Below are 123,986 nucleotides of genomic sequence, written 5' to 3' on the forward strand. Positions count from 1 at the left end.
TAAAGTGGATCTCATCCTCACACCCAGCAAGATGTCTGCCAGAGGAGGCGCTCTGCTCTTCAGACACACAACACAACTACACAGTCTGAGGCAGGAAGTGAAACCATGACTCTCTCCTGCTCTTCTAACATCATTTCTATGTGAATCTTTAGTTCTTGGTGTTCATCATTTCTGCTCTTTCGTCTCTTCGTTCTTCAGGCTTTCCATCGACATGTCCTTGCTGCTGTCTCAGTGGGTAAGAAGAGGCAGAGCGGCCCGTCGGCTGGCTGTTGAAGAGCTTTCTCTTGTGCCTAAGAAAGCCCGACCATCACACAGAGTATTGTTGAGGGCCGTCAGTAGTTTGGCTTCCCTGCTGAGATACTGGACAGTCGGACGGTTAGACCTGACTGAGACCTGCATCCCTGCTCAGGGTCTCATTGCACTGCTGCTCCATCATGGTCCTCTGACAGTCAAGTAAATGTCTTTCTGAACATCACAGGACAAATAAAATGTCGATTTTTACTTCAAAGCTTATTTTATATTGATGATCTCTGCAGACTGAGTGAAGAGAGCTTCCAGCAGCTCCTGTCTCTCCTCCATGAAACCCAGGACAAGGACTTGACGTTGTCCTTCTTGAGTAAGGTTGGTGGAGACCTGACCTCCTGCTGCCTGAGCTGGGAGCTGCTTCACTATCTGCTGCAGCAGCCGTCGGCTCCGACCATCACTGTGGACCTGAGGAAGAACCTGTTCTTACAGGAGGAGACCACACGTCTGCTTCCCTTTCTGGACAGGATTGTGTTTAAAAGGTGCTGAATGTGGTTTGATCTTTTACACAGTTTCTGCTGATTAATCAGGAGGATTTGAAATGCTGTCTCATCTTTAATCAGCACTTCATGGATCCTTTAAACAAAGTTGGAAATAAACTCTTTGTTTTCAGGCCCAGTCCCAGCTTTGTGATGAGCTCCATCAGAGAGCTCTACAGAGCTCACGACAGTCACGCTGTTCCCAGTTTGCTGAGGTCACTCGGTCATGTGATCAGCCTGAGCTGCAGACAGCTGGACTCAGTGGACTGTGCTGCTCTGATCTTCATCCTCAGACACGGAGACGGAGTCAGACTGAACCTGCTGTGGACCTCCATACCAGCAGGGGGAGTAGAGTCCATCCTGCTCATGCTGGACAGCGTTTCTCGTCTCAGGTCAGATATTAGAGCTCGTTTCTCTGTGCTGCGCTGTGTGATTGCTGAACAACACACTTTATTGTAACATAATGCTTCAAAAACAAGCTAACATTTTACTGTTAGTGTGGAACAGATTACATGAACAGTTGAACAAGAAACTACAAGGAAAGTTTCAAACAGCAGGCAGAGTGAACATCATTTAAAGGTAGAGCAGTAATAATAACAACAACAGCAACAATAACACATTTTATTAGTGGGCGCCTGTCTAACAACCCAGGGTCACCGTAGCAAACACAGAACAGGAAACAGGATCAAACAGTAACTGGTTCATGTTGATGTTTACAGACAGTAAGCTGGTTTGAAGACGGCTTTGAGTTCAGTTTTCCTGGAAAAGAATCCCAGAGCCGCTGATAGTGGCGCTCATAGTGGCGACATGTACGAACAACAATGTGGTGAAGCTTCCTATCTTATATATCATAGTTGGAAAGAGACGATAATTACACTCTGATGACACAAACAACATGTTATCACTATGGTATGTGTTCTTTAATGATGACCAGATGTTTATTTCACTGCTTATCATCGAGGGTTTCATCACAGATGCCCCGCCCCCGACTGTTGTTTAGTCTCAGAGATTCACACACGCGTTTCTTTAGCATTAGCCCGCTGTCATGGCAACAGTGAGAGCCGTTTGTTGTATTTTAATCCAACACAAACTTTACTAAACAACAAAGAAATTCAGACTAATCAAAAGTTAGATTTTTTTTATTTACACCCAAGGGCCGACTTATCGCTGAACACACTGCAGCTTAGCATTAGCCGTCCTGTTTTTAGATGTCACACAATATTCATGAATTATTTACAAAGTTTACAAATGTCAGCTTTGTAATTTCTCATTAATTATACAGATAATTGTTTAAAAATATATTATTGGAAATCATTTGGTGAAGTTTACAAATGAGGCCCAAACATTTCTGGTGATCTTCAGTGTTTCCCAAACTGCAGCCTCTGACTTGTTGCTTCTGATTTGTGTGTCTCATTTGTGGTTTTACCAAATGGTATCATCAGCGTTATTGTCATTTTAATCTTAGTGAATTAAAATTGGTCGAATTAACAATTTAATTGTATTAATTATAGTTATTATCAAGTGTTGTCATTACACCTCCTGGGCTACTTTTATCAGCTGCTCGAACAACAAGCTGAAGGCTGCAAATCACAAGTTTGTCTGCAGACACATTTGAACTGGACCCATTAAAATAATCTGCTACATGCTGTGTTTCTGTGGCTTCCTGGACACAAAGGAGACATTTACTCTTCATCACTGCTGACAAATGATGCTTTTAATCTGATAAATGCAGTAAATCATGAACAACGAGTTACCAGATGAACAGAGTCCTTATTCATTTAAAGCTGTTATCTGTTAACATCCACCTGCACAATCAGCCCAAGCAGGGAAACTGGGCTCAGTGTGACTTTGTCTTAATAACATGAGTGCAGCGAATAACTTCATCAAAGACTCATGCATCCTTCTTATCACTGAATCCTGGCTACATCAATCCATTCCAGACTCTACTATTGAGCTAGCAGGCTATACCACACAGCGACATGACCGAACAGTGGACTCCGGTAAGCGCAAAGGAGGGGGGCTCTGTATGTATGTGAACAACAGCTGGTGTACCAACACAGTGATAATAGACCGTCACTGTTCACCGGACATTGAATATCTGACTGTTAAATGCAGGCCCATCTACCTACCTAGGGAGTTCACCGTTGTCATAATAACAGCTGTTTACATACCACCAGATGCTAATGCTAACTCTGCGATCGCACTCCTGCATACAAACATCAATAATAAACAGAGCACTTACCCTGACGCTGTACATATCGTAGCAGGGGACTTCAATCACGCAGACTTAAAAAGAGCAATCCCCAAATTCCACCAGCACGTCAAGTGTGCCACTAGGGGTGACAAGATTCTGGACAAAGTTTATTCCAACATCAAAATGGGCTACAGGGCCAGACCTTTGCCACATCTGGGTCAGTCTGACCACTTGTCACTGTTTCTAATCCCTGCATATGCCCCCCTCAAGAAAACTGCTCTTACCATCACAAAGAATATTACCATATGGCCAGAGGGTGCCTCTCAGCAGCTGCAGGACTGTTTTGAGAGGACTAACTGGGATATCTTTGAACATCAGGACTTGGAAATGTTCACAGACGGTGTCCTCTGCTATATAAAACATTGCATAGACACTGTTACAGCAGTCAAACGGATCCGGGCTTATCCCAACCAAAAGCCCTGGATGACCCGGGAGGTCAGGCAGCTGCTGAAGGAGAGGAACATTGCATTCAGGTCTGGCAACAGGGATCACTACACCACAGCCCGATCCAACCTGAAGAGAGGCATCAGAGAGGCAAAGGGGGACTATAGGAGGAGGATCGAGGACCATTTGAAGAGTAATACCAGCCGGCAGGTGTGGCAAGGCATCCAGCACCTAACCAACTATAAGATCAATCTCGGAGCTGCGGACGGTGACCTGGAGCTGGCAGAGGAGCTGAATATCTTCTTCGCCCGCTTTGAGACCAGGGTACCGGAGGTATTGGAGCCACAGCAGCAACACGCCACCCATAGCAGCACCACCCTCACCCTGGAAGAGCACGAGGTGAGGCGCATGCTGCAGGCTGTTAACCCGAGGAAGGCGGCGGGTCCTGATGGTGTGCCAGGTCGAATATTGAGGGATTGTGCAGGACAGCTGGCTGGGATCTTCACCAGGATTTTCAACAAATCCCTCGCACAGGCGACTGTCCCACTCTGCCTGAAGTCCTCCACCATAGTCCCCTTGCCTAAGAAGCCCCACATCACCGGCCTGAATGACTACAGACCGGTGGCACTCACCCCAGTGGTAATGAAATGCTTTGAGAAGCTGGTCCGCAGACACATCACACCCTGCCCCGCAGCCTGGATCCACACCAGTTTGCCTACAGAGCAAACCGATCCACGGAAGACGCTGTAGCCACAGCACTCCATGCTGCATTAACTCACCTGGAAGAGCATGGTAGCTATGTGCGGATGCTCTTCGTGGATTACTGCTCAGCTTTTAACACCATCCTTCCACACAAACTGGTGGCCAAGCTACAAGACCTGGGGCTTCCATACAGCACCTGCATGTGGATCAATAGCTTCCTCTCGGGCCGTAGACAGAGAGTCAGAGTTGGCCATCACACATCCTCAGCCCTGAGTCTCAGCACTGGCTCACCCCAGGGCTGTGTGCTCAGTCCACTGCTCTACTCTCTCTACACACACGACTGCACTCCTCACCACCACAGCAACATCTTTGTGAAATTTGCAGATGACACCACAGTGGTGGGGCTCATTTCCAAGGGAGACGAGTCTACGTACAGAGACGAGGTGGAGCAGCTGACGTCATGGTGTAAGGCCAATAACCTCCTCCTCAACACTTCAAAAACCAAAGAACTCATAATAGACTTCAGAAGGAAAAAGGCAGAGATCCAACCACTATTCATAAATGGGGACTGTGTAGAAAGGGTGGCAAGCTTCCGCTTCCTGGGAGTCAATATAGAGGAGAACCTTTCCTGGAGTGTGAACACCTCCGAGCTGCTGAAAAAGGCCCAACAGAGACTGTACTTCCTGAGAATTCTCAGGAGGAATAACATCACACAGAGACTGCTGGTGTCCTTCTACAGAGCCACCATTGAGAGTGTTCTAACTTACTGCATATGCATCTGGTACACTAGCTGCACAGGGGCTCAGAGGAAAGCACTCCAAGGGATCATTAACACCGCCCAAAAGATCACTGGCTGCCCTCTCCCCACACTGGAAGTTCTACACAACGCCCACTGTTTTAAAAAGGCCCAAAACATCATAAAAGACACCTCACATCCTGGCCACTCCCTGTTCGAACTGTTGCCCTCAGGCAGACGGTACAGGGCAGTCAGAGCAAGGACTAATAGACTCAAACACAGCTGTTATCCAACTGCAATAACACATCTGAATACTACAAAAAAATGTCCATCACGCCACTCTTGTGTTAATCTATGCACGGTCTGAAGCATGTGTGTGGGAATGTATGTGAATGTTTTACTGTTATATCTTATTAGTATTTTAAGTATTCTATCTATTTTATTTATTGAATTTTATTGTTTTATTTATATTTTGATATTGCTAGGGATGATGCAATGATCGGGGACCATTCTTAATTTCGTTGTTCTCATGACAATGACAATAAAGTTTCTGATTCTGATGAGTGCTGTGCATAAATCCAACATCTAATTACAATAATGTGTCTGCTGCTAGTTCATAGATGCTGTTCTTAAAATCCTTTAGTTTTAAAGATCAACACATTTTATTGGAGCCAGCAGTTTGTTTGCAGCATCTATCATTTGAGATTTTCTGTCTCCATGCGTTTCTTTCCAGTGTTGACAGGAACCAGCTGCTGAGGTTCATCCACTGCTGTGCTGCCTGTGACGTCCAGCAGGAGGCAGCGTCAGGCCTGCTGAGGACTCTGCAGCACAGCTTGGATCTGTCCTGCTCCTCCTGTGTGGAGCTACCGGAGGAGGATCAGACTGAGCCTCTGAGTCTGACTGCTGATGACTGCAGGGCCGTCTCCACCATCCTGACACAGGGCAGCCGGGACACACAGCTGGACCTGCGAGACTGTGAGGTGGAGGACAGCGTGCTGGACCTGCTGTTTCCTGTCCTCCACAGGGTCCGCCTCAGGTGGGAAAGACCACCGAAGAGTCTGAACCAGAGAGAACCTTGTTCACGCTGGTGTTGATGCATCCTGACAGTTTCTCTGTTTGTCCTGTTTAGAGTCAGTAACACTGTCCTCCTCCAGCTGCTGTCTCTGGTTCCTGTGAACAGTGAGAGGGACGCAGTGAGGCGGGCGGTGTCCCTGTGTACAGCCCTGGGTGGAGAGCTGGATCTCAGTCACAGCACGCTGGATCAGAGGGTCTGCGGGGCTTTGGTCCAGATGCTGGACTCGTGTGAAGGGCTGACAGAGCTGGACCTCAGTCACTGTCAGCTCACTGACCAGCTGCTGCTCCCTCTCATCACACATCTGCACAAAGTCCAAGTCCTAGAGTGAGTGTCACACACTGATCCTCCTGTGGGAGGCACCAACAACCATCAGCCTGTTCACACACACTACAGTAATATAATGTGCAGCGATCAGTTAGAGCCACATGTTGTGTTTGTGTTACAGTCTGAGTCACAATCAGATCACTGATGCTTCGACCGATGTGTTACTGCAGCTGCTCTCCATCAACCCCTCCATCCACTGTGTGCGGTGAGCCAACATGAAGGAGTTTCTTCTCAGACTCTGAGAGGAATCATTCACAGCCTGAGCTCACGTGGATTCATGTTGTTCTGTGTGAGTGACGTCTGCTCTCTGCTTTGGTCTCTTTCTAGACTCTTCAGCAACAACATCGTGCACAGAGCAGCCTTCAAGGAGCACACGCAGTTTGAGATCTGGTGAAGCGCTCGCCATCATCACCATCGTCATCATCATCATGGTCGTCATCATCATCATCAGAGCAGCCTTCAAGGAGCACACGCAGTTTGAGATCTGGTGAAGCGCTCGCCATCATCTTTAACATCGTCGTCATGGTCGTCATCATCAGGGAGATGTAGTTTTATGGTCTCAGTAAAAACTCTCACAATTGCATCATACTAATCTGTAATATACAAGAGCAATAATAGAAATAGAAATGAGCACGTCTCATGTTTCTGCGGATTTTTATTTTATGGAGATCTGAAGCCATCTAGTGGTCATCCCAATATTTACACATCAGGTTGTATTATTGTGATTAAAATGTTTTCAATTACTGAAAAAACAAAATGAGGCTGTAACAGTTTTATTGTACAGTTGTGAGTCGGCTTAGTTTATTTTTGGTACTTTTGCAATAACTGTACTGATTTTTGTGTACTCGCACACAAATGTTGATTCCACGAAATACAAACAGATACTGAAACGTGTAACAGCTGAATTGTTCATTGAACAAATAATGAACAAGTTCTCACAATCATCTCTTTCCAATGGAACCTATAACCAGATAGGTTATAGGTTCTTATACTTCCGTGTGCCTTATGTATGAACTCTGGTTGTGTTTACTGACATCGAATCGATTTTATGTGCACGGCCCTCGAAAATCTGTCAAATGTTTTAGTACGACTTTGCTAAGCTACGAAGCCGCACCGCTTGATGGATTGTCGGAGCGTTACGGCTATCGTAGACGGAGCCTCGCGGAGTGATACGTGCTGTGCTTCAACATAATATTACCGTATTGTGTGTGTGTAACCTCTTTTTAAGTTTTGTACATAGTATACATGATTATGCTCAGGATCTGTCGGCCAGTTTCCACTGGAAATGCCTTTTGGTTAAACTGTCAGCGAGGAATTTGCATTTGCACTGTTAAATTTTTTATTATATTATTATATATTATATAACTTTTAATGCACATTAAAAAAAAAACAGCTGCTTGTTTAAGTGAAAATACATTGGTTTTTTTTGTTTTACACTAATAAAGTTGTAAATTATTTTGTCTAGTGTCAATTATATCATCAGTTATATATATTGTTATCGCAAATTTTCAAATGTATATCGTGATAAATACTTTTGGTCATATCGCCCTGCTCTAGTAACTACATAAATTGCAAAAAAGTGCAATAAACTACAAAAAAATAAAAAAAACGTTGTTTTGGGTTTTTTTTTACATATATTTATAGTTAGAGAAATGTAAGAGGTTTATCCCTCAAAACTGTAAATACAAAAAAATTGCACAAAATAGTTTTCAACAACAGGAAATTTCTTTTGAGCGTCTTCATAGTTTTATTTTTGAGATACACCAATTTTTATATACAGCAGGAAAAAAGAAAATAAATAGTACAATGCAAATTTGAAACAAAGAAAAAAACTGCATGTGCATCAAAATAATAATGGATTGCAATTACAATTTCACTATTCATTCACTCTCACATTCACACACTGGTGCAGGCAAACCACAGTTGTAGCTGTAACGGAGCGGAAAGGCTGATTTTATTTCCAAGGTGGTTTGTGTTTTTTAAAAGGAAGGAAACCTTCCTCAAAGCGGGCAGAGCAGTGGAGCCGCCAAGGGAAAGCACACGATAAAAAAACTGTAGAATTAAAAATATAATTTATTATATTTAAATAGTTAAAAATGTAAAATGAATTAAAACAACCTTGGCCAAGGGATAACACAATAAAAAGCAATAAAACACAACATTAAAAGTCCAGTGGGATCCACCACGGCATAAAAGTCCCAGGGAGTTAAGAAATCCAGCGAAGTAAAAGGGAAACCCAGCGGAGTCCTCTCCTTCCTTTCCGCATTCGCGTCTTGATATGCTAGAGAAAGGGAGGAGCGGCAGTCACTATTCTTCCGGCAGTTTTTATTCAATAAAAGGGGATAAGTCAAAGACTTACCCCGGGTGGGCAGAGCTCTCAACTCCGCCCGCCGCTTCTTTAAAACTGCAAAGCCACACAGCCGTCCCGTGCCTTCCGCTGGTGCTGTCTCCACTCTCCCCGCTGGTACTGTCACTCTCTGCACTGGTGCCCTGTGCGCTGGTCCTCTGCGCGCTGGTGTTCTGTGCTCCCTCGAACCCAACTCCAACCCTCTTATGTGTCATTGAGCACTCTGTAAATTACCTTTCCTTTCCTCTCAGGTGTGTCCAATTAGTAAAAACGGGGGAAAGGGCGGAGTCTCTCCAGGACAATTTGACGGTAACTAAAACATGCAAACTAAATAAAACACTGCACAAAATATAACCAATACATGCAATATAAAAAATAAATAAGTACACTTCACATTAAAATACAGCACAGCAAAACAACATCCGTCCTTCCCTGGATGACATAGCCACAGCTGCCCTGGGGCAGACTGACAGAAGCGAGGCTGCAATAACGCGCCATCTGGCCCACACCAGTATGCGGTAGGGTAAAGTGTCTTGCCCAAGGACACAACCACCAGGACAGTGAGAGCTGGGGATCGAACCGGCAACCTTTCGGTTACAGATGAGCTTCTCATGCAATTTGAGTTCTAAGCATCCCAGAAACTATTCAGAAAAGCATGAAGTCAAACATGAGTTTTAAAAACACCAGTATAGGCTTATAAAGCAAGGCCCATATGTAAAAAAAAACCCTACATTTTCTGCAAAATGACGTCACTTCCAATTTCGGACATGCAATAGTTCGTGCTGACGTCTATTCCAATGTAGGAAGTGTTACAAACAGCTGATCGGATCGGCAAAGCGTGTTTCTGGAATATTATGTTTTTGTTGCTGCAAGTGCTTTTTATGCAATTTTTGCAAAGCTATATGTGGAAGGAAACCGTGGCCTAAGACAAGCTGAATGAATAAGATGTAAGTACAACTCCTCTGGTTTCATATGCCCAAAAAGTTATTGCGCTAGCTTATGTGGTTCCAGTTCTACAGAGATTTAAAAATAGTTATGCAAAAGAGAGCGTGCCCGCTCCGACCGGCTTTAAAGGGTTAAGAGGATAAAATGACCCTATTAATATATCCATATTGATACATATTGATACCATCCTTTCACTCTTCACATGCGTTTACTAAATGTAATAAAGCTTTATCCCTTTATAACAAATAGAAATCCCATCATCAGTATATTATTCATTCGAACCACAGATTGTGGGTCTAATTGAAGTGAGATCCACAGCTTTGACAGCCAACAAGCACTGATCAGCTGACCTCAGAGAGCCAGATATTATGTATGGTTGCAGTAACTCACTGACAGTCACTCTTCAGCAACAACATCGTGCACAGAGCAGCCTTCAAGGAGCACACGCAGTTTGAGATCTGGTGAAGCACTCGCCATCATCACCATCGTCATTATCATCATCAGAGCAGCCTTCAAGGAGCACACGCAGTTTGAGATCTGGTGAAGCACTCGCCATCATCTTTAACATCGTCGTCATGGTCGTCATCATCAGGGAGATGTAGTTTTATGGTCTCAGTAAAAACTCTCGCAATTGCTTCATACTAATCTGTAATATACAAGAGCAATAATAGGTCAGCGTAGTAAGTGTTAACAACTGCTGTATTTTCTTTTTCATGTCGTTATTAAAATGCTTTGTTTTATTTATTTGTGTAGAAACGAGCACGTCTCATGTTTCTGCGGATTTTTATTTTATGGAGATCTGAAGCCAGCTAGTGGTCATCCCAATATTTACACATCAGGTTGTATTATTGTGATTAAAATGTTTTCAATTAGTGAAAAAACAAAATGAGGCTGTAACTGTTTTATTGTACAGTTGTGAGTCGGCTTAGTTTATTTTTGGTACTTTTGCAATAACTGTACTGATTTTTGTGTACTCGCACACAAATGTTGATTCCACAAAATACAAACAGATACTGAAAAGTGTAACAGCTGAATTGTTCATTGAACAAATAATGAACAAGTTCTCACAATCATCTCTTTCCAATGGAATGTCATATATCAGTAATAACAAAAAAGGACCTCACAGCAGAAGCATAATGTGTTGTACATGTATTTTTCATTTATTGTATTTACCAACATCAAGAAGTCACAAGCAAGCAGCACATTAAAGACGTGCAGTGTTTTCAGAAAGAGATTTTTCTTACTACAGATATGTGAAATGTCCTGTTATGGTTTATTACACACAGGCAAATCATTTAAACCTTATAGTCCATTGTAAAGAGGTGATTGTGAGAACTTGTTCAATATTTGTTACACCAAAGCATACTTGATGCTTGATGTAAACATAACCATGAAACTAGCCTCATACGATATTTCAATAACCCAGTAAAGTCCAGAAAGATCGAAAGACTGGGTCGAAGACCAAGTGCCATGACACAGAAGGTTAAATCTTTCTACAAAAATCCTCTTACTGCTCTAGAGTCGGTCAGGCAGCTCCTCCTGCTTCATTCTCCTCAAGAAGTTCACTGTGATCTTCAAATGCCTCTCTGCTGCTGCTCCTCTGCTCATCATCCTCCCATTCTGGGTAATCTGGACTCTGAACCTTCTGGATCTTCTTCAGCTCGTTCTTCACAAAAGTGACGATGTTGTCCTCCAGCAGCTGGAACAGAACACTTTATGAATGAACCAATCAGACTGAAATCATGGAGCCAAACATCAGATCCATGTTGGACACACTGACAATCCACCGGTCTACAAAGAGCAGCATGGAGATGATTGTGAACAGAATAGATGTAAAAATAGTTGTTGTACATGTACAGACCATAAATATGGAGTCCAGCTGTGTTTGATGCTGCTGGACAGACTGACCACTGGGAACCTCTGAGCTCTGCTGGTCCACACTGTGGAGGAATAATAAAAAATTAGCTCAATCACAAGGTACGTTTTCTGCTCTGTGTTAGTTCTCAGACAACATAATCGTAATTAAGTGTGTAAAGCTTTAAATTGTGTCCTAGATGTATTAGGCTAGGGGTGGGGAACTCCAGGCCTCATGGGCCGATGTCCTGCAGGTTTTAGATCTCACCCTGGTGAACAGACCTGAATCAAATGATTAGTTTATTTATAGGCCTCTAGTGAACTTCAAGACCTGTTGAGGGGTAGTGTCAGGATGCACACCCACCATTAGAAGGTATTTTAGCAATTTAAATCAGCTGTAATGGATCAAGGACACATCTAAATCCTGCAGGAGACTGGAGCTTGAGACCTGGAGTTCCCCACCCCTGTATTAGGCAATTTTATTTCTTTTTCCAGATACATTCTCGCACCTCCTCAGTCACACCAATCTCATGATATGATTCCTAAAAAACAGCTTAAAATTGTGGGAAAAAAATGCTTATGTTGCTGCCACTTAGTTCAGCTCACAGATCTGGCTGCAGAGCTGCACTCGCTGTAGGTTCAGGCTTCAGGCTCCACTATAATAGTTGCTGAAAAGTGAACGTTCATTTCTGCTTGTGCAGCTTTCCAGTTGCTTCACTCCAGTAGAGCACCTTAATATTTATGATGTAATGTTTTTTCTTACTAAACATCCTCAGAGGCATCTCAAACATATTCTAGTCCACAATATACTGATATATACAGATAAGGGTAGTGTAAAAGGTGGAATAGTTATAAACAGTTTATGTACAGAGAGACCAAATATACAGATGAACTGCAGACAAATGTACAGATGTACTGTGTATACACATGTAGAGATATACAGATAATCTGTATAGCATACAGATGTTCTATACTGCTATACAGATCGGCAGATAAACAGATGTACTATGAACAAATATACAGATTTGCTAAATATATACAGATGTAGAGGTGTGAGGTAAACAGATCTACAGAGTGCTATGAATACATCTAACGCAGTGTAAGCGTAGCTCTCTGAGCAGACTATAATAGATAACAGTGTACGCACTATCACAGAGACCATACTATGTCAGTGTCCTAAACTATAGCAGTAACCAGTGTGTGCACATGGTGAATGTTGAGAATGAATGACAGTCATGATCATTGTCACTGGGAGGGATAGGGGGGTGTGGATGGACAGTGAGTGTGGATGGAAAGGTTCAGCAGGGGACTGAGTTCAGTAGAGTGACAGCTGTGGGGAAGAAGCTGTTCCTAAACCTGCTGGTTTTAGTCTGAAGGCTCCTGTAGCGCCTCCTGGAGGGGAGGAGCTGGAGGGGTTTATTGGCAGAATGAGAGGAGTCCCTGAGAATGATGTGTGCTCGGCATAGACATCTCTTCTTGTGGACATCCTCAATGGCAGAAAGTAGAGTCCCTGTGACGTCTTTTCACCACCCGCTGCAGTGCCTTGTGGTCAGCAACATAGCAATTTCCATACCAAACTGCGGCACAGTTGGTCAGGATGCTCTGTATCTCACAGTGGTAGAAGTTAACCAGTATGTCAGTAGACAGGTGGTTCTTCTTCAGTGTCCTGAAGAAAAAGAAGCGCTGATGGTCAGGCTGGAGGTCTTAGTTGACCAGGTCAGATTCTCAGAGATGTGGGTCCCCAAGACCTTGAAGCTGGAGACCCGTTCAACAGCTGTGCCATTTATGTAGATGGGGACATGGGTGTTTGTTTTCTCCCTCCTGAAGTTCACAATGAGCTCTTTGGTTTGCTGGTACTCAGGAGCAGGTTACTGTCAGCACCACATAGCTAGGTGCTTTACCTCTTCCCTGTAGCAGACTCATCATTGTCCCTGATGAGACAGTCACCGTGGTGTCATCTGCAGACTTGATGATGGAGTTGAATCAATACCTAGGTCTGCATTCATAGAGGAACGAACTCAGCACACAGCCCTGTGGAGCGCCAGTGTGAGTGTGATGGTGGTAGAGCTGTTATGCCCTGACCTAACAAATAGGGGTCTGTTGGTCAGAAAGTCCATGATCCATTTATAGATACAGAATTCTTCCTTTGAGGGACTCAAATCACATTGTCCCTGAAACTATAGACCCCTTCCAGTTTGCATTCAGCCCCAATTGATCAGTGGATGGTGCAACAGCATTAGCCCTGCACCACACTCTGCAACACCTGGAAAGCAGCAGAACATATGTCAGGATGCTCTTCCTGGACTACAGCTCTGCTTTCAACACCATCCGCCCAGGCAAGCTGATATACCTCACCATCCCAACACCCACCCATAACTGGATTCCAGACTTTTTGACAGACAGACAACAGGTGGTGAGAATGGGAGGACACGTGTCTGCTGAGCTCACCGTCAGCACTGGATCTCCACAGGGCTGCTGCCTCAGCCCCAAACTCTTCACCCTGTACACCCATGACTGTGTCTCCACCCAGGAAAACTCCAATACACTGAGGACACCACCATCCTGGGGCTCATCAAGGGGGGAGTAGACAATGTTCTTGTCTATGGTGTGAAAAGCGACCTCATCCTCAACATGGCAAGACCAAGGAATTAATACTGGACTCTAGGAGGAACTCCCTCCCCTGCAACCTCTTATCGTGAAAGGGACAGAGGTGGAGAAGGCAAACAGCCACAGATTCCTGGGACTGCAGGTTTCATCAGACCTGCGCTGGACTCTCAACACCACAACAACAGTGAAAAAAGGCCAGCAAAGGCTTTATTTCATTCGGCTGCTCAGGAAAGCCAGAAATCAGCGCCCTCTCACCCAGGCATACAGAGGACTGATAGAGAGCATCCTCACCGCAGGTATCACTGTCTGGTATGGAAACACTACACAGACAGAGAGGAAGGCTTTGCAAAGAGTCATAAAGTCTGCAGAGAGGATTATGGGAACAAAACTTGCCCCCATGGCCCTTCTGTGCACACAACACGGCCAAAAAAGAGCAGAGAGAATTATCAGGGACTCACACCATCCAGCTCACTCTCTGCTCAGACACAAAAACTGCACATACAATCTCAGACACAACTGTTTTCAGGTAAAAGTGTTTCAAAGTTCATATATAGGCAATCTGTACATTGTTAAGATATTTAATAGGTAACCCTTCATTGTTTTGTAAGCTTTAGAAGCATTATATCACAGTCGTTTTGTGCACAGAGACAAGGTGGTTTTGAGCCTCTGTTTGGTACTGTATAATGTCCATTAAGCTAACGGCAGGAGCTAGAAACGTTTCTATTGTCAACCATTTTGTCAGGAAACATGTTCAGGTATATGTATAGTAAGCACTTTATCATTTTGGTTTATTATTTAGCTTTTCCTTCCACCATGTGACATTAAGCAATACAGAATGTGAAACATTTATGTTCATTTTGATTGCAATAAAGAACTGCATGAGAGACGCAAGTCAAAATCACTCTCGTGATTCTTTCCCCGTTTTCAGGGGTGTAACATTAGCTGCCATGCGCCCATCTCAGTGTGAAGTGGAGTCTGTCTGTACTGGATCTGGATTCATCATCGTCCCTCCAACAGCGATCCAGCTCACCAATTGGTGATAATGACCAACTGAGCCTGCTAGCAAGTGCAGGAGGGCCAATCTCAGCCACAGCTATGAAGCTGATAACTGCTAATAACACCCATTGATGGGCTGATAACATGAATATTAAATGTCAATTCCTTCCAAGGTAAGAGCTTTTTTAAAAACTCAGACTGAGGTCTTATTTTGAAAGCCAGTGTTTGTTGAAGCTGTTTCCTGGAGCAGGACCCTGAGCAATTAGAAAAAGCAGACTTAAAAACACTTCATCTCATCTGTGCTCATTAAACTGACATCATGCAGTTCATCTTCTCACCAGCAGAGGACCACAAATCACCATCAATGAAGAGTTCAAGGAGAGGTTAGTGACATCAGAGCTGTACGTATTGATCTGATCAATATGGAAGTTCATGTTTCTTTGATTGGATCGGTTTTTAAAGCAGCTGTTTTTATAGAATAACAGAAACATGAGAGATGCTAAATATCTTTAATATTTGATACACTGGCCTCATCAGTGACAACGATGAGGCCGCCTACAGGGAGGAGGTGGATCGTCTGGCTGAGTGGTGCGACAGAAACAACCTGCTGCTTAACACCGAGAAGACCAAGGAGCTCATCGTGGACTACAGGAGGAATGCTGACCCACATCCACCCATCCACATTAAGGGGACGGCTGTGGAGCGTGTGAGCAGCTTCAAGTTCCTGGGAGTTCACATCTCCGAGGATCTCACCTGGACGACCAACTGCTCCAAGCTGGTCAAGAAGGCTCACCAGCGCCTCCTCTTCTTGAGGACTCTGAGGAAGAACCACCTGTCCTCAGACATCCTGGTGAACTTCTATCGCTGCACCATCGAGAGCATCCTGACCAACTGTATAACAGTCTGGTACGGGAACTGCTCTGCCTCGGACAGAGCAAAAAAAAGCCCTTTGCATAGCGGCTGATCCCACGCACCCAATGCAAAGCTTCTTCAAGCTGCTGCCGTCGGGGAGGAGACTGCGGAGTCTCCAGGCCAGGACCAGCAGGCTGAAGGACAGCTTCATCCATCAGGCTGTCAGGAAGCTTAACTCCCTCCCGATTCTGCCCCCTCTCCCCTCTCTCCTCCACGGTCTCACTGAACTCTGTCACACACACACAAACACACACACTCTCTGACTCACTCACTGGCCTGCACCAGTTACCAGTCACTTTGTGGAGCATTGGACTGCCATTACCTCATAAGACTTTGTTGTTACACTTTCTCTTACCGTACATTACTAAATCTCCATTTGCACTATTTGCCTATTTGCACTACTCTGCCTGGTTTACACTCAATGTCACTTACCCATTATATTGTATATTGTATAGCTTTCTTGTTATATGTAAAATTGTATTTATTTAAATTTTTACTTTTTAATTATTTTACTTGCATTTTTAATCACTTTTATATTTAAATATATTTAAATGTTCATTTGCTATTTATCTAGGGATTGAGAGTAACGCAATTTCTATTCTCTGTATGTCCTGTACATGTGGCAGAATCGACAAATAAAGTTGACTTTGACTTTGACCGGAAGGCGTTGCAGAGGGTCGTGAAAACTGCCCAGCGCATCGCCGGAGCACCACTTCCTGCCATAAAAGACATCTACAGGAAGCGGTGTCTGAAAAGGGCTGGGAAAATCATCAAAGACCCCAGTCACCCATCACATGGACTCTTCACCCTCCTGCCCTCTGGGAGGCGCCACAGGAGCCTCCGGACTAAGACCACCAGGTACCGGAACAGCTTCTTCCCCACAGCTGTCAGACTCCTGAACTCTGCCTCCTGACATCTGACCCACGTTAAACTCATGGACTGAACATACACACCCCCACAATGGACAACTGTACCCTCAAACACAATAATAACATGGACTGAACCACCACTCACAACCACTAGCACTTTATATAGCCTCTGTAGAAACTATCTACACCCTCACTTATCTTAACTGCACTACTGTATAGCTCTGTGTAAATAATCATTCTGTACATTCGATAATCTTTAATCCTACAACTGTTTACAACTTGCATAGTTCACATTTCTGTATAGCTGTATATCTCAGATTTCTGTAAAGTTATTTATTTCATATTCTGTATAGTTTTTCATATTTATATCCTGTTCATATCCTGTACATAGCTTGTACTCACTACAGCCTGTACATACTTATAGTTATAGAATATTCACAACATACTTCATACCGTGTACATTATAACATACCATAATAGACCCATTTCTGTAATATACTCACATATCTATATTATTGCTAATATATATTGTAATATATCTATATCACTAAAGCACTTCTGGATGGATGCAAACTGCATTTCGTTGCCCTGTACCTGTGCATGTGCAATGACAATAAAGTTGAATTCTATTCTATTCTATTCTACTATTGGATGTCCACTTATTCAGCCATGATGGAAACAAGTCTGAGCTCATTAAAATGAATCCAAATGTTTGATTTCTCTTTCTTAATGGGATGAAAATGCAGAGGAGCTGGTTGAGAACTGAGCTTCAGAGAAACACAACATACTGGTATTCACTGTGAAGCGCTGAGTGGAAAAAGACAGAAAAACAACATGTGGATCCTGGAATAATGGGAGTTTACATCTTTAAAGGACTGAAGAGGGAGAAGTTTACAAGGAATCATTTAGTAAGTAAGTAAGTAAACTTTATTTATTTAGCACCTTTCACAGACATATGTCACAAAGTGCTTTACAAGGTAAAAACATAATACAGTCATAAAATACACCATGAAAACCCTGGTCTAATTAAAAGCTTTTTGAAATAAAAATGTCTTTAGCTGCTTTTTGAAGGTCTCCACTGAGTCCAAACCCCGTAGAAATAGGGGAAGTGCATTCCACAATCTGGGTGCAACAGCTTGGAAAGATCGGTCCCCTCGGGTTTTAAAACGAGTGTGGGGGACCACGAAAAGGTTTTGGTTTGCTGACCTCGGGTTACGAGTGGAGGTGTGTGTATGAATCAGATCAGCAATGTAGGGGGGTGCCTGTCTCTGTAATGCTCTAAAAGTTAAAAGTAGAATTTTAAAATGGAACCTGAATCTGATTGGTAGCCAGTGCAGCGACTTTAAAACAGGGGTCATATGAGCACCCTTGTTCGAGCGGGTCAGTAGCCTCGCTGCAGAGTTTTGAACAACCTGTAGGCGGGCTAGCCCTTTCATGTTTTTGTTTAATGTTGGTTAAACAGTCAATCAGATTGGAGAGCTTATGAGCTTCAGCAGGCTTAAACGAATAATATAGCTGAATATCGTCAGCAAAAAGATGATGATACTTCAGGAAACTGCTGTATTATCTGACTTAAAGGAAGAATGTATATTAAAAACAGAATAGGTCCCAGCACAGAGCCCTGAGGAACTCCACACAACAACTCTGTAGGTTCCGACATGATCTGGTTTGCAGACACACTAAAACTCCTTTCAGATATATAAGATGAAAACCAGTCTAGAACAGAGCCAGACATCCCAACCAGGTCTCTCAGTCTGTTTATCAGGATGGTTGACTGTATCAAAGGCTGAGGTAAGGTCTAACAAGACTAGGACTGTGTATTCTCCGGAGTCTACTGACATCATAATATCATTTAGAACAGTTTAAAACATCAACTGATTATATCCATGAATCTGAAAATGCGTTTCTGACTGAAAGAGACAGACATGTACAGACTGAACTACCTGTTCAACAGTCAGAGTGTTTCTCTAACAGAACAACACTCTTTACACTCAACTCAGCACAGTGTCACTGAGGAACCAGGATTGAACCTAAATCCAGGATAAAGAGTTTGAGTGAATGTGGTGTTGAAGGTGTGGAGGTGGATCAGAGTGTCAGAGGAGACTCTGTAGAAGGACAGAGTGCCAGCAGGACAGTCCACATACACTGCTACTCTGTTAGAGACAGAGGAGGAGGAGAAGGAGGAGATGGATGTGTATCTTTTATTTTGCCAGACACAACGAGGACCATCACCAGCGCAGTGCAAACTCCAGGACTGATCATTGTGTCCAAACAAACAGTCTTCACTGTTTCCTTTTCTTCCGATTTGTCTGTAACTCACTGATATATAAATGTTTCCTCTCCACTCGACTTCCCAGTAACAGCGACCAGTCAGACCATTTCTACACAGAAACTGAGGATAAACATCAAATCTGTCTGGATGATCAGGATATGACTGAATCTCCTCCACACGTGCCACCTTCCTGTTGTTGTCAAACAGTCTGAGCTTTGTGTGAACTGTGTTTGTGTCGATTGTGAGTTGACAGGAATCTGATGGAGAGAACAAACACAATCCAGCTGCAGTTATTGATCCATCATCTGTTTATTGATTGACACTTTGATGATGACTCCTCACATCAGAGATGTGAAGGAATCCCAATAAAAACACACTTACACTTCCTCAGACCTGGTCTCAACCATCGGACTCCAGCAGGCTCCACCCTGAAATGAGAAGGGGGGTCAGACCAGCACAGTCTCTTTCAGCATGCACACATGGACATTACATGGCTCTCATACACATACTGTTAGACACTGATAAAGGAACAGTCCAACATTTTCACAAATACACTTCAATCCATATGTGGATCAAACTGCTGATGACTGGACTGATCCTGGATCTGTCAGTACACCCTGTATTAAATGAAATATGACTGATTCACACTGTCACCTTCACTATCTTTATATTCCTCTTCTGTTAAGCTGGAAAGGACACCTCCCTGCCTTTGCTGCCAGCTGTTTTTTTTCCCTTTTGGTGTCATTGTTGTTACTGTGCATCTATACAGTACTGTACACACCGACAACATAAAGCAGAGCTCACGCAACCATGGTAACTGAACAGCTCGTCTGACACAACCAATAACAGTTAAGGAGTTGAGTCATGTGAATATTATCATCTGATTAGCAGGGTTAACAGCTCTGATTAGCGTTGTTAGCTTCTATTGCTAATTTGAGGTGAATTAGCATTAGTAACTAATGACAAGACAGTTTTCCTTGCTTTATATGAATGTGAGTAGCTAACGATAAGTAGTCTGTCATTAGTGGCTAAAGCTAATTTGAGGTGAATAAGCATTAGCAGCTAATGTTTGGTCGTGTCCAAATTCATGGGCTGCATTCTCCTGAGGACCCGGCCTTCGCGGTCTATGTGGGCCGGGTCCTCAGAAGATCGGGTAGGCCGGAAGTAAACGGCCATGAAATTGGACGGTCTAGCCTTCTGATTAGCGTCACCGCTGTCTCGGTGGAGTTTAATAAACTCAGCCGTCTAATCCTTGCTATCTAAAGTATAACAGGACACTGGCGTAAATTCTCAACTGTCTCATACTTCTGTTTAATCAGTTTTCTGTTTCACGTTTAGTCAGCTGTGTAAAAACCAAGGAGGAACCCACCCGGGGGATTAATAAAGTTTTATTTTATCTAATCTAATCTAATAACTTTAATCTCAGCCAAACCGATTTACTCACGAACAAACAAAACACTGAAAAAAGCCCAACAATAACATTTTTAGGTTGTCTAAGTGACTTATATATTACGTTTAACCCGAGCAGCGAAAGTCCGCGGTGATCTGAAAATGATGTGCCGGGAGTTGTGCCGTTCTCGGCCGCATCAGTAACCCTCGAGCTCCCGGCTAGCTATCGAGCTGGTGGGTAGACGTCTCCGAAAACGTCGAAGCACTTTTGCAAATATGCGATATCTTGATAAAACGAGCAGATATTTGATGTTTACATAGCTACTTTCTTGCCTGAAAATATGTTAAAAGTTTATGTTGTGACCCAGAAAGATTAGTATGAGTAATTTTAAAACTTAGTAGCGGCCGCCATTGTTGGAAACTGGAGTTTGGCTGGGCCGCGCTATGAATTCTGGGATATGGTAGGCCATGAAGGATACACCCGACCCATCCTTCAAATTCGGGGAAAAGGAGGACGCATTTGTCGACTGCATTCGGAGGAGTCTACGAATTTGGACAGCCTTCGGTGCGTTGCTGTGACGTAATCGGTCTACAAATGCGGCCTCAGGAGGATGCAGCCCATGAATTTGGACACGACCTTTATACCCCCTTTTTTCCTCTCTTTATAACAATGTGAGCAGCTAATGCTAAGTAGGCTGCCATTAGCAGCTAATGCTAATTTAAGGTGAAAAAACAGCTAATGATAATACCTTCCCTTTCAAGCAACCTAAAGAAGTCCAGACGCTTTTCTTTCCAAACTCCTTAGACTACGATGACCTGGATGACTGAGAACCTTCAGACACCTTTTCCCCTTGCTTTCTAACAATCTTAGCAGCTAATGCTAAGTAGGCTGCTGTTAGCGGCTAATGTCAATTTGAGGTGAATTAGTATTAGTCGTCTAATACCGTTTTCCCTTGCTTATTAACAATGTCAGCAGCTAATGCTAAGTAGGCCGCCGTTAGCAGCTAATGCAAATTTGAAATGAATTAACACTATCCACTGATGCTAATATTGTTTTTCCTTCCTTTTTAACAATGTGAATAGCTAACACTAATACCCTTTTCCCTTGTGTTAGAAAAGTGTAACTAGCTAATGCTAAGTAAGCTGCCATTAGCAGCTAATGGTACTTTGATGTGAATTAGCATTAACCGCTAATGCTAATACTGTTGTCCCTTCAAGTTCCAGTGCCAGACAGGACAGGTAAAAACAAAAACAAAACTCCACTGTGGAGTTTAGTTGTCTGCAACAAAAAGAAATGATAAAGGACCAAACTCATTTTATTTCTACTTTTTACTCATTACTGTATGCTCATAGTAGCTGTACAGTCGTGTTATTCAAAAATGGGAAGATCTTAATAATCAATACACAGAGGAGGATTGGAAAGCAGCCATTAATATACTTAGGTCTACTTTCACTTGCAACCCCCTGCTAGAAACCCAGAACAAAATTTTGCACCGCCTATATATAGCTCCTAATGTTTTACATAACATTATTCAATTCAATTCAATTCAATTTTTCTTTATTGTCCCACAAGGGGAAATTAGTTTAGCAGCAGGAGGATAAGAACAACAGAACAATACTATAAAACAATAATAACAATAATAATGATAGAAAATTCAAGGATAATTATTTGCCATTAAGGAGACAAGACGCAGTAGGGATAAAAGAGACCTGGAGTCTTTTAGTCCTCCTCGGAAGTACTCTAAAACGGCGGCCGGAAGGCAACAACTCAAACTCACTGTGAAGTGGATGGTTCACACAATTAATAATAGAATGAGCCTTTCTAAGCACGTTTCTATTGTAAATGGCCAAAAGTCCATCTTGCCAGCGGCCTGAAATTTTGCTAGCGGTTTTTACCAGAAGTCCCAACCGATTCTTATTCTTCACCGTCAGGTTACCAAACCAGGCAGCGATACAAAAAGACATCACAGATTCGATAAAACTTCTATAAAACAAAGACAACATCTCAGATGAGACATTAAAAGATCTCATTTTCCTTAAAAAGAACAGTCTTTGTTGAACTTTTTTAGTAGTGGCATCAGCATGAGATTCAAAACACAGTTTATGGTCAAGTACCACACCTAGATATTTATAACTCTCAACGATCCCAATATCGGCAGTTTTAATGATAGTGGGTGATGAGCTATAAGAGGACTTCGTAAAATCAATAATCATGTCTTTAGTTTTTGACACGTTAAGTGAGGAAGGACTCATCACACCAATTCACAAAATCATCTACAACCTGTCCATGGCCTGACTCGTCCCCCACTAGAAGACTGACGATTACTGTGTCGTCAGCAAACTTCAGGATGTGTCTGTTTGTGAGATTGCTGCGACACTCATTTGTGTACAGAATGAACAGAAGGGGGGAGAGGCAGCAACCCTGGGGTGATCCAGTAGAGGAGGAGAGCACATCAGAAAAGACACGATTCACCCTCACACATTGTGACCTATTAGTCAGAAAATCTGTCACCCAGCCGACCAGACTAGTGTCAAGCTTGAAATGATTGTAAAGCCTGTCAGCAAGTAAGAGGGGTTGAATTGTATTAAATGCAGATGAAAAGTCAGCAAATAATAATCTTGCATGGGTGTGGGGGGCCTCAAGAAGCTTATACAAGAGATGCAGGAGTGTGACAGCAGCGTCCTCCACACCTCTCCCTGCTCTATAAGCAAACTGGAAGGGGTCAAGATGGTGTTCAACCTGCATTAAAATCTCCTTCTTAATTATCTTCTCAAATGTCTTCATCACTAAAGAAGTCAGAGCCACAGGCCTAAAATCATTCAGTGCCTTAGGAGAACTGCCCTTAGCAACAGGAACAATGATCGCATGTTTCCAAATCTTAGGTACTGTCTGTAGCTCTAAAGAAAGTGAGAAGATATAGTGAAAAATCCCACTCAGCTGATCAGCACAAGTTCTCAGTACCTGTCCACAGATGTTATCAGGTTATACTTTATGTTTCCACTTTATTTATCAAATGTCAAAAATGTTTACATATTAGAGCCATTTCTTATATTTTGTAAGTGTTTTGTAATAAATTCTTTTATTTAATTAGCTCAGTCTGTTACTATTGTTGTCTTGGAGCAATTGGAGCCACATAATTACGTTAGGGATTAATAAAGTATCCTGATTCTGATCATTTTATGGTCTACCTTACAGTATAAAGTACCTTGAGGTGACTGTTGTTGTGATTTAGCATTGTATAAATAAAATTGAATTGCATTAAATTTAACTTTTTATTATCAGCAGCAAGCCACAGACAAAGTCCGGCAGTAGTCGGGCACAGAAATCACATGAACTTGTGCATTAAAACATGTTAGTGGATTATCCTCCAATAAAATCAGTATATTTTGGATGTATGTACAGATTAGGCCTGGGTATGTGATACTGTTTGCAAACACAAAATATTAACCAGGAACAACTCATTCATTTTCCATCATTTAAGCTGGCTAATAAAAGCAACACCTTATCTCCTAATGCATTTACCTGTCCAAGTCTACACAGGTGTATCTGACATGTCTCCTCTAAAAAACAGACTTCTCCACTCTTAAGGTCTGTAGTCTACATCCTATATCCAAAAACTGCCCCCACTAATCCATTATTCCCCTGAGCTTTCCTTATCTCTGATTCTAAGCAGACTGCTCGGTCCATGGTGTTCCTCCCCCTCCTGAAAAGGTGAAAACACTTCTTTCAGGTGCCTTCTTTCAGTCACATACATCAGTCTGTCCACTGCCATTCTTTCCATGACTTTCCCTAGATAAGAAATTAGAGTTACAGGCCTATAACCTGTGGTCTTAGGCTACGTTCACACTGCAGGCGAAAGCGCATCAAATCCGATTTTTTTGACCCTATGCGACCCATATCCGATCATGGTATGACCGTGTGAACGGGACAAATCCGATATTTTCAAATCCGATCTGGGTCACTTTCGTATGTGGTACTGAATCCGATACATATCCGATGTTTCAGAAAGCGACTGCTGTTTGAACGGTCAAGTCGCATTAAATCCGTCTTTTACGTCACTGACACAAGACAGACACCAATTATCAGCGCCGGAGAAGCGCCCGATAAGACATCGCGAACGCTTTCTGGCCATCCGGTGAAACTGCTGGGAAGACAACGTTGGAGAAACGTTAATTTGTACTGCATAATCTGCAGATTCTGACAGAAATCTGTAACTATCCTTTGAAGCACCGCTCCTCTAAAACAGCAATAAGGATCATTATTAGGTTATCTACATTATTATATAAATAACAAAATAACTTAAAGCAAAAATTGGGAGACGTGAAGTCCGAAGTCTTTATATTAAGGGCCATCAGTCAAACAATATTGTTTGCTCTGGGTCTAAACAGAGCGCGTTGTGTGTCACGTCTTCTTTTGGGAATGCGGGCCGCTTTGAGCGTTCACACTAGAGCACGTTTGCTGTCGCATTTTATTTGTAGTGTGAACAAGCAGACAAAAAAAATCGGATTTGATCAAAAAATCGGAATTGATCAAAAAATCGGAATTGAGCATTAAGACCTGCAGTTTAAATGTAGCCTTAGTGAGGTCTTTCCTTGGTTTCACAATTGGAATTATTAGAGCTTCTTTCCAGCTTCCTGCCATATTTTATTGTAAAAGAGCAGCAGAGCATTCAATCCATCCTCTAACACACCTGATCCTTCTCAGGGGAAGTCATTTTCATGCATTTAATTTACACACTGAAAACTGATTATTAGAACAATCCTCTTCTCCAGGATTTTCCTGGTTCAACATTTCAATCTTATTCCTTCATTTTTTTCCTCACATGTCTCTTCATCACTTCAATTACTGATAAAATTCTTTAACCAGGATCTCTGCTTTTTCCTGTAGCTGCTTACTTCCTGTAGCTCCTTGATCTACTAATACTGGATAGTGTTGTTGTTTCCCGACTCCATATATGTTCTTAACTGTACTCCATGCATTCTGAATTGGTGTAGTTCTTCCTAAAGTACTGTAGCAAGTACTTGCAAGTATGTACTTTTAGTTTTCCTAACGGTTTCCTCTCTACTACTGAGCTTTTTATATTGTGCTTCTTTTAAGCTGCCTGAAAGCTGTTTCTGTCCAGTACTGCTGTGTTACGTTCTTGATCTCACTATGGCACCATCATCCTCTGTACTCTTTAGCTACTCATTGGAGCAGGTTCCTGAACTGCATTTATTCTGTGCTTAGTCAGCTTTCATGGATATCATCTCTGTCCTCCTCCATCCTAACATTATCTAACCCATGCTTAATGTTAGACTTAAATATTCACCGCTAAGCCTCATCAAACTTCCACCTTTCTTTTCCCCTCACTCTTTCTTAATCAGCTGTAAGTCCTATTTTACAAGTAATGGGATTGTGATCAATTGCCACTATTGCTTCCTGGTAAACTTCCCAGCTCTAAATTCCTGCTGTGCTCTGTCTTTTTGGGGGTTTTTTGGCCCGTCCCGTTTGGCTCTTTTGCCATCAGAATTACTGGGGAAAAGAAAGGGGAGAAAGAAAGAGGGAAAGAAAAACAGTGGGGAAGAGGGATGGGGATAAAGGGTAAAAAACAAAAACCAACAAAATAAGCAGACAAAAAATGCATATATCAATCACCTGGATCACCTGTTGAGAAAGAAAAAAGAGAAAACAAGCAGAAAAAAAAGAGCAACACAATAAACAACATCACGATGATCTATGGGAATATAACAGTAAATACTAAATATTAAACCTGCTGTGTTTCTTGATCCTGATTTTAAATCCAGTAAAGACTCTTTCCCTAAGCTGACAGTGACCAGAGTCCCTGTTCATTCAGACTGACTAATTCCTTCTTATCTATAAGCTGCCCAATCACCTCACCATTTCCATCTGTTCTTTGTCCTCCCCAGAGTACAATGTGAGCACTTAAGTGTCCACACAGCATTATCTTCTTACTCTTGAGGCATTTTGATGTTTTTAAAACAGTGAACTTGTAGTTTTTTTTGCGAGGATTCTAAAGGTTTATTACAGTGAGAGCTTCCCTACCTAACCATATTCCTATTGCCAGATGCTTCAACAGCAACATCAAGCCTATGTACAACTAAATCTAACCTTGGCTTAAATCATGTTTCCTGTACACAGATAACTTGTGAAAAACTTCCTCTGCCAGTTTCTTCTGCTCAGTCTTTGATGTTTTCTTCACTTTCTTCATCAGGTCGTTAGACACACTTTCCAGAAGGCAGCAACACTTTCTGCACCCTCACATCCAGTTCCAACTGGTCACAAGCACTGGCTGGTTTCTTTGTCAGAAGCTTCCAGAAACAGGCAAGAGGAACTATACAGGCTGTTGCTCAGTACCTCTACTACCGTCCCTTCACAAGTCTGAAGTCTGTAATCCTTAATTTGTGGAATTAGTTTTAGTTGACATCTCCCTGTAGTTGTCAGTTTATACCGAATTTTTTTGTTCAGTGGTTTTTATCTCTTTTATCCCAGTATCTGTTTCCACAGTCTCTGGCCTAAATTCTAAAGTCCCTAACTCAATTTAACTTTGTCCAAACAAGCACATGACACCGTTTTCAACGATGAGGAGACTTGGTAACTCCTAGCTTAATCTCGAGATGCCCTGTACCCCACAGCTAAGCCAAACTGAACTATCCCTGTTCGACGACAGGTCAAAGCCGCGCGTCCACGGCCAGGAGGGAGCGTAACCTCCGGGCTATGCGCTTCTTAGCAACTTCCAGTGCCGTCCTATAATAATTTTCACCTAACCGATTTTGACAAATTTATCATAACGGGTCCGACTGAAGAAAGTTAACTTTTTTGTAATCAATTAAACAGTATCTGTTACTTCTGGGAACAGTTTCTGACCTAATTTCTATAACAACACATAGCCAATTCCCTACCAAACTACCTGAGCCTTTAACTCAATATCCAGGGACTCAAACCCAACATTATTACGTTCATATTTCTTCAACTTCATTAAATACTCTTAAGCAACTTTAACTGCATAACACACGGTGATTCTCATCAAAATCAAAACAGACACTCTACCAGTAATTTCAGTGAGTATTAGTATTTAGTATTTATTTATTTATTGTCATTGTCAAGAACAATGAAATTGCGTTTGGGGCTTCCATACAACCCAAAAAAACTTTAATTTAGTCATATCCAATTTGGCACACTTTGGAAATAATTCAAATAGTAAGGCACTACCTGGAAATAATTCAACAGGTAGTGCCTTACCTTTAGATAAGCCGGCTTTTGTCCACTCACATCAGACCACTGGCTCGTGCCTGTCCGTTCGACAACCTCGGACCGTCCAAACTTTTAAATTCCACCCCAATACCACAGGACGAGCCCCCAAGCTGTTAAGGTTCAAAAATATTGGGGATGGACACCAGAGGAAAAACCCACAATAACAACACTGGTCCGGTCGGGTTGAGTCAAACGATGATTTTAATGATCACACGCGTGGGAGATGGACACTGATGCAGACAGCCTCAAAATCTCAAAATGGTGGAGCATTGATCAAACTTTTATAGCCTCTGGTGTCTCCACCTTATCATAAAACCTAAACATTCACATGCTTTCTCTCACACAGCGCCTAAGCTACGACCTTGGCTCCCCGTTTATCTGCTCCTGCTGAGATGGGGCAGAAAACTCCAGCACACTCTGTTCTCTTCTACTCAGACAAATTAGACAATAACTTTCTGCGAACAGTATTTCTTATAACTCAGCAGTATAATGCATCATAAAACAATATCATTCATTCACAACAAGTCAGCAATTTAATGTAATGCAAATCAGTTTAACTAATGTAATAGTTATCAGCTTCTTCTAATTCAGGAGAATAATGCAAACTAAAACTACATAATAATTCACAATCTTTAATTCGGGGTATAACATGACATGAAATAATATTAGAATCTAACAAAGTGTAACAATTTATCCTGTTTCCAGTGTTTGTACTGAGCTAGGATAAATATGTCCTCCGCCTATCTATACAGAAATTAGTCTAACCTGAATCGGGGTAACTGGAAAGAACCATAGTACTGCACTGTTAAATATACTAAGATATATACAGCTTGTTAATGGAGAAGCTCTCGCTGGAGGCCTCCAACATTACTATCCCTACTTGATCAGTTACAAGAGTGTTTTTGTTGTGTGCAAAGGAAAAACTTATTATATATGTATTATATATTACATTTATAAAATGTATTATAAATGATTGTTCATTTCACATCTGCACGAAACAAACAGGAAATAAGAGAAGGACATGGGAAATGTTTCCACCTCTTCTTCCTCTATCAGACATTCTCTCCATACCTGAGAGTGTCCAGTTTCCACTGTGGATCCTTCAGACCAGCTGCCAGCAGTTTCACTATTGAGTCTCCTGGATAATTGTAGCTGAGGTCCAGCTCTCTCAGGTGGGAGGGGTTGGAGCTCAGAGCTGAGGCCAGAGAAGTACAACCTTCCTCTGTGATCAGACAGCCTGACAGACTGCAGACACACAAAACAAACATCAATCAATGAACACTTCAGTGAAGGTTGGTCTTGGGTTTCATTTTTTCCAGATAAAATGACCCTTATTCATTCCAACTGAGTAAGCATTATAAAGCAACAACAGTTGTCTCAAGTTGTACAGCAGGAAACCCTACAATATCACAGAACATATATGAACAATCACACTCATCCTACTGAGCAGTACTTGGCTACAGCTGGAAGGAGGAACTCATTTTTCCCAGGAAAAGACCTCCAGGGTTAGGGAGGGTTGACTTTTCCCTCACTTGCTTTATCATAAACCAATGTCTTCTGTCTAATCTTATAAGTAGAGAGAATGTCTATCTTTTCATTCAAAACTGTGAGATGGTTTCACCAGGGAGGAGGTTGATAGCTGAAGGGAGCACCTCCCATTTTACTTTCAGAAACTCAAGGAACCAGAGGTCAACCAGCTGTCTGACAGTGAAGTGCCGCAATAGGGTAATGTAGGAGTATCAGATATGAGGACATATGGATATATGGAGACAAGCTAATATGGGAGAAATATGTTCTCTCCATTTAGCCCCTTTTAATAATAATAATAATAATAATGAATTGGATTTATATAGCGCTTTTCTAGGCACCCAAAGCGCTTTACAATACCACTATTCATTCACTCTCACATTCACACACTGGTGGAGGCAAGCTACAGTTGTAGCCACAGCTGCCCTGGGGCAGACTGACAGAAGCGAGGCTGCCATATCGCGCCATCGGCCCCTCTGGCCATCACCAGTTTAGTACTCTCACTGCAGCAATTTGGATCAGCTTAAAGCTTTTCATGGAACTTTTAGGACAACCTGCAAATAATGCAATATATCAGTCAGGGGTAGGGATAGCTCAGTAGGTAGAGTGGTGGCTCCATGATCGGAGGAATTTCCCCACGGGCATAAATAAAGTAATCATTATTATTATTAAAAATAGTAAGTGTGTGATTCAGGTTTTTCCAAGGCTATTATAGGCTAAGATGTTTTAAATTGTAATAATACTAATCACAGGAAGTTAGTACTATATTAATCTTTAGTATGCTCATTAAAGGACATAATCTGGAAAAAAAACCCTCCAAGACTAATTTTTACAAACTTTTACAAAAATATTTATAAACAGCAATTCAGAGTCTAAAATTGTATAAGACTTAGCTTTTTAAGTAAGAATATGATACAAATTACAAATTATATGGAGTGAAAAGGACTAAACACTGACCTCAGAGTTTTCAGAGTACAATGCAAACTCTGCAGTTCTGCAGAAATATATTTGGCTCCTGAATCCTGAAGGTCATTGTCACTCAGGTCCAGCTCTCTTAGACAGGAGGACGGGCAGCTTAGAACTAATGAAAGAGCTTCACAGCTTTTCCCTGAGAGGTTACAGCAATTCAGTCTGACAAAAAAAAAAACAAAAAAAACAAACAAACACTGACTTTATAACAATTGATGATGCAATCAGCAGTTACTACTGGCAACATTTAATATTTCAGAAATGGTTGAAAATTTTGCCTTATTTTAAACAGAAATGTGGCAGGTTACTGTTACTAAGGAATATTAAAAATGCTAAGCTACAAAAAAAAGATCTTTACTTTTCAGCTAAAATAATTCAACATAAATAAATAAAATATTCACTAATCTGACCTCAGACTTTCTAGTGTACAATGTGGACTCTGCAGAGCAGCATTAAGAAGCTTCACTCCTGAATCCTGCAGATTGTTGTTACTCAGGTCTAACTCTGTCAGACTACAGGACTGGGAGCTGAGAATTGAGGACAAAGCTTCACAGCTTCTCTTAGAGAGGAAACAGCCACTCAGTCTAAAGAGAAAAGAAACAAAAATCAGTACAAGAGATGTCCTTGTTAACAAAAAACCTAAATGTCAGGAAAAAATTGCTCATTAAATCACCATTATACCTCTAAACGGAAAAGCAACTGAGCAACTAGTACAATTAATTAGTAAGTAGGGCTGGGCAATATGGCTTAAAATTCATGTCGCGATATAATTTGAAGCATGTGCGGTAACATATATATCGCGATATATTCTTTTCTTCTGTATAACATATTTTCCACACTATAAGGCACACTTAAAATCCTTTAATTTTCTCAAAAATCAAGTGTGCCTTATGTATGAAGTCTGGTTGTTCTTACTGACCTCGAACCGATTTTGGCGTGCAGAAATCTGTTAAAAATGTTTTAGTACAACGTTGGTAAGCCGCACTGCTTGATGGATTGTCAGAGCATTACGGCTGCCGTAGTGAGGAGCTTTGCGGAGCAATCTGGGTCCAAAACTCCGTCCGTTTCAGGTCCCAAAGTCAAACAAACACTAAGAGTTAAAAACGGTCTAAATTATTTCATCTTTAATAAAATCATCAGCGTTGCTGCTTTATCAGGTGTAACAATTAAGTTTAACATTCATGCATCCATGAAAACAAAATTTATTAAATTTAACGGAGTTAGACGTTAACAGGAAGTTAGCCCGCTAGTTTCCACCTAAACATGACATACCATGTTCTGACTGAGAGATTTTTGAAACTAATTAAAACGTACAGCTCTGCTACCACTTCCAACATAAATGAAGACAGAAAATTAAACAGCAGTGGCATTTGTAGGGTTACTGAAGTTGGACTACCTGGTATATAATGTTGTGCTACGTGTGTGTCGTGCTAGCGACACAGCTGTGTTAGCATAACATTAGCACAGTGAAGCTGGAGGATGAACACCAACTTTTTTTCCAATCAATAAAAGTTAACGTGAGGGATTCTGGTGGTTAGGGACAAGTGCAATCGTATAGTAGGATGCTATACACGGGGCAAACGTCAGGAGAACAACTGAGATTATTCATCCACAATACGAGGTTAGTTATTAATACACTGCAACAACATGGGAATAGTACAGCTGGCCAAATTTATATAGTTTCTATCGTATATTGTTTATATCGCCCACCCCTATTAGTAAGTAAGTAAAATTTATTTATATAGCACATTTCACAAATAAAAATCACAAGATGCTTCCCCATCATCAGATAATTATACTGTAACTTTGATTACTATTTCTTCTTGGTGCCAAATTTCTGACTCTAGTTCAGTTTTAGAAACCTCATGTTAAACTGTGCAAGTATCAGTGCCTGAAAAACCCGATCCCCACGTGTTTTAAACCTAGTACGTGGGACCACCAAGTAACCTCTGACCTGACGACCTAAGTGCTCGGGATGAAGCATGAGGTTTCAACAGGTCAGAGATATACTGGGGAGCCTCGACTGAAATGAATGGTCTAAAAAACGGATATTTGTTTGGACCAAGAAACACAACGAATGGACATTAGACCAGTGGAAATCTGTGCTTTAGTCTGATGAGTCCACATTGGAGATCTTTGGTTCCACCCACCAATAATAAACATTTTAAAAGTAAAGGAATAAGTATATATTTGCTTACATGGCTTTGTTGGAGGCTTTGACCACTGGCAGCAGCCTCAGAAGAGCCTCCTCTGAAGCAGAGTATTTCTTCAGGTCAAACACATCTAGATCTTTTTCTGATGACAGTAAGATGAAGACCAGAGCTGACCACTGAGCAGGAGAAAGTTTATCTGTGGAGAGACTTCCTGATCTCAGGGACTGTTGGATCTCCTCCACTAGAGAACGATCATTCAGTTCATTCAGACAGTGGAACAGATTGATGCTTTTCTCTGCATATAGATTCTCACTGAGCTTATTCTTGATGTACTGAACTGTTTCCTGATTGGTCTGTGAGCTACTTCCTATCCGTGTCAGCAGACCTGATAGGAGAGTCTGACTGGTCTGCAGTGAAAGACCCAGGAGGAAGCGGAGGAACAAGTCCAGGTGTCCATTTGGACTCTGTAAGGCCTTGTTCACAGCACTCTGGTAGAACTTCTCTGCAGATTCTCCTGTTTCAGACTTCTGGGAGGCTGTCTGTTGTTCTTCCAGGAGATTGAGTCCAGAGTTGATGAAGGTCAGATGGACATGAACAGCAGCCAGAAACTCCTGAACACTCAGATGGATGAAGCAGAACACCTTGTCCTGGTACAGTCCTCTCTCCTCTTTAAAGATCTGTGTGAACACTCCTGAGTACACCGAGGCTGCTCTGATATCGATGCCACACTCTGTCAGGTCTGATTCATAGAAGATCAGGTTTCCTTCCTGCAGCTGATCAAAAGCCAGTTTTCCCAGAGACTCAATCATCTTCCTGCTCTCTGGACTCCAGTGTGGATCTGTCTCAGATCCTCCATCATACTTGACCTTCTTCACTTTGGCCTGAACCACGAGGAAGTGGATGTACATCTCAGTCAGGGTCTTAGGCAGCTGTCCTCCCTCTCTGGTTTCCAGCACATCCTCCAGAACTGTAGCAGTGATCCAGCAGAAGACTGGGATGTGGCACATGATGTGGAGGCTTCGTGATGTCTTGATGTGGGAGATGATCCTGCTGACCTGCTCCTCATCTCTGAATCTCTTCCTGAAGTACTCCTCCTTCTGTGGGTCAGTGAACCCTCTGACCTCTGTCACCATGCCAACACAGTCAGGAGGGATCTGATTGGCTGCTGCAGGTCGTGTGGTTATCCAGAGGCGAGCAGAGGGAAGCAGTTTCCCCCTGATGAGGTTTATCAGCAGCACATCCACTGAGGTGGACTTTCTAGGGTCAGTTAGGATTGTAGTTTTGTGGAAGTCCAAAGGAAGTCGACACTCATCCAGACCATCAAAGATGAACACAACCTGGAAGTCTTCAAAGCTGCAGATTCCTGCTTCTTTGGTTTCAGTAAAGAAGTGATGAACAAGTCCCACCAAGCTGAACTTTTCCTCTTTCAGCACATTCAGCTCTCTGAAAGTGAATGGAAATATGAACTGGATGTCCTGGTTGGCTTTGTCTTCAGCCCAGTCCAGGGTGTATTTCTGTGTTAAGACTGTTTTCCCAATGCCAGCCACTCCCCTTGTCAGCACTGTTCTGATTGGTTCATCTCTTCCAGGTGAGGCTTTAAAGATGTCTTCTTGTCTGATTCTTGTTTCTGATCTGTCGGTTTTCCTGGATGCTGTTTCAATCTGTCTGACCTCATGTTCATCATTGACCTCTGCAGTCCCTCCCTCTGTGATGTAGAGCTCTGTGTAGATCTGATTCAGAAGGGTTGGGTTTCCTGCTTTAGCGATCCCCTCAAACACACACTGGAACTTCTTCCTCAGTGCAGATTTAAGGTTACGATGACAAACTGCAGCTTGAAGCTCTGAATAATAATAGTAAAAAGACATTGTCAACAATCAGTTCATGTTTTAGAAAATGTCCCCAATAACTGACTGAATACATGTTGGTCCATCTCTTAAAACATTACTAAATGTTTGATTCATCCAGCAGCTTAAATTTTAAAAAATCCTCTCACTGCTCTGCAGACATTCAGCTAGCTCCTCCTGCTTCATTCTTCTCAGAAAGTCCAGTGTTATCTTCACAAATGCTTCTCTGCTGCTCTGCTTCCGCTCATCCTCCCTCTGACTCTCAAAGCATTCTGGGTAATCTGGACTGAGAACCTTCTGGATCTTCTTCAGCTCGTCCTTCACAAAAGTGATGATGTTGTCCTCCAGCAGCTGGAACAGAATACTTTATGAATGAGCCAATCAGACTGAAATCATGGAGCCAAACATCAGATCTCTACAAAGAGCAGCATGGAGATGATTGTGAACACAATAGATGTAAAAGTAGTTGTTTTACATGTACAGACCATGAATATGGAGACCAGCGGTGTTTGATGCTGCTCAGCAGACTGACCACTGGGAACATCTGAGCTCTCCTGGTCTGCTCTGTGGAGGAATCACGAAGAATTAGTTCACAGGATAACGACCTAGCAGTACTTTTACCCAGTTTAACTGATACAGCTGTCTCAGGTCCTCTTGAGGGCTGTGCAGTTAACCTCTTGGTAGAGAAACCTAACAGAGGACTGTAAAAATGCTCCGCTCTTCTCCCCTCTGCTCTTTTTTCCCTTTTCTGGGATGCAGCAGCCAGGTAGAGCTTCCTTCCAATCTGATCCGGCGGGGAGGTGTGGGATGCCAGATCAGGCGCCACACCTCCGGCTCTCCATATATCTATCTATCTATCTATCTATATCTGTAATCTGCGTTCGACTACTCCGCCTAGGCTGCACTCTCGAGCCTAGGCGGAGTAGTCAAATGCAGATTCACTGACATTTCTCTGTAATAAACTCTCTTTCCAAAGATGAGTGATTCCTCAATCAGATACAGGGCTCGCAAAATCGCTAGCCCGACGTCCCGGGGCTAGCTATTTTTCCAGTCGCTACTAAAATCTATCTCTGCCCTGCCTGTCGGGCTATTGTAGGAAGGAAAAATATATGTCAATGCTTTTGCATTCTTTCGGAAATGTAGCTGGGTAATTATGTCATTGGCATCGGTGAGCCACTGTCAATATGTGACATATTGAAGTCGCGTTTGAATTTGCGCTTGTTTTTTGCTTTCACTTTGCAATCGTGCAAACTGTGTATAGAGAGCGACAGCACTGATCTGTGAGTGATGATAATTTGTGCACCAATTCCTCTGACATCGTCTTATTAATCGTTAGCTTACTACGCAAACATGACAAGTGAAATCTCCTGCAGCTTAAACATGTGAGAGGTTGATCGCGCAGAGAATCGCTGAGCTTATGTGAGTGCGTGTGTAAAAGCAGCAGGATATATATTTTAGTTCTGCTGAGCCAAATAAGACAGGTCAGGGTGAAGAAGTGACAGCCAAAGAAAAGCTTACCACAAAACGGAGAAGTTATGACAAATCAGACTATAAGGCAAAAAGAAAGTGCAGCTTTATGGTTTCATGGACAAAAGAATTTCTGTGGCTGCAATATGACGAGCTAAAAAACAACACGCACAAGGGTTAGGGTTAAATTTAAAAACTGTACTTTTGTGTTAAAATATATATTTATAATTTTAATAAATGACAAATTAAAAAGGCATGAACATTTTTTTTTTGTATCGAAAAAATATCGAACCGTGACACCAAAGTATCGAACCGAACCGTGAATTTTGTGTATCGTTGCACCCCTAATATATATATATATATATATATATATATATATATATATATATATATATATATATATATATATATATATATATATATATACACACACACACACACATACACACACATAAGTCACTTATTAATAAATAGCTGGAAAAGAAACGTGTAGTTGTAGCAGTAACCAGTGTGTTAAGTGGATGCGTTGTACAGGGAGATGGCCACAGGCAGGAAACTCTAGATCTTGTTTTAACATATGGCATAGAAACTGAACATTTAACAGTGTTTCCTGAAAACCCTCTCCTGTCTGATCATTTCCTGATAACATTTAATTTACAATAATTGATTACGCAGCAGTGGAGAGTAGACTTTATCACAGTAGATGTCTGTCTGAAAGTGATGTAACTAAGTTTAAGAATATAATCCACCCACTGTTATCATCTTCAATGACCTGTACTAACATAGAGCAGAGCAGCTATCTGAACGCTACCCCAACAGAGGTCGATTATCTTGTTAAGAATTTCACCTCCTCATGTCACTGGATACTGTAGCTCCTGTGAAAACTGAGGTCTCTAATCAGAAGTACCTGACTCCGTGGTATAATTCTCAAACACGTAGCCTAAAGCAGATGACTCGTAAGCTGGAGAGGAAATGGCGTGACACAAATTTAGAAGATCATCATTTAGCCTGGAGAAATAGTTTGCTGCTTTATAAGAAAGCCCTCCGCAAAGCCAGAACATCTTACTATTCATCACTGATTGAAGAAAATAAGAACAACCCCAGGTTTCTCTTCAGCTCTGTAGCCAGGCTGACAAACAGTCAGAGCTCTGTTGAGCCAACCATCCCTTTAACGTTAACTAGTAATGACTTCATGAACTTCTTCACAAATAAAATTTTAATCATTAGAGAAAAAAAAATTACCAATAATCATCCCACAGATGTAATATTATCTACAGCTACTTTTAGTACCATTGATGTTAAGTTAGACTCTTTTTCTCCAATCGATCTATCGGAGTTAACTTCAATAATTACTTCCTCCAAACCATCAACGTGTCTTTTAGACCACATTCCTACAAAACTGCTCAAAGAAGTCCTGCCTTTAATTAATTCTTCGATCTTAAATATGATCAACCTATCTCTAATGATCGGCTATGTACCACAGGCCTTCAAGCTGGCTGTAGTTAAACCTTTACTCAAAAAGCATCTCTAGACCCAGCAGTCTTAGCTAATTATAGGCCAATCTCCAACCTTCCTTTCATATCAAAAATACTTGAAAGAGTAGTTGTCAAACAGCTAACAGATCATCTGCAGAGGAATGGTTTATTTGAAGAGTTTCAGTCAGGTTTCAGAGCTCAGCACAGCACAGAAACAGCTTTAGTGAAGGTTACAAATGATCTTCTTATGGCCTCTGACAGTGGACTCATCTCTGTGCTTGTCCTGCTAGACCTTAGCGCAGCATTCGATACTGTCGACCATAATATCCTATTAGAGCGTTAGAACATGCTGTATTACAGGTACTGCGCTGCAGTGGTTTGTATCATATCTATCTAATAGACTCCAGTTTGTGCATGTAAATGGAGAGTCCTCTTCACACACTGAGGTTAATTATGGAGTTCCACAAGGTTCAGTGCTAGGACCAATTCTGTTTACATTATACATGCTTCCCTTAGGCAGCATCATTAGAAGACATAGCATACATTTTCACCCAGCTCTATCTGTCCATGAAGCCAGATAACACACACCAATTAGTTAAACTGCAGGAATGTCTTAAAGACATAAAGACCTGGATGGCCGCTAACTTTCTGCTTCTTAATTCAGATAAAACTGAGGTTATTGTACTCGGCCCTGAAAAGCCTAGAAATATGGTATCTAACCAGATTCTTACTCTGGATGGCATTACCTTGGCCTCCAGTAACGCTGTGAGGAACCTTGGAGTCATTTTTGACCAGGACATGTCCTTCAACGCACATATTAAACAAATATGTAAGACTGCGTTCTTCCATTTGCGCAACATCTCTAAAATTAGAAATATCCTGTCTCAGAGTGACGCTGAAAAACTAGTTCATGCATTTATTACTTCCAGGCTGGACGACTGTAATTCATTATTATCAGGATGTCCAAAAAACTCACTGAAAAGCCTTCAGCTAATCCAAAATGCTGCAGCAAGAGTCCTGACAGGGACTAGAAAGAGAGAGCATATTTCTCCTGTTTTGGCTTCCCTTCATTGGCTTCCTGTTAAATCCAGAATTGAATTCAAAATCCTGCTCCTCACATACAAGGTCTTAAATAATCAGGCCCTGTCTTATCTTAATGACCTTGTAGTACCATATCACCCTATTAGAGCACTTCGCTCTCGCTCTGCAGGCCTACTTGTTGTTCCTAGAGTATTTAAAAGTAGAATGGGAGGAAGAGCCTTCAGTTTTCAGGCCCCTCTTCTGTGGAACCAGCTTCCAGTTTGGATTCAGGAGACAGACACTATCTCTACTTTTAAGATTAGGCTTCAAACTTTCCTTTTTGCTAAAGCATATAGTTAGGGCTGGACCAGGTGACCCTGAATCCTCCCTTAGTTATGCTGCAATAGACGTAGGCTGCCGGGGATTCCCATGATGCATTGAGTTTTTCCTTTCCAGTCACCTTTCTCACTCACTATGTATTAACAGACCTCTCTGCATTGAATCATATCTGTTATTAACCTCTGTCTCTCTTTCACAGCATGTCTTTATCCTGTCTTCCTTCTCTCACCCCAACCGGTCACAGCACATGGCCCCGCCCCTCCCTGAGCCTGGTTCTGCCGGAGGTTTCTTCCTGTTAAAAGGGAGTTTTTCCTTCCCACTGTCGCCTAAGTGCTTGCTCATAGAGGGTCATATGATTGTTGGGTTTTTCTCTGCATCTATGAAGCGCCTTGAGGCGACTTTTGTTGTGATTTGGCGCTATATAAATAAAATTGAATTGAATTGACTTAGGCCAGACTTGTATACCCAGCACTTCCAGTATATATATTCTACATTACTCTTCTTATATTTATTGTTTGTTTACTTGCACTGCTGTAACAGGAGCCTCGTCGTCTCGTCTCTCTATATGCTGGACTGTAAGTAGCGGAGATGACAACAAAGTTTACTTTGACTTCAGCAGTGAGCAGGCGCACCGAGGGCTCTCGCGCTCACTTTTAGCGTACAGAATTTCCAAAAAACATCAGTGCAAATTATAAGTCTGTACTATAATGTCTTGTGTTTTCATGTTTGTTGGTTTGTTTTATTTTGTTTTATCTTGCAAGTTGGTTATTAGACGCTGCTCCAGCCAGCCAGAGAATCCCCCGCCGCCCCGCCCTCTCCTCCCTGTGCCGCAAGCAGCAGACGCACCTCGCAAATGCAGGGCGCCCTTACTCCCAGCAAATGGGCGATAGAAAACCGATCGGTGCCTATGCCATTCCCAATATGGCTGGCTGATGTTGGGGCAGCATGAGTACGAGCAATTTTTTTTTTTTTTTTTGCCGATGCCCGTGATGCCGCCCCCCACCACAATGCTGCCCCGGGCAACCGGCCATGTTGCCCGTATCAAAAAATGCTACTGACAGAGCTTTACATTACAATTGTGATACACAATGTAACTGTAATGTAATTTACAATGTAATTGTAAATTACAAATTACAATTTATAATAAATAAAATTGAATTGAATTGAATTCCACAGCATGTCTTTATCCTGTCTTCCTTCTCTCACCCCAAATGGTCGCAGCAGATGGCCCCGCCCCTCCCTGAGCCTGGTTCTGGAGGTTTCTTCCTGTTACAAGGGAGTTTTTCCTTCCCACTGTCACCAAAGTGCTTGCTCATAGGGGGTCATATGATTGTTGGGCTTTTTTCTGTATCTACTGTACAGTATAAAGCGCCTTGAGGCAACTGTTGTTGTGATTTGGTGCTATATAAATAAAATTGAATTGAATTGAATTAAAACAGCTCATAACGGTTCTCTTACCTCACTGGTTCATTACTGAAGTTTGGATTGCTATCTTTGGACCAGTCACTCCTCACAGATGGGAATCTTGACCTGACTTCCTCTTCCTCGATCATCATCTTGTTGTGGACTTCAGTCATTCTGAGAGGTAAACCACAAACACTCAGTGAGCGATCCACATCGGGGATTCAAGGAAAACCTGATCTTAGTTGCTGACTCTGAAATTTAAGACCTTTCAATAATAAAAACAAAAAAAAGCAAGAAATACTCTCATGTTTGAAACAGGATATAATAATAGGAACAGCTGTGAGTATGATCATGTCATATCATGTCAGCTCACTGCAAAGTCCAACTTCAGTATGAAACTATATTACAGTGGGATGCAAAAGTCTGGGCAACCTTGTTAATAGTCATTATTTTCCTGTAAAAATCGTTGGTTGTTACAATAAAAAATGTCAGTTAAATATATCATATAGGAGACACACACAGTGATATCTGCGAAGTGAAATGAAGTTTATTGGATTTACAGAAAGTGTGCAATAATTGTTTAAACAAAATCAGGCAGGTGCATAAATTTGGGCACTGTTGTCATTTTATTGATTCCAAAACCTTTAGAACTGATTATTGGAACTTAAATTGGCTCGGTAAGCTCAGTGACCCCTGACCTACATACACAGGTGAATACAATAATGAGAAAGAGTATTTAAGGGAGTTCATTGTAAGTTTCCCTCCTCTTTTAGTTTTCTCTGAAGAGTAGCAACATCGGGGTCTCAAAACAACTCTCAAATGACCTGAAGACAAAGATTGTTCACCATCATGGTTTAGGGGAAGGACACAGAAAGCTGTCTCAGAGATTTAAGCTGTCTGTTTCCAGTTAGGAACATATTGAGAAAATGGAAGTCCACAGGCTCAGTTCAAGTTAAGGCTCGAAGTGGCAGACCAAGAAAAATCTCGGATAGACAGACGAATAGTGAGAACAGTCAGAGTCGACCCACAGACCAGCACCAAACATCATCTTGCAGCAAATGGAGTCACTGTGCATCGTTCAACCATTCGGCACACTTTACACAAGGAGATGATGTATGCGAGAGTGATGCAGAGGAAGCCTTTGCTCCGCCCACAGCACAAACAGAGACACTTGAGGTTTGCTAAAGCACATTTGGATAAGCCAGCTTCATTCTGGAATAAAGTGCTGTGGAGTGATGAAACTACAATTGAGTTATTTGGGCATAACAAGGAGCGCTATGTCATGGAGGAAAAAGAACACAGCAGTCCAAGAAAAACACCTGCTACCTACAGTAAAATATGGTGGTGGTTCTATCATGCTGTGGGGCTGTGTGAATGCCTTAACAAGTACAACGTTCTGGAACGGCCATCTCAGTCCCCAGACCTGAATATTATTGAAAATCTGTGGTGTGAGTTAAAGAGAGCTGTCCATGCTCAGAAGCCATCAAACCTGAATGAACTTTTTTTTTTTTTTAAAGAGGAATGATCCAAAATACCTTCAACCACAATCCAGACTCTCATTGGAACCTACAGGAAGCGTTTAGAGGCTGTAATTTCTGCAAAAGGCGGATCTACTAAATATTGATTTCATTTCTTTTTTGTGGTGCCCAAATTTATGCACCTGCCTGATTTTGTTTAAACAATTATTGCACACTTTCTGTAAATCCAATAAACTTCATTTCACTTCTCAGATATCACTGTGTGTGTCTCCCATATGATATATTTAACTGACATTTTTTATTGTAACAACCAACGATTTATACAGGAAAATAATGACTATTAACAAGGTTGCCCAAACTTTTGCATCCCACTGTAATTAGAGATGTATAGATCCGATCACGTGATCGGAAATCGGGCCTGATGACGTGGTTTCAGACTCGATCGGAATCTGACGTTACCTTCCGATCAGGACTCAGCTATATGTATCTATGTATGTATGTAACACAACAAACCTGATACGGCACATCAAAAACAAACACCCGACACAATACAGCCAATTTACCCAGGCAACCCAGCTGAAGACGAGTCCGCTCAAACTGCAGGAGAGGTTGAAGAGGAGAAAAAAAAATGCCCGGTGACAGCGTGAAGGCACAGGACATCACAGCCAAGATAGCACAAATGACCGCAATGAGTAACCTGCCATCTGCCTTTGTAGAAAACCCTGGAATTCTTATAGTTATGGAGTATGTAGAACCTCTATTTGAAATGCCGTCTCACCATTACTTCACAGAGAAAGCTCTGACAAACTTTCTGACTAATTTCTGACAAACTACTTGTCCTGTTATCAGATGTGCCCCGTGTTTCGTTCACCATAGACATCTCACATGTCTCTACTAAGCCTTACCGCGCAATGGATTGACTCAAGTTTTTTTTTCGCCGTGCGACCCTACATGTCCAGGAATTTCGCAGATCGCACACCGCAGAGCGCATCCAGCAATCGATTGAAAAGATGAACAACTGGGGAATTGACAAGCAACGGGTCCATGTAATTTTGCGTGACAATGCGGAAAATATGAAGAAAGCTATGAGGGATTCCGAGTGTGGGCTGTGTCGCCCATTCCTGTCAACTCTGTGTGCATGAGGGCCTGTTGTCTTAGCGCAGCGTGACAGAGACCCTGGCCAATGCAAGGAAGATTGTAGGCCTACTCTCGACTAGAAGACATACAGATGGACCTAAATATGGATATCAAGTGCCTACAGCAAGATGTACAGGTGACAGTCCTCTCGAAACATTCTTTAATGTATTTCTATTTTATTATTATTTCCCATACACTTGATTTAGTAAGGCACTAATACATTACCTGCTTTGCACAAAAATAAAGCGAATCATGTTCTCTTATGTGCAGACACGATGGAACAGCAGCCTCTACATGCTGCGGAGCGTACTGCAACAAAAACGTGCTCTTAATGTCTTTGCAGCTGAGCACACTCTACCAGCAACAGTGACAGCTCACCAGTGGGAGCTGATGGATAAGACTGCTGATGTGCTCTCCCCCTTTGAAGAACTGACCAGGGACGTGAGCAGGGAGACTGTAACTGCAGCTGATGTGATCCCTGCCATAACAGGTAATTGGTATTTTTATTTCTTACTTATATTGTTTGAAACAAACCATAATACCTCATTAAGTGCATTCATTAAGTCATCCATTCACTCATGAGTCCTCAGATGTGTTCTGTCTCGGGAGGATGGTGATGACCAGGGAATAAAAACAATTAAGAGGACTCTGCTGGAGGCTGTGTAGAAGCCCTATGCTGATGTTGAACTGAGCCACTTTTCTAGATACCAGATACAACGATGGGCAAGTATAGTGAAATTAAAATGTACCTTTTGTACAGCATGTTTATATAAAGTAAAGTCATCAACAGACACCAGTATTAAGCCAATTTATTTTTTACTTCCTTTTTAATTTAGTTTTGGGTAATTTAGTTCTAAAGTTGGATTTTTTTTAAAATTGTTTATTAAAAGTATGTGCGTAGGCAGTTGCCTAACTGAAGAGCTGCACTATGTGGCGCCTCTTGTCTTATAGTTTTGAATTGTGTGTTACTTTTATCCGTTTCTAGCTTTTTCACAAAGTCAGCCAACCTGTTGCTTGCAAAGGAACAACTTATCCAGGAGGTGGCAAAGACAGAGGGGAAGAGGGCTGTCAGTGCAGTGCCAGAGGAAAATGAGCCAGTGAGCAAGGCACCACATCGTGAAGCACGTAGCAGCCTGGACGTTGCCTTTGAGGAAATCTTGCAAGAGAGGCAGTCACAGAGATGGTCCATGAGTACCACATCAGCAGAACCTCAAGTGCAGACCTACCTCTCAGAAAAAAACACCTCTAAGAAAAGCGACCCACTTCAGTACTGGAAAGAACATTTTAATCAGTTTCCCTCTATGGCTGATGCTGAAACCCAGTATCTCAGTGCCCCCTGTAGCTCTGTGGACAGTGAGAGATATTTTAGTGTCGTTGCAAGCGTCCTTGATGAGAACAGAAACAGGCTCAAACCTGACAAGGTAGAGATGTTAGTTTTCATTAAGAAAAACATAAATTTCCTTCTGTGAAACTTACTACTTACTACAAACTTACTACTGTGATGATAGTAAAGATAGTAGTAAGTACTTTGTCCGGGGGACTGGGGAGAGGGAGGTCTGGGCTTCTCTGCATAGGCTGCTGCCCCCGAGACCCAGCCCCAGATAAGCGGAAGAAGATGGATAGATGGATGGATGGATGAGTTTTATGAGTGAAAGTGAAATCTGTGCAGCAAACTTAGTGTTACCTCCTCTACCTTCCTACAACATACAGCACAACATAACTGATGGAAGAAAACATGAGCACAAGCATCACTTCCTGTTTGCTGAAGTGGATTTTCAGTTGTTTAGAAACCAAAAGATTGTTTTTAAGAGAGTTTAAATGGGATTGAGGGAATGACATATTTGCACTGCAAATTGTATCCAAAAACATCAAGCAGTTAAATCAAAGAGTTCATGTTACTAACAGCTCACCTCTCTGCAGCAGACACAGGCTGGACTTTAAAATTAATGGGACGATCTGCAGACAAATCACTCTTCAAGGACACACAGCCGGATTTAGGTTCATATTTACGTTTTGTTCCTCGTTTATTCCTGTGAATAATGATGGAGCAGTGATGTGAGTGCTGAGCTGTGACATGGAGAAGAGTCATGGACAGTTAGAGATGGTCATCTCACCTCTGAGCTTTGGTCTGGCTCTCATGTTCCCCACACAGAGTGCTTTTAGAGGGAGAGGCTCCCTCCTCTCTGTCCTCACACTGATCCATGCTGCTCAATTCACATCAGCTCACACACACTTTCTACCTTCACCTGCAGAGGAAACACAAATCATTCATGTGCACATCAACCGTGTGCTGTCCAAATATCAGCTGCTTCTTTCCTGCTTCATCTCAGTGTCAGCCGAGAGAATGACAAACCCACTATGTGTCAACATTTGATGGATGATGACACAGAAATGTGAAATGATATTGACCTAAATCTGTCCTGATGATAATGAGAAGCTCTGATGAGTTTTGACTGTCTGAAGTGTCACTAGGATGATGAAACACTGGGACTCAGCCCAGTCCTGACATCTTTGCTATTTTCACTTGATAACAACAGCTGTTTAAAGTTACTGCGTGTATTTGACAGTAAAATGAATGTAAATGTGAGTAAATAATCATTTACAAAGTCTGCTGCTCTCTCTGTAACCATATGACCATCAACTAGCTCTGTGCTGCTGCTGCTCTCATTCACGAAGTGCTCAAACACATTTTTAACTTGTGAATTAGCGTTAGCGTTAGCATGCCGTGTGGCTAGCTTAGCGTTAGAGCTCTGGCAGGTGATTAATTAATCGTTAATTACTGTGACAGTAAAGGAGGTAAAGGCCTATAACGTTATCACGGATGCTGCGTCCTCTGTGGACTAAGCAAACTTACAGTTTCTTCACACACACCAACAACAAGCTCCACTTACTTCATTATAGTTCATCTGCTTCCTGGAAAGCCAGGGCTTCACCTGAGCGGAGGCAGATTTTCACAATAAGAGCACTCTGTCACTAATGTAACGCTGACAGTTTGTGACTGTTTAACTTTGTGTTGACAGAATTAAAGTAACTTGGGGTGACTTCTTCTGTCCTGTTTCTCTGAGCAGATTCAGCTTTGGCTGAAATAATCAAACTGGTAATTATCAGCCATCGTATTAAAGGATGTATCATTTTATTCTGAAAATCAACAGGAATCTGGTGCTGATCAAAGAATCTCCTTTTAATGGCTGTCATTCAAAGCTTTAAATGGACTTACCAACTTGTTACCTGGGATGGTTTTAGAGGCCTGGACAGTCCCGATGGACTCTTACTTTGAAAGGCTGGAGTCACCTGTAAGAGGGTTCAAAAGGGAACGTCCACAATTTAACTGCAGGAGATTTTTATTAAAGACATTTAGCAGACTCAAAAATAATAATACTCACTGTCTTTATTGTCTGTGTTCCTCTGTCCTGCTGTTTGTGACTGTGTAAAAAAAAAATTGAAACTTGCATAAATAAAAAGGGGAAAAATAATAATAATAATACTCACAGAAAAGTAATCAGATTACATGGGTCTGGAAACACTGTGTTCATTGTGTGTGAGTTTGTGTTTCCACCTGTGATGGTGAGATAAAGTTTCATCAGGCTTTGAAGCCTTCCAGCTAACTTAGCCTCACAGAGGTTCATATGTGGAGGCTTCATGTCTACACAAATCCCCCTGAGGGTCAAAAACAGCCAAACAGGCAGCGTTATTACAGGTCATGTTAAGTGCAGTATTTGTGAGACAGCTCTTGTTGTTACCAGTGTGTGCATGGCAGCAAAAACAAGAACTAGATTCACCTTAATACATGTATTTCACGGTGTTGTGTCCTCCGCTTCGTGTTTTCATTCGAACACAATTTCTGTGTTTGTTTGTGCGTATTGTTCTGTAACATGTCAGCTCAATAAAACTGAATGTTAATGGCTGCCTACACCCAGGTAGATGTCTATGTTAGTGAATCTCAAACTATCAGATATCAAAATAAGAAAGGATCTTTTGCCTTCTCATTTTTCTTCCTCAAATTTTGTCTCCACAATTATAGAGACTAAATATTGTCATGGGACGTAATATTTTCATACACTAACATGATCTTTAATGAGTGCTGGTTGGGCTCAACGCAGTAATGCTACCATTGTTAGCACATTACTTTCAACAATTCAATTCAGTTTTATTTATATAGCACCAAATCACAATAGTCGCTTCAAGGCGCTTTATTTTAAGGTAGACCCTACAATAATACATACAGAGAAAAACCCAACAATCATATGACCCCTATGAACAAACACTTTGGTGACAGTGGGAAGGAAAAACTCCCATTTAACAGGAAGAAACGTTTGGCAGAACCACGGAGGGGCGAGGCCATCTGCTGTGACCAGTTCGGGTGAGAAAAGGAAGACGGGATAAAGACATGTTGTGGAAGAGAGACTGAGATTAATAACAAGTATGATTCAGTGTAGAGAGGTCTATTAACACATAGTGATGAAGAAGAAACTCCCAGTGTATCATGGGAATCCCCCAGCAGCCTACACCTATTACAGCAATCATTTACAGTCGGGTGGTCGGGCTGTCCACACGCACACCCTCGGATGTTCAGCTCTCCATTCCTCCTTCACATTCTTCATATATCCATGTTGGAGAGTGCCTTTTGTACAAGAAAATACACCTCTTAACAATGCAAAGCTGTCAGCACAGGTGGTGAAAGTACACACAGTATTTATTTAAGTAGAAGTACAGATATTAGTGTTGAAAAATACTCTAATATAAAGTAACGACTCTGAAATGTACTGAAAGTAAGGAGCTCATTGTAGGACAATTGTAACCTATTGTAACTGTATGTATATATAATATAATATAATATAATATAATATAATATAATATAAAATAATTAGATGAAAATCCAAATGTTGTTCTAATGTAAATCCTAGTTGTTCCCTTGAACAACTAGGACACAAGCAGTGAAAGAAAATTTAAACAGAACTCTTTCCTGTTGTTTACATGGTAAAGGGTTTGGAAGTTGGGGGAAACCCTCAGAGCTTTTGTAGTGGCTCAGCATGGAGAACAGAATCACAGCTCACAATGATTTCTAATGTGAGCTTCAGTACAGGCTGTGATCAGCTGACCTGCTGCTCTTTGTTCATTTAAATAGCTGAATTCAACAAGATGGAAACAGATGTTTCACAGCTACCTTAGCTGATTTCCATCCCCTACGCTGACAGCACACTATCCAATCTTTATACTAGACAGGAGAACGTTGGTATATAGATTGAACTGAGTGAATCAATCTAAGCATTATCAGCTGAAATGCAACAAATCTCTGCCACACTTGATGTAACTTAACTTTGGCCATGAGCACCAGTCCAACACAGAGCTTTACTAAACACTTTAAGGCTCATGTAGCCCCATTATTTTATATTGCACAGCTGCCTTGTGGTTTGTGTCACATATTTGTGTTTTGATGCACAGATGTGCATCGTAGTATAGTTTCAGATTTCGACTGCTACACTCAGATACTAACAGATAGAGTTGGATGTGTCGAGACCAGTCTTGGTCTCACTTTTATGTGGTCTTGGTCTTGTCTTAGTCTCAGATCCCTTGGTCTTGCTGTCTCAGATCGACGTAGTGGTCGGGAGATTTGGAGTCAACAGTATCCATGACACACTATGTAACGTTCGATAATATGTCATGCGCGAAAGCATCAGCTTTAAGAGCCGTGCTTAGAGAGTGCTTTGTAGTGAATCAGAAGAGTTGACTCCCATTGAGTGAGAGCTGGCTCCTCACTTAATTTCCTTTCGCTGCTCAGCTCTCACACAGTGGCTCAGCTATGCTCCTATCCCTTAACTTCATCCTGATGAAGTGCTTCGAACGACTAGTCATGCAACACATCAAGACTGTCCTGCCCCCCTCCCTGGATCCCTTCCAGTTTGCCTATCGGCCCAACCGCTCAACCGATGATGCCATCTCCACTGCACTCCACTCGGCACTCACACACCTGGACAAAAATGACTCATATGTTCGAATGCTGTTCATAGATTTCAGTTCAGCATTCAACACCATAATCCCCCAACAGCTCATTCAAAAACTGGTCCAGCTGGGGCTCAACACCTCACTGTGCAACTGGCTGTTGGATTTCCTCACCGGAAGACCTCAAGCAGTACGGGTTGGCAGTAACACATCCAGCACCATCATTTTAAACACGGGGGCCCCGCAGGGATGTGTGCTGAGCCCCCTCCTCTTCACTCTGCTGACCCATGACTGCACCCCATCATACAGCTCCAACCTCTTCATCAAGTTTGCGGACGACACAACGGTGGTGGGTCTCATTAGCAACAGGGATGAGACCGACTACAGAAGTGAGGTGAGACGCCTGGCCACGTGGTGTGCTGACAACAATCTCTCTCTGAATGTGGAGAAGACGAAGGAGATTGTTGTGGACTTCAGGAGAATGCACACCCAACATGCTCCTCTGACCATTGACGGAGCGTCTGTGGAGAGAGTGAGCAGCACCAAGTTCTTGGGTGTGCACATCACAGAGGATCTCTCCTGGACGTACAACACCACAGCACTGGCCAAGAAATCACAGCAGCGTCTCTTCTTTCTCCGCAAACTAAGAAGAGCAGGAGCACCAGCCCCCATCATGTACACTTTCTACAGAGGCACCATCGAGAGCATCCTGTCGAGCTGCATCACTGTGTGGTTTGGAGCCTGCAATGCGTCCTGTCATAGAACCCTCCAACGCATAGTGAGAGCTGCAGAGAGGATCATTGGTGTCTCTCTCCCCTCCCTCCAGGACATTTACAGCACCCGTCTCACTAAAAAATCCCTTTGCATAGCGGCTGATCCCACACACCCAATGCAAAGCTTCTTCAAGCTGCTGCCGTCGGGGAGGAGACTGCGGAGTCTCCAGGCCAGGACCAGCAGGCTGAAGGACAGCTTCATCCATCAGGCTGTCAGGAAGCTTAACTCCCTCCCGATTCTGCCCCCTCTCCCCTCTCTCCTCCACGGTCTCACTGAACTCTGTCACACACACACAAACACACACACTCTCTGACTCACTCACTGGCCTGCACCAGTTACCAGTCACTTTGTGGAGCATTGGACTGCCATTACCTCATAAGACTTTGTTGTTACACTTTCTCTTACCGTACATTACCAAATCTCCATTTGCACTATTTGCCTATTTGCACTACTCTGCCTGGTTTACACTCAATGTCACTTACCCATTATATTGTATATTATATAGCTTTCTTGTTATATGTAAAATTGTATTTATTTAAATTTTTACTTTTTAATTATTTTACTTGCATTTTTTAATCACTTTTATATTTAAATATATTTAAATGTTCATTTGCTATTTATCTAGGGAGTGAAGAGTAACGCAATTTCTATTCTCCGTATGTCCTGTACATGTGGCAGAATCGACAAATAAAGTTGACTTTGACTTTGACTTTGACTTTGATATGGTGGCCAATCTCATGCGAGGATATAGGATGATATAATTATGTGAAAAACAGAGGGTGAGAGACGCGACAGTCAAGTGGAGCGTGTGTCTGTCCTCTCAGTAAGTGAGTGAGACAGTAGACAGCAGTGAGGAGGGCTGTGTGAGTGCATCGCAAAAACACATAAATATGCCTGACATCCGTAAACAAAGCAGCGTCTGGCTGCAGTTTAAAGGCTTTTTTGTCTCGGTCTTGTTTCGACTTTGTCTTGGTCTTGTCTTGGTATCGATACCCTCTGGTCTTGGTTTAGGCGGTCTTGACTACAAGTTTACTAACAGACAGAAACAAAGAGAAGCTGTCTTCTCTGAAGATGGTCTGCCTGGATTCGTGATGACACCTCAAGGTCCAAACCTTTGAGACTGACTCTCCCAGAGAAAAACAGGCCTATAAATTCTGCTGTTAGGACACGGCCCCCTCTCTAACTCTACAGGCCTGACCAGAGGACCAGAGACGGTTGCCATGGTGATGTGAGAAGCGACATCTCCATGTAGGGAGATGTGGGAAAGGTGCAGGAGATGAAACATGAGCCGTACATGGGTCTAAAGGCTTTCCTCCAGCTGTTGAGCGATCACATTAACTATCAGTTTTTACCAATAATAAAATAAAAGTAATAAATAAAATAAAAGTATTTCCTGCCTGGGTGAGGCAGCCTTTGTCTCTGAGCCAGAGAGGTCCATGGAGCTGTGGAAAACTCATCTGAAATTCTGTTTGATCATAAAGTGTGAAAACGTATCATTGGAGCATATTTGTCTTCTCTCTCATATAAAAAAGCCAACACAAGCTAACCTGGTAACCTAACAAAAACTCCTCAGTATTTGAAGAACACAAAGTTAGTGTGTTAGTTTGTTTTGCAGGACATGTCACAGTGTGATACATCATTTATCCAAACACACCATATACAAATCCAATATGTCAATAAAACAATAAGGTTACATTAGTGGAACTCTGACTTTGCTCTTAACAGTCTTTGAAAAGCAACAAATCCAGTAAATGTACTTTGATCTTGAGGTTTGGTGTAAAAACATCCTGTCAGCCCTGTGCTGAGAGGGCTGTGCTAATTCATCCGTCCTGTTCTAATAAAGATACATTTCAGGAACACCTTCTTTAGATGTGTTCAGCTTTATTCATACAGCACCAGTAAACAAACATGTTTAGTCTCAAAGCTCGTTATATTGTAAGGTAAAGAGCCCAAAGAGTTCTCATTGGCATTCATTGATGAAGTGAATGTCATTCAGTAATCAGAGGTGGCTTTTTGGCTCTAACTGACTACATGTGTGTACTGTATCGTGGATGTGAAGCACATTTAACTGTTTGGCTGAGCCAAAACAAGCACAGCACTGATTCTAACTTTAGTTACTCTGGACATTGTTAAAAGTGACAATATTGTTCAATATCACATTTGTTGTTTGTCAGGTGTCCTGTTTGAAGAAAACACTGATTGAACTGATTTCAAGTCCAAATCAAAAAGTTTGTGAGTCATTTTGTTCATGTATCAGCTGTTTAGTCATTCTATGACATTCTATGTGTGTGTGTGTGTGTATATATATACACACACACACACACACACACACACACACACACACACACACACACACACACACACAAACAGAATAAACAATAAAATATACAGAGGTTGGCAGTTGGAAATGTTCCAACTCCTTTGACATCTTACCCTCTGCGATGTTGAGGGTAAGATGGTTGTCTTGACACCAGTGGGTCAGGGCGGTGACTTATCTTTATATTTTTGCATGCTGTCATGACATTTTTGGGAGCATTTCAAGTTCCTATATATCAATACAACCGTTATAGCCCAAATTGTAATAATATGCATGCATTCAGTCCATAGTAACTACTAGGGCTGGGCCATATCATACCGTTCACGGTAATACCGGTATAATGTTGGGCAACGATAAGAAAATGAAATATCGCAATAGAATATGGATAAAACGCATGTGCAGTGCCCTTGTTTTCATACGAAAATGGCGGAAAAAGCATGGCGGCGACGGAGAATGAGAAGGGCGAAAGTGGATCGTCAAATGAAACGGATGAACCAGAATTCGTTTGTAAAAATGCTGCAACTTCAGTGGTGTGGAACTGGTTTAGCTTTCGTACACATTAAAGCACTATTTTTGGTAGAGCATGCTAGCGGGCCGTCGTTATTACTGTATTTTTTGGAAAATACAGCACATCAAATCAATCCTTTGATTTTTCTGAAAATCGACAGTGCCTCTTATAATCCCGTGTGTCTTATGTATGAACTCTGGTTGTGTTTACTGACATCGAATCGATTTTATGTACACGGCGCTTGAAAATCTGTCAAATGTTTTAGTACGATTTTGCTAAGCTACGAACCCGCACCGCTTGATGGATTGTCGGAGCGTTACGGCTGTCGTAGGCAGGAGCCTCGCGGAGTAATATGTACTGTGCTTCAACATAATATTACCGTATTGTGTGTGTAACCTCTTTTTAAGTTTTGTAGATAGTATACATGAGTATGCTCAGGATCTGTCGGCCAGTTTCCACTGGAAATGCCTTTTGGTTAAACTGTCAGCGAGGAATTTGCATTTGCACTGTTAAATTTTTATTATATTATTATATATTATATAACTTTGAATGCACATTAAAAAAAAAAAGACAGCTGCTTGTTTAAGTGAAAATACATTGGTTTTTTTTGTTTTACACTAATAAAGTTGTAAATTATTTTGTCTAGTGTCAATTATATCATCAGTTATATCGTTATCGCAAATTTTCAAATGTATATCGTGATAAATACTTTTGGTCATATCGCCCTGCTCTAGTAACTACATAAATTGCAAAAAAGTGCAATAAACTACAAAAAAATAAAAAAAACGTTGTTTTTTTTGTTTTTTTTACATATATTTATAGTTAGAGAAATGTAAGAGGTTTATCCCTCAAAACTGTAAATACAAAAAAATTGCACAAAATAGTTTCCAACAACAGGAAATTTCTTTTGAGCGTCTTCATAGTTTTATTTTTGAGATACACCAATTTTTATATACAGCAGGAAAAAAGAAAATAAATAGTACAATGCAAATTTGAAACAAAAAAAAAAAAACAGCATGTGCATCAAAATAATAATGGATTGCAATTACAATTTCACTATTCATTCACTCTCACATTCACACACTGGTGCAGGCAAACCACAGTTGTAGCCACAGCTGCCCTGGGGCAGACTGACAGAAGCGAGGCTGCAATAACGCGCCATCGGCCCCTCTGGCCAACACCAGTATGCGGTAGGGTAAACTGTCTTGCCCAAGGACACAACCACCAGGACAGTGAGAGCTGGGGATCGAACCGGCAACCTTTCGGTTACAGATGAGCTTCTCATGCAATTTGAGTTCTAAGCATCCCAGAAACTATTCAGAAAAGCATGAAGTCAAACATGAGTTTTAAAAACACCAGTATAGGCTTATAAAGCAAGGCCCATATGTAAAAAAAACTACATTTTCTGCGAAATGACGTCACTTCCAATTTCGGACATGCAATAGTTCGTGCTGACGTCTATTCCAATGTAGGAAGTGTTACGAACAGCTGATCAGATCGGCAAAGCATGTTTCTGGAATATTATGTTTTTGTTGCTGCAAGTGCTTTTTATGCAATTTTTGCAAAGCTATATGTGGAAGGAAACCGTGGCTTAAGACAAGCTGAATGAATAAGATGTAAGTACAACTCCTCTGGTTTCATATGCCAAAAAAATTATTGCGCTAGCTTATGTGGTTCCAGATCTACAGAGATTTAAAAATAGTTACGCAAAACGGAGCGTGCCCGCTCCGACCGGCTTTAAAGGGTTAAGATTCTCTGGCCACACTGTAGGATTTCCCTTTGATCCACTGTGGGGGCATTTTTGAGTCTATCAGTGAAACTCTTCATATTTGTGTTTGACTCCAGTTTATAGAAACAGAGAAATGTGTCATGCTTTTGTTCGGCCTCCACAAATACACACATTTGTTCATTGGTTGGACTTTTTGGAAGGAGACACATTGAAAACCATGTTAATAAGATCTTGTTGTTTCCTGTGGATCCGACACAGAGAGTGGACTTCAGACAGAAAGCGTGGAAGAGATTTTAGAGGCCGTGTGTGGCAACAGGAAGTTTCTGTATGTTTGCTGATCTTACATGTGGAAAACAACACGTGATGTTTGTGAAGTTCTACAATGATCATTGTTCTCACAGCATTTTGAGTGGGAACAGTGGGAACTGAGAGTAGTGGGAGTTATTTACTGATTGAAACAAGCTGAATGTTTCTGTGATGATGAAGATCAGCAGCTCAGCTGATCAATGAACTGACATCTATCAGTCGTTTCATGAGATGAAGTCATCAGCAGACATTTGTTCTAACTGTGTGATAAATGTCAGAATGTCAGGGCTCTGCTTTAGTCACTACTTTATGATCATTGGCTCATTGTTGAATCCAGTGGCCCAGTCTGACCTCTGACCCTTTGCTGCAGGTCTTCTGTGTTATCTCCACTTTCATGTCTGATCTTCTGCTGTATCGTCCAAAATAAACATCTGAATCATTTCCAACACTTCAGCAGATCTTTAGTTTGGGCAGTGCAGCACAAAATAACACATATTGTACTATACTGCCCACTTCCTGATCTTATTGGACCTGTGTGTGAGGTCGGTGAAGGAAACACATGTTTACTGAGTGAGTCGCTGCCATTAGGAACTAGTTCTTCATATCACAACCTAGAAATCACACAGGACCATTTCTGCAAGTGAAAACTTGTAATTGGAGGAAAATAATTGTATAGTTTGTGCGACTGTTGTTTGTAAATGAAGAATTGTCCCAACTACATGTGCTGCTGGCCTTTTCTTTAGGTGCACAGAGGAGTCTGTGGAAACATCCAGAACTGAGGCAGTGCTACAGATGTCTTCAAATAAAGTGGTGTATTATCCATGTTTTCTATGGATCATATCCAGTATCCTGATCTAACGAGCCCCCTTTGTGTGGATTTTAGAGCCTCTGACTTTTGCTGCGTCTGCGTCTCATTTCAAGCACAAGAGCAAGAAGTGGATGAAGAAATGGGGCGAGAGGGGTCAGTGTGGTGCACGTTAGCTGTGCTCACACATGCTTTCACAAAGAAAGCATGTGTATTCATCGGCAGCATTAAGGTGCACGTTAGTCTTCATAATAATAAAGTATTCTGACTTTATTCTTCTGAATCCTCACAGTCATGTTGCAGCTCTGCTTTGCTTTAAGAAAATGTTCTACCAGGATGTTACTTTCCTAAACATGTTCTCCAAATGTTCCCAAAGACTTTGTTCTAAGTAGTTCTACATGATGAAACATCCACACTGAGTTTAAGAAGGACACACAAACACCATCTGTCCTTTCATCATGTGTACAAACATGTTCAGATGTCAAATGTACCGTGAATGGATGCAAATGTGGATCGTTCCAATAAAATGAGACAGTTTTGTAAGTGGATCACAGTTTGAAGTTATTGCACTAGCTTATGTGGTTCCAGTTCTACAGAGATTTAAAAATAGTTACGCAAAAGAGAGCGTGCCCGCTCCGACCGGTTTTAAAGGGTTAAGAGGATAAAATGACCCTATTAATATATCCATATTGATACATATTGATACCATCCTTTCACTCTTCACATGCATTTACTAAATGTAATAAAGCTTTATCCCTTTATAACAAATAGAAATCCCATCATCAGTATATTATTCATTCGAACCACAGATTGTGGGTCTAATTGAAGTGAGATCCACAGCTTTGACAGCCAACAAGCACTGATCAGCTGACCTCAGAGAGCCAGATATTATGTATGGTTGCAGTAACTCACTGACAGAGGTGGGTAGTAACGAGTTACATTTACTCCGTTACATTTACTCCGTTACATTTGCTTGAGTAAGTTTTTGAAAAAAAATGTACTTTTAAAGTACCTTTTTTGCAAGATACTTTTTACTTTTACTTGAGTACATTTGTGAAGAAGAAATGGTACTTTTACTCCACTACATTTGCAAAATTCGACTAGTTACATTTAAAAAAATAATTGGTTTAACACATTAGATAACATGCCACCAGTGGAGTTTCCGGCAACTTTTTTTTTACCAATCAGATGTGGCCATGCAGTCACATGACCAGTTTGAAACTGTGGCAGGCAGAGCGGCCCAAGCGTTTCAAAGTAGCGGACACAGGAAAGAAAAAACACATGAAAACATGGCAGAGCCAATTGTCTACACTAGAACTGAAGAGGATGAACATCCTTGGCCTCACATACAAAGGATGTTTCGCTTTTTTTTTTTTTTTTAATTAGGGATGCACGGTATCGGCCTCGATACCACATTTTCTAAAGTACTCGTACTCGTTAAAAGTCCCCCGATACCGAGGACCGATACCACGGTCTGAGACCTGTCTATGTTTGAGCGGAATGTAAGGGGTTAATCACAGGCGCCGAGTGCCCGCCCCCAGGCCCTGAGTACCCGCCCCCAGGCCCCGGCTGCAGCTCAGAGCGGGGAGAAAGCGAGGCGAGACATATCAGCTGTGTGGAACTATTTCAAAGTGAACGAAGACGCGAAAACAAAGGCGGACTGCAAATTGTACTCAGCGAAATTGTCCAGAGGAGGCTCTAAAGGTAGCGCATTTAACACAAGCAATTTAATCAAGCACCTAAAATCCCAACACAACAACGAGTACAAAGAGTTTACCCACGCTTATTAGCACAGAGGAGCATAGATATTGCTATAGCAGTGGGACGGAAAATAGTTGGGCATTTTAAACATTCCGCCTTAGCCTACTCCCACCTCGAGGACATTCAGGGACAGCTCAACCAGCCAATAAAGAGACTGCAGCAGGACGTACAGACGCGCTGGAACAGCACGTATTACATGCTCCAGTCCCTCATTGAGCAAAAGCGAGTGCTGGGCGTGTATGTGTACGACCACGAACTCCCTGACTATCTCACCGCTCACCAATGGGCTCTTATGGAGACGACTGTTGCCATCCTCGCCCCCTTTGAGGAACTAACTAAAAAAGTGAGCAGCTACGACGCACTAGCCTCTGATGTCATCCCACCTGTGACTGGGCTAGTGAGACTTCTAAACAGAGAAACAGACGAACAAATTTAAAATTAAATTTTGTTTTTTTATAATTATTTATTTTGTAATATGTTGCATACAACATGCTTTTCATTTTAAATAAATGTTCTTAATTCCAAACTACTCCCTTGTTTGTTTTTTGTTAAATTATAGGACTAAAGCTGTTACCTGCAAATTTAAATCATGTTTTTATTAAGTACTCGGTATTGGTATCGGCGAGTACTGAAATGCAAGTACTCGTACTTGTTTCCAAAAAAGTGGTATCGGTGCATCCCTATTTTAAATGAATCAGAAACATTTTATTGGTTTTTTTGGGGGTTTTTTTTGCCTGTCCCATTTGGTTCTTTAGCCATCAGAATTGTTGTCTGAAGACCAACAAGGATACCCAATGGATTTATTTTGCCAAATGGATCATCATGGCATTGCCGTATTGGTCCATTTGATCGACCTTTGTTTTTATTATTTAATTTATTTTATTTTCAGTTGTTACAGACGGGACAGACATGAGTGAGGGATAGGAAAGGGAGAAAGAAAGAGGAAGGAGAAGAAAAACAGAAGGGGAGAGGGACAGTGAGAAAGGGGAAAAGAAATCTCCTGGATCACCTGTTGAGAGAGAAAGAATAGAAAACAAGCAAAAAAAACCAAAACAAAGCAACATACTAAACACAACACCATCGCATTAATCTAGCTAAGTGTAAACAGCAGTAAATACTAAATATTGAATGTTGTTGTGCAGCACGCAGGACAGACAGCGCACAATGTGCTTTGAAGTAGCAGCCAAGAAAGGTGTAATTTAAGTCTACAAACAGTGAACACCCGTGTGCACACCTGTGTGGATCAGCGCGCTTGTATTCAAATGGATTCCACATGTAATGGTCTGCAAGAGGATGTAGAGAGCCATAGCCCCGTCCCCCAGGGCATGAAGCAGGCATGGAGGAGATCCAGGCCCCAGACATCCAGAGGCCCCAGAGTGCGAGAGCCCAAGGAGGACCACCGGAGGGGCATCCGTGCCACCCTCATGGGAAGGGCTAAGGATCCCCAGATGAGGGGTCACCCAGTAGCCACCGAGCAGAAGCTAGAGGGGGCTGCACCGGAGTGCCCGCCGGCTCTGCCGGCAGCCAGCTGTGCCAGAGTGAACCAAGCCACAGGCCCAGAGGCCGGAGGCCCGAGGGCCCCCCGTGCCCCGGAAGAGGCCTGACCGAGCAACAGGCGCCAGGCCCCGCCAAGTAGCCACCGGGAGTGAGCTGGTACATACCTGAGCGCCCAGCCAAAGACACCAAGGACCACCAATGCACCGACCCCTGAGGGCATCAGTCACCGGCAGGGAGTGTGGTGAGGGGAGATAGGCCTCCACACTTTGGAGGGCCTGGGAGTTCCCAGAGAGGTGGAGTCTAAGACCCAACCTGACATATAGACACAGACAAACAGGCACACACAGACACAAACATGCATTCCCACCCTCATGCACACATATACAAACACTCAGCACTCACCCAACGTAAGGATTGACATAAATGGACATGTACACACAATCACACTCCCCAACCATACTCTATACCCCGGGTCCAGGTACCCTCGCCCCCAGAGAGGGGAAACGGCACCCAGACCCATAAGATGTTACCCTTCCCCCCAGGGTGGAAGCAAGCAGACCGTCCCAGGCTCCGCAGCAGCAGGGAGGCCAATCGGACAGCCAACATCTCCTCCCAGCACCCCTGCCCCAATGGCTAGTAGAGAACGGGGGTGTGTGAAGACCCCATACCTCCCTCCTCCCGCTCATGTGTAGTGTTGCTGCGTGTTGTTCTAAAGTGCATTTAAAACAAGGGAGAGCATGGTGCTGCTGCCAGAGAGCAGCAGGTGTTAGCACGGCCCCTCCCGAGAACCCTCAATGTCGACATGGATTTAAAATTGAGAGGTGGACACCGGCGCCAGAGGTAGGTTTGAGTACAAAGACCGTCCACTGGACGCTGTTAACGTGCCCACCCTCAAGGCCCTATATATATGTGTGTGTTATGAGAGTGTAAGTAATGTGGATGTCTAAGTTGTGAGATAAAATTGAGGCACAGGTTGCCAGAAGGGGACGGGGGGGGGGGGGGGGGGTGTGTCTCCCCTGCACCCTGGTGACACACCCGCACCCCAAGGCCCTACCTGTGTGGGTGGGTGTGGTGCAGCGGGAAGAGGGAGATAGCCAGGGATGGGGAGGAAAAGGAGGGAGGGGAGGATGCCCCTCCCTAGGGCCAGCTCCCCCGCTGACCCCAGTAGGCACCCCCGTCCTCTGGTACCCACCAAGGCAAGGGAGCCCAGGCCCATCCAGCCCGGGGCCTACGGCAGCAGCACTGCCAAGCCCCACAGGACCCGGGGCAGCCCACCCTACCCCACCGCAGAGGAAACTGTACCCACCCCAATATTCAATCATCTCCCAGACCACAAAAGACAACAGACACCCAGGTTAAGTTTAGTCTCCACCTCTCCTATGTCTCTTCCCCACCTGCAGAGTGGACTCCTGCAAGGATGGAACAACCTCCCTGCCAGTTGAAGAGCGTCCCAGTTAGGTCGATGCACAAGAGGCCCCCTGCGCCAGGGCTGAGCCCCCGTGCACCCACCCGCCCACAACCTCGGTGACACACCGAAGAGGACCGAAGGATGTTTCACTTAAAAGCAGTACAAAAGAATGGCTATGTCTTCAGTGTTGGTGTCTTCAGTGTGAGCCAAAACAAAAGCTCGTGTAACCTGAGGAAACGGTACGTTTTTTCCAAATATCTTTTTAGCTGTGGTTAGCTGGATGTCAGTCTTATGTTACAGCACCTGTATCGCGCTCGAGCTGCGAGTCATATTTTCGGCGCTACGTTGTAGTGAGATAAGTTTGTGGGTGTTTTGTGCAGCTTTGGCTGTCCTTTTAACTGCTCGCTGGTTAGCTAGCGTGAGCTATAAGCTAACAGCTAGCCTGGTTAATGACGCTAGAGTTCCATGCACATGTAAACACAGCTCGTCTCTACTAGTGATGGGATTTCCGGCTCTTTTTAGAGAACTGGCTCTTTCGGCTTGGCTCACTACAGGGAGTGCAGAATTATTAGGCAAATGAGTATTTTGTCCACATCATCCTCTTCATGCATGTTGTCTTACTCCAAGCTGTATAGGCTCGAAAGCCTACTACCAATTAAGCATATTAGGTGATGTGCATCTCTGTAATGAGAAGGGGTGTGGTCTAATGACATCAACACCCTATATCAGGTGTGCATAATTATTAGGCAACGTCCTTTCCTTTGGCAAAATGGGTCAAAAGAAGGACTTGACAGGCTCAGAAAAGTCAAAAATAGTGAGATATCTTGCAGAGGGATGCAGCAGTCTCAAAATTGCAAAGCTTCTGAAGCGTGATCATCGAACAATCAAGCGTTTCATTCAAAATAGTCAACAGGGTCGCAAGAAGCGTGTGGAAAAACCAAGGTGCAACATAACTGCCCATGAACTGAGAAAAGTCAAGCGTGCAGCTGCCAAGATGCCACTTGCCACCAGTTTGGCCATATTTCAGAGCTGCAACATCACTGGAGTGCCCAAAAGCACAAGGTGTGCAATACTCAGAGACATGGCCAAGGTAAGAAAGGCTGAAAGACGACCACCACTGAACAAGACACACAAGCTGAAACGTCAAGACTGGGCCAAGAAATATCTCAAGACTGATTTTTCTAAGGTTTTATGGACTGATGAAATGAGAGTGAGTCTTGATGGGCCAGATGGATGGGCCCGTGGCTGGATTGGTAAAGGGCAGAGAGCTCCAGTCCCACTCAGACGCCAGCAAGGTGGAGGTGGAGTACTGGTTTGGGCTGGTATCATCAAAGATGAGCTTGTGGGGCCTTTTCGGGTTGAGGATGGAGTCAAGCTCAACTCCCAGTCCTACTGCCAGTTTCTGGAAGACACCTTCTTCAAGCAGTGGTACAGGAAGAAGTCTGCATCCTTCAAGAAAAACATGATTTTCATGCAGGACAATGCTCCATCACACGCGTCCAAGTACTCCACAGCGTGGCTGGCAAGAAAGGGTATAAAAGAAGAAAAACTAATGACATGGCCTCCTTGTTCACCTGATCTGAACCCCATTGAGAACCTGTGGTCCATCATCAAATGTGAGATTTACAAGGAGGGAAAACAGTACACCTCTCTGAACAGTGTCTGGGAGGCTGTGGTTGCTGCTGCACGCAATGTTGATGGTGAACAGATCAAAACACTGACAGAATCCATGGATGGCAGGCTTTTGAGTGTCCTTGCAAAGAAAGGTGGCTATATTGGTCGCTGATTTGTTTTTGTTTTGTTTTTGAATGTCAGAAATGTATATTTGTGAATGTGGAGATGTTATATTGGTGTCACTGGTAAAAATAAATAATTGAAATGGGTGTATATTTGTTTTTTGTTAAGTTGCCTAATAATTATGCACAGTAATAGTCACCTGCACACACAGATATCCCCCTAAAATAGCTAAAACAAAAACAAACTAAAAACTACTTCCAAAAACATTCAGCTTTGATATTAATGAGTTTTTTGGGTTCATTGAGAACATGGTTGTTGTTCAATAATAAAATTATTCCTCAAAAATACAACTTGCCTAATAATTCTGCACTCCCTATAAAAAGAGCCGGCTCTTTCGGCTCCCAACCGGCTCCCAACCGGCTCTTCAGGTTGTTTTGTTGCTTTAATTAATTTATTATTAACAAAAATATAAAATTATGCCCAAAAGGAATTACTAATGTAAAAAAAAAAGAAAAGTGGTTTTATTTATATATGTTTATATATAAATATATGCGGTGGCACGTACAAACTCCAAAAAGCACATACAAACTCCAAAAAGCACGTACAAACTCCAAAACACATTTCTAGCATTAACTGAACTTCCAAAACAGAACTACCTAGATCACTTAAATTACACAATTGAAAGCATATGTGTATTGTTTGTGTATTTATACACAAGCACTCATATATATTCAAATAATTTAAAAAACAAATGTTCATTTACCTGTTACTACCACACACCAAATCCGGTTGTTGGTACTTCCTGGCTTGTGTAGCCACTAGGTAACAAAAGCTCAACACTGCCCCCTAGTATTCTGGACCACTTCTGTTGTCTTTTGTACGTGCTTCGGAGTTTGTACGTGCATCTGAGTTTTTACGTGTTATGGAGTTTTTACGTGTTTTGGAGTTTTTACGTGCTTCGGGGTTTGTACGTGCTTTGTCTCTAGGGGCCACCGTAAATATACTTTTATTTAAGATAAGATAAGATAAGATAACCTTTATTAGTCCCACACGTGGGAAATTTGTTTTGTCACAGCAGGAAGTGGACAGTGCAAAAGTTATGACGCAAAAATTAGAATACAATAAGAATAAATACAGTACACAGCTGTACAGAATAGAATAAAATAATATACTATATACAGTAGAATAAAATAGAATAAAAATATACAATAAGATAAAAATAGAATACGAATGCTATATACAACTGAGTAAAAATACAACGATGCCAGAAAAGATTATTGCACTTAGTGTTATTGCACATGTGTGGATGTGTGTGTTTGTTCAGTTAAAGTCTTTGTTGTGGAGTCTGACAGCAGTGGGGAGGAAAGACCTGCGAAATCTCTCCGTCCCACACCGTGGGTGCCGCAGTCTCCCACTGAAGGAGCTGCTCAGTGCTGTCACAGTCTGCTGCATGGGGTGGGAGATGTTGTCCAACAGGGATGACAGCTTAGCCGCCGTTCTCCTGTCACTCACCACCTCCACTGGGTCCAGAGGGCATCCTAGAACAGAGCTGGCCCTTCGGATCACCCTGTTCAGTCTCTTCCTGTCCCCAGCAGAGATGCTGCCGCCCCAGCAGACCACACCATAAAAGATAGCAGAAGCCACCACAGAGTCATAGAAGGTCTTCAGGAGTGGGCCCTCCACCCCAAACGACCTGAGTCTCCGCAGCAGGTACAGCCTGCTCTGCCCTTTCCTGTAGAGGGCGTCTGAGTTATGAGTCCAGTCCAGTCTGTTGTTCAGATGAACACCAAGGTACCTGTAGCTGTCCACAGCCTCAATGTCCATACCCTGGATGTTCAGTGGTTGCAGTGGAGAATGCTTGTACCTGCGGAAGTCTACCACCAGCTCCTTGGTTTTACTGGCGTTGATCTGGAGGTAGTTCAGCTGGCACCAGTCCACAAAGTCTTGAGTCAGTCCTCTGTACTCCTTGTCGTCCCCATCAGTGATGAGGCCGACTATTGCAGAGTCATCAGAGAACTTCTGCAGGAAGCACTGGGTGGAATTGTGGGAGAAGTCTGCAGTGTAGATGGTGAAGAGGAACGGAGCCAGAACCGTTCCCTGTGGGGCCCCCGTACTGCAGACGACCCTGTCCGACACACAGCCCTGAGTCCTCACATACTGTGGTCGGTCGGTGAGGTAGTCCAAAATCCAGGTAGTGAGGTGATGGTCCACTCCAGAGTTCTCCAGCTTGTCCTTTAGAACCGAGGGAAGAATGTTGTTGAAGGCACTGGAGAAATCAAAGAACATGATTCTCACAGTGCTTCCAGCGGTCTCCAGGTGAGCGAGGGAACGATGTAGGAGGTGAATGACGGCATCATCCGCGCCAATGCCAGGCTGGTAGGCAAACTGAAGTGGGTCCAGTGATGAGCTTGTTAGGCACCGAAGCTGAGCCAGGACCAACCGCTCCAGGGTCTTCATCAGGTGGGATGTCAGAGCCACCGGCCTGTAACTGTTGAGGTCCTTGGGGCGTGAAGTCTTTGGCACTGGTACAACACCGGAGGTTTTCCAGAGCTGTGGGACTCTTCCCAACCTCAGGCTCAGGTTGAAGAGGTGCTCCATCACCCCACACAGTTGGTCCGCGCAGGACCTGACGACCCTCGAGCTGATGCCATCTGGGCCCGCTGCCTTCTTGCCATTAATCCTCCTCAGTTCCCTCCTAACCTGGGTGGTTGAGAGAGACAGGCTGGAGCCTTGTGTTGAGTGTGTATTGGATGCTGTTGTTGGGGGTGGGGGGGAGTGAGCAGGGTGAATAGAGGAGGTGTGAAGTGTCTGAGGTGGAGCAGCAGCAGTGGGGGTGGGTGAGTCTGCAGCCGATGTTGTAGACTGTCTCATGGTTGAATCAAATCTGTTGAAAAAATGATTCAGTTCATTTGCCCACCTCACATCCCTCCCAGGCAGAGAGTTCTGCTGTTTGTGGCCTGAGATGGTTCTGAGGCCTCTCCAGACTTCACCAACGTTGTTTTGCTGAAGCTGGTTCTCCATCTTCTGCCTGTAGCTGTCCTTCCCATTCCTTATCAGTCCCCTCAACTCTCTCTGCACCCTTTTCAACTCCTCTTTGTCTTTGGATTTGAAGGCCCTCCTCTTCTGCTTGAGGACAGCTTTAATTTCTGGGGTAATCCAAGGTTTGTTGTTGGAGAAACACATTTATACCCTCCACATAAAATGTAATAAATAAATCATATAATACAAAAACCAACTATTCACGTTTCAACTTTTAACTATTTAAATTTTCAGCTTTTTCCTTTTAAACAAACACAAAACAACACAATTAAATATAAATTAAAATATGAAAACAAAAACAGCATGCATAATCTCTGTCATATAGGCCTGGATTAATAAACTTTCTCAATCCTTTATCATCCACAACTGAAAATAGTTGTGGATGATTACTATAGCTTTCTAATGTGACGTTGTTGTCCCTGGCTCTCTTTCTCTCTCCCTCCTGCTCTGTTCCTGTGCTATTGCGTGTAACTACCGCCCCTCCCCCCTCTTCCCAGCGCAAAGCACAAGGCTCATATGCGGAGTGAAGCGGAAAAAAAGTGCAAGAGGGCGAGAGAAAGAAAAAGAAACCCACAGCTCGCGATAAGGAGCCGGCTCGCATCATTCACGTCAAAGATCCGGCTCTAAGAGCCGTTTCGTTCGCAACCGACACATCACTAATAACTACAGGAAGGTTCAGCCCGCCCACAGCAGTGACCCCGCCCACAGTATTAGTCAGATTTGAGTGAAACTAGCACACAAAGGTCACCTGAGGCGTTGTCACTCAGTCGTCCTCAGTGGACTTGAACTGTGAACCTCTGAACCTTCTTTTTTGTTTCACTCATTCCAACAGCTGTGATGGAGTCAGAGCAGCTTCTTCGCTGATGTTCAGGTGAAACTGAACTTAATAAACTGTGTATAAATGATACACCTGCCGTTTCTTTCCATTTTTTACAACCACTTAAAAATATTACTAAAACTAAAATAAGAGAACAATCAGGTGTTGCAATGAGATGCCCCACAAATGATGTGTGCCAGTAAAAAAAAAAAAAAGTTTGTACACCAAAAGACAGAGGAGAACAGCACAGGGATAAACCTGCAGGCCTGACAACAGGTGGTGTATCACTCCGCTGGTTTTCTACTTAGTGACAGTGTTTACGTTGCAAATGTGCCTCTGTGACATTCATTAGTGCCCTCACTGACGCACAAAACAAAACAACTACACAACAGTAATTGGTTGACATGGTACATTTTTGTTTTCTGTAGCATCTAGTCCTTTTTACTGAATTATTCACCACGTTAAATTTCATGGATTTGACCACACACAAGGCATCTCCTTCACCACCTCTGTTTTGCAGAGACTGTGAATTCATAACAATCTAGTTATTGATAGATGAGAAGAAGTTGTTGTCAAGATCTATTTCATATTCCAAGTCCTGTGTATTATGATCCATATAGTTAAATGTTTTCAGTTCCAATTGATCATATTCTGCAACTGTCTGACTGATGCAGCTATTTCTTCCAGATGTTTCAGTTCTTCCTTCCTGTGTGTGTCATAAGTGAGTGTGTGGTTGTTTGTTACCTTGTTTGTAGTCCAGATCATGTTGCTCACTGATATTTTTCAAGATCCACCATGTCTTTAATAGTCAGAACTTTAACGTCATGCTCCCCAGGTCCCTCATTGCTGTCAGCGGTCACCGCCTGAGCGTATGACCGGAGTTCAATATGGAGCCCATTGATGATAACGTCATTTATCCTGGAGTATTGTTCCAGGTTAGCAACCCTACTTTCCAGGTATGCAATCTTTTTATCTTTTTCTGCAGTTTGGATATGGAGGGGCTTTACCTCCTCCACAATTTCAAGGATACTTTTCTGCTGCAACCGATAGTGGAAATTTCCTCCATTAAGAAGTCAAGAGACTTTTTAATGTCCTCGACTTCCTCAGCTCTCGGTGACCTCTTCGGCATCATTTTATCTGGATTCACTGGTAGTAGGTACGGGGGCTTTATTTTGATTTCAATGTAAAATCCTCATCAATACAAAGCAGCAGACATCAGCAGCATCAAATGAATGCTGCAGTGTTTTATTGCAAAGAAGTTGGGGAGGAAACCTGCTCCCCCTGTTGCTAAGACCCCCACCAATGTTTTCTGCCTTAGGCGTGACTCTGCCACCTCAACTGCCTTCTCGGCCTTCCACTTTCTTCCTGTCCTTACCTCAATACCTGCTGATGCCACCTTGCAGTCTTTAGAATCCCTGTACTGTTTTTTTTTTTCTGTTATTAAATTGTTCTCCCATTAGGAGCTCAGTGTGAGTGGAGTTTTTTTTCTCCTCCTCTCACCTCATGTCATGTATTTTTGTTGTTTTTTTTTTTCCTATCAGCCTACCTCTCTGATATGTCTGCCCAATGTGTTGTTTGTGTAAGTTTGGTCAGAAGGTTCCTCTGTAAGTGTGCATGCGCCATTAGGGTGCTGCCTGCTGTAACCCTAATTTCCTTCGGGATTAATAAAGTATTCTGATTTTGATTCTGATTCTGTAGGGCTTCTCGTGTGCGAGCCACCTTGAACTCATCTGTGAGACCACTGAAGGGTAACTGCAAGCTGTTGCTTGCACCATACAAGGCGGCGCTGGTGAGGCTGCAGGGAAGTCCCAGCTACTTACGAAGAAAGCCACTAATCTTCCTTTCAAGGGATTCCAAGGTAGTTATTGGAACTGTATAGACAAGCAGAGGCCACAGGTTTCGGGGCAGGATGGAATGCTGGTAGATCCAGGCTTTAAATCTTCCAGGCAGGCTGGACTTGTCCACCTTAGTGAACCACGCTCCTAGCTCCTCATTTGCCTTCTGAATGGCAGCAGAGTCTTTCAGGCTGGAGTCAAAGAGTTTCCCCCAGTGTTAGTGACATGTCACTTTAACCTGCTGCTAAATGAAAACAAAACATTTATGTCTATGATTCAAAGGCAGCTTTGCTTCCTGTGCTGCTGCTGCTGTGCTCCTGGATGATGCACATGTGGATTTGAATGCTTCTCAAATTAAAGCATTGCCCAGTTTGGATCACAGTTCAGTCACTACTCTTATAAATTCTTGCTGTGGCCACAGTTTCATCATCACTTTGTAAAGAGGGAACTTCATCTGACACATTTTCACACTTTTGAAGTGGAAATGATGCTTTGAAGGAAACACAGAATGGATTTTCTGCCACAAAAGAAACAGCAGCAGACTGAGGAAGTTGGAATGTTACATTTCAGACACTTTGATAAGTCTTCACATATCTCGCGCCAAAACTTCAGAACTGGTGGACAGAACCAAAGAGCGTGGATATAATTGTCCGGTGAATTGGTTTGGCAGTGTGAGCAGTTGTTGGTAGACGTAAAGCCCATCTTGAACATCCGATGACCTGTATAGTGCACTCTATGTAGTATTTTGTATTTAATTAATTGAAGACTGGGATTTCTGATTAGATGAAAGGTTTTTAAGCAAATCTGAGACCAGAAGTTTAGGTCTAAGTTAACTGATAAATCCGCTTCCCATTTTGCAATAGGAAGTGATATTGATTCATCTGTTTTAGAAAGCATTCTGTATATTTTGGATAGTAATTTGGGGGTTTTAAGAGTAAGAAGTTGAACCACACTTGGTGGTGTTTGTAGTTCAACTTGACCCGGTTTAAATTTCTTTTTTACTATGGATTTAATTTGTTGATATTCTAAAAATCTTTTCTTGTTGATCCCATATTTAGCCTAGCGTTGTTTCTGCTTAGCTCACGCTCTGCTCTGCTCTGTATGGATGTATTCAGCTAATGCTAGCTATTGCTGAGACGGCATGAAATGACAAATTTGTTAGTATTCAGCTGGTTTATTTAATTCAGGAGGAGCAGATGGACGTCTTGCTGGTGTGGTAAAGGCAAAGCTTGTGTGGTCCTTTCTGCGAGTGTGAGCTGTGAATTTTCTGTGACCCGGAGGACTGTGTTTGCCGCACTCTACTGGCGGCCTTGACCCTTTTCCTCCCACCTGTCCCTTTGAACTCTCAGGAGCCGTGAGTACTGATATTTGCATGTGCCTTCCAAAAATCAGTAAATAAATTCAGCAATACATGCCTGAGAAGAGCACATGTGACCATGGCATGACATGTGATTAAAAAGGGGCGGCGTTGGCAGCATCCGAGACATAATAATGTGGCTTCTATTTATTCCAAGCAAGTGCATGTATAAAAGAAAACAGCCAACATGTCATTATTATTTCAGCTGTGGACTGTGAAGACCAATAAAGGCTCTCCATTCACTTAACACAGCCAGATCTAAAGTGTGGTGAAATTAATGTGATCTTATAGGCAGGATTACTGTCATATAGATGAGACAGAAACAGACTGCAGGCTGTCTGACACATATCAGCAGAGAGAGGCCACAGTACTCTCTAGTTTCTACTTTCAATAGAAATGTAGAAATGTTGTTCTACCTTGTTCTAATCTGCTGCTGAGTTTCTTTCACACTGCTGGAAACACAGAACACACACCAAGAATATCTGTTTAACCAATCACATTCATTTCACTTTGATCTGCCACGAACTGCAGCGATTTCCACGTGTCCTTTTCAGGCTGTGGGACGGTAAGCTTTACCCATTCAGTGGATCCAGTTTAAAGTTTCACAGCTCTAATGTGCAGCCGTGTTACATCCCCCAGTAGGATACTATTTTTTCCCTTGTGAAATCATTTCTTGTGTTTTGTCTTTAATTAAAACTACTCATGCTGATAAAGGGGATCAAAGTGAGGGGTTTCATCCCTGCTTTTAACCCTTCCACTTCGATGGCACTGTGTCATTGACTGGAAAGCCTGAGGATGAAAACCCCATTAAAATACTGAGAGATACGGGAGGGTCCCAATGTGTGATCTTATCTAATGTATTATCAGTGGGTGACCGTTCCTCCTTTCATGGTAGTATTTTGATCCAGGGAGTTGAAATGGGTTATGTTGAAGCTCCTTTGCATTATGTACACATCAAGTCAAATTTGATTAGTGGCATCTTCTCTGTGGCAGTACGTCCCTCCCTTCCGATAAAAGGGGTGCAGTTTATTATGGCAAATGATATTACCGGTGGAAAGGTGCGACCTGTTCCTGAAGTAACGGATGATCCAAAATCAAACTTGGAAAAACAATGACCTAGCAACATGTTTTCCATCTATTTTTCCTACTTGTGTTCTCACCAGGGCTCAAACACAGCGTAGAGCTGCAGAGATTGATCTGGCAGATTCCTTGTTGGCTCAGACTTTGGCTGCAGATGACTTGCAAACCCTGACTGAACTTAAAGGCAACTCAAAGGATACTACTGAGAAGTGGAAGGATCTCCATCTCTCTGTTGGACTTGCCAGTCACACGTGGAAGCCTTATTGCTGCTCAGAAAGCTGATCCCTCATTGAATCAATGCTTTGCTTCTCTTTCTGAAACATGAGATAAGGCTTATTTTTTTTTGGAGAATGCGCAAATGGACTGCACACCAAATATTTCAATCAGATGTAGAGGGACAGTGATCTGATGACTGTGACTGAGGACTACTTTGATTGTTATGGCTCTTGGCTATTGTCACTATGTAGTGTCCCTTGCACATGAGCACCCCCTGTCCGGTCATTTGGGAGTTACAAAAATGTACCATAAGATACTCAACCATTTCTTTTGGCCATTAAAGGCTGATGTGGTGAAGTTTTGTCATAATTGTAAAGCATGTCAGATTGCATGGAAGCCAAACCAGATTGTTCCTAAAGCCACTCTCCATCCTATAGCAGCACTTGGTGAACCTTTTGAGCATGTCGTTGTGGACTGTGTTGGTCCATTGCTCAAGACAAAGAATGGTAATCGGATTTTGCTGACTGCAATGTGCACTTTGTTTTCTAGAAGCTGTTCCACTCAGAAGAATATTTGCACTTCTGGTGATTAAAGTGTTAAAAAGTTTTTCACCACTTTTGGTTTGCCAAAAGTAGTTCAGACAGACCAAGGTACCAACTTTCTGTCTAAACTTTTCAAACAGGTCATGCAGACTCTTGGGATTAAGCATGTTGTGTCAAGTGCATACCATCCTGAGTCTCAAGGAGCATTAGAGCACTGGCACCAGACATTCAAGGCAATGTTGCAGAAATACTACTTAGATACTGGAAAAGAGTGGGGTGACGGAGTACCATTGGTGGTGTTTGCGATTCGTGAAGCTAAGCAAGAATCATTTGGGTTCAGCTCAAATGAACTAGTGTTTGGTCATTGTGTTCGGGGACCTTTGAAGTTGCTTAAAGACCAGTTCCTGTCAACAGACAATGTAGTGAAACTAATGTTCTGGATTATGTTTCACATTTAAGCGAGCGCTTCCATAAGGCCTGGTTAGCAGCAGCAGAAGCCCTCTCCTCTGCTCAGGAGAAAATGAAGAGTTAAGAAATAAGAAAGCTGTTCCTCGATCGTTCAATCCAGGTGACAAAGATTTGATTCTTCTGCCAACTGCTAGCATTGTTTGCCCGTTTCTGTGGACCATACCTGGTGGATAAGAGGGTAAATGACACTGACTATGTGATTAAAACACCAGACAGGAAGCATAGATTACGCTTGTGCCATCTCAATATGCTCAAATCTTTTAATTCTAGAACTGATTCTCTCTGTGGTCTTGCAGATAAGTCTGCTGCATCTTCATCAGAACAAATTTCGTCTCCAGAATCTCTCTTGTTAAGCTCTTCTTCAGGACTGAGGCTGGGTTTAGATGAAGATGGGCCCAAACTCTGATGCCAGCTACCAGAGTGCCAGAATGCTTAATTCTGAGCTTTAAAACTAGCAAGAAATACACCTTTAAAAACTGACATCTTGACTCCTCATTCACTATTTTAACTTTATGTTAGTCCCTCCTATCCCCTAGGCTAGCCAGGGGACATAACAGCCGTCACCTTAGAAATAAACAGCAGCACTGAGAACGCACTGGACCCTTTACTACGAAAACACAGCTCACTGTCTTTAACAGACTCAACGTTTTTCTTCCCTGGTTTTTACGGGAATTTCTCCAAAACATGTGTTGATCAGAATTATTGATAGACTGGTATAACAAGCAGGCTTGTTCAAGCTGAACATTTCTGCTGCTGCTGAATCATTTGAGGAATTTATAGCTCTGTAAATGTATTCCTATCACTGCTCAGATACTGTGTCCACACTCATATGTGATTATTAAATGTCAGCTCCCTCCAAAATAAGAGCTTTTTCAAAAACTCCAATTGAGATAACATTATTTAATTTAGAAACTTAGTTTGTTAAAACTGTTTCTTGGAGCATGACCTTGAATAATTAAGAGAAAAAAAATCTGATTTAAAAACACTTCATGATGCTCAATGTTTTTAATATTTTATACCGTGACTACTCTTGGATATCCACTTCTTTACGCATGAAGTATTCACTCTGTCAAATGTGTTTGTATTGTGTCAAACATTTTGATTCTTTTTCACCCTCATGTTGTGTTCTGGTCAAATTTTGACCAGTTTACAAGTTTGATCTCTGACAAAATGATTCCATGACTTTATCCACAAAGAGGATTTCAACATATAAAATTGTATTAATTTGCATACATTTTTTTCGTGCTTTACTTAACATTTGTTCACTCCTGGCATCCCTTGTCAAAAATGAACTATCATTAGAAATAGAAACAAGACAATAATACATGTACATAAACAGCAGTCTGCATGAGTACATAGGCATGTGGCCACTTCTATGTGCATCTGTCTGAGTGATTGCGATTGTGTGAAAGAGAACTCTTTAGAGTTCTTTCTTTTGTGTTTTTACCTTTATTTTCTCTTTCCTTCTGGCCCTTAACTTAGAATACACCAATAAAAAGGGTACAGATATCTTAAATGAGTAAATATAAACAAACCAAAGACTACCTGAATTAAGGAAGTAATCAAAACTAATTTAACTAACTAATCAAAACCAGATTACAACACCCCCTGTCTCTCTAGAGCTGTATATTTCTTGAAAATGTATGAATTTCTTTAATATGCTTTTCCTCATTTAATTTTTTCCATCAGGTCTCTTTTAGCTATTATGGCTTTGATGCATTCAGTTTCTTGTCAAAATATAACTGTTTTCCCCTCTCTGCAATTTAACTTTTGTGTCTCTCCAGTATTTATTTCTGCAAAAATGATGGTTAGAATAATTTTCGGTATCACTTTAAAATGCTGCCTTCTATCTCAGCCTAAAGCCATCCCATATCTGTATGCCATTTCTGATTCATATCCACTGGGACTTTGTATGAAGGTAAGGGTGCAAACAGGCATTTATTTGGTGTAATTATTTTTAATGAGGATTTGTTTCTGTGATAATTACATTTCTTTCCTTACTTTTCTTGGCAAGTTATGTTCTGTTTTAATATTTAATGACCCACTTTCACCCCCCCAGTAATTTGCTGTCTTGTGACCCCATGATAATGTATTATGTACAAATACAAGAGTTAGAGCAGGTTACACAAACGCATTTCAAACCCTGATTCCAAGTTTTCCCTGTTATTTTTTGTATTTATATCAGTCATTTAATCAGAAATTTTGCGTGTCACGAGTAGAATCAAGCCACTAAGGCTACATTTACACTGCAGGTCTTAATGCTCAATACAGATTTTTCGGTCAAATCTGATTTTTTTTTTGTCTGCTTGTTCACACTACAAATAAAATGTGACAGCAAACGTGCTCTAGTGTGAACCCTCAAAGCAGCCCGCATGCGCAAAAGAAGACGCGACACACAACGCGCTCTGTTTAGACCCAGACCAAACAGTATTGTTTGACTGATGGCCGTAAATATAAAGACTTGTTTCAGACTTTACGTTTCCCAATTTTGCTTTAAGTTATAAAGTTATTTTGTTATTTACATATGGCCTAATAATGATCCTTATTGCTGATTTAGAGAGGAGTGGTGCTTCAAAGGATAGTTGCAGATTTCTGTCAGAATCTGTAGATTATACAGTACAAATAAAATGTTCACGTTTCTCCAACGTTGTCTTCCAAACAGTTTCACTCGATGGCCAGGAAGCGTTCGCGATGTCTTATCGGGCGCTTCTCCGGCGCTGATAATTGGCGTCTGTCTTGTGTCAGTGACGTAGAAGACAGATTTAATGCGACATGACCATTCAAACAGCAGTCGCTTTCTAAAGATCAAATCAAATCAATTTATTTATATAGCACTTTTCACAGGATAAAAACCACAAAGTGCTTCACAGTAATATAAAAACAGAAATGCATAAAATACATTAATAATCAAACATACAGCACAAATCTAATTAAAAGCCAATCTAAATAAATGAGTCTTAAGCTGCTTTTTAAAAGAATAAATACAATCCAGGCAACGTAATGATGGAGGGAGAGCATTCCACAACCTGGGGGCCACCGCTCTAAAAGATCTATGTCCTCTGGTCTTAAAACGAGTTCATGGGATTACCAACAGCCTTTGATTAGATGATCTCAGGCTGCAAGAGGGAGCGTGGGGTTCTAAAAGATCAGAAATGTAGGCAGTGGCATCACAATTCAAAGCTTTAAAAGATTTTAAATTTTAAATTTTTTTAAAATGAATTCTAAAATGTACTGGAAGCCAGTGTAATGAACACTGGTGTAATGTGCTCTCTTTTTCTTGTCTTAGTTAAGAGCCTTGCAGCAGCGTTTGGGACTAACAAACAACCAAGAGTCCACCTTCGGCTGATTAGAGTGAATCGACTCTTTACAGGTGCACACCTGACAGACGTCCTCCAGATGTTGTTGGTCTTTTATTTTTATTTCTAAACCACACCTTCGGCTTTCACATGCCTACAAATATCTCAAAGTCTCATAACACAATTACCTACGGGTGGCTTCCACATTAGCATCTGCTGTACACTGTTCTTTCTACAGCAAAAAATTAAACTTCAAATCTGAGCAAGCACGCTAGCACGCTGCTACAGGAATATTCACAGAGAAACCCCTGGATCCCCCCACTGAAATGACCGCTGCAGCACCGTATTTATTTTTTGCTGTGTTTTACTTACATCTATTTGAAACAGTGAGTGTAAAAACAAAACATTATTTTATTTTATATGCTGGAATATGCAGAAAATAGATTTAAATGTTAAGAAAATTTCTTCTGTGATTAACAGTCAACAGTCAGTTCAACAGTCAGACTGTTTCTCTTTCTTGGACAAGTAATTAGTAACTAATTACATTTTTCAAGTAACTTGACCAACACTGATGGGCAACTTTGACATGCAGAAAATCAACCCTCTCAGACCTACTTTCAGTTAAAACGTTGACATGTGTATAAATTGAGTAAAGCAGCATGTCTTAAAGCAAATTAACCCATACCTAGTATAATCAAGAAAAATCATTACATGATAGTGAGCTTAGACTTGTTGAAAATGCAGGGTTGTGAACTGAGCTTTAGTGAAACACAACATACTGATATTCAGCTTTGAGTGGAAAAAGACAGAAAAACAACATGTGGATCCTGGAATAATGGGAGCTTCCATCTTTAAAAGACTGAAGAGCAAGAAGTTTACAAGGAATCATTCAGAACAGTTTAAAACATCAACTGATTGAATTCATGAATCTGAAAACGTGTTTCTGAGCGTAAGAGACAGACATGAACAGACTGAACTATCTGTTCAACAGTCAGAGTGTTTCTCTAACAGGAGGACACTCTTTACACTCCACTCAGCACAGGGACACTGAGGAACCAGAAAAGAGGTAACCAGTGTAGCTGTACCCTAATCGAAACCCAGGATAAAGAGGTTCAGTGAATGTGGTGTTGAAGGTGTGGAGGTGGATCAGAGTGTCAGAGGAGACTCTGTAGAAGGACAGAGTGCCAGCAGGACAGTCCACATACACTGCTACTCTGTTAGAGACAGAGGAGGAGGAGGAGGAGGAGGAGGAGATGGGAATAAGAATTTGCTTGTTATTGTGCCAGACACAATGAGGACCACCAGCAGAGCATTCCAGACTCCAGGACTGATCATTACACCCAAACAAACAGTAATTAATATCTAGTAGCTCTCCTTTCCTTCTGATTCTTCTGTAACTCACTGATATATCAACATTTCCTCTCCACTCGACCTCCCAGTAACAGCGATCAGTCAGACCATCTCTGCACAGCAGCTGATACCAATCAAATCTGTCTGGATGATCAGGATATGACTGATACTCCTCCGCACGTGTCACCTTCCTGTTGTTGTCAGACAGTTTGAGTTCTCTGTTCACTGTGTTTGTGTCGATTGTGAGTTGACAGGAATCTGATGAGAGAACAAACACAATCCAGCTGCAGTTATTGATCCATCATCTGTTCATTGATTGACACTTTGATGATGACTCCTGACATCAGAGATGTGAATGAGTGATGTGACAGTTTGAAGATGGTTGAATGTGTGCTGCTTTGTTTTCATGAATCACAATAAAAACACACTTACACTTCCTCAGACCTGGTCTCAACCATCGGACTCCAGCAGGCTCCACCCTGAAAGGAGGAGGGGGGTCAGACCAGCACAGTCTCTTTCAGCATGCACACATGGACATTACATGGCTCTCGTACACATACTGTTAGACACTGATAAAGGAACAGTCCAACATTTTCACAAATACACTTCAAGCTGGGCAATATGGGAACATATTTGTATATTTTAAATACAATTTTATATAAATAAAATCAGTATTTCTGTCATATTTAAATGGTTCCTTTTTTTTTTGCTGAGTGAGATGGTAAGATAGATGTTGAATTTAAAAAGCACTGAAAAACATTATGAAGTTAAATCAATAACATAGGTACAGTATAGGTGTATATATAAAGAGGTAAAATCTTATTTCATACCAGTCTCAGTTCCATATAAATATGTCTTAATGCATCATCCCTCATGCAGGAAAGGAAATCCCAGAAAATGTATTCTATTCATCCGTTAATCTAGACCAGGGTTATCAAACTCATTTTACACTGTGGGCCACATACAGCCCACTTTGATCTTAAGCAGGCTAAACCACTGAAACTCCCCTTTCTGTCAGTGTAGAGAAGTCAAACATTTAACTCTTTTTCTGCATGTTAAAGATAAAGCTGCTGTGACAAAGAAAGATCTGTCAGCATGATTCTTTGGAATTAAATTGTAAGAAATAAATGTGTAGTTCTGGTAGTTCTGGTAGCATATGGCCCAGACTGTCTTTTTGTTTGTTGTTGTTGTTGTCATGGTTGTTTGTTTGTTTGTTTCTTTAACTAGTAATTTAAAAAAAGACTTCTATAATAGAAAATGAAAAACATAAGCTGTGAACATAATACAACACAAACTCTCGTAGAGGATACAAAGTCAGAGAGAAAAATTTTGAAATGACAAGGAGCAGGCGCATCTAGTCCGTCAGTATCGTAAAATCTTTGCTCTGCTACTAGTACACTTGTTCATGTTTTGTCAGATGCTGGTAGTGCCACTCCTTTCATATAAACCATAGGTTTACTTATCAGTTTGATAACTAGCTTTGTGAGACTGCTTGTCCCCATTTCTGATGTTAATGTGAGTGAAACCAGGTCAGTAAAAGAAAATTCCTCTATGTTGCCCTTGCTTTGTAGTAGAGGGCTCAGCTCTTCTTCCTCTATCAGACATTCTCTCCATACCTGAGAGTGTCCAGTCTCCAGCCTGGATCCTTCAGTCCAGCCAAGAGCAGCTTCATTCCTGAGTCTCCTGGATGATTGTAGCTCACGTCCAGCTCTCTAAGATAGGAGGGGTTGGACTCCAGAGCTGAAGCCAGAGAATCACAGCCCTGATCTGTGATCAGACATCCTGACAGTCTGCAGACACACAAAATAGCAATACAACTGCTTTAGAGCAGCATGGGAATAGTAACTGAATTGAGCGGAGATTCCAGAGTGTGGAGAATTAAGCAGAGCAAATAAAGAGAATCCAGAGTTTAATTGGACAGGTTTCAGGCCTGACCAGGAGAGCTGAGGAGGTGAAGCTGCAGACAAGGTGGGTGTTGGATGATCAGAGGCAGATGTGAATGAGATAAACTTTGACTGTTCTACTTTTCAGGACAGGGTCGAAATGGTTTCTCCTGGTGGATCTAGGGAGTTTTGAATCACTAAATAGTGCTAAGGAGAATACTTCTGTGGGTTGAGCATCAGAGTCGGTTGTGCCCATAATCCATCCAGCCATTCGCTTCTGCTTATCCTTTTCAGGGTCGCGGGGGACGCTGGAGCCCAGCTGCCATAGGGCGAGAGGCGGTGTACACCCAGGACAGGTCGCCAGTCTGTCGCAGGGCTAACACACAGGGACAGACAACCATTCGCACTCACATTCACTCTCACATTCACGCCTATGGGCAATTTGGATTAACCAATTAACCTTAACACGGGGAGAACATGCAAACTCCACACAGAAAGACCCCGGCCTGATGGTGGAATTGAACTCAGGACCTTCTTGCTGTGCGGCAACAGTGCTAACCACCGTGCCACAGTGCTGCCCATAATTTAAAATTTTGACTCTTGTTTTGAGCTTCTGGTACTCCAGGTGCTGACATTCAGATGCCTGATTGGCACCAGATTAGTGCTACTGAGTAAGAAGTTCAGATTTTTTCTAAGCCAATTTGATCGTAGGATAAACTGTGAAGAAGATATGGGGAACACTATCCTGATTGGTGCTCTGATAGAGTAATCGCATTTGGTAGAGGTAATGTGACTTGTGTGGAGGGGCCTCGCAGTCGCTGGAAAAACAAGTCTCCAGAGACTACTTTCAGAATTTCTGAGTGGACTCACTTGTGACAAATTTTTCCTGAATTTATAATCTAGCATGGCAAAAATGAACAGAAAAAAACAAATAATTTTTGGGTCCAAAGATTTTGGGTACTCTGGCGTAATCACCTGTTATCCAGCTATCATCATCATACATCCATGTTTAATTCAAAAACATAGGAATATTTTCTCTCACTTCTTCCTCTAGAAACTCTTAGCTCACCAATCACAATATACTTCAGGATAGTTTCTTTTATTAAGTATGTCATGGTTAGATAAAATGTTCTATAAATGTATGTTTAGTCACTCTGTCCAAGCACTATAGATCCCAGACAAGCTCTTGGCTGTGTATCATGCTTATATTTCTGCTTATTTAAGGATCCCAGTATAGAGGCACACACATACAAACTGAATCAGTCACAAGTCAGATATTGGAACAAGTTCACTAATCAAGCTGTATTTCCCATTCATCATATTAATACTTTAATTGTATTTGTATAATAATAATTATGTAATAATTACAATTATTTACCATTAGCAAAGGAATAGACAGATAAACTTTTATAGCACTCTAACATTTTAAAAACAAAAGGCTGGATTTTGACACCTTGCACCATAGTTCAGCTGTAATGTGAAGTGACAGAGTTAATCTCTTTCAGTCCCACCTCTCTTGACAGTTGTCACAGCTTCAGTGCAAAGTTTTGGATATCCTAGAACTGCATAAGCATTTCCCCCTATAACTGAACTCACAGACAAATTCCAAGTCATTACGGCAAAGTTTCACCACCAAGTTCAGTGTGCAGCAGTAGATTTGGTGCACACTAGACTTTGTGGACCAGTTATTATTAACGTATGATACTAGCCACTAGCATTAATATGTTTTAAATGGGTAGAATTTGGAAGATTTAGAGAAATGGTAATGTGCCAATACATATTTACAGATACGATTCTAAATGAGTTATCATCTAAATGATCATTTATTCATGCAATAAATGATCTTTATTGAAAAGTCAAAATCCTTACGTGAGAATTTCCAGTTTACAGAGTGTACTCTCCACTCCGGAAGACAGCAGCTTAACTCCTGAATCCCCCAGGTCATTGTCACTTAGGTCCAGCTCTCTCAGACTAGAGGGCTGGGAGGTGAGAACTGAGGACAGAGCTTCACAGCTTTTCTCAGAGAGTTTACAGCCACTCAGTCTAAATTTTATTAGGAAGAAGACAGGAAAAAGAAATACTGGTGTTAATGAGTATTCCTACCTTAGTGAGAGGTTACTAGATTTGGAAATAACAAAAGCAGTCCCTTGTGTTAAACAAGTCAGAAATGGTGCCGTTTACTTTGACTTAGAAAAAAATACAAAGAAACAATAATAGCATTCATATAGTTCATATAATTACCTAAAATAGTTAAAATGTATTTTTGTAATTTTATCAAAGGTATATCACTTTATCTTACCTGAGAGTTTTCATCTCAGTTGAACTCTTCACGCCAACAGAAAGAAGCTTCACTCCTGAATCCTGTAGGTTGTTGTTACTCAGGTCTACCTCTCTCAGACTAGAGGACCGGGAGCTAAAAACTGAGGACAAATCTTCACAGCTTCTCTCTGAGAGATTACAGCTCCTTAATCTAGATTTGTAAATAAGTAATCTTGTTTAATTACTGACTGAATCCTCCATTTTATGTTAAACAAATCAAGAATTAAATTAAAATGCTTAAAATACAAATATAAAACAAAGTGTGAATGAAATCGACTTACCAACATTTTGTAATGTATTTTTTTTTTTCAATTGATAGAAACACAAAAACAAAAATAAATGAATAAGCAGTATCAGTTCGTCTGACCTGAGACTTTTGAGTGTACAGTGTGGACTGTGCAGTGCACTACAGAGATGCTTCACTCCTGTATCCTGAAAGTTATTGCTACTCATGTCCAGCTCAGTCAGACTAGATGAGTTCGAACTGAAAAGTGTGGACAGATCTTCACAACTTCTTTCTGAGAGGTCACAGTCACTCAGTCTGAAAAATTAGGAAGACAAATAACACAGGTGTTAAAGATGAATCATGCTTACTAAGGGAGCTACTAGATTTTGCAATATTTAATGCTAGTTTAGAAATAGAGCTCACTATTGTCTTAAACTCATCAAAAAAAAATTTTTAATGTGTAAAACATTCAAATATTAAATATGGGACATAAATATTTATGTAAACAGATAAACACATTACCACTTCAACTCACACAAGAACTTCTAGTTTACAGTGTGGACTCTTCAGTCCAGCAGACAGAAGCTTTATGCCTGAATCCTGCAGGTTGTTGTTACTCAGGTCCAACACCCTCAGACTAGAGGACTGGCAGTTGAGAACCGAGGACAGAGCTTCACAACTTCTCTCTGTGAGATTACCATGACTCACTCTAAAAAATTATAAACAATAATTCAGTTAAATTCCATCTTATTAATACCACAACAGCTGCACTCAAAATTTTTAAGACGACAAAAAAAGTTTTTTATGCTTCATTGAAGAGTTACTTGAATTGGCAATATTTTATTCTATTTTACGACCGACTGGAGTCCTTAAAGCTTTACCATTCATAGAACTCATTCCATCAATGTTTTGACAGACTAAAACAAAAACTGTCATTTAGAAGAGCCCAGCAGCAAATGAATCATGTGGTTTGAATAGTGCTAGAGCAATATCATATTAGGGTTGACAAACAAGCAGGAGGAGCAGTGGGCAGGCGTTATCTGAGGAATTAAAACCCAACAAAGAAGCATAATAACAAACTTCAACTGTGTAAAAAGCATGTTCCAGGTAATACCAATCGTTTTGCATCATCTGAAGTGATAACCTGTGCAAAGCACACACATTGCAAGATTGTACAGAACCTGCCACTCTGTCTTGTACTATGGTTTACATCATAAAAATAAAGATATAAAGTGGTGTCATGAATGCTTTTGCAGTCCTTGTCGTTTCCTTTAATGTAAAGCTGGAGGGTAATGACTAAATGCAAGACACAGGAGACAAAAGAGCACTAAAATAAAACAGGACCTAAAGAAATCCAAAGATTAGAGATTCTTTGTACATTTGTCACACTTAAATGTTTCAGATCATCAAACAAATTTAAATATTAGAAAAAGATGACACAAGTAAACACAAAAAGCAGTTTCTAAATGCAGGTTGTACCACCCTTAGCAGCAACAAATGCAATCAAACATTTGCAAAAACTGGCAATGAGTCTTTAACAGCACTGTGGAGGAACTGTGGCCCACTCATTTAATTAAACAATATTGGTAGGCTTCCAAGCATGAACTACCTTTTTAAGGTCATGCCACAGCATCTCAAACAGATTCAGGTCAGGACTTGGACTAGGTCACTCCAAAGTTTTCATTTTGTTTTTCTTAAGCCATTTAAAGGCGGAATTGCTGCGTTTTGAATTATTGTCCTGTTACAGAACTCAGACCTTCTCCTTCAAGATGCTTTGGTACACAGCAGAATTCATGGTTCCATTTACCACAGCAAGTCTTCCAGGTCCTGTGGCAGCAAAGCAGCCTCAGATCATCACACTACCACCACCATATTTAACTGCTGGTGTGATGTTACTTTTATGAAATGCTGTTACTTTTACACCAGATGTAATGGAATACACACTGTCCAAAAAGTTCAACTTTTGTCTCATCAGTCCACAGAGTATTTTCACAAAAGTAGCCAGAGTTTAATGTTGTAGATTTTGACTGCTCTTAGATTTTCTTAGATTGTTTATCCAACCTAAAAAAACTAATATTTCTTTGTGGAAATCACCTTCTTAGTGTACATTGGTGACTCATACCTAGACCTAACAACATGACAAATGTAGTAGTTTACTGTAATTTATACTAAAATATAAGAATTCAAAGGCAAAACAACATGAGTGTGAAGTTCACTTAACTATTGGCAGTTCTTATTGGTTATATCTTTTATTTTTTAAGAGAGAACAAACACTTGATCTGACCTTAGAGTCCGTAGTTTACAGTGTGGACTCTTTGCTGCAAGCGACAGAAGCTTCACACCTGTGTCCTGCAGATTGTTGTCACTCAGGTCCAGTTCTTTGAGACTATAGCAGTCGGTTTTGAGAACTGGGGACAAAGCTTCACAACTTCTTTCTGAAAGGTTACAACCTCTAAGTCTAAGGAAAAACAAACAAACAAGAAGACAAAAAAAACCTGGTGATAAAGTGTATTCATGAGACAAGATCTGAGATTATCCAGTATTTCTAATAGCAGGACTGGCTGGAATTCTTACAGACATAATATTAAACAGTGACTTCTACTCCATTACTAAAAATTCAAAGGTAGCATTTTTTGGAAGAAGTCAATTTATTTAACACATTTAATTAGCAACAATTATTACTGTTTATTGTTGTTGCTTGTTAAAAAACAAAATATGACTTGATCTGACCTGAGAGATTCCAGTTTACAATGTGGAATCTCCACTCCAAGAGACAGAAACTTCACTCCTGAATCTTGCAGGTTATTATTGTTCAGGTTCAGCTCTCTCACATTAGAGGACTGGGATCTGAGAACTGAGGACAGAGCTTCACAGCTTCTCTCGGAAAGGTTACAGCCACTCAATCTGAAAAAAAAAACAAAACCCCAAAACAAACAATGATATTACTACTGGTCACTAACTTATTCTGTTACTAGTCAACAGTAATCATAGGTTAAATATAAATATAGACTAGAACATATTCCCAGGTGTGCATGAGGTCCGCCCTGAGTTCCTGAAGGCTCTGGATGTTGTAGGGCTGTCCTGGCTGACACGCCTCTGCAATGTGGAGATCAGGGGCAGTATCCCTGGACTGGCAGACCGGGGTGGTGGTCCCTATTTTTAAGAAGGGGGACTGGAGGGTGTGTTCCAACTACAGGGGGCTCACACTCCTCAGCCTCCCTGGGAAAGTCTATGCCAGGGTGCTGGAGAGGAGAGTCCATCCGCTAGTCAAACCTTAGATACAGGAGGAAAAATGCGGTTTTCGTCCTGTTGTGGAACACTGGACCAGCTCTTTATCCTCTCGAGGATACTGGAGGGCACATGGGAGTTTTCCCATCCAGTCTACATGTGTTTTGTGGACTTGGAGAAAGCATTCGACCGTGTCCCTCGGAGTGTCCTGTGGGAAGTGCTATGGGAGTATAGGGTGTCTGGCCTATTGCTACGGGCCATTCGATCCCTATACAACCATTGCAAGAGCTTGGTACACATAAGTCGAACTCGTTCTCGGTGGGTAATGGGCTCCGCCAGGACTGCCCTTTGTCACTGATTCTGTTCATAACTTTTATGGACAGGATTTCTAGGCACAGCCAAGTGGCGGAGGGCTTTAACTTGGGTGGTCTCAGAATCTCATCTCTGCTTTTTGTGGATGATGTGGTTCTGTTGGCTTCATCGGGTGATGGCCTCCAGCTCGCACTGGAATGATTCACAGCCGAGTGTAAAGCGGCGGGAATGAGGATCAGCACCTCCAAATCTGAGGCCATGGTTCTCAGCCGGAAAAGAGTGGAGTGCCCACTCCGGGTCGGGGAGGAGTTCCTTCCCCAAGTGGAGGAGTTTAAGAATTTTGGGGTCTTGTTCACGAGTGACGGGAGAAGGGAGCCAGAGATCGACAGATGGATTCGTGCTGTGGCTGCAGTGATGCGTACGCTGTACCGGTTCATCGTGGTGAAGAGAGAGCTGAGTGTAAAAGTGAAGTTCTCAATTTACCGGTCAATCTATGTCCCTACCCTCACCTATGGTCATGAGCTGTGGGTAGTGACCGAAAGAACGAGATCGCGCATACAAGTGGCGGAAATGAACTTCCACCGAAGGGTGGCTGGCCTCTCCCTTAGAGATAGAGTGAGAAGTTCAACCATCCGGGAGGGGCTCAAAGTAGAGCCGCTGCTCCTCCACATCGAAAGGAGCCAGTTGAGGTGGTTTAGGCATCTGACAAGGATGCCCGAACCACAGATGGATGGAACAGACTGCATGCCACACAGTGGCCAGTGAGTGGCATCACTCGATGAGTTACAAGAGTGTCTCCTTCATAAAAATCAAAACCCACATTTTTGAAACCTGATAACAACGAAATGTTTGCAAAAAAACTAACATCGTGATCCTAGAGTCTGACAAAATGGCAAACATCGAGCAGCAGGCACACCATGCCCTCAACATCCTCCTTTGTTGTATTATTTGTGTCTGATACCAATAATGGTACAGGACTTTCAGCCGCGTTGCTATATCAACCCAAGCACATGAAGTAATACTTATTTGTAATGGAAAACAACTAAAACTGTGTCAAGTCAAGTTGCATTGAGTCGAGCCGAGTATGTACTAATGAAAAAGGACAATGTGTGAAATATCCTCTTAAAGTCTACTAGAAGATGTGAATGCAGCATCAGGGACAATCCCTACAGTGACCATCACTGAAACCAACCAGCTGATGTACACTACAACAAAACTGATCATCCTGACCAGTAGGGATGGGTACCGGTATCCGGTGCCATTATGGCACCAGTTCTGTGCTTCGGTGCTTTTTTTTTTACTGAGATGTCATACACTTTGGATTCTAGCCAATCATTTTACCTTTGCAAGCGTAGTAGGCGAGCCCAGGTACGTACATTCTTTTAGAGCAGAAATACAGATTAAACACGCCCAAGGCAAAGCAGTCAAAGTCTGGCTGTACTTCACAGCAAAAGATGCAAACTCAGCAGCCAGCAACAAGTGCTTTAAGGTGATACTGTGCAAAGGAGGTAACTCCTCGAATCTGATGAAACACCTGGCGACACATAGCGTTTTTTTAAAAGCCGAGAAATGCACCGTACTTGATAGCTTGCTGCGAGACCTCACATTGAGCACATATACTGCGGGTGGTGCCTGTTATCGGTCCCGGAGTTAGCAACATCCCCCAAAAACCTGAAGAGCAGAGTCCTGGCCCCTAGCCCTGCCAGTGTAGCAGAAATGATGACGGATGATGATGATGGCAGCAGCAGCCGTTCTTCTCTGCGTGAGTAGCTTAATGTTGTTCGTGTGTAATTTACGCTGAGTGGGCTAACTACGTTATTAAATTAATGCATGTAAGGTGAACTAGCAAACACCGTCGTAATTACATGCGGCTGTCTTCTTGTTTGATGGCAGATACTCCTTTCACCCTGGCTAAAAGGCTAAAATGACAAAAGAAAAAGTGGGAAACAGCTAAACATGAGAGGTTTTTGGATAAAGTTCGTGTTTTTTTCATTGATTAAGCACTGCTTCCAGCCAAGAGTGATACCAGAAATCCCCTATAGCTGCAGAAAAGGCTAACATTGTTATCTTTTTACAAAAAAACAGCTAAACATGAGAGTTTTTTGGACAAAGTTTGTGTTCTTCATTCTTTAAGCACCGGTTCAAGCACTGTTTAAGCACCGACACATTTCAAAAGTACTGGTTTGGTACTGGTATCGGATAAAACCTAAATGATACCCATCCCTACTGACCAGAGATGGGTAACGCATTACAAGTAACATTACAAGTAACGTGTTACAAGCAATGTTACATGTAACGTGTTACATGTAACGTGTTACTGTAACCTGATTACTTTTTTCAAGTAAGGAGTAAAGTAAGGGATTACTATTGCAATAAAGGTGATTACTGTTACTTTCCCGAAAGCACGCTGCGTTACTGCATTACTAAAACCGTGATTTTTTTGCGAGAGTGTCTCATGACAATGACGTAAGCGAGTGCAACGTTCGTGGCAAAAGCTGTGTGCAGATCAACAATGGATAATATATCGAGTGCAGGAGAGCATATGACTGTGCAGTGTTTAAAGCGTGGAAGTACTGACTTTACTTTGAGTTTGATTCCGTATAAAGTGACAAAAACATTAGTGTCCGCTGTTCACTGCATGGGAAGTAAAACTATTTTTAAAGCGAAAAAAAAACCCCTAAACTTCAGAGCAAGCACTGAATATTAGTGATGGGACTTCTGGCTCTTTTTAGAGAACCGGCTCTTTCAGCTTGGCTCACTAAAAAGAGCCGGTTCTTTTGGCTCCGAACCGGCTCTTCAGGTTGTTTTGTTGCTTTAATTAATTTATTATTAACAATAATATAAAATTATGCACAAAAGGAATTACTAATGTTAAAAAAAGTAGTTTTATTTATATATGTTTATATATAAATATATGCGGTAGCTCCTAGAGACAAAACACGTACAAACTCCAAGAAGCACGTACAAATTCCAAAGCACGTACAAACTCCAAAAAACATTTCTAGCATTAACTGAACTTCCAAAACAGAGCTACCTAGAATTAAATTACACAGTTGAAAGCATATGTGTATTGTTTGTGTACTTATACACAAGCATACATATATATTAAAATAATTTAAAAAAATGTTCATTTACCTGTTACTACCACACACCAAATCCGGTCGTTGGTACTTGCTGGCTTGTGTAGCCACTAAGTAACAACAGCTCAACACTGGGCCTAGCATTCTGGAGCACTTCTTTTGTCTTTTGTACGTGTTTTGGAGTTTGTACGTGCTTCGGCGTTTGTACGTGCTATGGACTTTTTACGTGTTTTGGAGTTTTTACATGTTTTGGAGTTTGTACGTGCTTCAGGGTTTGTACGTGCTCCAGAGTTCGTACGTGTTTTGAAGTTTGTATGGGCTTTGTCTCTAGGGGCCACCGTAAATATACTTTTATTTATTCACTCCACATAAAATGTAATAAATAAATGATATAATACAAAAACCAACTATTCACATTTCAACCTTTAGCTATTTAAATTTTCAGCTTTTTCCTTTAAAACAAATTTAAAGTGAAGCAACGCAAAACACTGCAAACCACAACACAATTAAATATAAATTTAAATATGAAAACAAAAAGAAGATGCACATTCTCTGTCATATGGGCCTGCACGAATAAACTTCTAATGTGACGTTGTTGTCCCTGGCTCTCTTTCTCTCTCTTTCCCTCCCGCTCTGTTCCTGTGCTACTGCGAGTGTAACTACCGCCCCTCCCCCCTCTTCCCAGCGTAAAGCACAAGGCTCGCATGCGGAGTGAAGCGGAAAAAAGTGCGACAGAGAGGGTGAGAGAAAGAAAAAGAAAAAAACCCACGGCTCGCGATAAGGAGCCGGCTCCCGTCGTTCACGTCAAAGATCCAGCTCTAAGAGCCGTTTCGTTCGCAACCGACACATCACTACTGAATACGCTGCAACTGGAATGTGAACTTCACAGAGAAACTGCCTTAGAACTGTAGAAAAGTGTGACAAAGACAAGGAAGCAGCTAATAAGCACAACAAGCTGTCTATATCTCAGACCATGCCAAGCAAAGACCAAAAACTTTGGTTAACCGCTTGAAGAAGTATACCAGAGATATTGAAGCCAGGAGAATAAATCAAATTTGATCAAATATTCTCCACTTAACCATCTACGGTGTAATCTCAGGGGCGGGAGAAGTGAGGGGTCACTAGGAAACCTGCAATCACCAAATACCTGCAGAGAGTAAGTCACTGGAATCAAAACAAGAAAGCTTCGTAACATGCATGGAGGATTTTACCATACATGGGAAGCCATAACCAAGTGGCCAGCATAGTATACAGGAACACCTGTCGGGAATAGAGCCTAGAATTTCCAAGGCTGAAATCCAAATTGCACCCACGGTTGGTTGACAATGACCGAGATAAAATCATACCAAAATTGTGCATACTGGTTACATTTTATATCACCTGACAAATCAAAATGGATTAATGTGTGAAGATATAGCCCTGTGGCTGAATAAAATCGCTGATTCAATTAATCGATGGATCTCTCCAAGTTCGATTGCTAGTTAAATCATTATTTGTATTTATAGAAAGGTATAAGTACACATTTAATTACAGAGCTTTGTTGGAGGCTTGGACCACGGGCAGCAGCCTCAGAAGAGCCTCCTCTGAAGCAGAGTATTTCTTCAGGTCAAACACATCCAGATCTTTTTCTGATGACAGTAAGTTAAAGACCAGAGCTGACCACTGAGCAGGAGACAGTTTGTCTGTGGAGAGACTTCCTGAACTCAGGGACTGTTGGATCTCCTCTACTAGAGAACGATCATTCAGTTCATTCAGACAGTGGAACAGATTGATGCTTTTCTCTGCGGACAGATTCTCACTGAGCTTATTCTTGATGTACTGGACTGTTTCCTGATTGGTCTGTGAGCTACTTCCTTTCTGTGTCAGCAGGCCTTGTAGGAGAGTCTGATTGGTCTGCAGTGAAAGACCCAGGAGGAAGCGGAGGAACAAGTCCAAGTGTCCATTTGGACTCTGTAAGGCCTTGTCCACAGCACTCTGAAATAAAGTCAGCCACTCTAAAGAATTACTCCGCTTAAAAGTCTTGGAAGTCAATTGCTGTTCTTCCAGCAGATTGAGTCCAAAGTTGATGAAGTTCAGATGGACATGAAGAGCAGCCAGAAACTCCTGAACACTCAGATGGATGAAGCAGAACACCTTGTCCTGGTACAGTCCTCTCTCCTCTTTAAAGATCTGTGTGAACACTCCTGAGTAAACTGAGGCTGCTCTGATATCGATGCCACACTCTGTCAGGTCTGATTCATAGAAGTTCAGGTTTCCTTTCTGCAGCTGATCAAAAGCCAGTTTTCCCAGTGACTCAATCATCTTCCTGCTCTCTGGACTCCAGTGTGGATCTGTCTCAGCGCCTCCATCATACTTGACCTTCTTCACTTTGGCCTGAACCGCCAGGAAGTGGCTGTACATGTCAGTCAAGGTCAGGGTAAACTTTCCACCCTCTCTGGTTTTCAGCACATCCTCCAGAACTGTAGCAGTGATCCAGCAGAAGACTGGGATGCAACACATGATGTGGAGGCTTCGTGATGTCTTTATGTGGGCGATGACCCTGCTGGCCTTCATCTCATTGCTGAATCTCTTCAGGAAGTACTCCTCCATCTGTGGGTCAGTGAACCCTCTGACCTCTGTTACCATGTCAATATATGCAAGAGGGATCTGATTGGCTGCTGCAGGTCGTGTGGTTATCCAGAGGCGAGCAGAGGGAAGCAGGTTCCCCCTGATGATGTTTATCAGCAGCACATCCACTGAGGTGGACTTTCTAGGGTCAGTTAGGATTGTAGTTTTGTGGAAGTCCAGAGGAAGTCGACACTCATCCAGACCATCAAAGATGAACACAACCTGGAAGTCTTCAAAGCTGCAGATTCCTGCTTCTTTGGTTTCAGTAAAGAAGCGATGAACAAGTCCCACCAAGCTGAACTTTTCCTCTTTCACCACATTCAGCTCTCTGAAAGTGAATGGAAATATGAACTGGATGTCCTGGTTGGCTTTGTCTTCAGCCCAGTCCAGGGTGTATTTCTGTGTTAGGACTGTTTTCCCAATGCCAGCCACTCCCTTTGTCAGCACTGTTCTGATTGGTTCATCTCTTCCAGGTGAGGCTTTAAAGATGTCTTCTTGTCTGATTGTTGTTTCTGATCTGTCGGTTTTCCTGAATGCTTTTTCAATCTGTCTGACCTCATGTTCATCATTGACCTCTGCAGTCCCTCCCTCTGTAATGTAGAGCTCTGTGTAGATCTGATTCAGAAGGGTTGGGTTCCCTGCTTTAGCGATCCCCTCAAACACACACTGGAACTTCTTCTTCAGTGCAGATTTAAGTGTAGATTGACAAATTCCACTCAAAGTTCCTAAAAGAATAAAGAAATAAAAATATCAATGAAGTGCACATGATAATTTGATTTCTGTCAAGAAGGACTGAATACATCTTGGTCATCTAAGTAAGTAAGTAAAATTTATTTATATAGCACATTTTCACAGATAAAAATCACAAAGTGCTTCACAATAAGATCGGACATACAAGTTAAAATTAATTAAAAGCCCGTTTGTATAAAAATGTCTTCAGCTGCTTTTTAAAGGAGTCAGTAGAGTCTAGACAGCGTAAAGACAACGGCAGAGATTTCCACAGCCTGGGTGCCAGTGCCTGAAAAGCCTGATCCCCACGTGTTTTAAACCTAGTACATGGGACCACCAGTAGCCTCTGACCTGAAGACCTAAGTGCTCGGGATGAAGCATGAGGTTTCAACAGGTCAGAGATATACTGGGGAGCTTCACCACGCAGAGCTCTAAAAGTTACAACTAAAATTTTAAAATGAACCCTAAAATTTACTGGCAACCAATGAAGAGAAGCCAAAACTGGAGTAATGTGTGACCTCTTGTTTGTACCAGTTAAAAGTCTTGCCGCTGCATTCTGTACAGACTGAAGGCGATCCAGAGCTGATTTGTTGAGACACGTAAAAAGACCGTTACAATAATCCAAACGAGAAGAGATAAAAGCATGAAGAATTATCTCAAGTTCTGCCTTTGACACCAGTAGTCTGAGTTTAGAAATGTTTCTTAGATGATAAAAACAGTTCCGGACAAGTTGTTTAGAGTGTTTCTCAAGAGACATTGAACTGTCAATTATAACACCTAAGTTTCTGAGACTCGACTGAAATGAAGGGTCTAAAAAACTGATATGCTGCCTAATTTCTGAGAGCATGTGATCAGGTGCAATAATCAAAGTTTCTGTTTTATCTGCATTTAACTGAAGGAAATTGTCATTTAACCATTGTTTGATTTCTGACAGACAATTATTTAAACAAGACAATTTATAAAACTCAGAAGTTTTGAAAGAACATTATAACTGAATGTCATCAGCATAGAGATGATAAGAAATATTATTGTAACATCTGATAATTTGGCCTAGAGGGAGTATATACAGCAAAGAGAGAATAGGACCTAAAACAGATCCTTGAGGTACCCCAGAAGGCAGAACTGATGTTTCCGACAACACATGATTCATACAGACAGTAAAGGATCTCTCAGATAGATACGACATAAACCATTTTAAAACAACAGCAAACAAGTCCTTCAGCCTATTTATCATGATGCTGTGATCAACAGTATCAAAAGCAGAGCTGAGATCCAACATAACCAGAATGGTGTACTCTCCAGTGTCTGCTGCCATCAGAATGTCACTAGACACTATACTGCAAAACTAACTACACTATCACTGTTTGGGGACTGCACTCATGTACTATTTTGCCCCATTTAGCAAATCTGGCACCAAATCTTTAGAGAAATCTTCTTACTGCTCTGCAGACGATCAGCCAGCTCCTCCTGGTTCATTCTCCTCAGGAAGTTAAGTGTGATCTTCTCAAATGCCTCTCTGTTGCTCTTCCTCTGCTCATCATCCTCTGTCTGACTCTCTACGCATTCTGGGTAATCTGGACTCAGAACCTTCTGGATTTTCTTCAGCTCGTTCTTCACAAAAGTGATGATGTTGTTCTCCAGCCGCTGGAACAGAATACTTTATGAATGACCCAAACAGACTGAAATCATGGAGCCAAACATCAGATCCATGTTGGACACACTGACAATCCACTGGTCTACAAAGAGCCGCATGGAGATGACTGTGAACAGAATAGATGTAAAAAGTAGTTGTTGTACATGTACAGACCTTAAATATGAAGTCCAGGTGTGTTTGATGCTGCTGGACAGACTGACCACTGTGAACCTCTGAGCTCTGCTGGTCCACTCTGTGGAGGAATCATGAAGAATTAGGTCAAGCCTGAATTTCCCTGGAGATGGTAAAATTTAACGGTCTTGCAAATTGACCGAATTAAGAGCTCAGCTTAGTGTTTTTCTGTGAGACTGAATGGCAGTTTTGAGTTTTAGGGTCAGCACTCGGAGAAATTAATCTCAGTCAGTGGAAGTATTTCAGGGTTTAAACTGAATCTCACTTTTAAAAAATCAGATAGCTTTATTCAGGGTGTTTGAGTTCCTTACTTATGTCCAATAGGCTGACACTTCCTTGAACGGAAAGTATATTTTCCTATCTGGTCACTGTTCACGGACAAAGATGGATTCCATGAGTGTTTTACGTTTCCAGCTTTCACTAACCAACCTGCATTGTATACAGTAGTCACTAAAACATTCACATGTGTGTAACAAGATGCTTGATATGGAAGTTGATATGGATGCTTTTATTTTGCTTCTTTATTATAACTTTGGCTTTTAGAAGGCCTTTCTGACTTTTCTTTTTAAGTTTCAGTTCAGTCCTTGAACCATCGGGGGTGGTTAGGCTACTTAACACTGAACTATTAAAAAAAGCACCAAACTCAATGGATGAACAAGTGTTGTGCCTACACAAAGAACCAATTTTAACTTGTATCTCTGAGAATGTTGTTACTAGCACCCTGATTTAAATACACATAAAACACAAAAACATATAAAATGGCATTTTCGTGCCAACAAGGTGATCCCAAAGGCTTATTAGCTGAAAACTTGGCATCTTATACTTACATCAGAAATAGGAAAGTCTCTCCAGCAAAGACAACATCCAACATTTCCAACTACATCAAGCAGTTAATCACCTCTCAAAGAGTTTATGTTACTAACAGCTCACCTCTCTGCAGCAGACGACTGCAGTCCTTTAAAATCAATACGGTCATATTTAGACTGGTCACTCTTTACGGACACACAGCTGGGTCCAGGTTCACGTCCAGCAGGTCTCTCCTTGATCCTGCTGGAGAGGAAAAGTTGTGTTTTTCATTTGCAGCCAGAGAAGCTGATGAAGAATTAGAATATCTTCATCATTCCAAAGAGAAACAGGTTTTCAGGATGAGCATGAGCAGAAGGAAACTCCAAGCTAGTGTTGGCAGTGTAAGAACAGAGCGCCACCCAGAGGTAAACACAGTCATTTACACTGTGCAGGACTATTGATGAATGTACATGTTGGATACGTTTTATAGAATAAATAAATTCCTCGCTCAGTGACTTCCTTTGAGTGGAGATAATTGATCTGCATTTCAGGAGTGGGACACATCTCATAGACTCCCCCTCTGGTCCTCAGTCTATATATACAAATCCTGCCTCAATCTGGCTCTACGATTTGGTGGGACTGGCCTTTGACAGTAGAGCTCATCAGCCTTTCCCAAGAAACTATTTAAACTATTTAAACCCTATCACTAACGGTTTAACTGAAATTAAACAGTTTGATGAGTAGCAGCTATTTGAGGGATTACTTAAAAACAGTAATGGCTTTATTCCATGTAAGAAACAACTCATCTCACAATTAAAGTCACTTTCCAACCTGCATTGTATTCAATAGTCACTAAAACATTCAACGTACTAGCCATACATCTGATAAAACATTGTCAAAGAATTATTTAAGCCTGGACTGAACACTTATTTTATCCAGTATTAGTATTCAGTAGTATACTACAGTTCCAATAAACTCCACCAATTTAATGTCTAAGATGAAAAGGAGCAGAAACATGCACTGGTATCCTGGATGTTTGACCTTTTTTTCTGATAATTAACTGGAAAAAAACTTCATGAAATGCATTCTGGGTAAACTTTAAAACTGGCCATACCACTACGTGGGACAAGTTGATGCTCAAAACAGGTTAGAAGATATCTCAAGTGTCATTTTTACATACATGTTGATGTCAGGCTCATCTTGTACCCATGATTTTTTGCATCAAAATAAGTTTGTAATTTTAACTCACTAATTGATGAAGCCCTTTTATTTTGTCACTTGCAGTTACCTGCAGCGAAATTGGACTGACAACTAAGAACTGTCAGTGCTTGCTGAAGAATTTTTATGCTCTCATAGTTTTCAGCTCTTGTTTTGTCAGTTTGCACTGTTGTAATGGTTTGCTTGGGTATTTAAAGTTTATTGAAGTAAATCCTTTCTCCTCAGGTATGAGCCAGGTGGTTCTCCTCCTTATGGGATTTTACCTTTAATTAAATAAGTTACCTCATAAACTACACTAAGGATGCAAGTAAAACTTAACATCCTAAATGTGAAATTAAAACCTAGTATCAGTTTCTGTCAATAACACTAAAGAGTATGCTCAAACTTTTTAGTGTTATTGACAGACAACAAAAACACATTAAAGAGGATAAGGCTCTGATAAGGTTAAGCGGGAGAGAATGGATGGTCTCCAGGTGTGCAAAGCTTGTAGAGATTTATCGCAACAACTTTTGTAGCTTTGATTTGCTTTAACTGCAAATCAAGGGTGGTTCAATAAAAGTACTGATTCAGGGATGGGGGGCTGCATACATCCTGTATGCATTCGACACTTTTTACATTTGTATTTGTATAAAAATGGATTTTAATTTACGCATTCATTTCTGTTGATGTACAACATAAAATCCCAGTGAAATATACTTAAGTTTGTGTTTGTACAATATGGAAAGGTTCAAGGGTATGACTACTTTTACAAGGCACTGTGAGTGAGAAAGAGCCATGTCAATTGTTGTTTTTGTTTAGTTTGTTTTCCTTTGCAGAATCTGGAAATATTCATAAAACTATCAATTAACACAAAGCTCTACATTAGTAGCCGTGTACTGGGCAGTGCAGAACTGTGGTTCACAAAGAATGCATTCAAGTGCACCATTTAGTGTAGGTCACCTGTGTTTTAGCTCAGCTCACAGTCAGTGTAGGTACAAGTGTGTAACAACTAGAGATGGACCGATCCGATATTAAGTATCGGTATCGGTCCGATACTGACCTAAATTACTGGATCGGATATCGGAGAAAAATAAAAAATGTAATCCGATCCATTAAATATCACGAAAGCACCTCACAAAACTTGCAACACGCCGTAACTCGCCTCAGAACGTTAGCACGTCGGAGCAGTATGCATCACGTGATAGAGCGGCTGTGGCATGCGGGACCTGTAGGTGGTCTGGATAGCATGTGGAGCTTCGCTAGCAACCTGGCATTTCATCTCCGACAAAGTTATCCCCGAGAGAAGTAAAGCAAGTGTGTAAGTCCATCTCTGAATGTTTGTAAAGCATTCCCGCGTTAAGCTTAACAAGCGACTGCCTCTTCTTGCTGCTACTTCAATCATGAAACTGCTTAATGATCAGCTGATCGGCTTTTCTGTCGCGAGTCCGTCTCTCTTGTTTGTTTTTGGCCCACTTTGCACCAGAAAGAGGAAACCAGCGGCTGAACAACAGCAGCACGTTTAAGCTTGATAAGCTGTTGTTAGAATTTATTTAATATTACTTTCTACACCAGGATCTTTTTCTACGTAGCTGACGGCTGGTAACTGTGCAGGGGCGGATCTAGCAAAGTTTAGCCAGGGGGGCCGATAGGGCATTAACAGGGGAAAAGGGGGCACAAAGACATACTTTTCTTTCTTATTCTCATTTAAAATGTCGAGCTTTTAATAAATAATTGTGCAGTCTGCAATTTTGTTGAAGAAAGATGTTGAATCTATTTAATATTTCTTGAAAAATAATTGATTTCTGTGCATTTTTTTTCACACTGCATCAAATTAAGGTTGATTACGTCGATTAAGCATCATGAGGTGGAGCGTGAGGGGTGGTTCCCTATTTTTTATTTATTTATTTTTGTTGTTGCTGGGAGTTGGAACCCTATTAGTTAGGTTGCTTAATATTTACGCTAAGTACTCTTTAAAATACCAGAATAGGGAGGATGGTGTAGGTTTAAGTTTATTAGATTGATCAGTATTGCTGAACTATGAAATATTTTTTTTGTATACAGGTATAACAGAATAGCTTTAGTGTAGTTGTTGTTTTAAACTTGAGTATGAACTTGCAGACTTGCAAAATGCAGCAAGATATTTAAAAAAACAGTTTTGTTGATTAAAAAACACTATATCGGATTCATATCGGTATCGGCAGATATCCAAATTTATGATATCGGTATCGGTATCGGACATCAAAAAGTGGTATCGTGCCATCTCTAGTAACAAGATGCTTGATATGGAAGCTTTTATTTTGCTTCTTTATTATAACTTTGGCTTTTAGAAGGCCTTTCTGACTTTTCTTTTTAAGTTTCAGTTCAGTCCTTGAACCATCGGGGGTGGTTAGGCTACTTAACACTGACCTATTAAAAAAAGCGCCAAACTCAATGGATGAACAAGTGTTGTGCCTACACAAAGAACCAATTTTAACTTGTATCTCTGAGAATGTTGTTACTAGCACCCTGATTTAAATACACATAAAACACAAAAACATATAAAATGGCATTTTCGTGCCAACAAGGTGATCCCAAAGGGTTATTAGCTGAAAACTTGGCATCTTATACTTACATCAGAAATAGGAAAGTCTCTCCAGCAAAGACAACATCCAACATTTCTAACTACATCAAGCAGTTAATCACCTCTCAAAGAGTTTATGTTACTAACAGCTCACCTCTCTGCAGCAGACGACTGCAGTCCTTTAAAATCAATACGGTCATATTTAGACTGGTCACTCTTTACGGACACACAGCTGGGTCCAGGTTCACGTCCAGCAGGTCTCTCCTTGATCCTGCTGGAGAGGAAAAGTTGTGTTTTTCATTTGCAGCCAGAGAAGCTGATGAAGAATTAGAATATCTTCATCATCCCAAAGAGAAACAGGTTTTCAGGATGAGCATGAGCAGAAGGAAACTCCAAGCTAGTGTTGGCAGTGTAAGAACAGAGCGCCACCCAGAGGTAAACACAGTCATTTACACTGTGCAGGACTATTGATGAATGTACATGTTGGATACGTTTTATAGAATAAATAAATTCCTCGCTCAGTGACTTCCTTTGAGTGGAGATAATTGATCTGCATTTCAGGAGTGGGACACATCTCATAGACTCCCCCTCTGGTCCTCAGTCTATATATACAAATCCTGCCTCAATCTGGCTCTACGATTTGGTGGGACTGGCCTTTGACAGTAGAGCTCATCAGCCTTTCCCAAGAAACTATTTAAACTATTTAAACCCTATCACTAACGGTTTAACTGAAATTAAACAGTTTGATGAGTAGCAGCTATTTGAGGGATTACTTAAAAACAGTAATGGCTTTATTCCATGTAAGAAACAACTCATCTCACAATTAAAGTCACTTTCCAACCTGCATTGTATACAATAGTCACTAAAACATTCAACGTACTAGCCATATATCTGATAAAACATTGTCAAAGAATTATTTAAACCTGGACTGAACACTTATTTTTATCCAGTATTAGTATTCAGTAGTATACTACAGTTCCAATAAACTCCACCAATTTAATGTCTAAGATGAAGAGGAGCAGAAACATGCACTGGTATCCTGGATGTTTGACCTGTTTTTCTGATAATTAACTGGAAAAAAACTTCATGAAATGCATTCTGGGTAAACTTTAAAACTGGCCATACCACTACGTGGGACAAGTTGATGCTCAAAACAGGTTAGAAGATATCTCAAGTGTCATTTTTACATACATGTTGATGTCAGGCTCATCTTGTACCCATGATTTTTTGCATCAAAATAAGTTTGTAATTTTAACTCACTAATTGATGAAGCCCTTTTATTTTGTCACTTGCAGTTACCTGCAGCGAAATTGGACTGACAACTAAGAACTGTCAGTGCTTGCTGAAGAATTTTTATGCTCTCATAGTTTTCAGCTCTTGTTTTGTCAGTTTGCACTGTTGTAATGGTTTGCTTGGGTATTTAAAGTTTATTGAAGTAAATCCTTTCTCCTCAGGTATGAGCCAGGTGGTTCTCCTCCTTATGGGATTTTACCTTTAATTAAATAAGTTACCTCATAAACTACACTAAGGATGCAAGTAAAACTTAACATCCTAAATGTGAAATTAAAACAACCTAGTATCAGTTTCTGTCAATAACACTAAAGAGTATGCTCAAACTTTTTAGTGTTATTGACAGACAACAAAAACACATTAAAGAGGATAAGGCTCTGATAAGGTTAAGCGGGAGAGAATGGATGGTCTCCAGGTGTGCAAAGCTTGTAGAGATTTATCGCAACAACTTTTGTAGCTTTGATTTGCTTTAACTGCAAATCAAGGGTGGTTCAATAAAAGTACTGATTCAGGGATGGGGGGCTGCATACATCCTGTATGCATTCGACACTTTTTAGATTTGTATTTGTATAAAAATGGATTTTAATTTACGCATTCATTTCTGTTGATGTACAACATAAAATCCCAGTGAAATATACTTAAGTTTGTGTTTGTACAATATGGAAAGGTTCAAGGGTATGACTACTTTTACAAGGCACTGTGAGTGAGAAAGAGCCATGTCAATTGTTGTTTTTGTTTAGTTTGTTTTCCTTTGCAGAATCTGGAAATATTCATAAAACTATCAATTAACACAAAGCTCTACATTAGTAGCCGTGTACTGGGCAGTGCAGAACTGTGGTTCACAAAGAATGCATTCAAGTGCACCATTTAGTGTAGGTCACCTGTGTTTTAGCTCAGTGTAGGTACATGTGTGTAACAAGATGCTTGATATGGATGCTTTTATTTTGCTTTTTTATTATAACTTTGGCTTTTAGAAGGCCTTTCTGACTTTTCTTTTTAAGTTTCAGTTCAGTCCTTGAACCATCGGGGGTGGTTAGGCTACTTAACACTGACCTATTAAAAAAAGCGCCAAACTCAATGGATGAACAAGTGTTGTGCCTACACAAAGAACCAATTTTAACTTGTATCTCTGAGAATGTTGTTACTAGCACCCTGATTTAAATACACATAAAACACAAAAACATATAAAATGGCATTTTCGTGCCAACAAGGTGATCCCAAAGGGTTATTAGCTGAAAACTTGGCATCTTATACTTACATCAGAAATAGGAAAGTCTCTCCAGCAAAGACAACATCCAACATTTCTAACTACATCAAGCAGTTAATCACCTCTCAAAGAGTTTATGTTACTAACAGCTCACCTCTCTGCAGCAGACGACTGCAGTCCTTTAAAATCAATACGGTCATATTTAGACTGGTCACTCTTTACGGACACACAGCTGGGTCCAGGTTCACGTCCAGCAGGTCTCTCCTTGATCCTGCTGGAGAGGAAAAGTTGTGTTTTTCATTTGCAGCCAGAGAAGCTGATGAAGAATTAGAATATCTTCATCATCCCAAAGAGAAACAGGTTTTCAGGATGAGCATGAGCAGAAGGAAACTCCAAGCTAGTGTTGGCAGTGTAAGAACAGAGCGCCACCCAGAGGTAAACACAGTCATTTACACTGTGCAGGACTATTGATGAATGTACATGTTGGATACGTTTTATAGAATAAATAAATTCCTCGCTCAGTGACTTCCTTTGAGTGGAGATAATTGATCTGCATTTCAGGAGTGGGACACATCTCATAGACTCCCCCTCTGGTCCTCAGTCTATATATACAAATCCTGCCTCAATCTGGCTCTACGATTTGGTGGGACTGGCCTTTGACAGTAGAGCTCATCAGCCTTTCCCAAGAAACTATTTAAACTATTTAAACCCTATCACTAACGGTTTAACTGAAATTAAACAGTTTGATGAGTAGCAGCTATTTGAGGGATTACTTAAAAACAGTAATGGCTTTATTCCATGTAAGAAACAACTCATCTCACAATTAAAGTCACTTTCCAACCTGCATTGTATACAATAGTCACTAAAACATTCAACGTACTAGCCATATATCTGATAAAACATTGTCAAAGAATTATTTAAACCTGGACTGAACACTTATTTTTATCCAGTATTAGTATTCAGTAGTATACTACAGTTCCAATAAACTCCACCAATTTAATGTCTAAGATGAAGAGGAGCAGAAACATGCACTGGTATCCTGGATGTTTGACCTGTTTTTCTGATAATTAACTGGAAAAAAACTTCATGAAATGCATTCTGGGTAAACTTTAAAACTGGCCATACCACTACGTGGGACAAGTTGATGCTCAAAACAGGTTAGAAGATATCTCAAGTGTCATTTTTACATACATGTTGATGTCAGGCTCATCTTGTACCCATGATTTTTTGCATCAAAATAAGTTTGTAATTTTAACTCACTAATTGATGAAGCCCTTTTATTTTGTCACTTGCAGTTACCTGCAGCGAAATTGGACTGACAACTAAGAACTGTCAGTGCTTGCTGAAGAATTTTTATGCTCTCATAGTTTTCAGCTCTTGTTTTGTCAGTTTGCACTGTTGTAATGGTTTGCTTGGGTATTTAAAGTTTATTGAAGTAAATCCTTTCTCCTCAGGTATGAGCCAGGTGGTTCTCCTCCTTATGGGATTTTACCTTTAATTAAATAAGTTACCTCATAAACTACACTAAGGATGCAAGTAAAACTTAACATCCTAAATGTGAAATTAAAACAACCTAGTATCAGTTTCTGTCAATAACACTAAAGAGTATGCTCAAACTTTTTAGTGTTATTGACAGACAACAAAAACACATTAAAGAGGATAAGGCTCTGATAAGGTTAAGCGGGAGAGAATGGATGGTCTCCAGGTGTGCAAAGCTTGTAGAGATTTATCGCAACAACTTTTGTAGCTTTGATTTGCTTTAACTGCAAATCAAGGGTGGTTCAATAAAAGTACTGATTCAGGGATGGGGGGCTGCATACATCCTGTATGCATTCGACACTTTTTAGATTTGTATTTGTATAAAAATGGATTTTAATTTACGCATTCATTTCTGTTGATGTACAACATAAAATCCCAGTGAAATATACTTAAGTTTGTGTTTGTACAATATGGAAAGGTTCAAGGGTATGACTACTTTTACAAGGCACTGTGAGTGAGAAAGAGCCATGTCAATTGTTGTTTTTGTTTAGTTTGTTTTCCTTTGCAGAATCTGGAAATATTCATAAAACTATCAATTAACACAAAGCTCTACATTAGTAGCCGTGTACTGGGCAGTGCAGAACTGTGGTTCACAAAGAATGCATTCAAGTGCACCATTTAGTGTAGGTCACCTGTGTTTTAGCTCAGTGTAGGTACATGTGTGTAACAAGATGCTTGATATGGATGCTTTTATTTTGCTTTTTTATTATAACTTTGGCTTTTAGAAGGCCTTTCTGACTTTTCTTTTTAAGTTTCAGTTCAGTCCTTGAACCATCGGGGGTGGTTAGGCTACTTAACACTGACCTATTAAAAAAAGCGCCAAACTCAATGGATGAACAAGTGTTGTGCCTACACAAAGAACCAATTTTAACTTGTATCTCTGAGAATGTTGTTACTAGCACCCTGATTTAAATACACATAAAACACAAAAACATATAAAATGGCATTTTCGTGCCAACAAGGTGATCCCAAAGGGTTATTAGCTGAAAACTTGGCATCTTATACTTACATCAGAAATAGGAAAGTCTCTCCAGCAAAGACAACATCCAACATTTCTAACTACATCAAGCAGTTAATCACCTCTCAAAGAGTTTATGTTACTAACAGCTCACCTCTCTGCAGCAGACGACTGCAGTCCTTTAAAATCAATACGGTCATATTTAGACTGGTCACTCTTTACGGACACACAGCTGGGTCCAGGTTCACGTCCAGCAGGTCTCTCCTTGATCCTGCTGGAGAGGAAAAGTTGTGTTTTTCATTTGCAGCCAGAGAAGCTGATGAAGAATTAGAATATCTTCATCATCCCAAAGAGAAACAGGTTTTCAGGATGAGCATGAGCAGAAGGAAACTCCAAGCTAGTGTTGGCAGTGTAAGAACAGAGCGCCACCCAGAGGTAAACACAGTCATTTACACTGTGCAGGACTATTGATGAATGTACATGTTGGATACGTTTTATAGAATAAATAAATTCCTCGCTCAGTGACTTCCTTTGAGTGGAGATAATTGATCTGCATTTCAGGAGTGGGACACATCTCATAGACTCCCCCTCTGGTCCTCAGTCTATATATACAAATCCTGCCTCAATCTGGCTCTACGATTTGGTGGGACTGGCCTTTGACAGTAGAGCTCATCAGCCTTTCCCAAGAAACTATTTAAACTATTTAAACCCTATCACTAACGGTTTAACTGAAATTAAACAGTTTGATGAGTAGCAGCTATTTGAGGGATTACTTAAAAACAGTAATGGCTTTATTCCATGTAAGAAACAACTCATCTCACAATTAAAGTCACTTTCCAACCTGCATTGTATACAATAGTCACTAAAACATTCAACGTACTAGCCATATATCTGATAAAACATTGTCAAAGAATTATTTAAACCTGGACTGAACACTTATTTTTATCCAGTATTAGTATTCAGTAGTATACTACAGTTCCAATAAACTCCACCAATTTAATGTCTAAGATGAAGAGGAGCAGAAACATGCACTGGTATCCTGGATGTTTGACCTGTTTTTCTGATAATTAACTGGAAAAAAACTTCATGAAATGCATTCTGGGTAAACTTTAAAACTGGCCATACCACTACGTGGGACAAGTTGATGCTCAAAACAGGTTAGAAGATATCTCAAGTGTCATTTTTACATACATGTTGATGTCAGGCTCATCTTGTACCCATGATTTTTTGCATCAAAATAAGTTTGTAATTTTAACTCACTAATTGATGAAGCCCTTTTATTTTGTCACTTGCAGTTACCTGCAGCGAAATTGGACTGACAACTAAGAACTGTCAGTGCTTGCTGAAGAATTTTTATGCTCTCATAGTTTTCAGCTCTTGTTTTGTCAGTTTGCACTGTTGTAATGGTTTGCTTGGGTATTTAAAGTTTATTGAAGTAAATCCTTTCTCCTCAGGTATGAGCCAGGTGGTTCTCCTCCTTATGGGATTTTACCTTTAATTAAATAAGTTACCTCATAAACTACACTAAGGATGCAAGTAAAACTTAACATCCTAAATGTGAAATTAAAACAACCTAGTATCAGTTTCTGTCAATAACACTAAAGAGTATGCTCAAACTTTTTAGTGTTATTGACAGACAACAAAAACACATTAAAGAGGATAAGGCTCTGATAAGGTTAAGCGGGAGAGAATGGATGGTCTCCAGGTGTGCAAAGCTTGTAGAGATTTATCGCAACAACTTTTGTAGCTTTGATTTGCTTTAACTGCAAATCAAGGGTGGTTCAATAAAAGTACTGATTCAGGGATGGGGGGCTGCATACATCCTGTATGCATTCGACACTTTTTAGATTTGTATTTGTATAAAAATGGATTTTAATTTACGCATTCATTTCTGTTGATGTACAACATAAAATCCCAGTGAAATATACTTAAGTTTGTGTTTGTACAATATGGAAAGGTTCAAGGGTATGACTACTTTTACAAGGCACTGTGAGTGAGAAAGAGCCATGTCAATTGTTGTTTTTGTTTAGTTTGTTTTCCTTTGCAGAATCTGGAAATATTCATAAAACTATCAATTAACACAAAGCTCTACATTAGTAGCCGTGTACTGGGCAGTGCAGAACTGTGGTTCACAAAGAATGCATTCAAGTGCACCATTTAGTGTAGGTCACCTGTGTTTTAGCTCAGTGTAGGTACATGTGTGTAACAAGATGCTTGATATGGATGCTTTTATTTTGCTTTTTTATTATAACTTTGGCTTTTAGAAGGCCTTTCTGACTTTTCTTTTTAAGTTTCAGTTCAGTCCTTGAACCATCGGGGGTGGTTAGGCTACTTAACACTGACCTATTAAAAAAAGCGCCAAACTCAATGGATGAACAAGTGTTGTGCCTACACAAAGAACCAATTTTAACTTGTATCTCTGAGAATGTTGTTACTAGCACCCTGATTTAAATACACATAAAACACAAAAACATATAAAATGGCATTTTCGTGCCAACAAGGTGATCCCAAAGGGTTATTAGCTGAAAACTTGGCATCTTATACTTACATCAGAAATAGGAAAGTCTCTCCAGCAAAGACAACATCCAACATTTCTAACTACATCAAGCAGTTAATCACCTCTCAAAGAGTTTATGTTACTAACAGCTCACCTCTCTGCAGCAGACGACTGCAGTCCTTTAAAATCAATACGGTCATATTTAGACTGGTCACTCTTTACGGACACACAGCTGGGTCCAGGTTCACGTCCAGCAGGTCTCTCCTTGATCCTGCTGGAGAGGAAAAGTTGTGTTTTTCATTTGCAGCCAGAGAAGCTGATGAAGAATTAGAATATCTTCATCATCCCAAAGAGAAACAGGTTTTCAGGATGAGCATGAGCAGAAGGAAACTCCAAGCTAGTGTTGGCAGTGTAAGAACAGAGCGCCACCCAGAGGTAAACACAGTCATTTACACTGTGCAGGACTATTGATGAATGTACATGTTGGATACGTTTTATAGAATAAATAAATTCCTCGCTCAGTGACTTCCTTTGAGTGGAGATAATTGATCTGCATTTCAGGAGTGGGACACATCTCATAGACTCCCCCTCTGGTCCTCAGTCTATATATACAAATCCTGCCTCAATCTGGCTCTACGATTTGGTGGGACTGGCCTTTGACAGTAGAGCTCATCAGCCTTTCCCAAGAAACTATTTAAACTATTTAAACCCTATCACTAACGGTTTAACTGAAATTAAACAGTTTGATGAGTAGCAGCTATTTGAGGGATTACTTAAAAACAGTAATGGCTTTATTCCATGTAAGAAACAACTCATCTCACAATTAAAGTCACTTTCCAACCTGCATTGTATACAATAGTCACTAAAACATTCAACGTACTAGCCATATATCTGATAAAACATTGTCAAAGAATTATTTAAACCTGGACTGAACACTTATTTTTATCCAGTATTAGTATTCAGTAGTATACTACAGTTCCAATAAACTCCACCAATTTAATGTCTAAGATGAAGAGGAGCAGAAACATGCACTGGTATCCTGGATGTTTGACCTGTTTTTCTGATAATTAACTGGAAAAAAACTTCATGAAATGCATTCTGGGTAAACTTTAAAACTGGCCATACCACTACGTGGGACAAGTTGATGCTCAAAACAGGTTAGAAGATATCTCAAGTGTCATTTTTACATACATGTTGATGTCAGGCTCATCTTGTACCCATGATTTTTTGCATCAAAATAAGTTTGTAATTTTAACTCACTAATTGATGAAGCCCTTTTATTTTGTCACTTGCAGTTACCTGCAGCGAAATTGGACTGACAACTAAGAACTGTCAGTGCTTGCTGAAGAATTTTTATGCTCTCATAGTTTTCAGCTCTTGTTTTGTCAGTTTGCACTGTTGTAATGGTTTGCTTGGGTATTTAAAGTTTATTGAAGTAAATCCTTTCTCCTCAGGTATGAGCCAGGTGGTTCTCCTCCTTATGGGATTTTACCTTTAATTAAATAAGTTACCTCATAAACTACACTAAGGATGCAAGTAAAACTTAACATCCTAAATGTGAAATTAAAACAACCTAGTATCAGTTTCTGTCAATAACACTAAAGAGTATGCTCAAACTTTTTAGTGTTATTGACAGACAACAAAAACACATTAAAGAGGATAAGGCTCTGATAAGGTTAAGCGGGAGAGAATGGATGGTCTCCAGGTGTGCAAAGCTTGTAGAGATTTATCGCAACAACTTTTGTAGCTTTGATTTGCTTTAACTGCAAATCAAGGGTGGTTCAATAAAAGTACTGATTCAGGGATGGGGGGCTGCATACATCCTGTATGCATTCGACACTTTTTAGATTTGTATTTGTATAAAAATGGATTTTAATTTACGCATTCATTTCTGTTGATGTACAACATAAAATCCCAGTGAAATATACTTAAGTTTGTGTTTGTACAATATGGAAAGGTTCAAGGGTATGACTACTTTTACAAGGCACTGTGAGTGAGAAAGAGCCATGTCAATTGTTGTTTTTGTTTAGTTTGTTTTCCTTTGCAGAATCTGGAAATATTCATAAAACTATCAATTAACACAAAGCTCTACATTAGTAGCCGTGTACTGGGCAGTGCAGAACTGTGGTTCACAAAGAATGCATTCAAGTGCACCATTTAGTGTAGGTCACCTGTGTTTTAGCTCAGTGTAGGTACATGTGTGTAACAAGATGCTTGATATGGATGCTTTTATTTTGCTTTTTTATTATAACTTTGGCTTTTAGAAGGCCTTTCTGACTTTTCTTTTTAAGTTTCAGTTCAGTCCTTGAACCATCGGGGGTGGTTAGGCTACTTAACACTGACCTATTAAAAAAAGCGCCAAACTCAATGGATGAACAAGTGTTGTGCCTACACAAAGAACCAATTTTAACTTGTATCTCTGAGAATGTTGTTACTAGCACCCTGATTTAAATACACATAAAACACAAAAACATATAAAATGGCATTTTCGTGCCAACAAGGTGATCCCAAAGGGTTATTAGCTGAAAACTTGGCATCTTATACTTACATCAGAAATAGGAAAGTCTCTCCAGCAAAGACAACATCCAACATTTCTAACTACATCAAGCAGTTAATCACCTCTCAAAGAGTTTATGTTACTAACAGCTCACCTCTCTGCAGCAGACGACTGCAGTCCTTTAAAATCAATACGGTCATATTTAGACTGGTCACTCTTTACGGACACACAGCTGGGTCCAGGTTCACGTCCAGCAGGTCTCTCCTTGATCCTGCTGGAGAGGAAAAGTTGTGTTTTTCATTTGCAGCCAGAGAAGCTGATGAAGAATTAGAATATCTTCATCATCCCAAAGAGAAACAGGTTTTCAGGATGAGCATGAGCAGAAGGAAACTCCAAGCTAGTGTTGGCAGTGTAAGAACAGAGCGCCACCCAGAGGTAAACACAGTCATTTACACTGTGCAGGACTATTGATGAATGTACATGTTGGATACGTTTTATAGAATAAATAAATTCCTCGCTCAGTGACTTCCTTTGAGTGGAGATAATTGATCTGCATTTCAGGAGTGGGACACATCTCATAGACTCCCCCTCTGGTCCTCAGTCTATATATACAAATCCTGCCTCAATCTGGCTCTACGATTTGGTGGGACTGGCCTTTGACAGTAGAGCTCATCAGCCTTTCCCAAGAAACTATTTAAACTATTTAAACCCTATCACTAACGGTTTAACTGAAATTAAACAGTTTGATGAGTAGCAGCTATTTGAGGGATTACTTAAAAACAGTAATGGCTTTATTCCATGTAAGAAACAACTCATCTCACAATTAAAGTCACTTTCCAACCTGCATTGTATACAATAGTCACTAAAACATTCAACGTACTAGCCATATATCTGATAAAACATTGTCAAAGAATTATTTAAACCTGGACTGAACACTTATTTTTATCCAGTATTAGTATTCAGTAGTATACTACAGTTCCAATAAACTCCACCAATTTAATGTCTAAGATGAAGAGGAGCAGAAACATGCACTGGTATCCTGGATGTTTGACCTGTTTTTCTGATAATTAACTGGAAAAAAACTTCATGAAATGCATTCTGGGTAAACTTTAAAACTGGCCATACCACTACGTGGGACAAGTTGATGCTCAAAACAGGTTAGAAGATATCTCAAGTGTCATTTTTACATACATGTTGATGTCAGGCTCATCTTGTACCCATGATTTTTTGCATCAAAATAAGTTTGTAATTTTAACTCACTAATTGATGAAGCCCTTTTATTTTGTCACTTGCAGTTACCTGCAGCGAAATTGGACTGACAACTAAGAACTGTCAGTGCTTGCTGAAGAATTTTTATGCTCTCATAGTTTTCAGCTCTTGTTTTGTCAGTTTGCACTGTTGTAATGGTTTGCTTGGGTATTTAAAGTTTATTGAAGTAAATCCTTTCTCCTCAGGTATGAGCCAGGTGGTTCTCCTCCTTATGGGATTTTACCTTTAATTAAATAAGTTACCTCATAAACTACACTAAGGATGCAAGTAAAACTTAACATCCTAAATGTGAAATTAAAACAACCTAGTATCAGTTTCTGTCAATAACACTAAAGAGTATGCTCAAACTTTTTAGTGTTATTGACAGACAACAAAAACACATTAAAGAGGATAAGGCTCTGATAAGGTTAAGCGGGAGAGAATGGATGGTCTCCAGGTGTGCAAAGCTTGTAGAGATTTATCGCAACAACTTTTGTAGCTTTGATTTGCTTTAACTGCAAATCAAGGGTGGTTCAATAAAAGTACTGATTCAGGGATGGGGGGCTGCATACATCCTGTATGCATTCGACACTTTTTAGATTTGTATTTGTATAAAAATGGATTTTAATTTACGCATTCATTTCTGTTGATGTACAACATAAAATCCCAGTGAAATATACTTAAGTTTGTGTTTGTACAATATGGAAAGGTTCAAGGGTATGACTACTTTTACAAGGCACTGTGAGTGAGAAAGAGCCATGTCAATTGCCCTTTAAGACCTACCATAGAACCAAGTCCGCCAGAGCTTATATTATATTTTTACCTGCTGTGGAGCCATTTTTGGGAGCATTTCAAGTTGCTATACATCAATACAACCATTATAGCCCAGATTTTAATAATATGTATTCATTAAGTGCATAGTAATTACAAAATTGCAAAAAAGTGCAATAAACTACAAAAAAATTGAAAATCGTTTTTGCTTTTTTAACATATATTTGTAGTTAGAGAAATTTAAAAGGCTTATCCCTCAAAACTGTAAATACAAAAAAGTTGCACAAAATAGTTTCCCACCACAGGAAATTTATTTTGAGTGTCTTCATAATTTTATTTTTGAAATACACCAATTTTTATACACTGCAGGAAAAACGAAAATAAATATTATACTGCAAATTTGCAAAAAAGCAGCATATGCATCAAAATAAACTATTTCCAGCAGTGCAATATGAGTCCTAAGCATCCCAGAAACGACACAGAAAGTCATAAAGTCAAAGATAACTTTTAAAAACACAAGTATAAGCGCATGAGGCCCTGATAGTAAAAAAGACTACATTTCCGCGAAAATGACGTCACTTCCGGTTTTGGGCAGGTAATGGCGGACATGCAAAAGTTCGCGCTGATGTCTATTCCAACGTAGGAAGTGTTATGAACAGCTGATCGGATCGGCAAAGCGTGTTTCTGGAATATCATGTTTTTGTTGCTGCAAGCGCTTTTTATGCAGTTTTTGCAAAGCTATATGTGGAAGGAAACTGTGACCTAGGACAAGCTGATGGCATAAGATGTAAGTACAACTCCTCCGGTTTCATATGCAAAAAAAATCTTTGCGCTAGCTTACGTGGTTGCAGTGCTACTGGGATTTAAAAATAGTTACGCAAAACAGAGCGTGCCCGCTCCGATCGGCTCTAAAGGGTTAACTGAAATTAAACAGTTTGATGAGTAGCAGCTATTTCAGGGATTTCTTAAAAACAGTAATGGCTTTATTCCATGTAAGAAATAACTCATCTCACAATTAAAGTCGTAGTCGTTTTCTTAACATTCTGTTAATCTAAATGTTACATTTTGAGTGGGAAAAACATTTTGTCCTTCTAACAAGTAACTAATTCTTGGATGAATAATGAAATCTTATTCCTGCTTAAAACCACTCCCACTTTTTTTTCTTTTTGTTTAACAACCAAACACCATCAAGCAGTTAAATCAGCTCCCAAAGAGTTCATGTTATTAACATCTCACCTCTCTGCAGCAGACAGAGGCTGGACTTTAAAACCAACTACTGCCTTCATAGACTGGTCACTCTTTACAGACACAGAGCTGGGTCCAGGTTCATGTTTGCGTTTAGTTCCTCGTTTCTTCCTGTGAATAATGATGGAGCAGTGATGTGAGTGCTGAGCTGTGACATGGAGAAGAGTCATGGACAGTTAGAGATGGTCGTCTCACCTCTGAGCTTTGGTCTGGCTCTCATGTTCCCCACACAGAGTGCTTTTAGAGGGAGGGACTCCCTCCTCTCTGTCCTCACACTGATCCATGCTGCTCAATTCACATCAGCTCACACACACTTTCTACCTGCAGAGGAAACACAAATCATTCATGTGCACATCAACTGAAATCCTCATTTTCTTCAAATATCAGCAACTTTATTTCTTTGTCAGCTTAATTTGTAATTTGTATTTCGGAGCATTTTCCCCAATTTTTCCTGTTTCAAACCGAAATACTGAGAGCTAAATAACATCTATAAAATCTACAGTTTGACTGAAGTGAATTTCTTTCTTTTTTTAACAGATAGAAATTGATGCTGCATATTATTGTATAAATACTTTATTGTCCATCAACATCATCGCTATTATTTTAATACAAATAGTATTTTCAAAGTACTTGGTCATCAAAACAAGCTGAAAAATTCGTTTTTGCATGTTGCAGTTTAACATCTGACTTATTTTAATTCAGTTGTTTGTGATATGTAGCCATTTGTAAATGGTTTAAGGATTAGAGGCTGAACATAAGTTTTCTTCAGTCTCATGCCGTGAATATATTGCATTATATTAGAAATGCAACACCTAATGCACCAGCCACCTTTCCTTGTGAAAACCCTTTGTTGGAGCACAGACTTTGTGATGCAAGCTCAATCAGTGCTACATCTGATTTAAATATTACTTCATAAAGTCCCACGTAAACCCAAATCATCCCGTCTGCTCCACACCGAAACATTCAGCCAAGCAATGTGGTTTATCATATAACATTTCACAAAACAAACTGTTTTAAAACCAGCGTTATCCAGTCAGTTTTATTACCAACATGCAACAAGTGCAGCAACAACTGTGTTTTCTGACACGAGTTTCTGTTTAGATGAAGTTAGTTTGTGACGCAGTATTTTAAATCAGGCCTACATGTTTAATCTATATCTAAGCTACATCTATAATAACATCAATAATAACAATAATAATAATATCTCCTGCTTTCTCCTTAACACAAGTGGATCTCTGAGTCTCTCGAGCGGCTGTTGTTGTGTCAGTGAGGGGAGAGCAGCAGCTCCACTCCGCCTCCTCCACAGACTGATGGAGGCAGGAAAAGCTGCCTTTAGTCATCAGGAAGTGGATCCACAGTAATCCACAGAATTCAACTGCTCACCGTCAACTAACTCTGCTGCTGCTCTCAGTCCCGGACTCTGATCACACACTAACAGGAAATTGGATTTGAGATGACTCGTGTTTTAGTTCAATATATTGTTATTTGAGTATTATATTGTTCCCTGCTACTTCTGAGTTTTGTTCTCCATGCTCTTATGGTCTTGGTTCCCTTTTGTGTCTTGTTTGTCCTTATCTTATCTTTGTGTCTTGTTGTCAGTCTCCTGTGGACGTCAGCCTTTCCTCCATGTGTTCTTACCTACCTACAAGGTTTGTCTGCCTCTATAGTTCATCTTGTTTCCTCAGTCAGTCATGTCTCTATGTTTGTTTACCTTTCTATCAATGTCAAGTTCATATATCTTATTCCTGGCCTCTGTGTGTTACTCACTTCCTCATTTGACAATTCCTTGTTCTGCTGTATTCCCCAAGTGTGCCAAGTCCCCCCCCCTTTGATTTTGGGTTTACTTTCATCTGTGAGTCCTGCATCCTGGGTCCACTCTCTGCCTGCCACACATCCACAATCCACGACAGAGGGTTTCTGCCTTGGCGTGTGTTTTTCTACCTCCAAACACCCTTTGGGGGTGTTTGTGTTTTTTGTTTTGTTTTGTCCCACAAAGCATTTGGAAAATTGTTTATAAAATAACACAAGCACAGACATGTTAAATAAAAATTTGTAACTTCCCACGTATTGAATAAATGTTGACTTATTTTCAGCAGATTTGATTTGAAGTTTACTAGGAACCTTTCTTCCTCCTGTGAGCCTGATTGTCTTCATCTGAGCCCTCCATGATTGCTCAGCTTTTCACTGGCCACTCCCTTAGCCTGCTGGCTCTTCACCAGCCTTAGAGGTCCAACTCTCCAGCTCCCCAGTGTGCTCCTCAACAGCTTAGTTTTTGGTGGAGATGTGGACTGAGAATATAGAGCCTGCCACCACTGGGCCCCAAGCTATCTCTTCCAGGTGAAAGTGGGGCTCGTGTTGTCGGTTTTACACACTGCAGCTAGAGCCTGTGTCTGGGCCTGCATAACGTTTTGTCTTTTGGTTGGGTCCCAGAAACCTCTTCTTGTGTTCCTGAGCCAGCTGACTCACAGACTGCCAGTTGTAGACCTGTGCTTGCTTTCCAAGATACTGTTGCTCTGCCCAGGGTCCCCTAAGAGACTATCAGCCACTGGGTGTCTCCACCGAGACTGAGGACCCTGCTCTTACGGTGAGATTGTGTATATTGCTGAACAGCCCCACACACAAGCTTTCTGCCCTCTCAGACTCACTTCCATCACCCTCCAGATGGTTTCAGTTGCCTGCATCACCAGAAGTGTTCCACCACTGCTGTCTTGACTGGCCACCTCCTCAGTAAACGGGGCACTTCAATACTGGCCTTTGGTCCCCTGAACAGGTCTGCCGCTGGCTCCCTCCTCTTTCTCCCAGGGAGTCCCATCTCCTCAGCCAGTGCTGTTCCCATACCAAGTCCCCTGAATTGCTTCACTCTGTTGCTGGCCTCTCTCTCCTGGTCTTGCACCATTGTTGGACACTCCCCCAGAACTGTCTCTTCATTTGTGGACTCTTGTCCTCCCTATTGTTTTCCTATTATTCTTTTTTCTGATTGACCTGTTTGTTCAGCTGCTTGCTGATACTGAGAAGGTTTCTGTTTCTCTGTGTTTGATGAGCTCTGACTTCTGTGTATCTAGCAAATACTTTGCCTCTCGCCCTATTGTAGCATGGATAGATGGATGAAAATACTGTAATTAGTCCTGTATGTAATAAGATGGAGCTGAGCTTTGTCACATTTTCACAATTCAACATCTTCCCATCCTCAGTAGTGTGTACTGCTGACTGAAATTCACGTATCTACAAACAAGTATGAAACTCCAAGCTTACTGTACCTCTTACTGAAAAACAGAGCTACTATCAGGAGTCAGAGCTCAAGCTTAATGACAAAAGAGACAGGGAGGAGAGGAGGCAGATTTTCACAGTAAGAGGAAGTAAAAAGACAAAAAGGAAAATAGAAGCATTCCTTTTTAAAGCAAGAGTCAAGTTCATTGAACAACATGTGAACAATGAACGTGATAAACAGAAGTCATCTTTACTGCAGCTCGTGATTCAGAAACAACAAACACTCCATCAAACACAGAGTAAAAGTGTCTCCAACGGAAGCAGAAAAAATGTCCCTTTAATGAAAACAAATCACATGAACGAGGAGCTTCACTCACAGCTTTTCCTTCATCTTAATGCAGCTTTTTACTGTCTGTGTACAAACTGATCTTAGAGTCTTACTTCAAACTGGAATTAACTGCAGCTTCTTGTCTTTGCATATCTGTGCGCGCGCAGGCCACACCTTCATGTCTTCACTCAAAATATGCTGTCTGACTGCTCAGACGGAGTTTAAGGCGAAGGAAAGTTTACATGCTGACTTGTAAAGACATAAAACCTTTGTCTATTTCTGTCACAGCCCAGCTCCAAAGTCTGTGACAAAGGAGGTAGAGCACACAGTCTGTAGATGATGCTCACAGTTTTAATGAAGCCAAGAAACCACAAAGTAGTGTGTGTCTGTCAGCAAATCACTGTGCAGAGTCTGAATGAGTGTATGAATGGGACTAAACACCAACGCCAACAAGGAGCTGATTCAGCCAGGCAGAGGTAGTGGGAGTGAAAGGATGCCTGTGCTGGTACAATACTGATATTTTATTTTGAAAAGACTAGCAGGAAACAGAAATACACTGCTGTGTGTTTGACTTTAATGGAGAGACGACAGTTTTCTTCCGAATAAAAAAAGTAAAGAAATCAATGAAACATCAGCTGTTCATCAAATTGTCTGATTCAATCAATAATCTATAATCATGTGGATTTGTCTTCAAACACAAGAGTGATCAAAGTTTGTCCTGAAATAAGAGCTGAACATTTGGTCCAAACATCACAGAGACAAACAGTCAAACTGTTAAAGGAGGAAACAACGCAAACTTACAGTTTCTTCAAACACGCACACCAACAACAAGCTCCACACCTGGACACTAAACACGGACACACAGGTGGGCAATGTCAATGTCATTTTTAAAAGTAAAATTATTTTCTAAATATAATTCCCCTTAAGAAAAAATGCAAAACTTTATTGTGACGTCTATTAAAATTAAAATTGATTACTGATGTGCATATCATTTCTAAATAGTTTGAGTGATTAACCTGCATCGGGACCTATGAACTTCTAACCCCTGCGAGTCAATCTTACAGTTCGAGCAGAAGCTGAGACTGAAAAAATCGCACAGTGTCTGCCCAGCTTTAGACGAAACAAAAGTTGCTATATTTGACTTAATGTGTTTGGAGTGCTCACACTGTGCGTCCATAACATGAAGGTTATAACAGAAATTCTGTCGCTCGCTCTCTCTGTCTTTCACTCACACAGACACGCCACCACCATCAACTTTGCTAAATTACTAATGAAAAACATTGATCAGCTGTGATTGAGCAGCGATGTCCATCCAATTATTTTCACGGTTGTTGTGGTCGTGATGATTTTGTGAGGACACATCGAAAAGGCTCGGATGAGCCATAGTCCTACAAGTTGTGCCTCCATCTCTTGTGTCCAGATCACACGCCGCACTGCCGTGCTGCGCCGTCTTTTCACTTTCATTTCTGTTTTTGCGCGTGCGCAGTGTGAGATGCTGCGGTGACACGCTCATGACAGCCGACAGGATTTCAAACAGGTTTAATTTTTTATGACCAAGCGATTGATAATCGGGAGGTGGTCGTGAGGTGTTAATCGCTTCTCGCTACCCCACGTATACTACACGATGCACGACGCACGATGAAGGCGAAACTCGGGCCGATCACCAAAACGGTCGCACGACTGAAAAATCGGCTCAAAATGAGTCAAAAATCGCCCAGTGTCTGCCCAGCATAATCCAGTCAGTCACACTTGAAATGCAAACCCTGCTCCACGGTCCTGTCTCTGCTTTGGAGTGAATAGGCTGTTGGAACAGAGCCAACAGTTTATGACGCAGTAGTTTTAAGCCAGTGAGTGAGTAAGGTCAGTGATCTAAATATAAGCTATAACGATATAAAATAATAATAATAATAAGTTGACTATCTCCCGCTGTCTCTGTGAATATAAAAAGCGGAGCTCAGACTCTCTCCATTAGCTGTTGCTCGTTTGGTGTGTCCCTGTTAGCCAGGAAAACGTTACACGCTGACTTTAATGGAGAGAACAGAAATAAAAACACAGTTTGTTGTGTGAAGAAACCAAACGTGAGCTGAACAAACAGTAAAGTTCCTAAAGACAAACTGTTAAAGGAGGAAACAAAGCAAACTTACAGTTTCTTCAAACACACACACCAACAACAAGCTCCACGAATTTCAGGAAAGACGAATCTTGGAAAGAAGGAGAAACACCCAAAGAGGCGTTTGAGGACACTCAGGTCCATCGAAACCCTATATGCTGCGTTCAGGTGAACCTCGGAAACTCCCAAATCTCTGACAGGTTGTGATTTTTTTCTGTTGGTTTTCCTGTTTGAAACACAAACATCTGTCATCACTTTGTTGTTCTTTTTCCTGCAGCGGTTGAATATTTCAGCAGTAAACTGACGTTTCTTCAAGCTCATTTCAACATGTTGAAGTCATGAATGAAAGTGCAGTTTAAGGAGGGTCATGTGACATGTTCAGTATTGTCACACATGTCTAGATTGTCCCTGATATCATAACTGCTCAAACACTGATGATTATATTTGAAGCATTATTACTGATGGCAGCAAAGTTTGAATGGAGCTCTCTGTCTGTGCTGATTTGTCGCCCTCTGGAGGTGAAAATACAAACTGCATGATGTCACTGTAACCACCACAGTGACAGGAAGTGTTTTTAAATGACTGAAACACTGAAATGATGCTAACGGCTGTCGTTGGGCTCACTGATAGCAATGCTGATGCGTTCATGTCAAACACTGGCTCAGGTCAGACTCCATCCTTCTCCAGCGTGAAGCTGCCCTCAGACCCACAGCAGTTCTGACTTTTGACCTCCTAACCCTAACGATTTTAGTCTCTTTGCCTCTTTAATGCAAATCCATCTAAACTGTAGCAGAGCAAAAGACGCTGTAAGCTGTTCTATGACTGATGTTCATACCAGAGTTTCTGTTTCCAGCTCATACGTGTTAAAAGCTGCTGCTGTGCTACATTTGTCATTTCCTGCTTTCACTGCCATCCATGTCAAAGCGCTGAAGTCATCACTTTAATGCAGTAAAAAGGAGCTGTAAGTCTGACATTTATTTACTGTCATCACAAACACACACAGCTGGATTAGCACCCAGACAAAGGTCTGAAAAGCTGAAAATCAGCAGCCTCTTTGCTGTCTTCACTGCTGATTCAGCCTTCCCGTTACTCTGGGGGTAACCTGGTGAAGACGTTTTGTGCTGGAAATCCCACAGTCGACTAAATCTCAGAAACTCACCGGACGTATACTGTGGTCCATTATCTGAAACAACAATGTCCGGGATGCCCTGTCTGGCAAAGTGAGCCTTCAGCTTTCTATTCACTGTGCTGGACTTAGTTTCCGGGAGATAGTCAATTTCCCAGAAGTTTGAATAGTAGTCCACTGTGATAAGGTAGTCCTTGTTGTCAAACATGAACAGGTCTGAGCCCACCTTAGCCCATGGTCTAGTCGGGATCTCAGGTGAGACCAAAGTCTCTTTCTGCTGTCTGTAGTCAACTGACCTGCAGATGTCACACTTAGTCATATAAGTCTTAATTTGTTCGTTCATGCCTGGCCAATAAACACACTCTCTGGCTCTCCTTAGACAACCTTCTACACCTAGGTGTGTCGAGTGTAGTCTAGTTATGATCTCCTGTCTCATGGTAGTCGGGACAACAACACGTTCACCTCTAAACACAAGTCCATCCTGACTACTCAGTTCATCCTGGAATGAGAAGTATGGTCTGATGTCACCGTCAGTGTCTCTTTTGTCTGTCGGCCAACCTCTGTGAATTGTATCTATGAGGATCTGTAGTGCTTTGTCCTCTTGTGTAGCAGTCCTTATGCTGTTTAGTCTGTCAGGTGAGATGGGTCTCCTCCTCTATGGAGCCCTGTGGTGAGCACTCTGGAAGATATGCCCTGCTCAACGTGTCTGCTAATAACATGTCTTTGCCTGGCACATACACCACATCTATGTCATATTTTTGAATGCGCATAAGCATCCTTTGCAACCGTTTGGGTGCACTCAACAGCGGTTTTCTTACAATGGTCTCTAAGGGTTTGTGATCACTGTGTATCACCACTTTACGACCATATGTGTACTGATGAAACTTCTCCATACTGAAAACTACAGCCAAAAGCTCCTTTTCGATCTGGGCATAACCTTGCTCTGTACGTGTAAGTGCTCTACTCACAAAAGCCACAGGCTTACCCTTCTGCATGAGTGCTGCACCTAACCCTTTGTCAGAAGCGTCACATTGTACTGTCAGCTCTTCCTCTGGGCAGTAGTATTTCAGGACTGGAGCCTCTGCTATAGTCTCTTTCAGTCTCTGGAATGCGTCTTCATGTCGAGTTGTCCAGTTCCACTCACTGTCTTTCTGTGCCAGCTGTCTCAGTATGTCACAGTTGTCAGACAGATGTGGGCAAAACTTTGCTAAGTAGTTCACCATACCTAACAGTCTCTGTACTGCCTTCATGTCTGTAGGTCTGGGCATTTGTTCTATAGAGCTAACCTTCTCTGGGTCTACTTTCAGACTGTTGCATGTCAGCTGATGTCCAATGTACGTAGTCTGCTTCTATTTAAGTTTAAATTTGTCTGCGTTTAACTTAATGTTTTTCTGCCTGCAACGAGTCAAAAACTGTCTCAGCTTCTCGTCATGGTCACGTACTGCTCCAGCATCTGTGTCCCCCTGACCCGTGATCAGCACACCATCTGCAATGATGTAGATCCCTGCCAGACCATCCAAAGCTTGTGTGAGCTTCCTCTGGAACACTTCCGGAGCTGGACTTATCCCCATTGGCATCCTCAGCCATCTGTAGCGTCCAAACGGAGTCTAAAATGTTGTCAGGTAGCTCGACTCCTCCTCCAGTTTCACGTGCCAGAATCCACTCTTCACATCTCAGACAGAGAACACTTTAGCCTTTGACAGATCTGGCAAAATGTCCTCAATGGTGGGCAATGGGAAGTGGCTCCGTAGTATGGGCTTTGTTTAAGGGTTTTGGATCTATACACACCCTTAAATCCCCACTCTGCTTTTGGACTACAACCATCCCACTGATCCAGTCTGTGCTGCATTCTACTGGTGTAATGATCCCTCTGCGCTGAAGATCTTGAAGCTCCTTTTTTAACGGCTTTATCATTGCAATAAAAAGCTGAACAGAGTCCAGAGTGTGGGGAACCAATGAGAGCAAATACAGAGAGAAGTGAGAGCAGAGCAGCCAATCAGACGGGTTCAGGGCTGAGGAGGCGGAGCTGCAGACTAAGGAAGAGCAGAGTGGACTCTACATGAGAGACTGCAGATGATAAACGTTGACAATAATTCATTGATGAACATGTGTTTATGTGAGGTCAGATTATAAATGTCCTCAGTCAGCTGTTCAGTCTGTGTTTAGATCTTATGTTAGCGCAAACATTATTGTATGTTACCCACAATTCATGTGAAACTTTCACAGTGGAATCACTCACATCCATGTGTTAGCTGTTGTACTGCTGGACCATTTCTAATGTGCATTTAACTGTATGATCTCTAATCAGTGATCCAGTTCATTGATTTAACTCATCAAAACCCCCAAAATGGACTTGAAATACTCGATTTGTGACATTTGAAGTCAAATGTGAAGAAATGAACATCATAGTTTCTTCAAGAAATGATTTCTCTGTCATTGCTGCTGCTGCTACATACATACAAATATCAAAGTTGAGTTTGGTAATTGTTCTGTAGTGATTCTATGATATTTCAAAATCATATTCAGTAAGTATCCCATGAGTCCATCTTCAGTCTGATTTACCCAGGCTGGCACTTGGAGTACACTGGCATGTGGCCCCTTGTGCCAGCATTAGTGCTTTCCTCCTTTCTGCTGTTCACAAATCACCAATCACACTTTGACTATTACCATTAAAACAACAGTAAGTAAATGTAGCAACAGAGCTACGATACTTTAAATGTTGTCCAAGTTTCATGATTCATGTGAGGATGTTGCATAAGAAAAGCATGATGTATAAAGCATAAGTGTTTCTGACCAGTTGCTGATGTTCCTTCATTTTTCCCTGATGAAATCTATCAAATACTGTCCAACAGACTGATGGCACAGCAGTGCAGAGGCTGCTGAACCTGCCTCTGAAGCCTCTGGTTTAAAATAGTTAAAAGAAATAATCCAGCTATACTTGTCAGTATTTCAACTGCTGCACAGCAAATAACTTTATTATAAAATAAAGCAATTCTGTCTGATATTGGGCCGCCGTTGTGTTGCTTTGAACGTGTATTTTTTTGGGGTGACAAAAATGTTGTTTATTTCTTTAATAAATAATTTTGACCAGTAAACTCTCCTTAAACATGCACCATGGTGTGGTCTTTCTTTGCTTGTGACTTCTTGATGTTGGTAAATACAATAATTGAAAAATACCACGTTACATATATATACATATAATAATGTACAACACATTATGGAGTATGCTTCTGCTGTGAGGTCCCGCCTCCATGTACTCATGCAGTTAATCGCTAGACGGGTATTTTTATAAATAATATTACATTAGGGTAATTTTCCTATACATATTTTTGACCTGGGGGTAGAATTGATTGTGAAATGGAAACGGAAAATGCTTATGAACTTGCAAATTAAAAACATGATGCATTTAAGGTAACCCTTTTTCATTTTTATTTAAGAAGAGAATTTGTTCCACTGTGCGATGGCCGAACCTGTTCCTTTTCGTGGAGATAATTTCTCCTACCTTAAGGAAAATCCCTCACATGGCCCAGAAGAGGCTGGAGTGCAGAGAAACTGGTAGAGATGCAGTTATACAGTCTACATGGGCCCCACCAACTATCAGCTAAAGAGAATAAAGAAATTCAATTGCTGCACATTTGGCAGACTAACATTTTAAGATTATTTAAAACATAAAATATATCTTTTTATAACATTAAATGTAAAGAGTCAAATAGAAGTCTTTCTAAAGTTATTTAATGATATTTATATTATGAAAAGCAGATTTTTGACATTTTAAGTTTTTCCGGTTTTCAGATAAAATAAACACGCACAAAACAAAAGGGGTGTCCTTTGGGAGGTGTTGCGGGAGTATGGGGTGTCTGGCCCATTGCTACGGGCCATTCGATCCCTATACAACCGTTGCAAGAGCTTGGTTCGCATTGCCGGCAATAAGTCGGACTCGTTCCCGGTGGGTGATGGGCCCCGCAAGGGCTGCCCTTTGTCTCCGGTTCTGTTCATAATTTTTATGGACAGGATTTCTAGGTGCAGCCAAGTGGCGGAGGGCTTTCGCTTTGGTGGCCTCAGAATCTCATCTCTGATTTTTGCAGATGATGTGGTTCTGTTGGCTCCATCGGGTGAGGGCCTCCAGCTCGCACTGGAACGGTTCGCAGCCGAGTGTGAAGCAGCGGGAATGAGGATCAGCACCTCCAAATCTGAGGCCATGGTTCTCAGCCGGAAAAGGGTGGAGTGCCCACTCCGGGTCGGGGATGAGTTCCTGCCCCAAGTGGAGGAATTCAAGTATCTCGGGGTCTTGTTCGCGAGTGATGGGAGAAGGGAGCCGGAGATCAACAGACGGATTGGGGCTGCAGCTGCAGTAATGCGGACGCTGCACCGGTCCGTCGTGGTGAAGAGGGAGCTGAGTGTAAAAGCGAAGCTCTCAATTTACCGGTCGATCTACGTCCCTACCCTCACCTATGGCCACGAGCTGTGGGTAGTGACCGAAAAAACGAGATCGCGGATACAAGCGGCAGAAATGAGCTTCCTCCAAAGGGTGGCTGGCCTCTCCCTTAGAGATAGGGTGAGAAGTTCGGCCATCCGGGAGGGGCTCAGAGTAGAGCAGCTGCTGCTCCACATCGAAAGGAGCCAGCTGAGGTGGTTCGGGCATCTGACAAGGATGCCCCCTGGGCGCCTCCTGGGTGAGGTGTTCCAGGCATGTCCCACCGGGAGGAGGCCCCGGGGCAGACCCAGGACACGCTGGAGAGATTATATCTCTCGGCTGGCCTGGGAGCACCTTGGTATTCCCCCGGATAAGCTGGAGGAGGTGGCTGGGGAGAGGGAGGTCTGGGCCTCTTTGCTTAGGCTGCTGCCCCCGCGACCCGGCTCCGGATAAAGCGGATGAAGATGGATGGATGGATGGATGGACAAAACAAAAGCAAACAACAAGAACACAAAGCTGGAAAACCCACCCGATTGACCAAAATCAACTCAGAACACTCCCACACAACAGAAACTCCTCTATTCTTCGCTGGCTCCAAATCTCTCAGTAGAAACATCAGTGGTTCACTATCTGTCACCATCAAAACACTCCACAAATCCCGCAAATGATTCGCTTCCTTTTAAACCATGGAATCAGATACCGAAGCAGTTAGGTTCTAAACGAAGTGTCAAACCTGCTCCTGTCACCTCTGTTTACCTCTGACAACAAGAACATTTAGCCAACAGTTTATTAACTTTGGTAAATTATGAACAGGCATCAGCGCGGTCACCTATACTGTCCTTTAGTGCTGCAGCAGGAGGAATCTGTTCAGTTAATCTGAAATCTCTTTCTCTCGCTAAAACAAACGTCAGCAGACTGAGTCAAAGACAGAAACCTTATTTAAACACCAGATATTCACCGGCGTCACTTCTTGATCCAGGAATAAAAGAGGACGTTGCACTTACTCAGCTTCTTCCCATGAACGTCTTCACTCTGCAGCTCTCTGCTGTCTGGACCAGGTCTGTGTAGAAACAGAGAAAATCCTCTGCTTCTCCTCCGTCATCAGTCCTCTGTGTCTGCAGGCTGTGTCACATTAAACACTTCACACCAGCAAAGAGTCTGAAGCTCACAGGTCAAAGGTCAGCTGCTGCACCTTGTGTGATATTAATTTGATCAATAATTAACCTGCAGCAGGTTTCTGCTCCAACACTCTGAACAACCCTGAGAACAAATCAGATGATGTGGGTGTGTCTGCAAGCTTCAATAGTATTAAACACCTCACACCAGCAATGAGTCTGAAGCTCGCAGGTTAAAGGTCAAAGGTCAGCTGCCACACTGTATATAACATTTCAACAGTATACAGCCTGACTGTGGGCATCTCTGCAGCCATAAACAGTTTAAACATTAAACACGGAACTATAAAAGAGTCTTAAGCTGCAGCTCACAGGTTAAAGCTCAGCCGCTGCACCCAGTTATGAGTTTAAATAAATCATTAATCATGATCTTTTCCCTCTCGGCACATTCACTTGGCCTTGGGGTGTTTTGACTGAGCTACACTGTATGTTTCAAATGTTGTAAATAAACTGGGAGTGATTTGGTTGTATTATTTGTTTGGTTTTTGGTTCTATATTTCCACGTAGATGAATCAAAAGACATTATTCTTACCTTTTCAAACTGTGACACCACACCTATGCTTTTCTGCCTCTTCACAGATTAACAACATGCGCAGTTCATCTTTAATAGATACTGGATCTAATCAGTGAGCAGATATTTTATCACCTTATTTATAACTATACTAGAAAAAAATACAACTGTGTTGGTGATTCATGCAAACTTGCATATCAGCCTTTTAAGGTTTTGTTGTATTGAGAACAAAGAGGTTGTGTCAGGGCTGAAAACCCCGACTTGTTCTCCTTTGCAGGTCATCAAATGCACCACAGAAGTTTGTATTTGCACAAGTCTGTATATGTTTGATGGCTTTATTATTCTCTGTTCAAAGACAGTAAATGTGGAAAATGTCTCATGTAGTATCAGCTTCATTTAAAATGACTGCAAACATTTAGCGAACATGTGCTGCTGTTTGTCCTACATGTCCAACACTGAATGAACCCTGAAAACGTGATGGCAGGTGGCAGATTGGAGTTCATATGAAATATAGGCTGTATGAAGACTGGAAAATATAGATGATACAAATATGCAGCCAAACATTTGTGGACATGAGCCATGAGAAATGTCTGTCAGTCAGCTTGATAACTCCATCTACTGTGGGCTACATATACTGGGCTGGTAGCTCCATAGTGTTGGAAAGAAACGATTAAATGTGCAAAGTTTAAAATCATCGTCTCTTCTAACACAGGAGCCATGTTGAGTTTAGATCACAGCCGACCACCGGCAGTCTGAAATGGAATGAAGCCCACTGACAGCGAGCAGGTCTAAACAGGAACACAGCCATTTGTATGCGTTTGCAATGATGTGGCTGCAGCTGACACAGGATTGGTTCAAACTAATACAATATAATTGTACAATATAATTATCATGTTCGTACAATATAATATTTATATTGTATGAACGTGATCCTATATTGTACGAACGTGATGATTATGTATATTGTAATAACGTGATATTATGTTGTTCAAACGTGAAAAGTATCTTGTTAGAACAATAAACCTTTCACGTTATAACGTGATACACTTGTATTTTTCTTTTGCCTGGGTGGCAGCTCTATGCTTCCGTAGTTCAACACGACAACAATTTGACTTCAATGTGAACATTTGCCATTAAATAACCTTCTTCATCCAGCTGACAGCATCCTTCATCCTATGATATTAACAGCTCCTCCTGTTGATGACAAACCTCTGACAGGATCTGCTTGAGGAGCTTTTTCATGTGCAGCTCTCTGAGCTCAGGGCTAAGTTGCTGTGTTTCATCTTTAAGAGCTGCTGCCTCCTCGCCGGACTTGTTCTCCTCTTCTTCTCCTGATGACACCATTTCTGCTTCATATCTTTCACTGGGCCTAAAACAGATGAAGAGTAGATCTGCTGCTGTTCACTGTTTGTATTAATATGGAGAAATATGAAAAGACAAACACAGCACACACAGAGAAATGTAGACAGGATGTGCAGCCAGTGCAGTAAATGGTCTCAATATCAGCTCTTTAGAAAATGATCCTGATGAACATGAAACTAACATCCAATGAGAAACACAGCTTCCTTGTTTCATGTCCAATAACAATAAATGAAGAGCTAATAAAGAGCTGTTCTATTGTAAAATGCTGAGATGATTATTAAACAGAACCCAGCGGCTCACCAAAAGCCTGCATTGAAAATCTATATGAAAGTAATCTATGCTCATATATGGCAAAATCCTGTAACTGTCACTGTGTTTTTCATCTGTGCTCTTGTTGGTTGGACAAGTTTGTAAATGACAAAGAGCTCAGTGGACTTTGCATCCATCACATCCTGTT

General features: G+C 41.4%; 3 protein-coding genes across 19 annotated transcripts in view; 1 reads left to right on the plus strand and 2 right to left on the minus strand.

Annotated features, from left to right (window-relative positions):
• Positions 1–7,717, plus strand: part of LOC309703457 (uncharacterized protein) — a 27,158-nt gene extending 19,441 nt beyond the window's left edge. For all 6 annotated transcript variants that reach the window (XM_082528267.1, XM_082528266.1, XM_082528270.1 and 3 more), the window contains 8 exons: positions 1–90; positions 199–453; positions 537–785; positions 917–1,174; positions 5,592–5,894; positions 5,988–6,257; positions 6,379–6,462; positions 6,585–7,717. The exon at positions 1–90 is cut by the window's left edge and continues 174 nt beyond it. In XM_082528267.1, the coding sequence (XP_082384393.1) occupies positions 1–90; positions 199–453; positions 537–785; positions 917–1,174; positions 5,592–5,894; positions 5,988–6,257; positions 6,379–6,462; positions 6,585–6,651 (1,576 nt within the window). In that variant the 3' untranslated portion in view covers positions 6,652–7,717. The remainder of the gene's footprint in view (positions 91–198; positions 454–536; positions 786–916; positions 1,175–5,591; positions 5,895–5,987; positions 6,258–6,378; positions 6,463–6,584) is intronic.
• Positions 7,718–17,699: 9,982 nt separating this feature from the next.
• On the minus strand, positions 17,700–121,670 carry LOC309703476 (NLR family CARD domain-containing protein 3-like). Of its 4 annotated transcripts, XM_082528330.1 has the most exons (13): positions 45,731–45,747; positions 45,405–45,446; positions 44,628–44,759; positions 44,424–44,543; positions 39,953–40,072; positions 34,679–34,757; positions 34,343–34,544; positions 32,395–34,189; positions 30,607–30,780; positions 30,185–30,358; positions 28,772–28,945; positions 19,441–19,487; positions 17,700–19,316 (listed from the first exon to the last, which is right to left on the minus strand). In XM_082528330.1, the coding sequence occupies exons 3-13, from the start codon at positions 44,714–44,716 to the stop codon at positions 18,784–18,786; spliced, it is 3,507 nt and encodes a 1,168-aa protein (XP_082384456.1). In that variant the 5' UTR covers positions 44,717–44,759; positions 45,405–45,446; positions 45,731–45,747; the 3' UTR covers positions 17,700–18,783. The 4 variants fall into 4 exon arrangements, with proteins under 4 accessions (XP_082384456.1, XP_082384458.1, XP_082384457.1 ...); XM_082528332.1 differs by lacking the exons at positions 45,405–45,446; positions 45,731–45,747 and adding an exon at positions 121,489–121,670; XM_082528331.1 differs by lacking the exons at positions 45,405–45,446; positions 45,731–45,747 and adding an exon at positions 45,368–45,400.
• LOC309703459 (uncharacterized protein) lies at positions 73,443–115,075 on the minus strand. Of its 9 annotated transcripts, none has more exons than XM_082528275.1 (21): positions 114,979–115,075; positions 109,495–109,620; positions 109,291–109,410; positions 106,190–106,309; positions 103,693–103,812; positions 101,196–101,315; positions 98,699–98,818; positions 96,202–96,321; positions 92,435–92,554; positions 91,487–91,565; positions 91,119–91,323; positions 87,875–89,675; positions 82,454–82,627; positions 82,008–82,181; positions 80,259–80,432; positions 79,865–80,038; positions 79,478–79,648; positions 79,048–79,221; positions 76,912–77,085; positions 75,728–75,774; positions 73,443–75,553 (listed from the first exon to the last, which is right to left on the minus strand). In XM_082528275.1, the coding sequence occupies exons 2-21, from the start codon at positions 109,581–109,583 to the stop codon at positions 74,979–74,981; spliced, it is 4,851 nt and encodes a 1,616-aa protein (XP_082384401.1). In that variant the 5' UTR covers positions 109,584–109,620; positions 114,979–115,075; the 3' UTR covers positions 73,443–74,978. The 9 variants fall into 9 exon arrangements, with proteins under 9 accessions (XP_082384401.1, XP_082384402.1, XP_082384405.1 ...); XM_082528276.1 differs by lacking the exon at positions 114,979–115,075 and adding an exon at positions 113,636–113,705 and having other exon boundaries at positions 106,190–106,306; XM_082528279.1 differs by lacking the exon at positions 114,979–115,075 and adding an exon at positions 113,636–113,705 and having other exon boundaries at positions 103,693–103,809.
• Positions 121,671–123,986: the final 2,316 nt, after the last annotated feature.

Source organism: Aulonocara stuartgranti (genome assembly GCF_965226115.1).
Source record: "Aulonocara stuartgranti genome assembly, chromosome: 3".
In the NCBI taxonomy this organism is placed as follows: domain Eukaryota; kingdom Metazoa; phylum Chordata; class Actinopteri; order Cichliformes; family Cichlidae; genus Aulonocara; species Aulonocara stuartgranti.

Excerpts from the sequence above, each read along its gene's own strand:
- LOC309703476 (XM_082528332.1), bottom strand. The coding sequence starts at position 44,716 with ATGGATCAGTGTGAGGACAGAGAGGAGGGAGCCTCTCCCTCTAAAAGC. Across the intron at positions 34,758-39,952 it reads TTCAGTAATGAACCAGTGAG|AGCAGACCAGGAGAGCTCAG; the intron begins GTAAGAGAACCG and ends ATTCCTCCACAG. Across the intron at positions 30,781-32,394 it reads AAAGCCTCCAACAAAGCCAT|ACTGAGTGGCTGTTTCCTCT; the intron begins GTAAGCAAATAT and ends TTTTCTCTTTAG.
- LOC309703459 (XM_082528275.1), bottom strand. The coding sequence starts at position 109,583 with ATGGATCAGTGTGAGGACAGAGAGGAGGGAGTCCCTCCCTCTAAAAGC. Across the intron at positions 98,819-101,195 it reads CAGTCGTCTGCTGCAGAGAG|CAGGATCAAGGAGAGACCTG; the intron begins GTGAGCTGTTAG and ends TTTCCTCTCCAG. Across the intron at positions 75,775-76,911 it reads TGGAGACTGGACACTCTCAG|GGTGGAGCCTGCTGGAGTCC; the intron begins GTATGGAGAGAA and ends TCCTCCTTTCAG.